Source organism: Lissotriton vulgaris, chromosome 5 (assembly GCF_964263255.1).
Source record: "Lissotriton vulgaris chromosome 5, aLisVul1.2, whole genome shotgun sequence".
NCBI classification, from domain to species: Eukaryota; Metazoa; Chordata; class Amphibia; order Caudata; family Salamandridae; genus Lissotriton; species Lissotriton vulgaris.
Genome location: NC_141693.1, coordinates 130,837,362 through 130,981,540, shown reverse-complemented (window position 1 = coordinate 130,981,540; position 144,179 = coordinate 130,837,362).

Sequence of the window (144,179 nt, the reverse complement as noted above, 5' to 3'; positions counted from 1 at the left end):
GAGAAGAAAAACAGACAGGAGGGATGGTGGAGGGTAATAAATAGGGAAAGGGGGCGGGTGGTATGTGGGAGAAGAAACTGAATGGGGTGGTTGGGGTGGAAGAAACAGGTTGAAACGGGTAGGGGAAGGCAAACAAAAGTGCTATGGTGCAGCCAGCGCTGCCTGCATCATAGATTGTTTTAAAAAATAATAATACCTGAATCACAGCTGGAGCCGTGGATGGCCAGCAGAGCTACCCTAATCAAATTCAATGAATCTGTGCTTGGTCCATACACCACTAAAGAAAAGGAAGTGACACATGGCAAGCGCTACTCAATTAAAAGGCAGCACAGAAGTGACAACACTGCAAACAAATAGTAAGCAATGGGCGGGTTCCAACTCCATTAGAGAACACAAGAGTCTCACAAGCATGAGTGCATGCGCTACTGCAAACACACACAGGCTAGACCTAAAAAGTGGTGTTTGAAAAGGAAGCAGTGGAAGTATTGATGCCAGCCAATCAAAGAGATTCTAAAGAGGCAATGTCTTACAAGGGGGACAAACACATGCTGGGACACAAATAAGAAGCAGGGAAATTAGAGTAACACGGAAAGTCAACTAATGGTAAGCAATGGGAGGTTCCATGTTTAAATATCGATAACAAAAATATAGTTAACAAAAATATAGATGTAAAAATATCGACTACAAAAATATCGAATCCCTATACTTAAATAGGTAAGTACAACAATATCGACTCAAAAATATAGATGTAAAAAATATAGATGAAAAAAATATCGACTTTAAAAAATAATATAACTTAAATTAAATAATTAAATAATATTAATATTATTAACAAAATAAATTAAATTACATTTATATTGTAACTAATTATAACACATAAACTTAATTTAATGAATATAAACACAATAAATGTGTACATATACATATATTTTCTTAATTACATTTTCTTATTATCTTTATTTAATTTATAAACTTTAATAATTATATAAAATTAAAATAAACACATATATAAAACATTTTGAATAAAAAATAATATTCTATATTTAATTAACACATTAAAGTATTAAAAAATAATAATACATACATTTAATAACAAAATACAAACATTAGTAGTGAAAACATTTGATAGCGAATGGGGAAAAATTACTATTCCCACTCCAAAGAGTGCAACAGTAGGGAAAGCGTTGGATAGCGTAGGGGTAAAAATTACAATTCCCACTCCAGAGGGTGTAACAGTAGGGAAAGCGCTGAATAGCTCAAGGGTAAAATTTACTGTTCCCACGCCAAAGGGTGCAACAGTAGGGAAAGCTTTGGATTGCGTAGGGGTAAAAATTACGATTCCCTCTCCAGTGAGTGCAACAGTAGGGAAAGCGTTGGATAGCGTAGGAGTAAAAATTACTATTCCCACTCCAGAGAGTGCAACAGTAGGGAAAGCGTTGGATAGCATAGGAGTAAAAATTACTATTCCCACTCCAGAGAGTGCAACAGTAGGGAAAGCGTTGGATAGCGTAGGGGTAAAAATTACTATTCCCACTCCAGACAGTGCAACAGTAGGGAAAGCGCTGTATAGTGTAGGGGTAAAAATTACTATTCCCACTCCAGAGGGTGCAACAGTAGAGAAAGCGTTGGGTAGCGTAGGGGTATAAAATTACTATTCCCACTCCAAAGGGTGCAACAGTAGGGAAAGCGTTGGATAGCGTAGGGGTAAAAATTACTATTCCCACTCCAGTGAGTGCACCAGTAGGGAAAGCGTTGGATAGCGTAGGAGTAAAAATTACTATTCCCACTCCAGAGGGTGCAACAGTAGGGAAAGCGTTGGATAGCGTAGTGGTAAAAATTACTATTCCCACTCCAGAGATTGCAACAGTAGGGAAAGTGTAGGATAGCGTATGGGTAAAAATTACTATTCCCACTCCAGAGGGTGCAACAGTAGGGAAAGCGTTGGATAGCGTAGGGGTAAAAGTTACTATTCCCACTCCAAAGGGTGCAACAGTAGGGAAAGCGCTGGATAGCGTAGGGGTAAAAATTACTATTCCCACTCCAGACAGTGCAACAGTAGGAAATGGGCTGGATAGCGTAGGGGTAAAAAATTACTATTCCCACTCCAGAAAGTGCAACAGTAGAGAAAGCGTTGGATAGCGTAGGGGTGAAAATTACTATTCCCACTCCAGAGAGTGCAACAGTAGGGAAAGTGTTGGATAGCGTAGGGGTAAAAATGACTATTCCCACTCCAGTGAGTTCAATAGTAAGGAAAGCGCTGGACACAAAACAATAAAAAAACTAACTATCAAATTTTTTTTAAATTTAATTTCCAATATAAACATAATTAAAATATACATTTAAATATATTATTATTAACAAAGATAATAAAAATGTATTAATTACACATTATTTAAAACTATAACATCCACCACACACACCTAAAAATAATTACACAATTACATTTAATATTTACTAACTAATTAATGAAAATTAATGTATTTTTTTATTAATTAATTAATTAATTACCAGCTTTCACACCATATACACTTAAAAACACCACAACATACACCTACATTTAATAACACATTTACAATTAATATTTACTAATTAATTAATGGTAATTAATAAAAAAATTATTTATTAATTAATCAATAATAAATTAATTAATTACCACCCTTCACACCATTTAAACGTATGAACTCCCCAACACACACCTAAAATTAATTAAACAATTAACATAATTAATTATTAATTGACTAATTGAAATAATTAACAACTGATTATTACACTATTGTTAATTAATTAACACATTAATTAATCAATTAATTTTATATAACTAAATTACTTCCCACCCTATTCCCCTATAAACCCACAACCCGCTACGGAAGTAATAACACAAAATTAAACATAAAAAACATTAATAACTAATACAATTCCAAAACATATAATAAAATAACAAACAATTCTCATTTAAAACACTAAAATACATAACATTATTAATAAATCGATATTTTTGTAAACTATATTTTTGTAAACGATATTTATTACAACTATATTATTGTTATCGATATTACTTACCTGTCAGTCGATATTCTGGTCAAACTATATTTTTGTTGTCGATATTTGTTCCACTCGATATTTCTACGGAGATATTAATGTCAGACGATATTTCTACGTCGATATTACTACTCTGTACCCAATGGGAGGATCCAAGTTCCTCTGTTCTTGGTAAGTCACAATATGCATCGCAACAGACAGTGCATGCGCTGTCTGGTAGGCTCCACCTAAAAAGAGGGTGCAAGTGAATTTCCTAACTTTATTTAAAGGCTCCAATTTAGGGGCTAGGATTAGGATACGAAATAAGGTGGCATTGTGCGGTGCTTTGGGCACTGTGTTGTGTTCTGGTGCGTTTATTCAACATTTTCTCTGCTGCTTTTATTTGCTGATGTGCATTGTAGAATTCCTGAAATTCCTTAATTTAGTTTTTTAACATGGACAGTCATTATTTATTTGCAGGTTTTTTAGGCTAGCCGGGTGCATATGCAGTGCGTTTAATTGTATGTGATGCTGACGTCTCTTGTGGAAGGGGAAGATAGGTACATAGCTAGTGTCACTGTGCCTGGTGCAGTTTGAAGATGTAAGAGGTGCAGGGCTTAGTTAGGTCCAAGGTGTGGATGTGAGCTGTTGATTGGGCCCGTGGAATACATGATGTCTAACTGCAAGTCTGAGTGGGTTCTGTAGTTTTTGAGGCAGTGAGTCCTAGGTTCCCTAGCCATGCAACAAGCCATACATCATTAGGGTGGTTTTAGTTACATCCTATCCTAAGTTCTGGGCCACACAGGACCACCTCAGGTGGTTTGTGTGATGTTCTGTCCTTTATGGGAGGGTACAAAAAAATTGCCAAATCTATCTATATAAAAGTAGATCTAGACGGCCCGAAAACCCACCAAAAATAGTGTGAAAAATGATGAATGAATCCACTTTCCTTCCTTAGAGGGAATCACCAACACCTCCAAGAAAGCTGCGAGAAGATCCTGCCTTCTCGTAGAAAAAGTTAAAAGATAGAATTTTCCATCACAAAAAGGTTAAAAGATAGAATTTTCTAACAGACTCAAATTTCCCTTTTGGAACCACTTAAAATGATTTCTAAGACCAAGCCTGCCTTCCAGGTCCCAGAACACATCCTCGCCTCACTTCTCATAGAGATCCGCTCAACTGTCTCACCATAGTATGTTTGTGACATAAAGGGGTCGATTTCGATTCGGGAAAAAAAACGTCCGTACGATTTGTATCTGGAGCCCTCTCCGTACGAATCGTACCCGTCCGTCTGAGTCGCGTAGTACGATCCGTATTCCATGAATCCGTCTGAATCGTCGCAATCCGTACGTATTGCAAGGCTGAAACCGTGAACCGTACGACTCGTACACATACCGTACGACTCGTACACATGCCGTACGACGAGTACGATCCGGACCGGGGTATGAGGACGCGATTCGTACGGTCCACGTCAGGTAAGGGTGAGTCGTATGGAAAAGCAAACATACACATGCACACCGTACGGTCCGTACACCCCATGATCGCAGGGGTACGGTGCGTACCCCTGCGATCATGGGGTGTACGCACCGTACCCCATGTACGATGGGTGTACCCATCGTACATGGAGTACGGTGAGTACACCCAGCGTACATGGGGTACGGTGCGTACACCCCATGATTGCAGGGGTATGCACCGTACCCCTGCGATCATGGGGGGGTACGCACCATACTCGGGGGGCCGTTCCGTACCTGTTTCGGCGTGAACTCTGCTTTTACGGCTGTTTTCAGCTCCCATAGAAAAAGGGTCGTACGGTGCATACCCAACACGTATCGTACTTGCTGGGTCGTAAAAACCAGCCGCGAACCGTACAGATGTCGCGTACAGTGGGTTCAGAGGGAAAATCGTACGGAGATTAGAGTTGTGCGGTCTCTGTACGACTTGTACGGAGTACGGCTTCTGGTACGAATCGTACTTCGTATTAGGTACGGGGGACGTTGCAGGGTACGATTCGTATGGGAAAAACGCTCCAAACGGCTATTCGGAGCGTTTTTTCCCGAATCGGAATCAGCCCCAAAGTATGTCTGTGACTGAATAAATCTATGCCAGATATCTCTATTACTACCCAATAAAAGCCCCAGGCAGCCCTAGAGAATGGGAGAAATCTCGTCCTGTCACAAACTGAACCTTCCTGTAAAAATGTAAAGATAAAGTTATTGATAATTAGGCTTGGATGGCACAACAACATCTTAGGCTGATTCTCTGCTGATCTCTCTGCTTAAATGTTCCCTCCAGATTAAGAGTTGACCCCTCTGTACTGAACTGCAGCCCGTCCTTTGTGGAATAGACTTAGGGGAAGATTTCCCAAGAATTCACACAACGCAATGCAGCACCTGGCTGCACTGTGTGAAAGGGCAGATATGGGTCGTATTAACAGTGATGCCCTTTTTTGTGCTAGCACACTATTGGCTGCCTAACGCCGATGCAGGCACCCTTGCACCACGGTGCAAAGATTCCTGCATTGCAAACAGGATTGTTTATGTGTAGGAAGGGACATCGTCCTGCACAAAAACAATCCTCAGAGGCATTTTCCTCTTTCTAAGTGTGCTGCATAGTGCAGCACATATAGAAAGAGGAAAAACGAGGAGAAATAAAGAGTTTCCCCTCGTTACGTCTCACATAGGGAGGCGTAATATTTTGATGCATTCCCAGGCCTACCACTAATGGTTTATTCTGGGAATAAGGTAAAATCCATGGTTGGATTTGTTGGAACACCCGCACTTCACCCACTGACGCCTCTGTGAGGCAGAGTAATCCAACGCAGCCTTTAGCGATGCGTTGTGTTATTCTAAATTTATCAAGCCACTCAGGGCCACGCAAGGTGGCCTTCCATCACTTGATAAATCTGACTTAGTAGTAGCGTTGCTCTTGCATCCCTTGTGTGGCACAAGAGCGACGCAACTTAATAATAAATATGCCGCCAAATCTCATGGCATCATCCTGGAGAAAAGCTTAACTCTCAACTACATATCAATTCACTAGCCAAAAGGGTCCAATTTCTGCTTTTAACACCTATGGCAAATCAAGCCTTTTCATTTCAGATCTTTAAAAAAGTAGACGATTTCTCAACCAATCGAGGCTTAACTTTGGTATATGTCTATTCATACGGATGCCAAATTCCTCCTAGCTCCTCTCAAAGTCTTCCTTCGTGAAGCAGCTAGGCTGGTAAGTGGCTCGAGAAAGTTTAAGCCCCTCAAACTACCCCGGATCTCACTGAAGTGGATTCCAATAGAAGCAAGACATATCTTTAAGCTAACATGCATCAGACATAAAGCACTAAACCCCTGAACCAAACTGCCTTTCTCAGAATCTGACCATCAGAGTTCCCCAACTATACCTTTAGTACTCTGACAGCCAGAGGGGCCAGCCTGTATAAAGACAAACCCTTAAGACAATCGGTCTCAGGGTGTGCAGCCAGGGTGTGGAACTACATTAGAACAATCTGACAACCCCAAGCTATGAAACGTTTAGGACTTGATTATACATTTTGCTGGTGCACTGTGGAAACTAGCTGAAATTGCTGTTAGCATCAGCTGAAGCCATTTTGTTTTTAGCAGCCATTTTAGTTATCCATGTGTTTGCCATGTGCTTCTCCCTCTTTACTGCTGCCTGCCCTTGTTATCTGCTTGAGTCGTCAGTTACAGTTAACTCCTTCAGCATTGAGCCAGAGCACTGCACATGCCAGAGAAAGGCCTGTAGCTGCCAGAATGCACCTGCTCATAAAGTAACTGTCAGGCTATTTTAACTGATGTCAGCAGTTCTGTTACTCCTCCTACTTTGTTGACTAAGTATTTTCTTTTAGTCCATATATGTAAAATAAATATTCTTGTGCATACTTGTACCGCCCCTTTTTGAGTCTTCATGCTTACTCAGCTATAAACTGGCCATTAAAGGCCCATGGTTTCTGTACTCCTTGGACTGCCTCATACAGTGTCCTGAGGGTAGCGTATTGACGCAGTCTCCCTCATGTGAGGTTAATAAATGAATACATTTATTATTACAGCTTCCGTGGCAATCTCTTCTTTGTTGGTTTAAGGACTGGTGCATCAGTGAGCCCCTAAAAAGGATTTTTATTCCACAGTACTACATAGGAATTCAGTAGCGGGTGGTGTGGGGTCGGAGTGGAGGGCGTGGGGAACACAGGGATTAAAACAGACAACACACATTAAAAAAAATACAAGGAACTTACCTGCCGCCCGACGTTCATTCCCGTGTCCTCGCTGCGGCAGGCTCTGGATGCGGTCTCCTTCCTCCTTCCTCTTCTCGGCTGACTTGGGCGGACAGAAAAGGACTTCCGACCGAGGACAAAGCGAAACCAGCCAAGCAGGCTAACCCAGCGCTCATTGTGAGGATGGGGGCCTGCAGCTGCGATCCCTCGGCTGTTTCTCAGCCTTGGGATTGCATGCTCTGAAGTGCGCAGGGTCTGATTAGTCAGTGTAGGCAGCCGGCCAAACTGACCTGCGCACTGGCAAGGGGGCTGCATTGCTAGTGCAATCGCATTGATCAGCTCCACCTCTGCCATTGCACTGTAACAGCGTGAGCCTTAAACACATTAATAAAAAGGTATTTATTACCATTTTATTAATGTGTGCCTGCTGTGTTGACAGTGGGGTGCGACACTCCTCAGCCATAATGGAGGACCCACGCTTTAGGAATTCCTCACTAAACAGTACAGTTGTCTCCGATATAAATTTCTGCACTGATTCATGTATGCTATTCGCTATTTGCAGGCAGGTTTTCACATGAACATGTCACCTTTTTTGACTATGTGAAATGTCTGCCAATGATATGCTATGGTATTCGCACAGGTTTAAAAAAATGCAGTTAGGTTTTCATAAAAGAAAAAACTCTCACAAAATCCTGTCTTTATCTGGAGAATTTTATCTCAAAAATATTTTTTTATGCAAATTGGTGAAAAGCCTATAAAAATTTAAGGTTACCAGGTGAGTCCAAGTCATCATGTGAGACAGCTTTCCAGTCCTTGCCTTTTATTTAACAACCTAACGCATTCAGTGAGCGGTACTGGTACATGGTGATCGTGATGACACGGAGTAATGTATAAATCACTTTACAAATATTGCAGCCCTTCCAACTATACTAGGTCCATGCATCACTAGTTGTTCTAGTCCAGGTTTCTTCTTTGCATTCTGGGACTTGTAGCCTTATTTATTCCTTTATAAAAGCAGGACTACAAGTCCCAGAATGCAAAGAAAAAATAGAAGGCTGAAGCAACTTATCACACATGCCTATATGAAGTTAGTATCTTTAGAAAGTGCAAAACGTGTGTATTTCACGCAGCATTGCTTAAATATGTTTTATTTTCCATGCTCTTAAAACTTCCTAACCTGAAAGAACCAGAGTGGCAATTCCTTTCTCCATGGGTCATTTGACTTGCCACAGAAAAGAGTCTGTGAAACTAAATAAAATGTAGACTTGAATTCACATATGACACCTAGTTCTGCCAAGTTTCTCTGGTCCAGGTGTGAGTGGCTGCTTCAGTCTTTTTTTTCTCTGCATTCTTAGACTTGTATTCTTGTTTATGCCATCATAAAAGCAGGACTACAAGTCCCAGAATGCAAAAAAGCAAAAAACCTGGACAGGAACAGATTGTCATATCTGGGCCTGTGAAGCTATGGGCACTTTTCAGGAATTCGATTGCCATTTGGACACCATGTTTTTCAGTACTCTGTGTTTGTGGGAACTGTTGTCTTGGGTCACAGTTGTATCAAACAGAGTGCAAAAAACACTATATAATGTGTTCAAGATAGCCCAAACAAGAAACATGATGTCCTATGATATTGAAGTGAACAGATGAGATGACTCCATGTTTTCAGGAACACCATGGTCCTGTCAGAGATTTCCTTTGGAAGTCATTGCTTTCAGGTGTTCTAGTCTAGTTTTTTTCATTTGAAATGAACAAAGTCTACACGACTCAGAATGCATTGTGTGGTGTAATATGGGCAACTTTCATCAATAACCCAATCCGACGCCTAGGAAGAGAAATAAGTTGATGTGAGTGTGGTGTATGAAAAAACTGGCTGACGATGTTGTATGCAAAGCATCAACGCTCTCTCATGACAGGCGGGAGTAACCTGGTTTATTCTTTCCATTCTGGTGCAAATAGTTTCAGTTTCCAATTACAACTGTGGAACTACACGTCCCAGAATGCCCACAAATCGGTACTGATGAAACTCACACATCGCCTGGAACAACCTGATATCTCTATGAAGAGAAAATTAATTGAAGGATCTCATATGTGTAATCTACTGATGATTTCCTCGCGCCTCGCTGGAACAACCTGATAGCTTTTCTCATGTGTGTAATCTACTGATGATTTACTCACACCTTGCTGGATCAACCTGAAATCTCTATTTAGAGAAACATCATTGCAGGACTTCTTGTGTGTAATCTACTGATGATTTACTCGCACCTCGCTGGAACAACCTGATATCTCTATGTAGAGAAACATCATTGAAGGGTCTTGTGTGCGTAATCTACTGATGATTTACTCACAGCTCGCTGGAACAACCTGATATCTCTATGTAGAGAAACATCATTGAAGGGTCTTGTGTGCGTAATCTACTGATGATTTACTCACAGCTCGCTGGAACAACCTGATATCTCTATGTAGAGAAACATCATTGAAGGGTCTTATGCGCGTAATCTACTGATGATTTACTCACAGCTCGCTGCAACAACCTGATATCTCTATGTAGAGAAATATCATTGAAGGGTTTTATGCGCGTAATCTACTGATGATTTACTCACACCTTGCTGGAACAACCTGATATCTCTATGTAGAGAAACATCATTGCCGGACTGCTTGTGTGTAATCTACTGATGATTTACTCGCGCCTCGCTGGAACAACCTGATATCTCTATGTAGAGAAACATCATTGAAGGGTCTTGTGTGCGTAATCTACTGATGATTTACTCACAGCTCGCTGGAACAACCTGATATCTCTATGTAGAGAAACATCATTGAAGGGTCATATGCGCGTAATCTACTGATGATTTACTCACAGCTCGCTGGAACAACCTGATATCTCTATGTAGAGAAACATCATTGAAGGGTTTTATGCGCGTAATGTACTGGTGATTTACTCACACCTTGCTGGAACAACCTGATATCTCTATGTAGAGAAACATCATTGCAGGACTGCTTGTGTGTAATCTACTGATGATTTACTCTCGCCTCGCTGGAACAACCTGATATCTCTGTGTAGAGAAACATCATTGAAGGGTCTCGTGTGCGTAATCTACTGATGATTTGCTCACACCTTGCTGGAACGACCTGATATCTCTATGTAGAGAAATATCATTGCCGGACTGCTTGTGTGTAATCTACTGATGATTTACTCGCGCCTCGCTGGAACAACCTGCTATCTCTATGTAGAGAAACATCATTGAAGGGTCTTATGCGTGTAATCTACTAATGATTTACTCACACCTTGCTGCAACAACCTGATATCTCTATGTAGAGAAACATCATTGCAGGACTGCTTGTGTGTAATCTACTGATGATTTACTCGCGCCTCGCTGGAACAACCTGATATCTCTATGTAGAGAAACATCATTGAAGGGTCTCGTGCGCGTAATCTACTGATGATTTACTCGCGCCTCGCTGGAACAACCTGATATCTCTGTGTAGAGAAACATCATTAAAGGGTCTCGTGTGCGTAATCTACTGATGATTTGCTCACACCTTGCTGGAACGACCTGATATCTCTATGTAGAGAAACATCATTGAAGGATCTCGTGTGTGTAATCTACTGATGATTTACTCACACCTTGCTGGAACAACCTGATATCTCTATGTAGAGAAACATCATTGAAGGATCTCAGTATGTAATCTACTGATGATTTGCTCACACCTTGCTGGAACGACCTGATATCTCTATGTAGAGAAACATCATTGAAGGATCTCGTGTGTGTAATCTACTGATGATTTACTCACACCTTGCTGGAACAACCTGATATCTCTATGTAGAGAAACATCATTGAAGGATCTCAGTGTGTAATCTACTGATGATTTACTCACACCTTGCTGGAACACCCTGATATCTCTATGTAGAGAAACATCATTGAAGGATCTCGTGTGTGTAATCTACTGATGATTTGCTCACACCTTGCTGGAACGACCTGATATCTCTATGTAGAGAAACATCATTGAAGGATCTCGTGTGTGTAATCTACTGATGATTTACTCACACCTTGCTGGAACAACCTGATATCTCTATGTAGAGAAACATCATTGAAGGATCTCGTGTGTGTAATCTACTGATGATTTACTCACACCTTGCTGGAACAACCTGATATCTCTATGTAGAGAAACATCATTGAAGGATCTCAGTGTGTAATCTACTGATGATTTGCTCACACCTTGCTGGAACAACCTGATATCTCTATGTAGAGAAACATCATTGAAGGATCTCGTGTGTGTAATCTACTGATGATTTACTCACACCTTGCTGGAACACCCTGATAGCTCTTCTCGTGTGTGTAATCTACTGATGATTTATTCACACCTTGCTGGAACGCCCTGATATCTCTATGTAGAGAAACATCATTGAAGGATCTCGTGTGTGTAATCTACTGATGATTTGCTCACACCTTGCTGGAACAACCTGATATCTCTATTTAGAGAAACATCATTGAAGGATCTCGTGTGTGTAATCTACTGATGATTTACTCACACCTTGCTGGAACACCCTGATAGCTCTTCTCGTGTGTGTAATCTACTGATGATTTACTCACACCTTGCTGGAACACCCTGATAGCTCTTCTCGTGTGTGTAATCTACTGATGATTTACTCACACCTTGCTGGAACAACCTGATATCTCTATGTAGAGAAACATAATTGAATGGTCTTGTGCGCGTAATCTACTGATGATTTACTCACACCTTGCTGGAACAACCTGATATCTCTATGTAGAGAAACATAATTGAATGGTCTTGTGCGCGTAATCTGCTGATGATTTACTCACACCTTGCTGGAACAACCTGATATCTCTATGTAGAGAAACATAATTGAATGGTCTTGTGCGCGTAATCTACTGATGATTTACTCACACCTTGCTGGAACAACCTGATATCTCTATTTAGAGAAACATCATTGAAGGATCTCGTGTGTGTAATCTACTGATGATTTACTCACACCTTGCTGGAACACCCTGATAGCTCTTCTCATGTGTGTAATCAACTGATAATTTTCTCACACCTCGCTGGAACAACCAATCTCTATGCAGAGAAAAATCATTGAAGGATCTCGTATGTGTAATCCCTCATGCATACACTCGCATTGATTATTCGTGATTTTTTCACTTCTTATTTTAAGAGCGATTGCCCCCACACACCCTCCAGCCCCTCCCAGCTATGAATGAAGGCTGGTGAATGCTCGCTGTTGATTGGCTGGCGGGTCGGAACGCTGTGATTAATTAAAGTAACCCATTTCTAGCAATGATGCTCCGCACGGCATCTCACGCCGAGACTTTCTCTTTTTGAGTAGGAAAATTAAGCCGGGGTAATTGTGCTGGCTTCCTGGCTCTCTCCCACAAATCACTCCTCTGCCAAGGCTTTCTTGGAAATCCCAGGCCTCGGGTTTTTTCCAGCAATGCTTCTAAGAAATCGTGTATATTGAAGCGACTTTCATGGGTGTTGAGGTCTGTTTCTTATGTGTGGGCAGATCCTGCCAGAGCACTCGAGTTTCCTTGGTTCACTCTCGAGAATCTCACCCAGCCCCGCGTTTGTTTATTCGCATGCTGGGATTGGCAGACCTGTTGGTCCCTTTATAAAAACAAGCATTGGCAAAGCCAATACATCTCACCTATGTGAACTATTGGCTTTGGTAACGTTTTGTTGCCATGGTGTACAGCAGTGTGGATGTCTAGCAGCATGGTTAACACTAATTAAAAAGGCGCAAGGGCTCATGAGTGTGTTGTATATTTAAATGCATGAGCACAGGGTACTTCCTAAACTTTTTTGTATTTATTATTTTTAGCCACACTGCTATACAGCATGGCTACGAATCATTGCCAAAGCCTGCAATGCCCATGCTGAGTGTACGGCACAAGCAAAAGCCAACGGCAGAGCAAATATGTCTAAAAAATTAGGCCTATTGTCAATGTTTTATTTGTAGCGGTTTGTGAGTGGGGGTATTCCGACACTAGAAGGCATTTGTAAAAAAAAGTACATTTTTAATATGCTGTACCTGTTCATGTAATTTCTGATGTTTTGTGTGTATATTTTTGTAGGGGTGTGTGGGTAGGGGGTTATTTCGGTGCTAGAAGGCATTTGTAAACGAAGTAAACGTTTAATTTGCTGTACCTATTGTAATATTTTGATGTTTGGTTTTTTTTTCATAGGAGGCTTTGAATTTGTGAGTTAATTTAATATGAATGTTGGGAGATGGCTGAGAGAGATCAGCTAAATATTGGTTCAAATTGAAAATAGAGATGGTAATATGAATTTAAAAAAAGCGGTAGACGTTATTTATTATTCTTGCATGGTGATCAGAGGCCTATCTGACAGTGATGAAGCATGTGCAGTGTCCCCGAGGCCCAGCAATCTATCAAAGGTTAATGAAGACCGTTAACATCATCCATGTAGAGAGTTTCCATGTTAGGCAATGTGTGCTTAATTGCAAAAACAGATGTCACAGGGAGGAGATGTGGATTAATAGGCGAACTGTCTACTTTGAATCAGGGGAACCTGATTCGAGGCCCAGCACCAGCACAACACCCCTGTGATTTTAAAAAATCTTGTAAATTTAACTATGAGTGAAAAAGAATAAAATTATGATATATGGCAAAACTCCTATCAGATAAAGAAATCAATTGCACCCATGTCCATGTCTTAGTTAAAATATATTTGTAGGCAGTTAACATCTGTTGTCACAATTAGCATCCATTTCAAAGGAGAAAAGTGCTATTTTGAACTTCTTTTTACATTTTGAGACTTGTAATGGGGAAAACAAGACTACAAGTCCTAGAATGCAAATTAAAAGCTTAGACTGGGCAAGCTGAACATGCATGGACCTGGGAAATTTGGCTGGGCTGAGCAGAATAGCCCAAGTTGCTTGATGTTTATAAGGGATGTGATCTGACCTTAGTCACACAATTTCATAGATGCCAGTTTCCCCATGTCATAGTAATCACTACCCAGTGTTGGTTGTTCAGTGGGTATCCCTTAGCATGCTGGGATTTGTAGTTTAAAAGGTCCTATGGTAGAAGTTCCACTTTGGATAGGGCTGTTCATGTTTGGGGGATGATGGACTAAAGGCTCATCCCCCTCCTGGTTTTCTCCTATCACATAGTAAGTTTGTTTTGGAGTTTGGCAAGCTTGTAAGAAGGTTTTGGCTCTGTGGTATCCCCCTATCTAACTCCATCCAACTCGTAAAGAGGGTCTTAGACTTGTACTTGAATTTCAAGTGGATAAAAACAGAATTGTGACCACCACCCACTGCTCAATACTGCTAAACAAAGTGAACCTCTGGGACCGGCCAAACAGTCATGCGCACTTCGCATGTTCTCCATGCAGGCTGCATTACAGCCTGCATGGGGAACATGCCTAGGTCCCCAGTCCCTGTCTGACCGCTTAATCACGGCGTTCAGACCAATGACAACGCTGCATTGCAGCGTTGTGATTGGTCTGGGGTGGCCCTGGGAGCTTCCTGGTTCCGAGTCAGTGGAGTTCTGACGTGGAGGAGAGACGAGGCCGCGATAAGGTACGTTATTTATTTACACTCGCCGCCGCCCCCTCCCCGCCACCCCAGATCGGTGCCTGCTGCCACTGATTGGCAAGCTCACCCTCAAAACCATGTTAGATATAAACTACCCTGCTCATTTTATCTATATTGGAATAATAAAAGCCTGAATTTGCCCTGCCTTGATTACAACTAGAAATGCAACATTTCTGTAGTGTTCAACTCACTGAGGTATCTTACCCATAAATGGGCAGTGCTGATTTATAGACTATTCTGTTGCTTCCATTGATCAGTTCTAATGGTTACCGCGTGCTCTGGACACATTAATGAAGAGATTAGGATGGCGGCCTTGTATTTGCGAAAGGCACTAGGAAACCGTATCCATAACACGCACAACACGGCAGATGATGTCTCCCTGCAGGCACCGCATTTCCCATATTGCTTCAATTACCCCTGAAGGCAGCCTGAGAGAGAAGGTGACGTGACGGAAGATTGAGGCATCAATGGCACCTCCTGATTGGTTGCCAAGGGAACCCATCTTCCTACTAGAAACCTCCAAGCACATGCCCTTTATTTTGGCCATTTATTGGACCTTCAATAAACTGTTCAAAATAAACTTGCTTTGTTATCTGTCAGACAGCCATCACGCCAGTAGACCCCCAAACCGAGTATAAAAGTACATTGGGACATTTACTGTCATAACATTCAAGGACCTGCTAAACTCTTTGGCCCTTATTTATGAGGCCTTGCGTCAGTTTTGCGCCTCCGGTGCGTCACTTTTTGTGACGCACCAGCGGCGTACAAAATGCGCCTTGTTGCGCCATATTTAAAAAGTGACGCATCTAGGTAGATGCTTCACTTTTTAAACCCCTGCGCCCCATTATACCTGCGTCAGGTATAATGTATGCGGAGGGGGCGTTCCCCCGCAAAAAGCCTCGCAATAGTGACGCAGTGAAATCTATGAGATTTCACTGCGTCACTTTTAGGATGCTGTTGCGTCAAAATCTTGCGCCTGCCTGACAGCAGGCGTAAGACTGACGCAAGCCCTTTCACATGGGGCTTTCCCCATGTGAAAGGACGCATTGCTGGAGTTGCGTCACTTTTGTGACACACTCCAGCAATGCGTCACTTTTGCGCTTACATATGCGTCAGAAATACTGACGTATGTGTAAGTCCTTGCGACATGATGCGTCATACATTAAATATGACGCATCATTGGTGTCGCAAGGAGTGCGCAGTGAAAAGTGACGCATCGCTGTTTTCACGCAGCGATACGTCACTTTTCATAAATGAGGCCCCTTGCTTTTTGTTTTAAATAATGTAAAAAAAAGTCCCCTCGTTTTTAAGGCTGCATATGTTTGGTCCCTACTTTTAGATGACCTATGTCATGTTCATTCACAATAAAAGCTCCCCTTGGGGCATCATTCCGTTGTTGTAGCCTTTTTAATGATTAATGACCTGGCGGAATTTGTTAAGAGTGGTTTAAACAGAGTACAGCTGACTGCGGTGTGTGAGAGTTTTGTCTACAACCCTCTTCGGCTGATAATTAGTGTCTGCCATTATAAGCGTGGCAAACCGATTGACCTCTAAACACTAGTGTGATCTTGGGCTGATAACCATGCAGCCCTAAGGCCTAGAGACCGAGCAAGGATTGGAATGAAAAGGCCGAGAGTATGCGTGTGGGAGAGAGAGGTTTGTGGAGAGAGAGAGAGAGAGAGAGAGAGAGAGAGAGAGAGTTTATTTACCGTTTGGGGGACGGGTACTGTCCACCAACTTTGCGTGTCTCCCTAGCCGGTTTAAAGTTAGGGGTACTCATGATCATAGATTCACAAAAGTGCTAGGTGTACCGCATGTGACATCACACGCACTTTGACCTTCCATTTCACGCACAGGCACACATGCTAACGCATGCATTCACATTCACACTTGCACACTCTCTCACATAATCAGACACTCTACCGCAAGCATGCACACAACATACATATAGAAGCATTTTTATACGTACCTCAGCTGCCAGAGAAGGTCATATGCCATTGCCACCTAATTCTAATCCATTTCTTTTACACTAAAAGTGAATAATGAAATATGATTCACTTTTAGTGTAATACAAAAATTAAGCTGCCACTGTGTTCCTGGCACTGATTTGCCCACCTCCGAGGCAAGGATCGCAGAGGCAGGGCCAGGGGTCGCAAGGGGAATGACAAGGGTCGCACCTGCGACCCCAGGCAACCTCTAAATGACGTCCATGGTGGAACTACCATGTTCCCAATGCTGGAGCCTACACTGGCTCTGCCAGAGACAACCTTTGATCAATAGGTTGATGGACACATGGCCAATCAATCAATGGATGTTCGACCATCCGTCCAATTGAGGGCGGGTATGGCAATGTCGTTTTTTCCTGTTTTGGACTGCCAGGAAAGTTCAGTTGGCCTTAAACAAGAAATAGGATGTATGACTCCCAGGGCATCAGGGCCATTCATTTTAGTGTTTTTCAACAACAATCTCAGCTTTGCATGTTCGATTTTTAAAAACAAAAAACCTTTGCTGTGCTGATGCATTGGACATGGAGCTCTCACAGCAAAGCTTCAGCGCCTTCAGCAGAGTCACCATGGGGAGGGTCGGCTGAAAGCACAGAGATGAGCACCTGCCTGGTGGAGGCCTCTGAATGTCACAGCTGTACCTCACCAAAACAGTGGAGACATCCCTCCACTCAGCTGGCAGAGTATGCTACACCCGACCAAACCTTCCTAAGCTCCAAAGGGAGAGTAGATGACCATGTTGCCAATGACAAGTCATGTCCAGCTTTGTCCTCAAAATCTTTATTAAATTGTGGCAAGGTCGGACACTTTACAAAGGCTTGCAGGTCACAACTTAATAAGAAAAATAGACGTGTTAAAGAGGTGTCGCTCGAAGAGGATTCTGATTCTGATTCTGACACCTTACATTGTGGGGAAATTTCTTTGTCAGGTGATAAAAAGTGCAAAGGGGCTGTAGATAATGTTTCCATTAATAATTGTGTGGTTAAAATGCTTTTTGACTCCGGGGCGAAAATTACCCTGATACCTAAATCTGTCTTTGACAAGAACCTTGTTGGCAATGTGAAAGTATACAAGCCTGATATAAGACCGTTGGCCTATGGCAATCAACCAATTTAACTTTTTGGTTATTTTAATGGTGAGATTGACTACAAAGGGAGGCTGACTGTGGGTAAAATCTACATCTCATGCAGGGGAGATAGCATACTCAGTTGGTTCCACCAAGCTGATTTGGGAGTTTCTTTAGTTCCTGGTGGGAATCCCTGTATTATCCTGAGAGACATTAGGTCAGATACGAAAGCTTAAAACGCAAAATGTAGTTTACCATCTTCTCTTCCACCAAATGAAGATTCGCTTGTTGACACAATTGTTTTGAACTCTGTGTCGTCTGGGGAATCTCATCCTGATTGGCGTGCAGAATACAAACAGGTTTTTAGTGATAAACTGGGTTGTCTGTCAGGTTATGTCCACAACATCATTTTGAAAGCAGATGCAAGTCCTATAGCATCCAAAGTGCGTAATGTACCTTTAGCTATGCAGGAACCGATGCGCTCTGAATTAGAGAAGCTCAAAAAGGAGGGGCATTATTATCGAGACTGAAGCGAGTGAATGGGTGGCTCCAGTTGTTTTGGCACGTAAGGCTTCAGGTGAGATTCGTTTTTGTGTGGACCTTCGAGCTCTCAATAGGGAGGTTGTAGCTGATAGGTACCCTTTACCCAACATCAACACTATGTTAACTCAACTTGGTGATGCGTGTGTGTTTTCTACACTCGACCTCAGAGCAGCCTATCATCAGGTTAGGATTGATGAGAAGTCCATGGATTTTACATCCTTTATAACACCTTTTGGTACATATAAATTCACACGGTTACCCTTTGGATTGATTTCTGCGGCCTCCGTATTTCAAAGGGTCATGGAGGATGTCCTAAAGGGGGTTGATGGAGTTAAGATATACAAAGACGATGTGCTGGTGTATGAGTTGTCTCAAAAAGAACACAATTTTAGAGTTAAGTCTGTTCTTGAGCGTTTTGCTGAAAGAGGTTTGACACTCAGGGAAAACAAGTGTAGATTCAACCTTATGGAAATTGACTATCTGGGTCACTGTTTGACAGCTGGTGGAGTCAGGCCTAAAGATAAGTTTATAAAAACTATGGGCCTCATTATGATGGAGGATTTTCCGCCTCCTCCGGGCCGGGGGAAGCCACCTCCGGCCCGGAGGAGGCGAAAAATCCTCTGCGGACTCACCAAAGACCCACCGCCGCATTACGATGGCTGGTGGGTCTTGGTTACTGTCCGCTGCTTTTCCGCCGCGGTCAGATTACAACCGCGGCGGAAAAGCTTTCATTTGGCTGGCAGTGTCTATCAGACACCGCCAGCCAAATTAGGAAGCATTTGAAAACATGCTTTTCCGTGGCGGTTTTTCCGCCGTGGAAAAGCATGTGTACTTTTGATTTTGGGGGCCCATTGCGGGCCCCCAGGGTGTTGGCGGGTGAGGGGTGCACATGGGGGGTACCTATGGTACCCCCCAGCATTTACTTGCACAAAGCGGCAGGCACCGCGCGGTGCCTGCCGCTTTGTGCATGTAAATGTTAAACATGCACTTTTAACATTGCGGCGGGTGCTGCTTGAAGCAGCACCCGCCGCAATGTTAAATATCCAGATGTGACCGCCAGGGTGGCGGTCACATCCTAATCGCACATGAGGGAACGCCGCAGCCCATGCGGACGTTCCCTCATCCTCTGGGGTCGCGGACGGACGCAAGTCCGTCCGCGATCCTAATGAGGCCCTATATGTGATCTTGCCACACCAAGGACAAGAGAAGAGCTGGTTACGTTCTTACTCATGGCAGAATATTATAATAAATTTATACCGCGTTTTGCATGCAAAACGGTTAACATGAGATCGCTTTTAAAAAAAGGAGTGAAATTTACATGGTCACGAGAGTGCCAAAATGAGTATGAGGATGTGAAGCGGGATCTTAACTTGGCTCCGTCTCTGCAAAGTTTTGATATTTCTTTTAGCTCAATTCTAGGTACTTATGCGAGTTCTCGGGGCCTGGGTGCTGTTCTCAAACAAATGAGGGATGGCAAAGAAGTTATTATCTTGTTTCTTTCCAGGGCTCCTGTTGGTTCAGAGTTGCTTTATTCAGTGATCGAGAAGGAGGTCTTGTGTATTTTCTGGGCTATCAAGAAGCTAAAGAAATTTCTATGGGGCAATCCTTTCACGGTCCATATGGATCACAAACCTTTGAAGGATGTCTTTTGCAAAAAAAGTCTTGATGCCATTTCTTCTCGTATTTGCAAATGGGTAATAGCTCTTCAGGATTTTGAATTTGAAGTGAAGTATTTACCTGGTGTCAATAACGAAGTTGCGGACTGCCTTTCCAGGTTGATACCTGAGCACGATGCTCAAACTTCTTTAGACTCTGAAGATTCGTGGGAGGTGGATGAGTTCAAAGTATGTGCCATTGTAGAAGCGGTTGTTCCGGAAACTGATTGGAGGGACGCTATGGGTAAGGATGCGGACTTGCAAGAGATTTGCAAGTTGGTTCAGGTAGGTTAGCCTTGCCTTAACAACCTAAATGAGAACTCTAAGACATTTTGGAATGTGAAGGATCAGCTTTCTGTGAGGGAGAATTTACTTTGGAGGGGCACTAGACTTGTTCCTCCTTCTCCTATCAGATTGAAGATTGTTCAATTAGCTCATCAAGAACACCAGGGCATATCAAAGATGAGAGAGAGGTTCCGCTTACATTTCTGAGGGCCAGGCGTAGATATCTTTGTCGAGCGTATAATAAGAGATTGTGTTGAGTGCAGCACTTCGGACAAGGTTTGCAAGACTAGAATGCAACCGATGATTATTAGAGAAGTCCCTACACGGTGTTGGCAAGATGTGGCGCTGGATATTTTAGGGTCAGTTTCTAATAAAAGTGGTCAATTTTATATCTTGGTCCTGATTGACATGTTCTCTAGATGGCCCGAGGTAAAGGTCACCCAAAGCATTGAAACCAAGAGTGTTACTAGGTTTTTACAAGATATTTTCTGTAGGGAGGGTTTTCCTGAAACAATCCTTTCAGATAATGGGGTCCAATTTGTCTCAAAAGATATGGAGGATTTCCTAATTAACAAGGGCATTAAGCACAAGCGTTGCTCTCTCTATCATCCGGAATGCAATGGAATGGTAGAGAGATTCAACCGGGTACTTAAAGAATCTATTCGAGTATCAAAAGATCAAGGCACTGATTGGAAAGTGAATTTGTTTGAAAGAGTTATGGTTTATAGAATCACACCACATTCCACCACTGGTGAGATACCTTTTGTCTTATTTAGAGGTCGCGCGCCGAACACGTACATGTTCCAGTCTTGGATGAGAAGCTTAGGTGTCGGGGCCAAGAGCTCAGACAAAGATTTGAGCTTGATCAGACAACATGTTAGGTCCACTAATAGGAAGGTGAACTTCGACATCAGACATGCTGTTGCTCACACAAATGTTTCTGTAGGTGATCGTGTCAGAGTTCGCCTCCCTTTTAAGTCCTCCGGGTCAAATTTCTCCTCTCCTTTTCATGTTACTAAACTCTTTCGTAATGCAGTTAAACTAGATGATGGACGTATATGGAATTTAAATCGGATTGCTCCTGTTTCTGGTTTGGTATCAAAAAAAGGTGAATCAAAAAACACAGACAATTCTCCTAATTTTATCAACAACAGTGGTCAAATTGTAGTTCACACTCCTGTTAGGAAGAGTTCTCGTGTGATTAGAGTTCCCGCAGCTCTTCTTGACTATGTTTTGAAGTAATCTTTCGTTTTTTTGGGGTTGTAGTTCTGAATTGATGTATATTCTTGTTTTTGGGGGGATTTCGGGGTAAGGTGTGTGGTATCCTTCTCTTCTGTGTAATGGGAATTATAGAATGTTAAGATGTAGAATGTGATGTGCACATGTACGCTCTAGAATGTTAGACATGTAATCCTTTGCTGAAGCAGTTGATGTCTGTGTCTCCTGTGGATGAGATCTTATATTTCTTCCATCTTAATAAACCAATTAATCCTGTATTGAATGGTTATGGACTTCTTCACACTCGCGACGAGGATGGGATTACATGTCTAACATTCTAGAGCGTACATGTGCACATCACATTCTACATCTTAACATTCTATAATTCCCATTACACAGAAGAGAAGGATACCACAAGTACTTAAGCTGGCCTTTAGATTTTGTGAAGTAGGGCCGGTGTTGGCCCAGGACCGTGGACTCCACGAAGGAAATGGAATACCCACCACATGAGTCCGTACACCGATAAAGCCTATCTCTTGGGGATGTACACATAATACTGTATTCTTCCTAGTCCCTATGAAGGCTCTGGTAACTGAATAACTAGAACCCAATTATGTTATGTTATGATAAGAATTTTTTAAAGCGCAATGGTTGCTTTCAAAGGAGCGTCCCTGTGCTAGCATTGCCATATCCAGATGGGGGAGGGAGGGGTGGGGTGTGGGGGGGGGGGTTAAAGAGGAAAAATACATGGCTGATACAAATAGAAACAGTACAGAAGGCCCAAAAATGTACGTTAGCCTATTCAACATCGTTTAACTTCCTACCTGAAAGCTTTCTCAACACGTTCTTGTCACAAGTGGAGGGGCAGAGCCTTCCACAATTTTGATTCCCGAAAAACAAAAGAGGAACCCCCCCAGCGAGTTGCTTTTATGAGGGGCACAGCTGCCAGTGAGTCGTCCGAAGATCTGAGTCTTCTACTGGGTTGGTGGGTTTGACTAATGAAAAAAAGATAACGAGGGCCCTTGACATTAAAAATTCTGTGGGAGAAGCACATGGCATTGAAGGAGATTTGAAGGAGGCTGTAAACAGGAACACCCTATAACAACCACAGAACAGATGCTGCTATGCTTAGAACAAATTTAACATTTCCCAAAATGCTTTCTTCCAGTCATTTAAATTGTATCTATATCAGTGGTGTTATCTACTTTTTTCACGTTTATAGTTGCTCCTCGCCCTTCATTTGGTTATCCACAAATACTCTCTATGAACAAAGTTTCTCACGAGACTAATTTGTCCTCATAAAGAATACACGTGTCTTCTAAAAAATGAAACTGCTGATTTTACCTATTATCTTTGTGAGTTTAAGTAATCTCATTTCGTTTAAAGAGATTATATTAACCTGATTCCTCCTTGATATATGTTATAATGTGGACTTGACATATTAATTATACTTGAGAGAGCTTTAATCGGTTTATTAACCATCATGCCAGCTTATGATATGATGCACAGAGCAAAACATCTGCTTTAGCATCATTCATTTTCAACCACCTTGTCTTCAACCAAGTTTGATTTTCCCATATGTCAAGGTCCTCTGGCTTAGGATGCACAGCATAATATATATTTTTTTTTTGGTGTAAGAATTTTATTGCACTTTTTTATCACACACAAGACAAATCGATAATCACCCATGGTGCGTTCGCCTACAACCACAACGGGCCGGCTTCCTGCAACCATGGATACCAGCAATCTGTTCTAGAAATACACAGCCCATCAGCCGACATCCAGCGGACCGGCGGCGCATTATCAGATAGAAATCCGTCGCGCGTCAGTGCTATGGTCGTTGCCTTATACATCAATAATCTTACGTTTTCTCAGTTTTTTTGATCCTTGAACTGAAACTTAACTTAACTTTACAGTCCCCAACTTGTAGTTCTCCCTCTGCATCCTCCCCTCTGCATCACAGCATCCTTCCTCCTAAGAGTCTGCACAGTACAAATGTTTGTCCTGTGTTGTCACCATCATGCGTTCATTCACACAGCTTCAGCTTCCGAATCTGCCGTGCCATGCTCAAGTAAATAGTCACGTAAGTATCCCCAGTAGTCTTTGGGCCTAGAGCCGATTGGCAGTTCCTCCTCGTATGTGTTGAGCGTGTCTCGGCAGTATACCATGTCTTCAATCCAGCGTTTCACCTCTGGTGTTCTTTTACTATTCCAGTGGAGTGACACCCTTCTCTTTGCTAACAGGAGTGCGACCGCACAGAATTTACGCTTCAATGCTCTCAGGTGCGGAGTGATACCCAATAGGCAGATCTTTGCTTCACATGGCATGTTAACCCCCAACATTTCGTTCAAAACCTGTATGACTTGTTCCCAATAGCCCGCCACCTTTCTACAGTGCCATGCTAGGTGCATGAAGTCGGCCCCTGCCTGTTTACACCTGCAGCAGTTGGAATCTTCCCGTAAGCCGTGTTTGTGTAGTCTCTGTGGGGTGTGGTAGACCTGATGCAAATATTTGTAATGTATTATTTTCAAATTTCCGTTAGGTGTCAGCATACCCGTAAGCATGCACGCAGAGTCCCATTCTACCTCCGTCAGGGGTTCCGCTAGCCCAGCGCTCCACCTGTCCCTGGCCTTGAGTGTGGTGTTTCCCACCGCCCCTTGTGTACTTGTATAAAGCTTGGATACCATGTGAGACGCTTTGGGTGTGGTCAAGAGTAGTTGTAAGGGTGCAAGGGTAGGCGGCTCTTCTGGATATGACGGGTAGTGTTCACGTATTGCTCTATTTAGCCTGTAGAAGTTGAAAGTAAACAGTTGAGACGGGTTTGTGATGTAATGCAGTTTATCGAGTGTCTGAAATTCCCCATCTCTGTATAGGTCCCCCAATGTGTCTATTCCGGCCCGCCGGAACAGATCCATTCCCACCTTTTCCTGTGTCACCGAGAGGGCCGGGTGGTGCGCCAGTGGGAGTGTGGGTGCGTATAGTGGCAGACAGTTTGCCTCTTTGCCCATTAGTCTCCATGCCTCAATGGTCGCGTTGACTGTGTTAATGTCCCGGTCATGCAGCCTGGTGCGTTTGTGCGTGAGTATATTAGCCAGAGGGATTGGGTCAGTGTCACCCGCCTCTACCGCCACGTGTGTCAGAAAGGGCACTTCATGATACCAGAAGTGTGCGTATTGCGCCTGCGCGCATAAGTAATATAGGTAGAAGTCCGGTACTTTGAACCCCCCCCCTAGCGTAAGGCAATGTCATGGTGCGCAGGTCCATCCTCGCCTGCTTACCCGCCCACAGCAAATTGAGCACAAGCGTCCTGATATTTCGGAAGACAGCAGCGGGAGGTTTTATAGGGATGTTGTTGAATAGATAAAGAAATTTCGGTAAGAGCACCATTTTCACTATCGCTGCCCTGTCTGCCAATGAGAGTGGAAGCCTGTTCCATTTCTTTATTTTATCCTCCAGGGTTGCAATTGTCCGCCCATAGTTGGTCCTAACGACTACTTCAGGGTCTCTGTGAAACCATATACCCAGATATTTTGTGGGTTCCTCCTGCCATTCCAATGGATAGTCTAGTTGAGTTGGTTGTGTGCTGTCTGTTAGCGCCAGCACCAGAGATTTATCCCAGTTTATTTGTAAGCCGGCTTGGTGACCAAATTTTATATATTCCCTCAGGAGAGGATTTAGGTGTTGTTCCGGGTTTTTAACATACAGCACCATGTCGTCCGCGTACAGTGAGATGTGTATGGGTCGGGAGGGCATTTGAATCGCTGAGTGGTGATAGTGCTGCCGGATTTTGCAGGCCAGCGGCTCCAGCACTAGAGCAAAAAGCATTGGTGATAGTGGGCACCCCTGTCTAGTGCCTCTGCAGATATGTATGGGTTCTGATATGTATCTGTTTACTCTGATGCGTGCCGTCAAGTTTGTGTAGAGCATCGCTATCCATCCCTGAAATATCCATGGGAATCCCATGCGCACCAGCACCGCACGGATAAAAGGCCAGCCAATGGTGTCGAACGCTTTAGCAGCGTCTAACAGTACTGCCACTGCCTTTGTTTCCGGCGCTAGATAGTGTGCTAACGCGAACAGCGTGCGGGTGTTGTGTGGTGGCCCTGTCTGGGATGAATCCCGACTGATCTGGTCGGATTAACATTGGCATGAGTGGTTTTAGCCTGTCTGCCAGCAGACTAGCTATGATTTTGGTGTGGTCGGTATGAGTCACATTTAGCTGCGTCCTTGCCGGGCTTCAGCAATGTGATGAGTAGGGCTTCCTTTAGTGACGCCGGCAGAGTCTGGGCCTCATGTGCCGTCCCATACATCTGCACTAAGTGAGGTGCAAGCGTGTCAGCGTATGCCTTATAAAATTCCGCCACAAAGCCGTCTGGCCCAGGTGCTTTGTTGTTGGGTAGGCGCCTAATGGTGTCGGTGACTTCCTCTATAGTGATGGGGCGCTCTAGGTACTTTCTATGGCCATCAGCTAACCATGCCATCTCGATATCCTCCATATATTTCAGTAATTCCTGCTGCGACGGCGAGGGGTGTGCCTCATATAACTTGCCATATGTTTTCATAAATTCTCTCACCTCCCCGGTGCTAGTGGTTATGGATGCGATATTTTGCGGTGTTCTGCCTGCGCATATCTTAGCGGCTAGCTCCCTGCCCGGTCTACCCCCTTCTCCATACCTCCTCGCAGTAGCTCGTTTAGTCACATATTTTAGCTCGTCTGTCGCAAATTTAGCATGTTCCGTTAACAGTGATTGAATATCCCCCAAGAGTTTAATGTCTCCCGTTTGTGTGTATGTCTGCTCTAGGGCGTGAATGGCTTGTTCCCGCGTGTGTAGTTGATGTCTGATATCTTTGAGGATGCCAGAGGCTGTATTGAGGCAGACTCCCCGGATTGTGGCCTTGAAGGCCTCCCACAGCAAACCTGGGTCTTCTGTGGTTGGGCTGTTAAGATCAAAGTATTCCTTTATTGCCTTATGTATTGTTTCGACGTACACTGGGTCTCTCAATGCAGCCGCTTGTAAACGCCAGGTGAAGGGTGGTGGGTCGTAGTGAGGGATGTCTACTTCCAATAGTACCGGACTGTGGTCTGATAATGTGCGTGGCAAGTGCGTGACATCCAACACCCACGAGAGTACGTCTTGAGTGCCCAGCCAGTAATCTATCCTGGACCAACTATTGTTCGCCGCGTTTATGTGTGTCGCCGTTGCCACCCCGGGGTTACGAACCCTCCAGAAATCCACCAAATTTAGGTCCTCCATAGCGTCCCTCACCATGGTCCTAGCCTTCCCATGCTGTTCCAAGGTGTGTGCTGCTCTATCTAGTGAGTCCTGCATCGTGACATTGAAATCCCCTCCCCACAGTACATGTGGTGTTGGCATGTTTGCGATGTTGTGCCATACCTTGCTGAAAAACCCCGGGTCATCCACATTAGGGCCATATGTGTTCACCAATAGGATCTGTTGCCGCCTAAGCCTGCCAGCCAGCAGCACGCACCGCCCAGCAGTGTCTCTGTGTATGTCAGTAACTTCAAAGCCCGTACCCTTCCTGATTAATATGCTTACTCCTCTTGAATATGTTGAGTAGCTAGAGTGAACAACCGTTTCAGCCCAACGCGCCCCCAGTGTTGAGGTGCCATCACGTTCTAAGTGCGTTTTCTGTAAAAAAACAATGTTAATGTGCAGTCTATCAAAATAAGCAAACAGTCGCCTGATCTTCTTCGGGTTGCCTAGACCCCTCACATTCCAAGTGATAAACTTCAGCGTGTTTCTACGTGACATGTGTACGTGTTTGGTGATAAATTATCCACAGCAGATACCCAGTCTGCTTGTTGTATCGCGTGCATATGATGTCGTACCATATAACATTCAGAATTGACAATATCATTCGCTGAAAATTAACATTATTCACATGACTGTGCATTCCCAAGGAGTTCGCCATGCTTCTCAGACACAGAGGTTGCAGTCGGTTAGGTTTTGTTTGCCCCATTCTCCCCCCACCCACTTTAGCGCCCAAACTTTGCCAAAGCCATCCCTGATTTAACTGCAACTTTAACAGTAACTTCTACATCCAACATAGTTCGGGGTACACCCTCCTGGGGGTGTCACCAGGTCCACACATCTCCATCCACATAGTGGATGTGGACGGTCGCAAACGCGCTTTTCAAGTGAATAACTTGCGTGTGATTTCTTTCAACCCCGTTCCCCCATCCAGCATAGTTGGCATCGCTGAAATGCCAGATCTCCATTACGCTGGCCTCCCCTTTGCCTCTAGTCCCAGCGCATATTTGGGGTGACGCTAAGCAAAGCATGCAGTGTCTCTCGCTCAGCCAGTAGTCGATCAACAAGGCCGGTCAGGGTCGCAGCCACCTACCCACTGCCACTCGGTCCAGTAGCCGGCCCACCCCGCCTGCAACAGCACTGCTTATACTTACAACCGGAACAGCACCTCCGCGGCATCACAGACACAGGGACAGTACTCACAGCAAGTTCGTAAGTGCTTTTCCGGTCCAGTTGCCGCCACCCATGTTGCCATCATGGTCCATGTGATCGTCCGCAAGTAACAGCGCACAAAGATAGCCGTGTCTTGTAATTGAAGTACGTATATTTCGCCGGCTTGATATCGGTTCAATACATTCATTCCACATCACTCGTCGGTTCATTCCGGTCTTGCTGTTTTCTCCGCTTCCCTTGTTGCTTGATGTATTCTTGTGCTGCCTGCACCGTTGGTACTATGACAGGTTTCCCGCCGGTGATGACTTTGAGCTTTGCCGGATACAGCATGGCGTACTCCATGCCAAGTTCTCTTAGCTTTTTTTTGACAGGAGCAAATTCTTTCCGAGCCTGTTGTACAGCCATGGTGTGGTCCGGGTAGAACTCTAGAGTGTTCCCCTGGTGAGTAATTTTCCCCAGCTCTCTCGCCAGTCTCAGGACCGTCTCTCTGTCCCTGTAATTAAGCATGCGTGCAACGATCATGCGTGGGGTGGCTCCGGGTTTCGGCACAGGCGCCAGTGACCGGTGTGCACGCTCCACTAGGAACACTGGAGACAGATTCTCAGCTCCAAAGAGTTCTTTCAGCAGGGTTTCTATATAAGTCTCCATTTTCCCTGTGTTTGTGGATTCTGGCAGGCCCGAAATCCGAACGTTGTTCCGTCTGGACCTAGCTTCCTGGTCCTCCACCCTGGCTCGCAGGACTTCCACTGTTTTCTCTAGGGTTCCGCATGTCTTGGCTGTGGTGTTCTGTTCATCCTCAAGCCTCGAGATTCGCTGTTCCGTTTCCGTGAGGCGCCCTTCGTGCTGTTCAATTTTCGCCGCCATGTTGTCGACCCTCTGCACCACGTTGTCGAGCTTGCCGTTCATCTCTTGCAAACTCTGCTGTATTGCCCTCAGCACCGACTCCATGCCCGTGCCCTCTGGTGTCTCCCGGCCCCCTTCCATCTCCGCTTCAGTCGTATTATTTCTACCTTGGTTCCGCTTCTCAAACTGGAGCTTAGTTTGGTTCCGGTCAGGCTTCCCCATTTCAAGGTGCCGTTTCAACGGGTGTTGTTCTGCTGTGTTAGGGCTGCCGCCCGATGGTGTGCTGGTTGTGGAGATGGCACGAGTCGCTGTTGCCGCAGCTCCCCCTCTCACCGTGCGTGTGGTCATCAGCGGGCTACCGCACGCTCGGATGCAATCTGGCCCCGAGCGAGGCCTCTGTTGTCAGGTGCGGCAGGTGTCGCTTTTCGCTGGTCTTAGTTGGGGCACTGCGAAGGTAGAAGCCCACACTCTCACTCCCCACTGTGGGGGGGGGCTGTCCTTGTGCAGGTGTTGTTGCCGGCGCTATGGTAAAGCCAGCGCGTGTAGAGATTAGGTGCCGCCGTCCGCTTTATATCCCGTCTGCATACCCTCAGCTGTGGCGTGCTCGTGGGCTCACTCCGTTTCCTCAAGTGGGGGTCCCGCCGGCCGCGCGCCCCGTAGGCGTCGATGTTTGGCACAAATAGAAAGGGCCAGGATCCTCTCGCCTCCGTCATTCCACATACGCGAGTGCCTCGGCCGGTCTATGAGGGGGTCTGACCGGCGGGAACGTCCGTTGCAGCCGCCAGACTTGTGCGTTCCACGGGCGCCGCCATCTTGCCCTCAGTGGAACGCACGCCGATTTGAAGTGGCGCTGTGTCCTGGGGTCTTGCAGGGGCCCTGCCGAATCCTCGAAGGTGGTAAGCAACCATTTACCGGGCCGCGCCGGGTGGCAACAGAAGTCCCGCCGCGCTAGGCGCCGCTGAAAGCTCCGGTTCGCCGAGCTTCCGAAGCGGCCATTTTGTGAGGCATCCACGAGGACTCCGGATTTTGGGCTGGATCTTCCCTTCCTTGCACAGCAGGTCGTAGCTTCGTTTCGGGAGAGGTCGGCCTCACATTCCGATGCCCATATTTATTAACGCCGCTGATTTTGGTGGGGTTTCAAGGGGTCAAATGTCGTTAGGTGCGCGACCGTCCGGCGGAGCTGACTCGCTAGCCAGCCATTCCGCAGTGCGCCCTCTAGCGCCCCCCAGGATGCACAGCATAATATACACTCTATAGACTAGGGACTGGAAAAGGACGGCACATGCCTCCACCACTCACTTTGCAACCAAAAAAGAAAGTGGGTCAGTTTGTAACATTGAAGAAAATTAATTGCTCTCTTGATCATGCTGCCCATACATGGTTGCCTCGCCAACATCCCCAGCTCACTTGTACTCAGGTCACTATTATTTGAAGGCTCCAGTTCTAAGGCCATGATGGCTAGACCTCCCAGATGATGTTGACATAGCAACACAGTAGGAAACAATCACCTTTGCAGTAATGCTGACCTCCGCATAACAATTCTGGAGCCTAGACCTGCACCTTTGACCCACTGGACAGTGCACTTGGCAGAAGCAACCCTTACAGCACTAGGAAAGACCCAGAGAATGTAGGATACATCCACATTGCTGTGGCTAAACTCTGATATTACTAAAGCTACATCATATGTATATTAAGCAGAACCTATCCCACATTCAGAAGTGTTACACATATATTGAGTAGCCCCAAAGTCACAATCAGCATTGCCTTAGATATATTGAGCAGTTCCACTGGCAAAGTGAACAGTACCACTGTCTGACTGGGCAGCATCACATTCATAGCTTGGAGCACTACCACCACACTGAGCAGTTCTCTTGGAACAGTGTGCAGCGATACAGTTAAAGTGAGCAGTAACTCTATGCATATTGAGCAAAGCCACAGCCATGTGGAGCAGCACCACAGCCTTACTGAGCATCACCACTTTCAAAATGAGCAGTAACATAGGTTTCCTGAGCAGCACCCTGGAATACTGAGCAGCACCACTCCCATACTGAGCAGTCCATAGGCATATTGAGAGGCACTTCTTATCGACAACATTTAACACTGTATTGCTTGTAGAACAACATCCCAGACATATTGAGAACCATTGTACAGCGGGGCATAACCTTAAAGTGCCCTAACACATGAACAGTATGCCTGGAACCGTATTATACCAAATGACCAAACTGGATGCATGCACAACCATCCATTTTGGTCACTCACAGAGCACCATGGTATTACAGAAGGGCCAACACAAGCTTGTGTAGTCCTTTCTCTAATACTGTTGGGCACATGTTTATTTATTTATTTTTTATTTATTTAAAAGGTTTTATATAGTGCTGGCTAGACCCGTGAGTATCAGAGCGCTTTACAGGGGCAAGTAAATAAAAACATTGTTCAGGGTAAAGCATAAACAGTTCAATATAAAACAATTACTTGATTTAGGTAAAGAGGGAGGGGCACAAGTAATATACAACGGAGGAGAGAATAAGGGAAAAACCAAAACAGTCAGTTACATCACCCCAAAATGGTATGGAAATAAAATGGTACGCATCAGGGTATTTACGATGGGCTGAGGGAGGAGGGAGGAGCAATTTTACAAGGGTAACTAAAAGCACACTGGAAGGGCTCCGCAAAAGGTAGAGGGCCAGAACTCTGGAGGTTTAGCTTGAAGTGAACGCCAAAGATAAAATACATTATTGGGTGTAGAATAGTACGGAAGCGATCAGGGAAGTGCTGGGAGGGGAAAGATGGGGAAATGGGGAGGTGGTAGAATGGGGGACAGGTAAACAGGAAAGATGGTGGCTGAATAAAGTGGGAGTGCAAGGAGAGGGAGGGGATGAATAAAAAAAGGATCATTGATGCAGGGAGAGAAAGAGAGTAGCGTAAGGGGAGAGATTATGGACCAAGTATTTGTTGAGGAGGTGGAATTTAAGGTATTTTTTAAAGCTGAGGTAGGAGGGGTTGCAGGGCAGGTCTTTAGAAAGTGCGTTCCAGATGTTCAGAGCGTTCCCAGAGAAGGAGCGAGATTGGGCAGCCTTTAGAAAACAAAGGGGGGATGAGGAGGAGAGAGTTGGTACTTCTCATCGTTCGGGAGCACCCTGCTTTGCTGAGTTTATTAGTAAGGTGGAGCGGGTTTGTTGGTGAAGCGCTTTGTGTGTAATGCATGCAGTCTTGTAGAGGCATCTGCCTTTCAATGGGTAGTCAGTTGAGAGCTTTGAGGGTAGGTGTGATGTGATCAAATCATTTGCAATCCATGATGAGTCTGGCCGAAACTGTTCATGAGTTTCCAGCAGTGAATGAGAAGAGGGAAACTGTTCATGAGTTTCCAGCAGTGAATGAGAAGAGAAGAGACCCTGAGAGAGGAGAGAGGGAGGGCCTCTGACCTGATCACTTTCCTGCCGTGAGGGCAACGGCTGATGCTCTGGCTGGGAGAAGCGCCGTGAGGGGAACGGCTGAATCGCACAACGCCACTGCCACCGGGGAGACAGAACTACAACACCCAGGTGCCCCGGCGGCCGAGTCGCGTCCCTGCCGCCACCTTCGCGCCCGGAGGGGCCTGTTAAGCGAGGAGCGCTGAGCGCTCAGGGGGGCCTCTGACCTGATCACTTTCCTGCCGTGAGGGCAACGGCTGATGCTCTGGCTGGGAGAAGCGCCGTGAGGGGAACGGCTGAATCGCACAACGCCACTGCCACCGGGGAGACAGAACTACAACCCCCAAGTGCCCCGGCGGCCGAGTCGCGTCCCTGACGCCACCTTCGCGCCCGGAGGCGCCTGTTAAGCGAGGAGCGCTGAGCGCTCAGGGGGGGCCTCTGACCTGATCACTTTCCTGCCGTGAGGGCAACGGCTTATGCTCTGGCTGGGAGAAGCGCCGTGAGGGGAACGGCTGAATCGCACAAAGCCACTGCCACCGGGGAGACAGAACTACAACCCCCAGGTGCCCCAGCGGCCGAGTCGCGTCCCTGACGCCACCTTCGCGCCCGGAGGCTCCTGTTAAGCGAGGAGCGCTGAGCGCTCAGGGGGGGCCTCTGACCTGATCACTTTCCTGCCGTGAGGGCAACGGCTGATGCTCTGGCTGGGAGAAGCGCCGTGAGGGGAACGGCTGAATCGCACAACGCCACTGCCACCGGGGAGACAGAACTACAACCCCCAGGTGCCCCGGCGGCCGAGTCGCGTCCCTGACGCCACCTTCGCGCGCCTGTTAAGCGAAGAACGCCTCGCGCCACGTGAGTCGCGCGCGGGAGCGCCCGGGGCTAAGCCCGGGCAAAGGGCGGGCCCTCTTAGGCCCTAAGAGGTCGGATAAGGACGGGACGGGCCGCCCACCTTGGCTGCCACATTGTAGGCCATCAAGAAGGTACAGACCTTTTCTCACCCATCTGTCTCTATATTTATGGACTTGCTCATACATCGCTGCCCTACATCCCCGTATCACCATGACCTCCAAAGTGGATCATGTAACCAGCGTTGCAGGCACTGGGCAAAAGTACTCTTGGATAGACGAGTTAAACCTCTTATGTCAAACTAATTATGCTACACCAGAAACTCCCCCTCCGCCCAAAAGCGATATGATACAACCAGATAAGGCCACACTCTCAGATTACCCAACATCTTTTAACAAAACTTGCAGTCTGAACACTCCAGGTATTGAACCCCCTCAGGTTTCATCTGTGAAAAGGATACATAATGGTCCCAATCAGGGTGGAAACAACCTAAAAAATCAAACACAGTGCCCAAGCTCTTCCACTGTTAATTCCTCAATGATCCCACCGATTGTCGAGTCTCCAGATGCCTTAACCCCTTCTCCACACCTGTATATATTACCGCTCATTGAACAACTGGTTAGCTCCATGATAGCCCCGTTGTTGGAAAAAATTAACTTGTTAGGGGATAGGCTCACTGGAATAGAGACAGCCATCAAGTCAAACCTGTTGGCTGACAAATGTAGTGACACATCCAACCGCCCTAAGTCACCTCTTACCTATCAAGGCTCTAAACCATCTGTGCGGGACAAAAGCTGCCAAATACAACCAACTGACCCTAGTACAGTAGGGCAAAAAGTAGCTAAAACCCCTCCCAAAGTTTCCGTTCCCCAGTTGACCGCACCTAGAGTAGTTCATGATAAGGCTAACTCTATTCATTTACTACCGGAAGCGGCCCCATACGTGTGCATCCTTGCGGGTGTCCCTGCTCTTGCAACTGGAAAAACTGAGAGTCAACATGACTTAGTTAATAAAACCAAATTTTGGCTGTCAAAAAATAGGCCACTGCCTCGTAATTTATACGGAGCAACAAGAAGCGTAAGAAGGGTGGACTGGTTGGGTTCCCTTCCTAAAGATGTTGCTGGGGACTTGGTACTTGTGAGATTTAGAGACAGAAACATTGTCCAATATTTGAAAACCTGGCCGCCGCAAGAAAGAGACGGCCCAATATCCATATGGGACTCATATGATTTCTATCCCTCAATTCCGTATTTTCCCCCTCTTCCAAAATCATACCTTACGTGGTCGGACTCATAAAATACATCATGATTTTTTTGGGAAACACCTGGACTCGTAATAATGTCTAGCCATGAACTTTAATGACTATACTTTAATCCCTCTGATACCATCTCAACCCTGGGATGGGAAAGATCTATTTATGATTGGGATCCTGCCTTACTGTACTCTGGTTTCTTAAAATGTTTTTATAATTTAGATTGTATTGTATATTTATTATGAACTTTTATGGTTTTGTATCAAAAAACCGAATAAAGTATATTTGATTTGATTTGATTTGATTTGAGTCTGGCCGCCAAATGGAGCACAGATCTAAGGGGAGCTAGGTGTACTTTAGGGGTCCCGGTTAGGATGGCGTAGCCATAGTCAAGTTTGGAGAAAACAAGAGATTGGACAATACATTTGAGGTCCTCAAAAGGAATGAAGGGTCTAATTTTCTTAATGTGACGGAGAGTGAAGAGAGCTCCTTTAGCAGAATTTTTGATATGGTTATTGAGGGTAAGGTTATTGTCTAGGGTAAATCCAAATGATTTGGCCTAGTTGGTTAGGGAGCGAGAGCAATTGAGGGCATTGAGGTCAGTAATCCAGCTTTGGATGCGGAGTTGGTTATTTTTAGGGGAGAAGAGAATTAGTTCTGTATTTTTCGGGTTCAGTTTGAGATGGTTGGAGAAGAACCAGTCTTGGATCTTCCTCAGGGTGTTGTTGAGATGAAGGATGTCTGAGTGGGATCTAATCTTGTAGTAGAGTTGTGTATCGTCGGCATAGTGGTGATAATTGATTCCAGCTTGTTTTTAAAACGAAGGTTAGGGGTTCTTTTAAGAGGTTGAAGAGGGAGGGGGAGAGAAAAGAGCCATGGGGGACTCCCAGAGAGACAGGTGTAGGGATGGAGAGGCAGTCTTTGATTTTGATTTGTTGTGATGGACTGGAACCTGCACCTCCCCTCACCCCCAGCGCCTTGAGATCCTTATGGGTGAGTAGTCGCGCTCAACAAATGCATGATTGATTGATTGTTCTGTGTTGAAGGAAGGAGGAGAACCATTTGAGGACCAGACTGTTAAGGCTGAAGCGGGATTTAAGAGAGTTCAGTAGGGCAGAATGGTTAACAGCATCAAAGGCTGCAGAGAGGTCACAGAGTATAAGAAGGGAGGACTCGTCATTGTCGAGGGGACATTGAATGTCTATGTTTAGCACAGAGGTTTCAGTACTACAACCGTTTCTGAAGCCAGATTGAAGGGTGTCAAGTAAATTGTAATAACATATGTGTTTGGCCAATTGGAGCAATGCACATTTCTCTAGGGCTTTAGAGAGAAGAGGGAGGTTAGAGATAGGGCGGAGGTTGTTGAGATCGTTGGGATCGGCAGTGAGGTTTTTCAGAATGGGGGTGATTTGACCAAGTTGAAGGGAGTCAAGGACGCAACCAGTGGCGAGGGAGGAATTGATGATATTACTTCAAGAGGGGGCAATGATGTGATTAAGTTGGTGAACACGGTTAGAAGGGAGCAGATCTTTAGTATGCGAGGAAGACTTAAGTTTAGAAATGATATTGTACAAATTCAAGCTCAGTCATCGGACATAAATTGTGCCAGGAGACATTGTTTTTCAGTGATAAGTTGCAAGGGTAGTCATCTGGGGAATTTGAGGTGAGAGGAAAAAAGGGAGGGTTTTGTGGTTGGGGGTGATTTTGCAAGGGGGCGTGTCATTGGGAATATTGGGAGCAAGGGAGGATTGGTCAGAATCAAAGGAAGATGGAATGATTAGTTGATTTTGGTGATTTTGTCAGAGAGGAAGTTAGCAATTTCCTTGCATCTTTCAGTTGAAGCTAACAACTCAGGAGAGGCGGATGACATTTGTTTTCTAACAATGTTGAACAGTTCTCTGGGCCTATTTTTGGTATGCTCCTGTTGAGCTCGGAAAAACGTTGCTTTTTGTAGCACCAGCGCTATGTTAAGGGGGTGTGACCTCATTTGTAGGGGGCGTGGCCTCATGCAAATGAGGGATTCACTTTCTTCTGTGCCTATACCCGAATACAGATGCGGGTACAGAGGCAAACAGACTCCTAGGAAGCGCAATCATAGTGTATCACAAACAATGGTGCACTGTCAGGACTGTTGATATCTGCAGCAAAGAGAGAATTTAGGGATGGTAATGATATTGGTTTTCACATCTAACTTCTGATATTAAATGTGATATATCTGCTGGAAATCTCTATATTTCCTACTTTTCAGTGGAATGAAACTGGATAGTTTCCCAGAGCTGCAACACAATTGCAATTGATATAATTACAAATTTACACTCAGAGGTATTATAAGTTGTTTGCTAAGACGTATGTGTAATGGAGTTTTGGAGTAGCGTACCTAAGTGTGGGACTGGTGTGAAGAGGTAAGCATACCTTGGTCACCCTGACAATTGCACTGATATACTTTGATACCATGTAGTACAACTGCCATATTAAATAAAGAGCTTGGTGCATATTGATCAGTGCCATTGACACAGCTGTGTTTTGGGAGTACTTTGACAGATTAAGGGCCTTATTACGATGTCAGGTGGACTTGCGTCTGCCCAACACCATTGCAGATATGTGTTGTATGTCGTTTTAGGTTCCAAATGAATTTTCTCGATTCATGCCTTTATATAGGTACAATTCACGTTGCCCTTATATAGGCATAGAAATCCAGCCCTTATTTAGACATAGCCCATGCTACCCAAATACAGGCATGGCGACTTCCATCCGTTCACCTACGTCACAACGAGTTCTAGGAAAACCAGACTCTTAAGCTGTTAGGGACTTCCCCTTTCTTGAATATTGATTTCTTCAAGAACTCATTTATTATGCATGAACAACTGTTCCTTAGAGGTTCATCCACGATGTTCATATGCCCAACTTTACGTCAAAGCTGGCATTCCTAAACACCTTCAAGGTATAAATGTACCTTCACTTGCTATGGCAAAGCACGGTGTGGTTCGGTGCAGTTCGACTACCTACTTGCCCGATGCAGCTCGCTATAGCAAGTGCCAAAGGAAGCCAACTCTCCAGCTGACGCACTGACAAGAAGCTGACATCCCCCTGCCGAGAATCCAGCTCCAGTCTTTCTGACTCCCCTTGCGGGGTGTTGGGAAATCGAGTCCCGAGACAGAGATACCAACCTCTTTCATTCTCAAGGTTTGGAGCTGATTAGAACCTAGAGAAACCTTTGGCAATTCTTGGCAGAACTAAAACTTATGATAAGAAGCACTTAATTCTTCCCTGGTACTACACCTATGTTAGGTACATTGGGGTAGGCGTATTTTAGAAGCACCAGTTGAGTATTTTAGCCTGTGTTATTTATGTATGTATTTTTATATGCCATAGCACCAGACGATGTTTTTACAGTATTAGTTCCTATTCTTGCTGTACGCATTATACTTTGCATTCTGTATAACGATTGTAGCAGTTCACCTCTCTTGCATGAGAAAGAAGAGTGTTCAAAAACCCTTTTATTGAAAACGCCCGTCTCACTATTTCTCTGCAACTCTGTAGAAATTAAGCATTGACTGAGTGAAATAGTTAGCTATTGTTTCTACGACTCTGAAGATATTTGTTCCAGTCCTTTGGAAATAAAGTTGTCATGTTTATGCGGTTATCAGAAACTAATCCCTTCTTGTTTATTCGAGAAAGTTTCTAGTGACCTCTGAGTTAGTCGGCACACACAATTAAGTTTAATATACTCGATAGAGACATACTGACCTCAGTCCTATGTCAAATCTATAGTGCATATCATTCCAATGTGCAGAGCCTATTGGGAATATAGGAACTACACTACATATGGGTCCAACTGACCCCTCGTTGACAATCCTGACAACTGAATTAGGATGCGACTGCTGAGGTCGGAAACTGTCCACAGCACAAGCTCCCTTACAGAAAAGGGAGCTTCTGTTCATTCCTGCACCGCGTGGCAGGCACCTCGAGGTACCTGCCACATGGTGCAGGGATCAACAGGGGGGCACCATAGGTGCCTCCTCGGCCTCTAACCGGAGGTCGCAGGAAGAAGGGGAACATGCTAGGGGCCCCCAAACTCACTTTCTGACAGGCTTTCCATGTTGGAAAGCTTGGCATGGAAAGCCTGTCAGAAACAGAGCATCGTAATCCAGACAGTGTAAAACGCTGTCCACAGGAATTACGTCCTGTTTCGGACTGGCAGATGGGCTTCTTGAGCCCGTCGGAAGCCAGCCAGACTGTCTGGTCGGTGTAAAAACTGACAGCCTCCATTGTAATGAGGTTGCCAATTTTGACACTGCGATGAGGCTCGGAAAGCCTTCAAACTGTGCTCGGAGGCTCTCCGAGCCTCATCGTAATTGTCCCCTAAGTGTTGAGGTTCTTGTGGGTCTCAGAACCCAGAGGAAGAGAGGGTAGGAGTCTGAAAAAGTGATGGGAGGAGAATCAGAGGGAATGAAACATGATGGGAGAACATAGAAAGATGCTGCTTTATGGTTGATGAAGGTGTGCAATTTTTAGGCATGATACAGATAGATGGTTAAATTGTGGGGCTGGTTTTGTTGAATAAGAATGCCTACATGACTTTGTAGGAGTATTGTGCGGCATAGGTACAGACCTGTTTACCACACCATATTCAGTATTTCAAGAGCACTCCTTCAGAACTTGTACCTTTTGAAATCAATTCAGGTGAAACCCATGCTGTAAAATAAACAGGATGGCCATGCGAAGGGTAAATGGGGCTCTCTTGCTTTTACTCACACACTCAGTGCAGTTTGAAGTAATTATGTATTTCAGACCAGTTTCATATTTATCTGTTCCTTTTGAGGATCTTGTAAAAAAGTATAGTATACCTGATATATGAGGTGAGTTTGCGGTCATTGAACTCCTTCTGGCCAGTGGCTAATTAAATGGAAGGCTGTGAGGAACAGTCAGAGTCTCTGAAAAAGAAAGCACAGTCAGTGTGAGTCAGTGGGCTTGAGGTATTACACATTTAGGTCTAGAAAACCCCAATGAAGAAATGGGGAACGGCTTAAGGGGCAGCCATTGCAGGTGACAGGGAGAGTGTAATTTTGGAGATGGAAATCTTCCCTTTCAGAGAGGGCATCCCATATTTGTTGCTGTTTGCTGGACCCTGAATTTGTGATGGCATTAGAACTCTGTGCACATTATCCCTGCTAACCAGTAGTAAAGTGCCTATGCTCCCTCTTGAAACATGGTTGAATTGGTGTATTCCTAATTGGCATTTTTATTTTTCGTATACGTCCATTGTATATGAAACAAATTGTACCCAAGATCTGAAGGTTCAATTCCACCAGTGGACTGCAGCAGCAATTGCGCCATCTACCACAGTGGCAGTGCAAACACAGCTTCAGACTTACCCTGTGAAAAATGCCTGTAGAAATGCAAAAACTGCAATTCAACCTGTGAAAATAAACCCTTTTGACAGGCAAAAACCTTCCATTCAAATATTAAGTCACCCTTATGAAGGCCTTGCAAGCCACAATGCAGGGTGCATGGTATTCAAAAATAGGACATGTAGAAATGCATTGTGTACATGTCCTTACAGAGACTAGCTCCAAAAGCTATATTTTCACTGTGGCTGGACACGCTTTCCTATATAGAAAAACAAAGTAAAGATTAAAATATTATACTGTATGTTAGAAATGGGACCAGGTAGAAAAACAATTAAATAACTATTTTTTATTATTGTTAGAAATCAAATTCTATAGTGAAGTCTAAGATTTAATAAGGATTAAGGAAAAGTAACTTTTAGGAAGGTACCTTTTCCCTGGTGCTAATTTGTTTTGGCTCTCCAGCTTCTCACAGAGCGTAAATAGCCTTGAATAGGTGTGAAATGCCTCTCAGAAAAATCCAATACTCTGGTCTGTATTGATAGAGATGACTCCTCTGATGGATGGGTGCTCCGGCATCCTGTTTGACACCACAGTGTCAAATCTGCTTGAGTGTAAAATTGTGCTTGGCAGGTCAGCTGGGCTCACATTTTACACTTGGGGCACACTTGAAAGTGGGGGAACATGATGTAAAGACAATTCTTATGAATCAACTATTCCTGAAGGATTCTGCTTTTGTTTTAGCAAACTTCTGTTTCTGGGGTTGTTGTGGGTACAGTGACTTCTTCAAACTGAATTTTTGTATTCAATGTGGGAAGACACTAGCATTACCACAGCACACCTCCCACATACAGCCCTGCTCTCAGAGCCCAGTCTTAGTGTGGCCAAAGACTTTTTTCATCTTGAAAATGCCCAAAGTTTGGAAGGGATGTCCCTAGGAACATTTATCTCATTGGTTAGGACGTGTCTATGAGTCATTTCCAACCACTAGCTAGTACCAGACATGAATGTGGCACCTTCAGTCAATCACATCAGAGCACTTTCTAGACCTGTGGAAAATTAGAAAAGGACTTGTCCTATTCTCTGTGACCTGAGAGGAAGACTGGATGACTGGACCTTCTCCTTTTTGTACCCAGGACAAAGAAGTGGACTCCAAGGATCTGTTGGCTGATCTTCTGTGTGGCTATAGGGAAACAAAAAGCAGCAAGAGGCCTTTCCCTAGAAGTACCCAAATGATCAGTGGCAACTGGACCTGGACTGGCCCCTGTAAGTCTTTAAGTGTCTTGACTGATTGTACTCCTGTGATGGATTGGGACTTAAAAAACATAAGTCAGAAGGTAAAACCAGGGAAAACCTGGTTGGTTGTATCCAACCATCACTCCAACACTGTCAGCCTCATATTGTGTTTAGGGACTGGTCTACTGAGGCCATTGACTATTATTGGCCATTTGTGCTTTTTGGGATATTTTTACTTGAAACTTAAAAAATTTAATATCTCCTATTCTACTTTTTTTTTTCATTTTCAATTTCATTTTCATTTTGGTGTCCTTTGGTTTATTAACTTTGATCATACTTGGTTTGGGTAATTGTTTTGCATTTTGACTTTAGTACAAGTTTGGTACTGCATAAATGATTTACACATTGCTCAAACTTAAGCTTCTCTGCTCTATGCTATAGCTACCAGAGTGTTGAGCTCAGATATATGTAATTACTTTAAATTATCCAGAAAAGGATATTGAGTATTTCTTAAGGTGGTTGGTCATCCACCCAAAATAATAATCTGATTTCTTACAGGTAGCAACAAGCTGGATCCTTCCAAGATTAAACATGAATACAAACAGTTGGTGTCCAAGAAAAGATGGTGTACTGTAGCAGTAACCATCCATTAAGGAACAAGGAGGCCAAGGAATCAGAGTCTTGGGGAATGGGGAACAAAATAGAAAGTCTTGGAGGAAGTATCTAAATATCACAGGGACCCCCTCTGTATGGATAGCCTGTCCTTGACTGCTCCAACAAACAGTTGTAGAATACCTCTGGCATTTCCCCAAGGGCAGCATGAAAGCAGAGAAGTTTCAGCTGCCCAGTAAGTTGTGCTGCAGGTCTCTTATGAATAGTGAATACCCCACTATGAGGTGGCAAATTAGTGGTCTCTGGGATCCCATATTTAAGGGTGTGCACATGTTTAAATGCGCCACTACAAAGGTGTTCTAGATGATAAGAGAAAATGATTTGCACTAGGGTCCTGATCAATGTTCCCTCTAATTTTGTTCCTCTGTATGCGGCAGTGGAGGGTCTCTGTGCGCTGCAACCATGGCTATGTGTGCCAGGAACCAACCGCGCTTGTCTGCGGCGCCAAATGCCACTCGTTTTTGGTGCCCTTCTGCCCTCGGTCCCACTCGTTTTTTGTGCCCTTCTGCCCTCTGTCCCCACTCGTTTTTTGTGCCTTTCTGCCCTCTGTCCCACTCGTTTTTGGGGGCCCTTCTGCCCTCTGTCCCACTCTATTTTGGTGCCATTCTGCCCTCTGTCCCACTCGTTTTTTTGCCTTTCTGCCCTCTGTCCCACTCGTTATTTGTGCCTTTCTGCACTCTGTCCCACTCGTTTTTGGTGCCATTCTGCCCTCTGTCCCACTCGTTATTTTGCCTTTCTGCCCTCGGTCCCACTCATTTTTGGTGCCCTTCTGCCCTCTGTCCTACTTGTTTTCGGTGCCCTTCTGCCCTCTGTCCCACTCATTTTTGGTGTCCCTCTGCCCTCTGTCCCACTCGTTTTTTGTGCCCTTCTGCCCTCTGTCCCACTCGTTCTTGGTGCCATTCTGCCCTCTGTCCCACTTGTTTTTGGTGCCCTTTTGCCCTCTGTCCCTCTCATTTTTTTGCCTTTCTGCCCTCTGTCCCACTCGTTTTTGGTGCCCTTCTGCCCTCTCCCATTCGTTTTTGGTGCCCTTGTGCCCTCTGTCCCACTCGTTTGTTTGCCTTTCTGCCCTCTGTCCCACTCGTTTTTGGTGCCCTTCTGCCCTCTGTCTCACTCGTTTTTGGTGCCCTTCTGGCCTCTGTCCCACTCATTTTGTCCCTTTCTGTCCTGTGTTCCACTCATTTTCCCCTTGTTTTTGGTGCCCTTCTGCCCTCTGCCCCACTCGTTTTTGGTGCCCTTCTGCCCTCTATCCCATTTGTTTTTGGTGCCCTTGTGCCCTCTGTCCCATTCGTTTTTGGTGCCCTTCTGCCCTCTGTCCCACTGGTTTTGTCCCTTTCTGTCCTGTGTTCCACTCGTTTTTCCTTTGTTTCTGGTGCCCTTCTGCCCTCTTTCCCACTCGTTTTTGGTGCCCTTCTGCCCTCTGTCCCACTCATTTTTGGTGCCCTTCTGCCCTCTGTCCCACTTGTTTTTTGTGCCCTTCTGCCCTCTGTTGCACTCGTTTTTTGTGCCTTTCTGCACTCTGTCCCACTCGTTTTTGGTACCATTCTGCCCTCTGTCCCATTTGTTTTTGGTGCCCTTGTGCCCTCTGTCCCACTCGTTTTTTTGCCTTTCTGCCCTCTGTCCCACTCGTTTTTGGTGCCCTTCTGCCCTCTGTCCCACTCGTTTTGTCCCTTTCTGTCCTGTTTTCCACTAATTTTTCCCGTGTTTATGGTGCCCTTCTGCCCTCTGTCCCACTCGTTTTTGGTGCCCTTTTGCCCTCTGTTCCACTCGTTTTCTGTCCCACTCATTTTTGTGCGTGGCAAGTGCGTGACATCCAACACCCACGAGAGTATGTCTTGAGTGCCCAGCCAGTAATCTATCCTGGACAAACTATTGTTCGCCGCGTTTATGTGTGTTGCCGTTGCCACCCCGGGGTTACGAACCCTCCAGAAATCCACCAAATTTAGGTCCTCCATAGCGTCCCTCACCATGGTCCTAGCATTCCCATGCTGTTCCAAGGTGTGTGCTGCTCTATCTAGTGAGTCCTGCATCGTGACATTGAAATCCCCTCCCCACAGTACATGTGGTGTTGGCATGTTTGCGATGTTGTGCCATACCTTGCTGAAAAACCCCGGGTCATCCACATTAGGGCCATATGTGGTCACCAATAGGATCTGTTGCCGCCTAAGCCTGCCAGCCAGCAGCACGCACCGCCCAGCAGTGTCTCTGTGTATGTCAGTAACTTCAAAGCCCGTACCCTTCCTGATTAATATGCTTACTCCTCTTGAATATGTTGAGTAGCTAGAGTGAACAACCGTTTCAGCCCAACGCGCCCCCAGTGTTGAGGTGCCATCACGTTCTAAGTGCGTTTCCTGTAAAAAAACAATGTTAATGTGCAGTCTATCAAAATAAGCAAACAGTCACCTGATCTTCTTCGGGTTGCCTAGACCCCTCACATTCCAAGTGATAAACTTCAGCGTGTTTCTACGTGACATGTGTACGTGTTTGGTGATAAATTATCCACAGCAGATACCCAGTCTGCTTGTTGTATCGCGTGCATATGATGTCGCACCATATAACATTCAGAATTGACAATATCATTCGCTGAAAATTAACATTATTCACATGACTGTGCATTCCCAAGGAGTTCGCCATGCTTCTCAGACACAGAGGTTGCAGTCGGTTAGGTTTTGTTTGCCCCATTCTCCCCCCACCCACTTTAGCACCCAAACTTTGCCAAAGCCATCCCTGATTTAACTGCAACTTTAACAGTAACTTCTGCATCCAACATAGTTCGGGGTACACCCTCCTGGGGGTGTCACCAGGTCCACACATCTCCATCCACATAGTGGATGTGGACGGTCGCAAACGCGCTTTTCAAGTGAATAACTTGCGTGTGATTTCTTTCAACCCCGTTCCCCCATCCAGCATAGTTGGCATCGTTGAAATGCCAGATCTCCATTACGCTGGCCTCCCCTTTGTCTCTAGTCCCAGCGCATATTTGGGGTGACGCTAAGCAAAGCATGCAGTGTCTCTCGCTCAGCCAGTAGTCGATCAACAAGGCCGGTCAGGGTCGCAGCCACCTACCCACTGCCACTCGGTCCAGTAGCCGGCCCACCCCGCCTGCAACAGCACTGCTTATACTTACAACCGGAACAGCACCTCCGCGGCATCACAGACACAGGGACAGTACTCACAGCAAGTTCGTAAGTGCTTTTCCGGTCCAGTTGCCGCCACCCATGTTGCCATCATGGTCCATGTGATCGTCCGCAAGTAACAGCGCACAAAGATAGCCGTGTCTTGTAATTGAAGTACGTATATTTCGCCGGCTTGATATCGGTTCAATACACTCATTCCACATCACTCGTCGGTTCATTCCGGTCTTGCTGTTTTCTCCGCTTCCCTTGTTGCTTGATGTATTCTTGTGCTGCCTGCACCGTTGGTAGTATGACAGGTTTCCCGCCGGTGATGACTTTGAGCTTTGCCGGATACAGCATGGTGTACTCCATGCCAAGTTCTCTTAGCTTTTTTTTGACAGGAGCAAATTCTTTCCGAGCCTGTTGTACCGCCATGGTGTGGTCCGGGTAGAACTCTAGAGTGTTCCCCTGGTGAGTAATTTTCCCCAGCTCTCTCGCCAGTCTCAGGACCGTGTCTCTGTCCCTGTAATTAAGCATGCGTGCGACGATCATGCGTGGGGTGGCTCCGGGTTTCGGCACAGGCGCCAGTGACCGGTGTGCACGCTCCACTAGGAACACTGGAGACAGATTCTCAGCTCCAAAGAGTTCTTTCAGCAGGGTTTCTATATAAGTCTCCATTTTCCCTGTGTTTGTGGATTCTGGCAGGCCCGAAATCCGAACTTTGTTCCGTCTGGACCTAGCTTCCTGGTCCTCCACCCTGGCTCGCAGGACTTCCACTGTTTTCTCTAGGGTTCCGCATGTCTTGGCTGTGGTGTTCTGTTCATCCTCAAGCCTCGAGATTCGCTGTTCCGTTTCCGTGAGGCGCCCTTCGTGCTGTTCAATTTTCGCCGCCATGTTGTCGACCCTCTGCACCACGTTGTCGAGCTTGCCGTTCATCTCTTGCAAACTCTGCTGTATTGCCCTCAGCACCAACTCCATGCCCGTGCCCTCTGGTGTCTCCCGGCCCCCTTCCATCTCCGCTTCAGTCGTATTATTTCTACCTTTGTTCCGCTAGTCAAACTGGAGCTTAGTTTGGTTCCGGTCAGGCTTCCCCATTTCAAGGTGCCGTTTCAACGGGTGTTGTTCTGCTGTGTTAGGGCTGCCGCCCGATGGTGTGCTGGTTGTGGAGATGGCACGAGTCGCTGTTGCCGCAGCTCCCCCTCTCACCGTGCGCGTGGTCATCAGCGGGCTACCGCACGCTCGGATGCAATCTGGCCCCGAGCGAGGCCTCTGTTGTCAGGTGCGGCAGGTGTCGCTTTTCGCTGGTCTTAGTTGGGGCACTGCGAAGGTAGAAGCCCACACTCTCACTCCCCACTGTGGGGGGGGCCGTCCTTGTGCAGGTGTTGTTGACGGCGCTATGGTAAAGCCAGCGCGTGTAGAGATTAGGTGCCGCCGTCCGCTTTATATCCCGTCTGCATACCCTCAGCTGTGGCGTGCTCGTGGCTCACTCCGTTTCCTCAAGTGGGGGCCCCGCCGGCCGCGCGCCCCGTAGGCGTCGATGTTTGGCACAAATAGAAAGGGCCAGGATCCTCTCGCCTCCGTCATTCCACATACGCGAGTGCCTCGGCCGGTCTATGAGGGGGTCCGACCGGCGGGAACGTCCGTTGCAGCCACCAGACTTGTGCGTTCCACGGGTGCCGCCATCTTGCCCTCAGTGGAACGCACGCCGATTTGAAGTGGCGCTGTGTCCTGGGGTCTTGCAGGGGCCCTGCCGAATCCTCGAAGGTGGTAAGCAACCATTTACCGGGCCGCGCCGGGTGGCAACAGAAGTCCCGCCGCGCTAGGCGCCGCTGAAAGCTCCGGTTCGCCGAGCTTCCGAAGCGGCCATTTTGTGAGGCATCCGCGAGGACTCCGGATTTTGGGCTGGATCTTCCCTTCCTTGCACAGCAGGTCGTAGCTTCGTTTCGGGAGAGGTCGGCCTCACATTCCGATGCCCATATTTATTAACGCCGCTGATTTTGGTGGGGTTTCAAGGGGTCAAATGTCGTTAGGTGCGCGACCGTCCGGCGGAGCTGACTCGCTAGCCAGCCATTCCGCAGTGCGCCCTCTAGCGCCCCCCAGGATGCACAGCATAATATACACTCTATAGACTAGGCACTGGAAAAGGACGGCACATGCCTCCACCACTCACTTTGCAACCAAAAAAGAAAGTGGGTCAGTTTGTAACATTGAAGAAAATGAATTGCTCTCTTGATCATGCTGCCCATACATGGTTGCCTCGCCAACATCCCCAGCTCACTTGTACTCAGGTCACTATTATTTGAAGGCTCCAGTTCTAAGGCCATGATGGCTAGACCTCCCAGATGATGTTGACATAGCAACACAGTAGGAAACAATCACCTTTGCAGTAATGCTGACCTCCGCATAGCAATTCTGGAGCCTAGACCTGCACCTTTGACCCACTGGACAGTGCACTTGGCAGAAGCAACCCTTACAGCACTAGGAAAGACCCAGAGAATGTAGGATACATCCACAGTGCTGTGGCTAAACTCTGATATTACTAAAGCTACATCATATGTATATTAAGCAGAACCTATCCCACATTCAGAAGTGTTACACATATATTGAGTAGCCCCAAAGTCACAATCAGCATTGCCTTAGATATATTGAGCAGTTCCACTGGCAAAGTGAACAGTACCACTGTCTGACTGGGCAGCATCACATTCATAGCTTGGAGCACTACCACCACACTGAGCAGTACTCTTGGAACAGTGTGCAGCGATACAGTTAAAGTGAGCAGTAACTCTATGCATATTGAGCAAAGCCACAGCCATGTGGAGCAGCACCACAGCCTTACTGAGCATCACCACTTTCAAAATGAGCAGTAACATAGGTTTCCTGAGCAGCACCCTGGAATACTGAGCAGCACCACTCCCATACTGAGCAGTCCATAGGCATATTGAGAGGCACTTCTTATCGACAACATTTAACACTGTATTGCTTGTAGAACAACATCCCAGACATATTGAGAACCATTGTACAGCGGGGCATAACCTTAAAGTGCCCTAACACATGAACAGTATGCCTGGAACCGTATTATACCAAATGACCAAACTGGATGCATGCACAACCATCCATTTTGGTCACTCACAGAGCACCATGGTATTACAGAAGGGCCAACACAAGCTTGTGTAGTCCTTTCTCTAATACTGTTGGGCACATGTTTATTTATTTATTTTTTATTTATTTAAAAGGTTTTATATAGTGCTGGCTAGACCCGTGAGTATCAGAGCGCTTTACAGGGGCAAGTAAATAAAAACATTGTTCAGGGTAAAGCATAAACAGTTCAATATAAAACAATTACTTGATTTAGGTAAAGAGGGAGGGGCACAAGTAATATACAACGGAGGAGAGAATAAGGGAAAAACCAAAACAGCCAGTTACATCACCCCAAAATGGTATGGAAATAAAATGGTACGCATCAGGGTATTTACGATGGGCTGAGGGAGGAGGGAGGAGCAATTTTACAAGGGTAACTAAAAGCACACTGGAAGGGCTCCGCAAAAGGTAGAGGGCCAGAACTCTGGAGGTTTAGCTTGAAGTGAACGCCAAAGATAAAATAAATTATTGGGTGTAGAATAGTACGGAAGCGATCAGGGAAGTGCTGGGAGGGGAAAGATGGGGAAATGGGGAGGTGGTAGAATGGGGGACAGGTAAACAGGAAAGATGGTGGCTGAATAAAGTGGGAGTGCAAGGAGAGGGAGGGGATGAATAAAAAAAGGATCATTGATGCAGGGAGAGGAAGAGAGTAGGGTAAGGGGAGAGATTATGGACCAAGTATTTGTTGAGGAGGTGGAATTTAAGGTATTTTTTAAAGCTGAGGTAGGAGGGGTTGCAGGGCAGGTCTTTAGAAAGTGCGTTCCAGATGTTCAGAGCGTTCCCAGAGAAGGAGCGAGATTGGGCAGCCTTTAGAAAACAAAGGGGGGATGAGGAGGAGAGAGTTGGTACTTCTCATCGTTCGGGAGCACCCTGCTTTGCTGAGTTTATTAGTAAGGTGTAGCGGGTTTGTTGGTGAAGCGCTTTGTGTGTAATGCATGCAGTCTTGTAGAGGCATCTGCCTTTCAATGGGTAGTCAGTTGAGAGCTTTGAGGGTAGGTGTGATGTGATCAAATCATTTGCAATCCATGATGAGTCTGGCCGAAACTGTTCATGAGTTTCCAGCAGTGAATGAGAAGAGGGAAACTGTTCCTGAGTTTCCAGCAGTGAATGAGAAGAGAAGAGACCCTGAGAGAGGAGAGAGGGAGGGCCTCTGACCTGATCACTTTCCTGCCGTGAGGGCAACGGCTGATGCTCTGGCTGGGAGAAGCGCCGTGAGGGGAACGGCTGAATCGCACAACGCCACTGCCACCGGGGAGACAGAACTACAACACCCAGGTGCCCCGGCGGCCGAGTCGCGTCCCTGCCGCCACCTTCGCGCCCGGAGGCGCCTGTTAAGCGAGGAGCGCTGAGCGCTCAGGGGGGCCTCTGACCTGATCACTTTCCTGCCGTGAGGGCAACGGCTGATGCTCTGGCTGGGAGAAGCGCCGTGAGGGGAACGGCTGAATCGCACAACGCCACTGCCACCGGGGAGACAGAACTACAACCCCCAGGTGCCCCGGCGGCCGAGTCGCGTCCCTGACGCCACCTTCGCGCCCGGAGGCGCCTGTTAAGCGAGGAGCGCTGAGCGCTCAGGGGGGGCCTCTGACCTGATCACTTTCCTGCCGTGAGGGCAACGGCTTATGCTCTGGCTGGGAGAAGCGCCGTGAGGGGAACGGCTGAATCGCACAAAGCCACTGCCACCGGGGAGACAGAACTACAACCCCCAGGTGCCCCAGCGGCCGAGTCGCGTCCCTGACGCCACCTTCGCGCCCGGAGGCTCCTGTTAAGCGAGGAGCGCTGAGCGCTCAGGGGGGGCCTCTGACCTGATCACTTTCCTGCCGTGAGGGCAACGGCTGATGCTCTGGCTGGGAGAAGCGCCGTGAGGGGAACGGCTGAATCGCACAACGTCACTGCCACCGGGGAGACAGAACTACAACCCCCAGGTGCCCCGGTGGCCGAGTCGCGTCCCTGACGCCACCTTCGCGCGCCTGTTAAGCGAAGAACGCCTCGCGCCACGTGAGTCGCGCGCGGAAGCGCCCGGGGCTAAGCCCGGGCAAAGGGCGGGCCCTCTTAGGCCCTAAGAGGTCGGATAAGGACGGGACGGGCCGCCCACCTTGGCTGCCACATTGTAGGCCATCAAGAAGGTACAGACCTTTTCTCACCCATCTGTCTCTATATTTATGGACTTGCTCATACATCGCTGCCCTACATCCCCGTATCACCATGACCTCCAAAGTGGATCATGTAACCAGCGTTGCAGGCACTGGGCAAAAGTACTCTTGGATAGACGAGTTAAACCTCTTATGTCAAACTAATTATGCTACACCAGAAACTCCCCCTCCGCCCAAAAGCGATATGATACAACCAGATAAGGCCACACTCTCAGATTACCCAACATCTTTTAACAAAACTTGCAGTCTGAACACTCCAGGTATTGAACCCCCTCAGGTTTCATCTGTGAAAAGGATACATAATGGTCCCAATCAGGGTGGAAACGACCTGAAAAATCAAACACAGTGCCCAAGCTCTTCCACTCTTAATTCCTCAATGATCCCACCGATTGTCGAGTCTCCAGATGCCTTAACCCCTTCTCCACACCTGTATATATTACCGCTCATTGAACAACTGGTTAGCTCCATGATAGCCCCGTTGTTGGAAAAAATTAACTTGTTAGGGGATAGGCTCACTGGAATAGAGACAGCCATCAAGTCAAACCTGTTGGCTGACAAATGTAGTGACACATCCAACCGCCCTAAGTCACCTCTTACCTATCAAGGCTCTAAACCATCTGTGCGGGACAAAAGCTGCCAAATACAACCAACTGACCCTAGTACAGTAGGGCAAAAAGTAGCTAAAACCCCTCCCAAAGTTTCCGTTCCCCAGTTGACCGCACCTAGAGTAGTTCATGATAAGGCTAACTCTATTCATTTACTACCGGAAGCGGCCCCATACGTGTGCATCCTTGCGGGTGTCCCTGCTCTTGCAACTGGAAAAACTGAGAGTCAACATGACTTAGTTAATAAACCAAATTTTGGCTGTCAAAAAATAGGCCACTGCCTCGTAATTTATACGGAGCAACAAGAAGCGTAAGAAGGGTGGACTGGTTGGGTTCCCTTCCTAAAGATGTTGCTGGGGACTTGGTACTTGTGAGATTTAGAGACAGAAACATTGTCCAATATTTGAAAACCTGGCCGCCGCAAGAGAGAGACGGCCCAATATCCATATGGGACCATATGATTTCTATCCCTCAATTCCGTATTTTCCCCCTCTTCCAAAATCATACCTTACATGGTCGGACTCATAAAATACATCATGATTTTTTGGGGAAACACCTGGACTCGTAATAATGTCTAGCCATGAACTTTAATGACTATACTTTAATCCCTCTGATACCATCTCAACCCTGGGGTGGGAAAGATCTATTTACGATTGGGATCCTGCCTTATTGTACTCTGGTTTCTTAAAATGTTTTTATAATTTAGATTGTATTGTATATTTATTATGAACTTTTATGGTTTTGTATCAAAAAACCGAATAAAGTATATTTGATTTGATTTGATTTGATTTGAGTCTGGCCGCCAAATGGAGCACAGATCTAAGGGGAGCTAGGTGTACTTTAGGGGTCCCGGTGAGGATGGCGTAGCCATAGTCAAGTTTGGAGAAAACAAGAGATTGGACAATATATTTGAGGTCCTCAAAAGGAATGAAGGGTCTAATTTTCTTAATGTGACGGAGAGTGAAGAGAGCTCCTTTAGCAGAATTTTTGATATGGTTATTGAGGGTAAGGTTATTGTCTAGGGTAAATCCAAATGATTTGGCCTAGTTGGTTAGGGAGAGAGAGCAATTGAGGGCATTGAGGTCAGTAATCCAGCTTTGGATGCGGAGTTGGTTATTTTTAGGGGAGAAGAGAATTAGTTCTGTATTTTTCGGGTTCAGTTTGAGATGGTTGGAGAAGAACCAGTCTTGGATCTTCCTCAGGGTGTTGTTGAGATGAAGGATGTCTGAGTGGGATCTAATCTTGTAGTAGAGTTGTGTATCGTCGGCATAGTGGTGATAATTGATTCCAGCTTGTTTTTAAAACAAAGGTTAGGGGTTCTTTTAAGAGGTTGAAGAGGGAGGGGGAGAGAAAAGAGCCATGGGGGACTCCCAGAGAGACAGGTGTAGGGATGGAGAGGCAGTCTTTGATTTTGATTTGTTGTGATGGACTGGAACCTGCACCTCCCCTCACCCCCAGCGCCTTGAGATCCTTATGGGTGAGTAGTCGCGCTCAACAAATGCATGATTGATTGATTGTTCTGTGTTGAAGGAAGGAGGAGAATCATTTGAGGACCAGACTGTTAAGGCTGAAGCGGGATTTAAGAGAGTTCAGTAGGGCAGAATGGTTAACAGCATCAAAGGCTGCAGAGAGGTCACAGAGTATAAGAAGGGAGGACTCGTCATTGTCGAGGGGACATTGAATGTCTATGTTTAGCACAGAGGGTTCAGTACTACAACCGTTTCTGAAGCCAGATTGAAGGGTGTCAAGTAAATTGTAATAACATATGTGTTTGGCCAATTGGAGCAATGCACATTTCTCTAGGGCTTTAGAGAGAAGAGGGAGGTTAGAGATAGGGCGGAGGTTGTTGAGATCGTTGGGATCGGCAGTGAGGTTTTTCAGAATGGGGGTGATTTGACCAAGTTGAAGGGAGTCAAGGACGCAACCAGTGGCGAGGGAGGAATTGATGATATTACTTCAAGAGGGGGCAATGATGTGATTAAGTTGGTGAACACGGTTAGAAGGGAGCAGATCTTTAGTATGCGAGGAAGACTTAAGTTTAGAAATGATATTGTACAAATTCAAGCTCAGTCATCGGACATAAATTGTGCCAGGAGACATTGTTTTTAAGTGATAAGTTGCAAGGGTAGTCATCTGGGGAATTTGAGGTGAGAGGAAAAAAGGGAGGGTTTTGTGGTTGGGGCTGATTTTGCAAGGGGGCGTGTCATTGGGAATATTGGGAGCAAGGGAGGATTGGTCAGAATCAAAGGAAGATGGAATGATTAGTTGATTTTGGTGATTTTGTCAGAGAGGAAGTTAGCAATTTCCTTGCATCTTTCAGTTGAAGCTAACAACTCAGGAGAGGCGGATGACATTTGTTTTCTAACAATGTTGAACAGTTCTCTGGGCCTATTTTTGGTATGCTCCTGTTGAGCTCGGAAAAACGTTGCTTTTTGTAGCACCAGCGCTATGTTGAGGGGGTGTGACCTCATTTGTAGGGGGCGTGGCCTCATGCAAATGAGGGATTCACTTTCTTCTGTGCCTATACCCGAATACAGATGCGGGTACAGAGGCAAACAGACTCCTAGGAAGCGCAATCATAGTGTATCACAAAAAATGGTGCACTGTCAGGACTGTTGATATCTGCAGCAAAGAGAGAATTTAGGGATGGTAATGATATTGGTTTTCACATCTAACTTCTGATATTAAATGTGATATATCTGCTGGAAATCTCTATATTTCCTACTTTTCAGTGGAATGAAACTGGATAGTTTCCCAGAGCTGCAACACAATTGCAATTGATATAATTACAAATTTACACTCAGAGGTATTATAAGTTGTTTGCTAAGACGTATGTGTAATGGAGTTTTGGAGTAGCGTACCTAAGTGTGGGACTGGTGTGAAGAGGTAAGCATACCTTGGTCACCCTGACAATTGCACTGATATACTTTGATACCATGTAGTACAACTGCCATATTAAATAAAGAGCTTGGTGCATATTGATCAGTGCCATTGACACAGCTGTGTTTTGGGAGTACTTTGACAGATTAAGGGCCTTATTACGATGTCAGGCGGACTTGCGTCTGCCCAACACCATTGCAGATATGTGTTGTATGTCGTTTTAGGTTCCAAATGAATTTTCTCGATTCATGCCTTTATATAGGTACAATTCACGTTGCCCTTATATAGGCATAGAAATGCAGCCCTTATTTAGACATAGCCCATGCTACCCAAATACAGGCATGGCGACTTCCATCCGTTCACCTACGTCACAACGAGTTCTAGGAAAACCAGACTCTTAAGCTGTTAGGGACTTCCCCTTTCTTGAATATTGATTTCTCCAAGAACTCATTTATTATGCATGAACAACTGTTCCTTAGAGGTTCATCCATGATGTTCATATGCCCAACTTTACGTCAAAGCTGGCATTCCTAAACACCTTCAAGGTATAAATGTACCTTCACTTGCTATGGCAAAGCACGGTGTGGTTCGGTGCAGTTCGACTACCTACTTGCCCGATGCAGCTCGCTATAGCAAGTGCCAAAGGAAGCCGACTCTCCAGCTGACGCACTGACAAGAAGCTGACATCCCCCTGCCGAGAATCCAGCTCCAGTCTTTCTGACTCCCCTTGCGGGGTGTTGGGAAATCGAGTCCCGAGACAGAGATACCAACCTCTTTCATTCTCAAGGTTTGAAGCTGATTAGAACCTAGAGAAACCTTTGGCAATTCTTGGCAGAACTAAAACTTATGCTAAGAAGCACTTAATTCTTCCCTGGTACTACACCTATGTTAGGTACATTGGGGTAGGCGTATTTTAGAAGCACCAGTTGAGTATTTTAGCCTGTGTTATTTATGTATGTATTTTTATATGCCATAGCACCAGACGATGTTTTTACAGTATTAGTTCCTATTCTTGCTGTACGCATTATACTTTGCATTCTGTCTAACGATTGTAGCAGTTCACCTCTCTTGCATGAGAAAGAAGAGTGTTCAAAAACCCTTTTATTGAAAACGCCCGTCTCACTATTTCTCTGCAACTCTGTAGAAATTAAGCATTGACTGAGTGAAATAGTTAGCTATTGTTTCTACGACTCTGAAGATATTTGTTCCAGTCCTTTGGAAATAAAGTTGTCATGTTTATGCGGTTATCAGAAACTAATCCCTTCTTGTTTATTCGAGAAAGTTTCTAGTGACCTCTGAGTTAGTCGGCACACACAATTAAGTTTAATATACTCGATAGAGACATACTGACCTCAGTCCTATGTCAAATCTATAGTGCATATCATTCCAATGTGCAGAGCCTATTGGGAATATAGGAACTACACTACATATGGGTCCAACTGACCCCTCGTTGACAATCCTGACAACTGAATTAGGATGCGACTGCTGAGGTCGGAAACTGTCCACAGCACAAGCTCCCTTACAGAAAAGGGAGCTTGTGTTCATTCCTGCACCGCGTGGCAGGCACCTCGAGGTACCTGCCACATGGTGCAGGGATCAACAGGGGGGCACCATAGGTGCCTCCTCGGCCTCTAACCGGAGGTCGCAGGAAGAAGGGGAACATGCTAGGGGCCCCCAAACTCACTTTCTGACAGGCTTTCCATGTTGGAAAGCTTGGCATGGAAAGCCTGTCAGAAACAGAGCATTGTAATCCAGACAGTGTAAAACGCTGTCCACAGGAATTACGTCCTGTTTCGGACTGGCAGATGGGCTTCTTGAGCCCGTCGGAAGCCAGCCAGACTATCTGGTCGGTGTAAAAACTGACAGCCTCCATTGTAATGAGGTTGCCAATTTTGACACTGCGATGAGGCTCGGAAAGCCTTCAAACTGTGCTCGGAGGCTCTCCGAGCCTCATCGTAATTGGCCCCTAAGTGTTGAGGTTCTTGTGGGTCTCAGAACCCAGAGGAAGAGAGGGTAGGAGTCTGAAAAAGTGATGGGAGGAGAATCAGAGGGAATGAAACATGATGGGAGAACATAGAAAGTTGCTGCTTTATGGTTGATGAAGGTGTGCAATTTTTAGGCATGATACAGATAGATGGTTAAATTGTGGGTCTGGTTTTGTTGAATAAGAATGCCTACATGACTTTGTAGGAGTATTGTGCGGCATAGGTACAGACCTGTTTACCACACCATATTCAGTATTTCAAGAGCACTCCTTCAGAACTTGTACCTTTTGAAATCAATTCAGGTGAAACCCATGCTGTAAAATAAACAGGATGGCCATGCGAAGGGTAAATGGGGCTCTCTTGCTTTTACTCACACACTCAGTGCAGTTTGAAGTAATTATGTATTTCAGACCAGTTTCATATTTATCTGTTCCTTTTGAGGATCTTGTAAAAAAGTATAGTATACCTGATATATGAGGTGAGTTTGCGGTCATTGAACTCCTTCTGGCCAGTGGCTAATTAAATGGAAGGCTGTGAGGAACAGTCAGAGTCTCTGAAAAAGAAAGCACAGTCAGTGTGAGTCAGTGGGCTTGAGGTATTACACATTTAGGTCTAGAAAACCCCAATGAAGAAATGGGGAACGGCCAAAAGGGCAGCCATTGCAGGTGACAGGGAGAGTGTAATTTTGGAGATGGAAATCTTCCCTTTCAGAGAGGGCATCCCATATTTGTTGCTGTTTGCTGGACCCTGAATTTGTGATGGCATTAGAACTCTGTGCACATTATCCCTGCTAACCAGTAGTAAAGTGCCTATGCTCCCTCTTGAAACATGGTTGAATTGGTGTATTCCTAATTGGCATTTTTATTTTTCGTATACGTCCATTGTATATGAAACAAATTGTACCCAAGATCTGAAGGTTCAATTCCACCAGTGGACTGCAGCAGCAATTGTGCCATCTACCACAGTGGCAGTGCAAACACAGCTTCAGACTTACCCTGTGAAAAATGCCTGTAGAAATGCAAAAACTGCAATTCAACCTGTGAAAATAAACCCTTTTGACAGGCAAAAACCTTCCATTCAAATATTAAGTCACCCTTATGAAGGCCTTGCAAGCCACAATGCAGGGTGCATGGTATTCAAAAATAGGACATGTAGAAATGCATTGTGTACATGTCCTTACAGAGACTAGCTCCAAAAGCTATATTTTCACGATGGCTGGACACGCTTTCCTATATAGAAAAACAAAGTAAAGATTAAAATATTATACTGTATGTTAGAAATGGGACCAGGTAGAAAAACAATTAAATAACTATTTTTTATTATTGTTAGAAATCAAATTCTATAGTGAAGTCTAACATTTAATAAGGATTAAGGAAAAGTAACTTTTAGGAAGGTACCTTTTCCCTGGTGCTAATTTGTTTTGGCTCTCCAGCTTCTCACAGAGCGTAAATAGCCTTGAATAGGTGTGAAATGCCTCTCAGAAAAATCCAATACTCTGGTCTGTATTGATAGAGATGACTCCTCTGATGGATGGGTGCTCCGGCATCCTGTTTGACACCACAGTGTCAAATCTGCTTGAGTGTAAAATTGTGCTTGGCAGGTCAGCTGGGCTCACATTTTACACTTGGGGCACACTTGAAAGTGGGGGAACATGATGTAAAGACAATTCTTATGAATCAACTATTCCTGAAGGATTCTGCTTTTGTTTTAGCAAACTTCTGTTTCTGGGGTTGTTGTGGGTACAGTGACTTCTTCAAACTGAATTTTTGTATTCAATGTGGGAAGACACTAGCATTACCACAGCACACCTCCCACATACAGCCCTGCTCTCAGAGCCCAGTCTTAGTGTGGCCAAAGACTTTTTACATCTTGAAAATGCCCAAAGTTTGGAAGGGATGTCCCTAGGAACATTTATCTCATTGGTTAGGACGTGTCTATGAGTCATTTCCAACCACTAGCTAGTACCAGACATGAATGTGGCACCTTCAGTCAATCACATCAGAGCACTTTCTAGACCTGTGGAAGATTAGAAAAGGACTTGTCCTATTCTCTGTGACCTGAGAGGAAGACTGGATGACTGGACCTTCTCCTTTTTGTACCCAGGACAAAGAAGTGGACTCCAAGGATCTGTTGGCTGATCTTCTGTGTGGCTATAGGGAAACAAAAAGCAGCAAGAGGCCTTTCCCTAGAAGTACCCAAATGATCAGTGGCAACTGGACCTGGACTGGCCCCTGTAAGTCTTAAAGTGTCTTGACTGATTGTACTCCTGTGATGGATTGGGACTTAAAAAACATAAGTCAGAAGGTAAGACCAGGGAAAACCTGGTTGGTTGTATCCAACCATCACTCCAACACTGTCAGCCTCATATTGTGTTTAGGGACTGGTCTACTGAGGCCATTGACTATTATTGGCCATTTGTGCTTTTTGGGATATTTTTACTTGAAACTTAAAAAAATTTATATCTCCTATTCAACTTTTTTTTTTTCATTTTCAATTTCATTTTCATTTTGGTGTCCTTTGGTTTATTAACTTTGATCATACTTGGTTTGGGTAATTGTTTTGCATTTTGACTTTAGTACAAGTTTGGTACTGCATAAATGATTTACACATTGCTCAAACTTAAGCTTATCTGCTCTATGCTATAGCTACCAGAGTGTTGAGCTCAGATATATTTAATTACTTTAAATTATCCAGAAAAGGATATTGAGTATTTCTTAAGGTGGTTGATCATCCACCCGAAATAATAATCTGATTTCTTACAGGTAGCAACAAGCTGGATCCTTCCAAGATTAAACATGAATACAAACAGTTGGTGTCCAAGAAAAGATGGTGTACTGTAGCACTAACCATCCATTAAGGAACAAGGAGGCCAAGGAATCAGAGTCTTGGGGAATGGGGAACAAAATAGAAAGTCTTGGAGGAAGTATCTAAATATCACAGGGACCCCCTCTGTATGGATAGCCTGTCCTTGACTGCTCCAACAAACAGTTGTAGAATACCTCTGGCACTTCCCCAAGGGCAGCATGAAAGCAGAGAAGTTTCAGCTGCCCAGTAAGTTGTGCTGCAGGTCTCTTATGAATAGTGAATACCCCACTATGAGGTGGCAAATTAGTGGTCTCTGGGATCCCATATTTAAGGGTGTGCACATGTTTAGATGCGCCACTACAAAGGTGTTCTAGATGATAAGAGAAAATGATTTGCACTAGGGTCCTGATCAATGTTCCCTCTAATTTTGTTCCTCTGTATGCGGCAGTGGAGGGTCTCTGTGCGCTGCAACCATGGCTATGTGTGCCAGGAACCAACCGCGCGTGTCTGCGGCGCCAAATGCCACTCGTTTTTGGTGCCCTTCTGCCCTCGGTCCCACTCGTTTTTTGTGCCCTTCTGCCCTCTGTCCCCACTCGTTTTTTGTGCCTTTCTGCCCTCTGTCCCACTCGTTTTTGGGGGCCCTTCTGCCCTTCTGCCCTCTGTCCCACTCTATTTTGGTGCCATTCTGCCCTCTGTCCCACTCGTTTTTTTGCCTTTCTGCCCTCTGTCCCACTCGTTATTTGTGCCTTTCTGCACTCTGTCCCACTCGTTTTTGGTGCCATTCTGCCCTCTGTCCCACTCGTTATTTTGCCTTTCTGCCCTCGGTCCCACTCATTTTTGGTGCCCTTCTGCCCTCTGTCCTACTTGTTTTCGGTGCCCTTCTGCCCTCTGTCCCACTCATTTTTGGTGCCCCTCTGCCCTCTGTACCACTCGTTTTTTGTGCCCTTCTGCCCTCTGTCCCACTCGTTCTTGGTGCCATTCTGCCCTCTGTCCCACTTGTTTTTGGTGCCCTTTTTCCCTCTGTCCCTCTCGTTTTTTTGCCTTTCTGCCCTCTGTCCCACTCGTTTTTGGTGCCCTTCTGCCCTCTCCCATTCGTTTTTGGTGCCCTTGTGCCCTCTGTCCCACTCGTTTGTTTGCCTTTCTGCCCTCTGTCCCACTCGTTTTTGGTGCCCTTCTGCCCTCTGTCTCACTCGTTTTTGGTGCCCTTCTGGCCTCTGTCCCACTCATTTTGTCCCTTTCTGTCCTGTGTTCCACTCATTTTCCCCTTGTTTTTGGTGCCCTTCTGCCCTCTGCCCCACTCGTTTTTGGTGCCCTTCTGCCCTCTATCCCATTTGTTTTTGGTGCCCTTGTGCCCTCTGTCCCATTCGTTTTTGGTGCCCTTCTGCCCTCTGTCCCACTGGTTTTGTCCCTTTCTGTCCTGTGTTCCACTCGTTTTTCCTTTGTTTCTGGTGCCCTTCTGCCCTCTTTCCTACTCATTTTTGGTGCCCTTCTGCCCTCTGTCCCACTCATTTTTGGTGCCCTTCTGCCCTCTGTCCCACTTGTTTTTTGTGCCCTTCTGCCCTCTGTTGCACTCGTTTTTTGTGCCTTTCTGCACTCTGTCCCACTCGTTTTTGGTACCATTCTGCCCTCTGTCCCATTTGTTTTTGGTGCCCTTGTGCCCTCTGTCCCACTCGTTTTTTTGCCTTTCTGCCCTCTGTCCCACTCGTTTTTGGTGCCCTTCTGCCCTCTGTCCCACTCGTTTTGTCCCTTTCTGTCCTGTTTTCCACTAATTTTTCCCGTGTTTATGGTGCCCTTCTGCCCTCTGTCCCACTCGTTTTTGGTGCCCTTCTGCCCTCTGTTCCACTCGTTTTCTGTCCCACTCATTTTTGTGCCCTTCTGCCCTCTGTCCCACTCATTTTGGTGCCCTTCTGCCCTCTGTCCCACTCGTTTTGTCCCTTTCTGTTCTGTGTTCCACTCGTTTTTCCCTTGCTTTTGGTGCCCTTCTGCCCTCTGTCCCACTCGTTTTTGTTGCCCTTCTGCCCTCTGTCCCACTTGTTTTTGGTGCCCTTCTGCCCTCTGTCCCACTAATTTTTTGTGCCCTACTGCCCTCTGTCCCACTCGTTTTTTGTGCCCTTTTGCCCTCTGTCCCACTTGTTTTTGGTGCCCTTCTGCCCTCGTTTTGTCCCTTTCTGTCCTGTGCTTCACTCATTTTTTTCCCCTTGTTTTTGGTGCCCTTCTGCCGTCTGTCCCACTTCGTTTTTCCCTGGTTTTGTGCCACTTTTGCCTCCTGTTCCACTCGTTTCCCCAGCCACTGTGGCCTTTTGTTTAAGTATTGATGTTAATCAGAGCCCCTTCACGGGCTCCGATTAACCCGCGCGTGTCTGCGGCGCCAAATGCCACTCGTTTTTGGTGCCCTTCTGCCCTCGGTCCCACTCGTTTTTTGTGCCCGTCTGCCCTCTGTCCCCACTCGTTTTTTGTGCCTTTCTGCCCTCTGTCCCACTCGTTTTTGGGGCCCTTCTGCCTTCTGTCCCACTCTATTTTGGTGCCATTCTGCCCTGTGTCCCACTCGTTTTTTTGCCTTTCTGCCCTCTGTCCCACTCGTTATTTGTGCCTTTCTGCACTCTGTCCCACTCGTTTTTGGGCCATTCTGCCCTCTGTCCCACTCGTTATTTTGCCTTTCTGCCCTCGGTCACACTCGTTTTTGGTGCCCTTCTGCCCTCTGTCCCACTTGTTTTTGGTGCCCTTCTGCCCTCTGTCCCACTCATTTTTGGTGCCCCTCTGCCCTCTTTCCCACTCATTTTTTGTGCCCTTCTGCCCTCTGTCCCACTCGTTTTTGGTGCCATTCTGCCCTCTGTCCCACTCGTTTTTGGTGCCCTTTTGCCCCCTGTCCCACTCGTTTTTTGCCTTTCTGCCCTCTGTCCCACTATTTTTTGGTGCCCTTCTCCCCTCTCCCATTCGTTTTTGGTGCCCTTGTGCCCTCTGTCCCACTCATTTTTTTGCCTTTCTGCCCTTTGTCCCACTCATTTTTTGTGCCCTTCTGCCCTCTGTCCACTCGTTTTTTGTGCCCGTCTGCCCTCTGTCCCCACTCGTTTTCTGTGCCTTTCTGCCCTCTGTCCCACCCATTTTTGGGGCCCTTCTGCCTTCTGTCCCACTCTATTTTGGTGCCATTCTGCCCTCTGTCCCACTCGTTTTTTTGCCTTTCTGCCCTCTGTCCCACTAGTTATTTGTGCCTTTCTGCACTCTGTCCCACTCGTTTTTGGTGCCATTCTGCCCTCTGTCCCACTCGTTATTTTGCCTTTCTGCCCTCGGTCCCACTCGTTTTTGGTGCCCTTTTGCCCTCTGTCCCACTTGTTTTTGGTCCCCTTCTGCCCTCTGTCCCACTCATTTTTGGTGCCCCTCTGCCCTCTTTCCCACTCGTTTTTTGTGCCCTTCTGCCCTCTGTCCCACTCGTTTTTGGTGCCATTCTGCCCTCTGTCCCACTCATTTTTGGTGCCCTTTTGCCCTCTGTCCCACTCATTTTTGGTGCCCCTCTGCCCTCTTTCCCACTCATTTTTTGTGCCCTTCTGCCCTCTGTCCCACTCGTTTTTGGTGCCATTCTGCCCTCTGTCCCACTCGTTTTTGGTGCCCTTCTCCCCTCTCCCATTCGTTTTTGGTGCCCTTGTGCCCTCTGTCCCACTCGTTTGTTTGCCTTTCTGCCCTTTGTCCCACTCATTTTTTGTGCCCTTCTGCCCTCTGTCCCACTCGTTTTTGGTGCCCCTCTGCCCTCTGTCTCACTCGTTTATTGTGCCCTTCTGCCCTCTGTCCCACTCGTTTTTGGTGCCCTTCTGCCCTCGTTTTGTCCCTTTCTGTCCTGTGCTTCACTCGTTTTTTTCCCCTTGTTTTTGGTACCCTTCTGCCGTTTGTTCCACTTCGTTTTTCCCTGTTTTTATGCCCCTTTTGCCTCCTGTTCTGCTTGTTTCCCCAGCCACTGTGGCCTTTTGTTTAAGTATTGATGTTAATCAGAGCCCCTTCACGGGCTCCGATTAACAGCAATACTTAAACAAAAGGCCAGAGTCTGCCCCGCGCTTTCCTAACAAAAGCGTAGGCAGTTTCCAAACACACGCTGTGTTTGGAAACTGTCTACGCTTTTGTTAGGAAAGCGCGGGGAAGACCCTGGCCTTTTGTTTAAGTATTGCTGTTAATCGGAAGGGGCTCTGATTAACATCAATACTTAAACAAAAGGCCAGAGTCTGCCCCGCACTCTCTCATAGCTGCAAGCGCCACAAGCCCTCCCCCCGCCTCCTTACATGCACGCCTCATGACCGCTCCGCTTCATTCGCGCCGCTCGCTTCTTTCAAAGCGGCCAGCGGCGCGACGTCCTGACCGCGTGCGTGCTCCACGCGAGGTGGTGCGCGCTGAGGTCAGGAGCGGGCCCAAGAGGGAACAGTGGTCCTGATATAACTCTCCCAAAGATGATATTCAGAAACATGAAGTCCCAAAGAAATACTGGCTGTACATTGAAATAAAGAGATGGTCTAACCTACCTTAACAACATTCCTCCATTACAAAAAATGACATGGACAACAGCAGATCACTGTAAGAAATTGGGTTGTTGGTTGACTGGGATGTAAGCCCTGTTAAAGCAGCAACCAAAATCCTTGTCTCCTTGCCAGGGTGAGGCACAGCTCAGCCGTCTCATGGCTTGGCACAGAGCAGGTAGGCTTAATGTAGAGGAAATGTGTAAAGTATGTGTGCAACACTTCAAATAGTAATAAAGTGAAAAACACCACACAAAAAGGACCCACACCAAGTAACAAACATAGAGTTATTTTTAATAAATAAAACAAGCCCGAAATGACAAAATTCCAATTAGTAGAACCAGAGATATGTAATGTTAAAGAATTCATTGAAAATGGTGCCAAATAGCACAAAGTGCCAACTGCGGATATCTGGTTGCACTGGACAGGGACAAAGTCATAAATTCAGGCTGACGGCAATGTAGCATGGGCCAGGTACAAGGACCCAGTTAGGCCCACTGAGCAAAGTACTTTAAATCCTAGTTTGTGGAGCCTTTCACACATCTGCGTTGAAGATGCATCACACAGCCGAATCGATGCTTCGGTTCTGAGCTGCGGTGAGGCTTAGATGCGAGGTCTTACATCGTTGTCGAGGATCCTGTAAACGAAGGCTTGTGGTGTGAAGTCCAGGATCAAGGATCTGCTGTGCAGTCGGGTGATACATCAGTTCTGAGGAGCTGCGAGGCTGTGATGTGGAGTCCGGCATCGTCATTGAGGGTCCTGTCAATGAGTGATGCGAGGTCGTATGCCACGGATGCGTCAGGCAGCAGTGGTTCTGTTGCTGTGAGATACTGTGATACAATACAGGTCTTTGCAACTGTACTGATCCATGCATCAGCAGCGATGCATCGATTCAGCTCAGGTTTGTGCTGCGCAGCAGAGAAAGGCTTTGGTTCCGCTAGATCCACAGAGGCTGGCAGAGCAACTTAGGCCCACTTCAAATGGTCAAGGATTAGGGTGGCACCACATGGAAGGGTGGACTCACAGATGGCAGAGTCCAGGTGCTGGGTTCAAGGTTGTTGGAGCCTTCTGTCCCTGTAGCTCAAATCATGTGACCAGCCAACTCGCCAATGGAGTATATATGGTGTTCTGGTTTCATAGATGCAGGTCCGGTCCTTCTCATCTAGGCAAGAGGGCAGCAGGTCAGCAGGGCAGTAGTCCTTCAGAGCAGCAGTCCAGCTGAGTGGTAGTCCTTTCAGCAGCACAGTAGTCCCTTTTCCTGGCAGAGTATCCGTAGGTCCAGAAGTGTACTGAAGAGTTGGTGTCTGAGGTCCCCGTTATGTCTTTGAGGTGGGGGGGGGAACCTTCTAGAGGCATGACTTTGAAGTGCACAGGTACCCTTCCTTCCCTGGCTCCAGACTAGCTAGAGGGGGTATGCAGCACTTTGTGTGGAGGCAGGACATAGCCTAATCAAGTATATGTAGGGCTGTGACCAGCACCACTCTCCCACCCTGCCAGTAATGACCCATCCAGGCACACTTAAGCTCCCTATTGTGTGTGTAGCTGTCTAGGGAGAATGTACAAAGCCCAACTGTCAACTACACCCAGTCATGTGGCCCAGAGACAGGCTGCAGGAACCAAACGACTAAGGCTGGAAAATGCCAACTTTCTAAACGTGGCATTTTCAAAATTTTAATTTAAATTTGACTTCATCATACATTGGGATTTTTCTTTACAATTCGTTGGGATTTTTCTTTACAATTCCAAAGACACCACACATGAACTGGGTATCTGATTCCATTTGGAAAGTGCAGCTTATTAAATGTAATTAGGTAACTCCAATGCTATCTTATGGGAGAAGTATGCCTTGCAGTAGTGAAAAACGAATTTAACAGTGTTTCACTACCAGGACATGTATGACTTAAAGGTACATGTTCAACTTTTTTAAAACACTGTACCCTACCCTCTGGGCTGTCCAAGGCCTACACTAGGGGTGCCTTATATAGATATATTAAAAAGGAAGGTTAGGGCCTGGCAAAAGTTAATTTTGCTATGTTGAAATTACAGTTTCAAACTGCATACACAGGCTGCAATGGCAGGCCTGAGACATTTTTAAAATGCTACTTAAGTGGGTGTCACAATCTGTGCTGCAGGCCTACTAGTAGCATTTAATTTACAGGCCCTGGGAACAGGCAGTACCATCTCACTAGGGACTTACAAGTAAAGTAAGTATGCCAATTGGGTATAAGCCAATCTTACTATGTTTTAAGGAGAGAGCAAAATCACTGGTTAGCAGTGGTAAAGTGTGCAGAGTCTAAGGCCAGCAAAAATGAAGTCAGTAAAACATGAGGTTTGAAGGCAAAAAATTAGGGGATAAACCACGCCAAGGATGCCAGGTCTAACAATCACCTCATTCAAGAGAGGTGTTTTCTGGAAGAATTTCAGGAGTTCTTTAGACCACTTAATTCCAGATTCAAGTCCTAAGTAAGCAGCCACTTCCCCTAGCGGCCTGCCATAATGCAGGAGTAGGAGGAAAACCCTATCCTCGAGGAGAGATGGAGGTGCCAGAGGTAAGGGCAATCCCCTGATGTTCACTGTTTCTGAAATGCACTACATGATAGTATTCTGATTTGAACAACTCGAGTAAATGGTTCTAATTGACAGTTGTGTCAGATTTTTTGTAAACTATACAAATTGTTTGTTATGAGAATGGGCTTGGAGGTATATTTTGTTTTTTCACATTCTTTTTACTGTTTTTCATGGTTTCACTAGGGGTCCTGGTTTGAAGCTGCCAGCATGTTCTGTATTTAGGTTGAGACTACTAGAAAGTCCAAGCGCTGTATGTTGCAAGACACATTGTTGGCTTACCAAGAACATACAGGGGCTTGGAACCCGCCCAATGCATACCATTGCTTGGCTTTCCCATCACTCTCATTTGCCTGCTACTTATTTGTGCCCCAGCTTGTCATTCTTGCGTTTGTTCCTCCCATACAGCACAGCGGATACTTTGAAAACGCATCCACAATCCTTAGCGTATGTCTTCCTCCCGGGAAACTCCCAAAATCCATGCTTACTTTTGACCATGGGGCGATGCACGTTTCTTCAGAAATCACAAGGGTCGGCCTCTCCGCGGCGCTAGTCAGTTGGCATGACGGGCAGTGGCGGATGAGGTCTTTGACCATTTGCTCCAGCTCTGGGAACCAGACTTTTTCTCTCATTCGTGCCTTCATTTTCGCCACTCCTTGATGGCCTCCCTAAGCTAGTTGGGCGGCCTGGAGCTTCAATGCCTGAGGTATGACCAGCTTTGATCCTCTTAACAGTATCCCATCTCCTGTGGTGTTGAGTTCGTTCCTTACCCGCCATATTTTTGTCAGACTTTCCCTATCTTCTGGGGCCCAGAAGTTCACTTGTTGTAGGTAGTCTGTCCACGACCCTTCCTGGATGGCCCAGAGTGTCCAGGTTTACACAGCGTCAGCAGTGGTGGCTTGTTTGATGTCATCGAGGGTCATGCCCTGGAGGCATGCAGCTACAGACACTATATGGACATATTGTCTCCATGTATCTCTTGCGGTTTTGAGTGTCTGGACAGGAAGTCCACACGGTTCTTAGCTCCGGGCCAGTACACAACTTCCATGTCATAGGATTGCAGCTGCACTGCCCATCGCTCGATCCGAGGGGGCAGATGAGGAGCTGACCCTTTGAAGAGGGGAACGAGGGGCTGATGGTCAGTGACCACTGTGAAGGGTTGTCCGGTCAGGTATAGATGGAGCGGGTACAGGCCCACTTTATGGTGAGCGCCTCCCGCTCAATCTGAGCGTACCTGGTCTCGGTGGGGGTGAGTAACTTGCTGCCGAATTATAGTGCTGCCCATCGGCCGGGTTCTTGTTATTGAGCCAGCACTGCCCCTAGCCCCACCGGGCTGGCTTCAACAAGCACTTCGGTTTTCTTGGCTTGGTCGAAGTAGGCAAGCGTGGCTTCTTCCAGGAGCACGTCTTTTATCCCTTGGAACACCTCTTCTACCTTCTGGCTCCATCGCCACTTGGTGTCTGTCGGGGTAAGAGCTCTGAGTGGTTCAGTTCGGGCTGCTAGGCCTGGGATTAACCTCCCGCAGTAGGTTGTCATCCCTAGGAAGCTCCTTACTTCGGTCGTTGGAGCGGGGAGTTTTTAATGGCGTGCAATTTCCTCGGGTCCACCTGGATGCCTTCTTGGTTAAACACATACCTGAAGAACTCAAGGGACGGTTGGAAGAACTGGCACTTCTCTCTATGAAGCGTCGCCCCATGCTCGCTCAGGTATTTCAGCGTGCTTAGGAGATGTTTGTGGTGATCAACTGCGGTTGCTGAATGAATCAGGATATCGTCGCTGACGTTTAATACTCCAGGTAATCCTGACAGCATCTCCCGTATTGTGTTCTAGAACACCTCAGCTGCCAAGGATATTCCTAAATGTAATCGTTTGTACCTCCTCAGTCCTAGGTGGCTGCTGAAAGTGGTGATGTAACTGCTTTTTTTGGACAATGGCAGCTGGTGGTATCCTGCATTCAAGTCAATTTTAGAGAACCATCTCGACCCATTGAGATCCGCAATGATGTCATTCATCATTGATGTGATGTGGCATTCCCTTTTGATGGGTTTGTTGGATTGCCTCATGTAGGTGCAGAGGCATATCGCCCCTGGCTGCTTCGGCTTTTCCGCGATGACCATCGGGGACACCCAGGGCGTCGGTCCAGAAACTTTTTTGATCACACCTTGCTCTTCCCGGTCCTCCAGTTCTTTCTCCACCAGTGGCCTCAGATGGAACGGCATTCTTCTGTGGCTTAGGGCAACTGGGGTACCTGTCTTGTCGATGTGTAATTTGATGGGGTCACACTTGATGGAACCGAGCCCTTGGAATAGTTCGGGGAATTGGTCTATAATTCTTTCACCCGATGGGTTTGGACGCGTCTGGGAAACGAGCATAGGCCCAGGTCCTCTGCTGTGTGGCTGCTTAGTAGGGTGTCCGCTTCTCTGTATCGCCGCCGTGACTTTCAGGTCATTTGCCTTGATTGGAACTGATATCTTCCCTTTCAACGGTAGAGAGGTGTCGGCTCCATATGCATATATTCTCGTCTGTGACGGGGTGACTGGTGGGCATGGCCATAAGCATCGATTTTGTTGGAGGCCCATTACATTCACTGACACTCCGGTGTCGATGACTGCTTTTATCTCTGTGCCTGTGACTTGGATCATGCAGGGGGCTACGGCCTTCGGCGCTGCTTGAGCTCTCGCGCAAAGGATATTAGGTATACTTCTTCATCGTCTTCCTCCGATGACGAGTCATTCGGCCCTTGATGCCTCCGGCAGATCCTCAGGGTCTCTTCTGGTGGTGCTGCCTATGCCACCAATAGTTGCCGTATTGTTCATGACGGTGGTCTTTGGCTTCTGGGGTCTTGGCCCCAGTTCCTTCTTCGGCACATGGTGGCAAAATGATTAGGGATTCCGCAATTGGTACAGATCTTCCCCTGCGTGGGACAGTCTTTCGCGGCTTGTGGTTCATGGCCGCAATATCTGCATCGCAGCCTAAATGCTTCGGGCTTCGCTTTTCTGGAATACTCAGTTCGAGGCTTTGTTCTGAGGGCATCCGCCCGCTCTGTTTTGAACGTTTCTGTCCGCTCTTGGGGTTTGGTGAGTGCTTGGTCCATTTCGTTTCCTCTGGCTGCAGACAGGTCATGGGACCTTGCCGTATCAGGATGTCTTCTAATGCAATCTTCGGTTGGTGTAAGATGAGGCCCCTCAGTGTCTTGTCTCTACACCCTTGGATGAGCTGTGCCCTGATTTCTTTCGGTTGATCATCTTCTGTATACGTGCTGGCGAGTTCGCGCAAACGGACGTAAAACGCGTCCAGCGACTCCCCTGCCCTCTGGCAGTTTGAATCGTTCAAAGTCCGAGTTGAGTTGGGGGTCGAAGTGGGCGTCTAGTGCGGTGACAGCTGCGCCATAATCCGTTGCCGCTCCCATGTTCTCTAGATGATTGAAGAGCTTGAAGATCTCATCCCCAGCATAATGTAGGAGTAGTGACCTTTTTACTACTTCGTCAGTCTCATGGGCCACAACGAAGTAGTTATTGAGGGGTTCGATCCAGATCTTCCACGTGGGGGGCGCCGTCGCTGGGTCCTCTAGCTCACTGAAGGGCGGCAAAACTCCTGAGGCCACATGCTGGAAAGGGAAATGATTTAGAAAAGGGGGTGGTGATGAACAGAGTGTCTGAGTTAAACAGACCACTCTTACCCAGTCCAAAGATCAGGGCTTGATCCATCACCGTTATTTATCTCACTGCCCCATCCCAGCTCAGAACCTGGCTATATGCAAATCAGTCTGTCCCTGGCCCAGTGCATCATGGGAACAGGGCAGACTAAACTACCAAGCTTTGGAAAGGGAAATGGGCCGGTGCTGGGGGTTGGTCATTGTCTCCCATTTCACTTGCAGGCAGGTGTGGTACAGCTACCAGGTCTCAGGTCTTTGCTGGCAAATGTGGCGTAGCAGCGGTGACACTGTGCATTGGAGCAAAGGTATGGGGCACACTCCAGTAAGGGACACTGGACCTGTACGCTCCTTTCCCGCTTAGTCTCTGCTGAGTGGCATTGGCGGGATGTGGCCTCTGCGCACTGCACGCCCGTCGAGGCTTGTGGTAAATTGGTGGGCGCGTGGCAGCGCAATGTCTCCCTTGAAATGCGACAATATTCAGGACAGCGGGGCTCACTCACCCGCATGATAGAGGGCAACACTCCTGAGGCCGCATGCTGGAAAGGAAAATGGGCTGATGCTGGGTGTTGGTCATTGTCCCCATTTCACTTGCAGGCAGGTGTGGTGCAGCTACCAGGTCTCGGGTCTTTGCTGGCAGATGTGGCGTAGCAGCGGTGACACTGTGCGTTGGAGCAATGGTATGGGGCACACTCCAGTAAGGGACACTGGACTTGTACGCCCCTTTCCCGCTTTGTCTCTGCTGAGTGGACTTGGAGGGATGTGGCCTCTGCGCACTTCACACGCGTCGAGGCTTCTGGTAGGTTGTTGGGCGCCTGGCAGCGCGATGTCTCCATTGAAATGCGGCAATATTCAGGGCAGAGGGGCTCACTCACCCGCGTGATAGAGGGCGCACACAAGAGTGCTTTATGCGACTCGCTGAGCTGCGTTCCTGATGAGGATCGCAGCACTCGGCGCGGCAGGTGGAGCGGGCGGCCAGCGAGAGCGAGGGTCACGGCCCTCCACGTCGCCGGTGTGGTGCTTGGCGCACCGCAGAGCAAAGGCCCGGTTTGGCCTAGGGGCGCGCAGACACAGACAGCAATGACGAGGCGACACACTTGGTGCTGGTGTCGGAAGTACCGCTCCCGAGCTAGCGCTTCCCCTTTATTTTACCGCCAGTCACGCCTGGCCTGCGGATGACGTGCGGGTGTGTTTCCGGCTGAGCTCCTGAAACACAGGAGCGCTGGCCATACATAACTGACAGAAAAAACTCTTGTTTGTACCAAATAATCGTATCTTCACGCCCACAAACTGCTAATGACTGCAATTTTAGGCTAGTTTTAATTAGCTCTTGTAAACTTGTTCTTTTATGATTTATTCCACTTAAATTTCATAGGAAATCCATTTTCCTAACACAGGCTTGCGCTGAAGAGGCAGACAAAAAAGATTACATCAGCCACGTCAAACAAACTATTGGGTCTGCAGATTCGCGATATTAGTTTTTGACATTAAAGTTTAGGTTATTAAACAAGAGGCACGTAGTCTTCCTTTAGGACGTCAAGGTCACTGTAAGGCCGCGCGAGCACTGCCGAACGGTATCCTTTTACAGAGTGCACTTCCCGTGCGTCACCTGAAGGGGGCTTCCGTAGTGCTCCCGGTTTCCATCATGAACCACCAAGCAAAACATAGAGTATGGAAGGCGAGTGGACTCGTGCAGTCGGCGGGACCTTAGGACGAGCCTGTTTTAAATTAAAATTGTCCGCTGAGGCCCGCAGAGTGATGTAAACCTAGCCAGCTCTGCAATATGCTGGCAGCTCACCCTATCTACCGCTCCAATCGACGAGAACAGAACAGGCCTTAAAATGTCTATTACATTGGGAAAAAATATCCGAGATCAATCCACGCTTCTCTCCTCTGCGACACTTGCGGGTTTTAGCGGCGGCGGTGGGGTGTGATTACACTTCGGAGATTTTATTTATTTTTTTAACAAAAACAAGACCTTAATTTTCTTTGTAAATCACTTAAAGGTCGATTTACACCCTGGAATGCGACCAAGTTCCACGAAGCCAAATTGTTTGTTTCTTTGCAGCACTCCAGACTCAAGAAAAGAGTTCGGATTTTGTAAAGTCAGCCATTTCGGCATCAAGAGGGTTAAGATCTGAATGTTTTATTACAAGTTTCGCTGCTGAGCACCGTGCAGTCATTCTCCTCCGAGTGGACCGCGCTCTCCCGACTTGGAGGATTGTCCTGGCCAGGAAATGTGTTTCGTGTAACCGCGCACAGGCCACAGGCCTGTAGAAGAAATTGTTCTGCGCTCACCCAGGGGTAGAGCGCCCTTCTCTGTTTCATATGTCAGACTTGTTTGGGACACTTGAAGAAACTAAAAGCTCAGACAGCTGTTTGGCCTCTGTGAAAATAAGTCAGTGGATGTTATACATTCTGGGAAGGTCGAGCAATTCGAGGCATTCTTGACCAGCTCTAAGTAGAGTTTACAAAGTGCCTGTGCTAAGGCTGTGGCGCAGATGGAGTACAACGTTTCCGACATGCCCACGCCATGGGGCGTATTTACAAGCCTCTTGCGCTGCCGTTGCATCACTTTTTCCCCGTGTTAATGTCTTCAATAAAATTCTTTGAAATAAAAAAAAGTGATATAGGAGCCGTGCTTGTAAATACGCCCCCATATATTTATGCAGGCACCGCATGAACTCTTGCGTAACAGCCTGGAACGCTTTTCCAATCCACCTCAGACAGACAACATTGCGCCCCATCTTCGCAAGAAACCTCAAAACCTGGCTCTTCGACATACCCCCTCCTTGATGGATTGGATCCTGCACACTCCTCTCCCCCCTAGCGCCTTGAGACCCTCACGGGTGAGTAGTCGCGCTTAACAAACCCGATTGATTGATTGATAACATGCTGAGAGGTGTCAATGAGCCATAGATTTTCCAAATTACTAGGGGTCACTGAAGTGATATCAGGCACCCTTCGACCACCGATAACATCACTGGGTTAACCCCTTCGTCCACCAATAGTACAACCTCGTATTTGCTGCTATGGGGCTAGAGCACAGTTATGAAGAGGAAGCTACAGAGAGTAAACATGACTTTTAGAGCTAAATCTCAGTCCGGGGCTTGCGAAGGCAGTGCCCGGGTTACAAGACAAAGAGCCAGAGGGAGGGCTCTCCTGGCTGGTCATTGATGTGTATGAGAGGAGCTGTTAATGGGAGGACTCATTCTTTCTGTGTGTTAGGCCATCTTAAGGGCTTATTACGAGTCCTAGAGGAATCCAAAACTGAGAACCAACAGGAGTGGACATTAGCACACTCCTCAGCATGCTTTCACCAGGTAGAGACGTGTTTCTGGGCTTTTGTACCTGATAAGGGGGCATATGCATTCAGTATGACTGCTTTGTCTCCCATTCCCATATCCAGATATCAGAATGATGTGGTAATTGTGTGCCTGGTAAATACCGTACCCCGTGGAATCAGTATTTACTTGGGGTAGTATTCCCATACAAAAAGATAAGAATACTGTTGTGCAAGCAGGAAATCCAGCTAACACAATATAATTCACAGTATAAATCCGATGCTAAATATAAGCATGCCGGAAACAAACATTTCAACATAGTGAATCAATTGTGGCCTGAAACAAAAACAGATGATTGACATAATGTGTTATACAGTTTGCCACGTGGCATGCCCATCAAGTGAATTCATATATTAATGAAAACAATGGACTCCATGTCTTGTTAACAGATCAAAGTACTGATCTTCAAAGAGAGGGGGGAAGGGGGTTGGTAGTGGCCTATTATGCCATGCAAAATTTGAAAACAATGCATATGATAAAATTTACAAACCAAATCTCTCAGACCTTCATACATAATGATTGTGACTCCTAACTCATAATCCTACAAAAAATCTGAATAAAGTGATCCCCTGCTCAGACTGAGCAGTCCTTGAAAAGATCAACAAAAAAAAGAGGGGGGGCAGGAAAATTACGCAAAGGGGCAAAAGACACAACCATCAAAGATAGTAGGTGCCCTGATACCAGGGGGTCAGGAAAAGAACAAAAATCTAATCAGAGAATACCTCCAGTGTGGTACAAAGAATACTTTCAATTGTAGTCAGCATGTAAGTGGCGAGGGACCCTTCAAAGGAAGCAAAGGAGAAAAAATATATATATTGTATATAATCACATGTGTTGTTAGCACCCTACAAGGAAAGATTACGGGTGAAGAGAATGAGAAAGACTTCAGTAAAGTACCACATGTGTTTGTGAAGATCCTCACTCTCATTCAGGCCTCCAGGGTACTTGCTGCCGAGCAGAATTATGCATTTCGACTCCTTTTGCCGTAACTGCCTTTCCCTGCTGCCACCTCTTGTTGTTTTTTCAATCCTGCAGCACACATTAAAAGAGGAAATTACTTGAATTGACTGATTTTCTGCATGTAGGTGTCCCTTCCTGCATACAAAATCAATCAGCCCCGCAATGCAGGCACCTTAGCATCATGGATCAGAGATGCCTGCATTGGCTCATGGGAGCCCACTGTGCGCCAGCGCAGGGGAAATGGACAAAGATGCTCCAGATCCCAAGGATACGATGCATTCCTGTCCTTTTGTTTTGACGTAGGGCAGCACAGCAAGATTCCTTGTGGCGCTGACCTAGGTCAAATGCTCATAAATGAGGCCCTAAAATATGAACTGGAGGCCTGATATTTATCAAGATAAGCAGGACATTTGAATGTGCAGCAATGACTGGGAGCAAACGTCCTACCGTTAGAAACCCATTTGTTTCCTAGAGGTGCAACATTTTAATCAAGTCAGAACTGAACAAGTTATTGGACCCTTGGTCTAGACGCAGACACACGGATACAGTTAAGTGTGGGTTTCTCCAGCCTCTTCTATGCGTTTGTGGCCTATCAATTTGCCCACAATGTAAGTTCAACATGGAACTCTTCCCACAGGAACTGAATACAACATGGGTCACCAGATTGTACTTAGAAAATTCAAAGTGTTCCAGCAAACCATGTACTGGGTGCTATACAGTAGTATAGCACTGATGCCGTGCTGTGCCGTGCTGTGCATAAGAACACTGGCCACTAAGGCACAGCAGGACCTCATCAAAAGTACGAAGAGCAATGAAAATGCAACTTTCATTTGAACCGATACAAGGAAGCAACTGTGTATAAGTTTATCTCAATATTTTCGTTATTCCTCATTAATTTTAATATCAAGAGTCCTGCCATGTTATATGACTTTGTTATTGAAATTAAGTTAAATGGTTCTTACTTATTAAATACAATTTAATCACCACTAGGAAACTAGAGAACTAGCATGACAGCACTCGATGTGAAAGTGGCTGTGATGCTATTTTCAATATAACACACAAAGTGCACAGATTGCTGACCTAGGTCTTGTATTAACCGCATCGCTGCTGCGGTGATTATTGCGCTGTGCGGCTGTTTTCCCTTTTCCGCCTTACATGACGAGCTCAGCTCGTCATCAGCACAAGCCACCCGTGGCTGATGACGAGCTGAGCTCGTCATCAGCGTTGAAGGGGTTAATAGAATATCACACAGAAACTGAATGTCCTTTCACTTTCAGCAGCCTTTCCGTTTTCCCATCAAGATGATCAGGCTCTAGGCCAGATACGCAGGTATGGCACATTCCACTTACTCTTGCATAAATATATGTCAAGTGATGGTGGAACCCAACCTACACATGCAAGTTTCATTTTACTGCTCAGAGGGCTCTAATTTGTGCACAACAGCAACTGACACTAAAGAAGTTTCAACCAGGTCCACAACCACATCCTGCACTATCTGCTTAACGTTTCGAACAGCTCTCTACTTAGCTCAGCAGTGCTAGAGTACTCCTTGGAGGCAGGAAACAGCCTTCCTACCCTTTTGCTGACTGTGCCCCTAGTGTTTGTCTTGTGTTTAAGCCCCAGTAAACGTTTAGGATTGAGGAGGTAGGAATTCCACTCGCCGGAGTCATGATTATTCAGCTCTGCAATGGCATTGACTTTCTCACATGCACTCACAGACCCACACAGCCACTCACACACCCATACAGTCACTCAGACACCCACTCACACACTCACAAAACCACTCACGCAGCCACTCACAGACCCATACAGCCACTCACACACCCACATAAACACTCACTCACCCACTTACAGATCCATACAGCCACTCAGATACTCACTCATAACACTCTCACACCCACAAAACTACTCACCCACCCATTCATAGACCCATACAGCCACTCGCAGACATACACAGCTACTGACACCCCAACTCTCAAAGGTTACAGTTAGGAAACACAATTAAAAAAGTCCAACATTCACTAATTAAAACAACATTTGCTGGGATGTTATACATAGGAAATAACATTTTAAAAAGCATAGAAATTCACTGAAACAACCAAAGGTTTCAGAGACATTATAGTAAGGAAATAGAATTTAAGAAACCTTAGAAAGTCCCTGAAACAGGGACGTTATAGTTAGGCTGAGATTTCACATGCACAAAAACGTAGAAATTCAGCAGTTACAGTTACCTGAGCTAACTATAACTTAGGCACCTGCAATGCACTGCTTATGACTTCACATATTACATCGCTGTTGACATGGCCAGTGACATCACTGATGAAATCTCAAATGACATCACTGATGACATCATTCACAGAACCACTCACAAACCCACACAACCGCTCACACACCTACTCCCATACCCACAGAACCACTCACACACCCACACAACTACTCACCTACTCAGACACCCACACAGCTACTAAGACACATACTGACACACCCATACAATCTCACACACCCCCATACACCCACTCACATATCCACTGACACACCCATACAACCACTCACATAACTAGAGTAGTACTCACAAAACAATTCACAGACTCATACATCTTATAATATACCCTGACAGACAAATACAGCTACTCACACACTCACTCAAACACCCATGCACCCACTCAGACACCCACTCACACACTGATACAGACAATCACATAGCCACTTAGACAAAATATGTTAGAAATAGTATCACTCAATAGTACACAAAGAATAGTAATTTATGTTCAAATGAAAGAAACTATCAGACAGGTTTTGCGAGAAATAATGCCTATAGATAAGAAGCCATTCTTTATAAAGACTCCTGGATAAAGGATACATATAACATCTTCATAGAAGCTACTCCAGATAATTTAGTGAAAACAGAATCTAACTGGGCTAGTAAGTTAGGCGATAATAAAAAGGATCTATGTATGTCAATTGCTCTTTCCAAAAATATTTTTCTCTCGGCTATTTTGAAGGTTCAACACTATAAAACGATTTACAATTTGTATTTCATTTCATTTTAAGCTATTTGGGTGGGAGAAACAGGGAGAATGAACATTGTCCAAGATGTGGGCAAGGGTCTGCAGATTGACCCATATGTTCTATGATTGTGGGAAACTGGACCCCTTAAAAAAGGGATCGAAATATTCCTGCAAAAAGCATTAGGACAAGGAGTGAGCATCTCGCTGACTATGATGATATTAGGCTATGATAAGAAAGCCCAGCTAGAACAGACACATGTATATTTTATCTTCATGTCGGTGGCAGTAGCCCTATTGCTGATCGCTATAAAGTGGAAGGATTCGGACCCTCCTTCTTATACTGCTTGGTTTGCCCGGACGCTTCATATCTGCAATCAGGAAAAGCAGTTATACAACAGTAAGGGGTGGAGATCCAAGAAATGAGGTAGAAAGATCTGGGGCCCTATGTTTAACTAGGCCCTCTAATGAGTAGCTGGGACTTGCATGTTATTTTTAACTTTTCTTTGTTGTAGCTAGTAGCATAAAAGTAGCTAAAGTCTATAATAAGCAATGAAATCTACACATGCCGTTATAACCTCCACACTTGATGCTTCTATTATTATGAGATATGTATATATATGAACTAGTTTAATGTGATCTGATTGTTTTCTTTTTAGCCAGACCCTGTGTACTGTATCATGAAATCGACATAGAGATGCTCTTTTACCCCTTTGAGCATATTTTATGGTTTTATGTGTTAGAACCACCATGTTTGTATACCATTTTGTGCATTGCTATTTATACCTTTCTCATTGGTTTTGAGCTTTTATGATTTTAGCTACTCTGTGCTTGTCGAGATGTATTATAAACCGCTATTTTATGTGGGTTAAATAATACATGTATAATACATGTATATATATATATGTATATAATATATGTGTATATATATTGAAAAATGGGATTTAACTTATGCAGTAGCTTAGTATCTATCTGTAAGTCTCAGAAATGTTTATGAAACACACTCACTGGATTATGTCATCAGCGATGTCATTTGAGATGTCATCAATGATGTAGAGATAGAGACCTTTGGTGCAATCAAGTTTAGACAGTACAAGAGAAATAGTAGCCTGGACCTTGTGATGAAATCCCAGGTGGGAGAAGATGCATCGCAGAGCGTTCATGGTAATGAAGCTTGATTGTCCACTTGGCCAGTCATTGATAACTTGGAGTCCATGGAAATTCCAAGGTTTCTTACTTCCTTAGATACTTTAGGAGGTGTTCCTAGATCGTCAGGCGAGGCGCAAAGTGGGTCATAACTTTATCAGTCGCCACATGTGAGAATTTCTGTTTTGGAATCATTCAATTTCCATGTCATCCACTGATCAACGGCTCTGAGGTAACGGAAGATTTGTGAGCTTCCAATGTCTTTGGGACTTTCCAGTTTAAGGAGTGTTTGTGTGTCATCTGCATAGTCATAGCCAGGGCCATGTAAATTATGAGATTGTACAGCTGCAGCAATTTTAGCATAATTATAAAATTTCTGCATTTGCCACATAATCCTTCCTTTGCAGCATAATCTGCAGTCTAGCTGAAATGGTTAAAAAGTTACAAAAAATGCAGGACTTGTGTTGCTAAGCAGTGTAAGGCCCTTTGCAAAGTTGGACTGGTCACCTTTCCGCTGCTTACTGGTATATTTTGTTGTTAAACAGGTGTAATAAGGGCCAACCAATGCCCAGGCAGTGTTACCAAGTTTAAAAATGATGAAAAAAAACTAATATGTGCTGCATCTTGCTGCATAATTTGCCTTTTCTTGCCACATAATTTACTCACCCCTGCCACATAATTTGGCCCTCCCTTGCTGCTTAATTCCAGTGGCATGTGAGATGAAGTTCATTGATTATTATTACCGGTAATGATTTCATGTAGATGTTGAATAGCATGGGTGAGATAATAGAGTCTTGAGGCACTCCTGCTTTTGGGAAGTAGGGTTTGAATGAGAAAGGGGGAGACATTTGTTCTATTTTGAAGGTAGGATGAAGACAATGCCCTCCTCGCTCTTCACCATAATGAAACCTGCCTACTAGTCCTGCTCGACCTCTCTTCAGCCTTAGACACAGTCAATCACGACAAAATTCTAATTAGACTGGAAAATAGGATGGGTTTATCTTGCACAGTCCTTCAACGGTTCAAATCTTTTCTGGAAAACCGAACGCAATCATTTGTGGTGAACAAAAATCTCTCTCCCTCCTCACCCAACCTACTAGGAGTACTTCAAGGCTCAACCCTATCACCTACGTTATTTAACCTATCTGTTGAACCACTAACCGAACTACTACAGCAGGGGAACATCTCCCACCACATGTATGTGGACAACACTCAACTTTACATCAAAACCTCCTCTATTGAAGAGATAAAGATGATGAATCAAGCTCTCAAAAAGACTGTCCACTTGTTAATGACCAACTTCCTCAAGCTAAACTTGCAAAAAACTGAATTTCTCTTAATCTCCCTCCTAAAAACGAACTGGAAATAAAGGAATGGACGAAGACAATCACTGCGCTGAATTGCACGCCGACTTTGGTGGACTCCACCAAATTGCTTGGCATTACACTGGATAAAAACCTTAACATCCAAACACATATCAACCTGTTGGCTAAGAATGCCCGCTTTCACCTCAGCTTTCTCAGAAAAATGAAACCATTCATCGAGAACCCTGACTTCAAAACCGTAGTTCAGGCTTTAGTCAACTTGAGGCTGGAGTACGGATGTACTACCCTCGTGGGGTTTCCCAAAATCTCAACAGCCCCTTTAAAAGCCTGTCTCAATGCAGCAGCAAGACTCCCAACAGGATCTAGGAAATTTGACCACATATCGCCACACCAGTAGGCACTCAATTCACTACCCTATGAAGCTTAGAATATCACTAATAAAGCGTACTTCACGACCCCCCAGCACCTATCCAAAAACATACCTTAACTGGAGGAAACAGACACTGTAGGAGCTCCGACAATCTACTACTGAAAATCTTACGTTTCCGCTAGAAAAAAACACTGACAGAGCATTCTCCGGAGCGGCACCAAGATTAATGGAACTCGCTACCTCCATACATCAGAAAAATCTCCTCTACACCTCTATTCAAAAGGGAAGCAAAATGATTCCTGATGAGCAAATTTCTCCTGTAATTGCGCACAGGCCTCATCATATGGGGCCAGTCTTTTTTTCCCTGTCTTGAAAGGCACTGTACTCTCCCCTTAAAGACACCTTAGCCTCAATGACATACGTGTACTCAAACTTGTTCCTACTGACATTTCTCTTTTCTGTTACCTGCCAATCCTTGTTAAAAATATATTGATAGTTTGTCTGCTCTGCTCTGGGAAATGTTTGTATTCTTACTATGCTTTCTCTGTAAAGCGGTCTGATACCCTACCCTGGGTCTGGTTCCAAAAATAAGAATAAAATAAATAAATACAAATAAATGTGATCCAGTCGAGAGCAGTCCCCTCTAGAGTCACAGGGAACTGTGTCAAAGGTAGCTGAAAGGTCCAAGAGAAGTAGTGCAGCAACCCCATTCTGGACTACTGTGTTTATAAAGTCATCCCAGATGGCAATGAGTCTTAGTAGATACCCTTTTTTCCTGTGCCGTTGTCAAAGTTGTGCATTGAGCATGGATGGCAGCATGAGTTATGGTGCACCTTGTATGTTGCGCATCATAATTGCCATATTTCAGGGTTTTTTCGAACCTATGTTCAATGAACCATAATTAACCTTTAAGTATGACTTTTTCAGAGAATGCTAAGGATTTTTATGATATAATGCATTAAACATACACATATGCATTCCGTGCTGTACATGGTCTTTAGCTGTGTACACTCGAGGCTGTCCATAGGGCCTGGCCTGCACCCAAACTATTGTAGGTGGCCAATCCCCACCTTGCATGTTCTTCAGCAGTGCACTGCTGAGGTTGGGCACACATGACTAACTTGTCACAGGCGCCAATCCCAAGCTATGCACAGCCTATGGTGTGTGCAGCAATAAGGCAGTTCTTTGCCCATGGCCTTGTTTTTTTCTATAAAAATGGTCATGAGAATCAAAAATGGTGGAAGCGTGATCATGATATCATCTTAGATTTTTTTTCTTCATTTTGTGTCTATATTGTCCAGGCCTCTCAGCCCCCCCAGCACTATCTTTCTAATAGGCACCTCTCAGAATTTTCTCAACCCCCTCCCCCTCATAGCTGCAATTTCTTTTTCCACATCGTAAAAAATTCATGATGGTAGAAAAAAATTAATTTTGATCCCCTTCATCAATTATTCACATTTTTCAAAATATTCAAGATTTTCAATGACTTAGATGTATAATGGGGCTAAGCCTTTCACCCCTATCCAGCACTTTTTTCAAACCTTAGGGCCTCATTTACAAAACAAAATGACGCTGCAAGGTGCTGCAAGACATTTTGCTGCACCGACCTGTGACATTTTAAAAGCACATGGATGCATCATATTAACTACAATATAATGCATCCGTGTGCTTTCTCCTGTGCTGGCTTACAATTGACTTCCATGTGCCAGCACAGTCACCCTTGCGCCATGTTGCAGGAGTGCCTGCGTTGCTGGGATGATTGTTTTTGTGCAGGAAGGGACACCTTCATGCACAAAAGCAATCATTGATGCAATTTTCCACTTTCTATTCTGCAGCACGCATAGAAAGAGAAAAAAAGGAGGAGAGATAAAAGTATTTCTCCTCGTTGCGTCACTCAGCGTAGGATTCTGATACATTTTCAGCTTCACAAAACTTTGTACATTTGGGAATGTGTCAGGTTCCATGGATACTGAGAAGGAACATTCACAGCAACACCCAGGGAATGCCCCTTTCACGCAGAGTATTATGAGAAAGGGGAACATATTTACAAGGCCATGAAAAGTCATGCAGGATGACTTATGTGGCCTTGTAAATATAGGCAGGCACCCTGCACTGCCAGTGCATCAAAAAGTGACACACTGGCACTGCAAAGGACTTGTAAATGAGGTCCTTAATATCTTAAAAACCTCTGACTGGATTGACATCAAATCATGAATGTAATGTTCTGCTTTCCTGCAAATTTTGGCCCGAATCCATCCAGCATTTTTTTTGCTGTAGCTGTGGACAACATTTCCTGTGCAGCTAAAATTGGAAAACACATCTTTTCCCCCCTGCACAGAACTGCACAAAATTGGTGTGCTACACCTTAGCTGTTTATGGTAAGTGAGTGCCAATTTTGGTGCATATGCGTTCCTGGGATCCAGAGTTACAGACAACATATTTTTTATATAAAGATTCCTCCTCTCTTAATGCTGGTCTGCACAAACCCAATTCTCCATGCATGCTTAAGACTGTGCTTTTCTAGTGATCGACAAAAGGTGGAAGGTGACTTGAAGGGTTGCAAAATAGAAAATGGCGGCTTGTTGTGGGCCACAGATAACTTGGGAACCCTGCATGTATTGGTCAATACTGAATAATGGACTTGCACTTGGGGGGGTATTGTGAGACAGGGGATCTCAGGTGTCTCAGTAGTAGGTGAGTCATGAGTAGCTGGGTCAAAGAGTCTGTAGCCCTGGGCCAAGTATTTGCAGAATTTCAACCTAGAAGAGTATCAAGTGAGGGAGACTGGGCAGTGTTTTCTGCCGCTGTTGTTGGTGGATGCAGGACGGGTGGAAGGTGGAGAATCCCCAATGTCCTTCATCAGGACTACAAGCTCTTCATTTCCAACCATTTACATGCACAGCCAACATAGTGGCTTGCAAGAGCAGGGTATTCCCTTGTGGGACAGCAAATTGACGATTCATTATCCTCTAGGGTGTTGTGGCTAGACTTCTTTCCCGGAGGGGCTGGGAATGAAAGAGACATACAGTTTGGTTAATTGACATGCATCATTCCAACATACATGACATCATTGTACTTGGTGAGTGCTCTTCAGATAGAGTCCATGCCTTTTAAAGAACAAAATGCTGCCACATTAACACCTACAGCATAGTGGTTGAAATTCCCTTGATATTAGCCCTTTATCAGGGCAAGTCTGCCAGAGGTGTGCTACCACAGTTTTGGCACAGGATGTGAATCAATGAATAGCGATGATGCAGTTGTTGGTGACAATAAAGTGGTGATGGACATTACTAGGCACAGAACAACATTTCAATAAGCCACATCAGGCATGATTGTAAGGAGAGTGGCTGCTGTTTGCAACGCTTCTGTTATAAACTTTTTTTTTAGCACCAAATGCATCCTTGTGTTCAAAATGCAAGGATGCATTTTATATAGCGCTAACTGCCTATTTTGCATTTCACGTTATTATGGAAATCAAAATTTTGTGAGTTTCACAGACATCTAATTATTATCCATCTTCAGCCGTATGAATATCTGTTACAAACATATTTTAGTTGCCAGTAGATCACCTAATCACATCATGCTGTTAGAGCAATGTGATGTCTTTCTTGCCAGGACCCCTGAAACAAATTTGTAGATGTGTTGCAATTATGTCACCAGCGGATGGTAAGTCATTGCGGTGAATGGACCAAAGGCAATTTCTCCGTTAAGGCGGACGAGTGTTGCCTCGCCTGATGTGAGCACAGCAGGTAAACATATAGTAACAAACTGGTCATTACTATTTTATTATTCTGTGTGCCGCCGGCCACGCTAGCACAAGCGTTATAGGGGGGGCCGGGGCAGACAATATTCTGCATGTTGCAGGATGACCTCTTCAAGTGCTCAGTGCGCAAGACAGATTGGCCGGAAGTCTACATCCAGCCAATCTGTCATGTGCACTGCAGAACCTGTAAACCCAGTGCAGTGAAACAGCTGAGGGTTTGCAGGAAAGGCTCGCCAGCCTCAAAATGAGCACAGGTTTAGCCTGTTCCAGCCAATGCTGGAGGTGCTAACAGCAAGGGAGCAGCTCCAGGATTGGTTGGATTCATATTCAGGAAGTAAACCAACTTCTTTTCCTGCTCGTCGGCGTCGAGAGAGGAGACAGGCAACATATTGGTGAGTTTTACGGTGCGCCGCACCCCACCGATTTTTTAAGTTGCTAGCCACCCCAGAAACGGACACAGATTGGGACATGTGATTTCATAATGGAACATATTGAAGAGGGAAGTTCAATGCATGCAGGAAGTAAGGCATTGTTTTAGGATTATGTGCTGTCTTGTCTGGCGATATTGGCACAACAATGCTGTTTCTGTTAGTTGTATGGCTAGATATGGTAAAGCCTGGCATTGCATATGTTAATATGACACTGTCTGCACCAACAGGAAGTACAGCAGAAACACTAGAAATGGCACGTATAATGGCATTGATTGAAGATTGCCAAGGCACATCCATGTTCTGTGACATGACCGTAAGACAATGTGGCACCTACCGGATTAACATCACTATCCTTTTCCATCAGTTTACCACAAGATAGCAATCTTGAAGCTAACACTAAGCATACATCTTGACACAGATAAGTTAGTGCAGGCCTAGAGATTGGTGACACAAATGGTGACCAACAGAAGGTTGGGAATTGTGTGAGGGCAATGTTGTCATGAGATTTGTGCGGACAAGTGCCACATGGCTTAATGAGACATGCAGTGCACATGGTGGTGTTAGTGAGCAACATTGAAGAGGCCATGTAATTGATTGTTTACTCTATTGTAAATGTAATTCAAAATTTTCTGACAAGACGTACATTACCTGCCATCCTCTGTCATCCCTCCATCCTATGTGGCCAATCTGTAAGGCACTTTTAGAAAGAGAAGACCAATGGAGGTGGTTGGAGATGCTAGAGAGGCTTGAAACATAGGTCTTGCAATTGTAATATAAACTGACAATATGTAATTCAATGATGGCTTTTGTTTGTGTAGGGTTTTCTAGTGTAAGACAATGTATGGTGTACTAGACAGACATGTGTGATGGAAAGTCCTTGCACATGTATAGGACATAGGTGAATATGATAACCAGGCAGCAGACTTCTGGCACTGTTTTGTAGTGTGTCGGTACGGCAAATGTTCTTTGTACATCTACCTGGCTGTATGGCAGACATAGGCTGTAGGGCTAGTCCAGGTTGAACTGTTTCCCCACCACCATGGACATGTTCTGGTGTTGGTCCTTTTTACAGTACAAGTAATTGGTCTGGGGAGGGGAATAGATATTATCAATGACATTATCTATTGGTATCTTTGTGCACAGACATGGCTTTACAGGCACATGGATTGATTCTTTTATTTCAGTATCACTGTTGTGTACTATGTGTGAGAGTGTTTGATGTGCAAGCCGTTGGTGGCTACTGACACATTTTGCATGGACTGACATAACAGTCTTTATTGGCATGAAGAATGTGGTCTCTGGAACTGGAGGTATGAAGCTGGTTGTGGATGGCGTTGAAGATACCCTGGGCCGTGGGGGAGATCCTGAGGTGTTTTGAGGTACGCTGACATCTGCCACATGTACCCTAATGAATGTATCCTTCATACACTGAGCATCCTGACTCTTCACTTTAATCTCTTCCATACTGTGTATCTTTACATTATATAATTCACCCTGGTCGTGACTTGTTGCCACATGACCTGCTTCTCTGCTCCACTGAGTATGTGTAGAAGTAAACTATGAAGTAATCAGTTTCAGTTCAGTTTAAATGCTTTATTCAGTTTATAGAACATAACCATATAAGCATAAAGATACATACATAGACATATCGTTCAATTAATTATTATAAAAATCATCAAACAGATTAACAATAGTCCACAATTAATTACATGTCCTCAAAATTAACATATGAAAATAAATCCTTTTGGTTGTAAAATCAATTGCAGAATTTCCCACAAAGTGACAAGTGCAAGGTAATCATGTATAACACGATCTGGCCCTATAGTACATAAAATTATACTTTTGCAAAAGTAATCTACAACTTCTTCTTATTGTAGGGCATAGTTGATACCAGAGACTGCTCCCTTAGTCTAAAGTATACAATACAATTAAATAGAGCTTGACTTAGAATAACTACAAACATTTCCTGAAATAAAGACCAAATGTACTTTAACAATAATATATTATGAATGTACAGACAGGTCAAGTTATTTAAACACAGTCAGTGATATTAAAGACTATGGATTTCCTGGCAGCTGTACATTTAGATATATATGTCGCCACAAAAAAAACAAATATCTGGATTTTCCAGAGAGAAAATAAAATTCATTGCTGCTTTGGTGGAACAAACATGATTTTTTAAGAAGATTGGTTTTAAATAAAATTTCCTATAAAAGTGATAAAATTTACAAAATAATAAAAAGTGGCAGCTACTTTGTCTATAAGTGTTATCACTCGGGCATACGGAGTCTGAACTAGATTTCATTTTAGGGAAGGCTACTAAGTGGTGTGCAATGCCCAACCTTAAACGAGTTAGTACAAACTGATGGGAATTACGGGTAACAATTGAGAGGTAGGACTGGATACCTGTATCTCATAGGAGATCCCGGTAAAAGACCACAGTCTGAAACTTCCCAGAAAGCTTCTCACGGTACTCCCTCTTGTGTGTTAAAAACCTTGGGGCATATTACCAAGCAATAGCGATAATTATCGCTATTGCTTGGTTAGAGACAAAAATTTACCGCAGCGCTGCGGCGATTTTTACCGCAAATAAACCTTGGTATTACCAAGGTTTAACGCAAATGCGGTAAAAATCGCCGCAAAGCATGAATATCGCTGAAAAGTCAGCGATATTCATGCATTAGCGAGCTAATGCTCTTAGCCATGTTATACACCTCCCATTGGATAACATGGCTAAGAACTGCTCAGGGCAGGTGTTAGCTTTTGGAGATATTCCCGCTTAGCGCGAATATCTCCAAAAGTTGGTAATAGGAGATAGCGATGTTAGCGACTGTTTTCAGTCTCTAACATCTTGGCACGCCCACTTTGCATCTCATTAGTGATAAATATCACTGACATGCAAAGTGGGGCCCAAGATGGTCGCTATCTCCTACTAGCTGTCACTAACTGGTGTTAGCGGCAGCTAGGTAATAGGGAGATAATTTTATCTCTGCTTTCTTGGCTTTTAAAGCCAAAAAAGCGGAGATAAACCCCCTTGATAATATGCCCCCACATTTTTATCTCCTTTTTAGAGATTAGAGCTACATTCTCTGGTTCAGGATAAGTGTTACATTCGAACAAGAGGTTGTACCAGTAGTGGATGTATTTGAGCCAGGCAATCCGGGATACATGATCAAGCCTCAGGCAGTCACGAATAATCTCCTGTGTAAACTGCGTTTCGGTTTTGGCCCAGATGGAGTGCCATAGCAGCAAAGGACGTAATGCAGCCACGTAAGTGATATATTCAATTCCTACTCCTTATGTACAAGTTCCACTGATGCCGAGGGGGGTACACACAGTAACTTTTCAAGAAATTTGTTTTCGTCTCCCTGAAGTACTGGTTTGTGTTGATGACCCCACACCCCCGCACCGTATAACGCCGATGAGGTGCATCTTACATTGTATGAAGTAATCAATAATGGCCAATTACAAAAGTTAGACCTAATGTCTGTGTCTCCTCAGTGAAGCTCCACTTCCCCTGCAGTGGAATCGGCTTCGCCATCATTGTTTCCCAGCCGCCTGGCTCCATAACTGACTTCAGGTGTATTCTAGGAGTTTCTTCTTTTTATACTGTACATCATTGGTTATTCACCTTTTGACCTCTGTGAACCACACTTAATCATAACTGGGACCCGGGGACACCAATAAATCATGATTGGAATCTGGGGCTCTGACTGAGTCATTACTGGGAGCCAGGGACCCTGGCCTAAGCATTGTAGGGGAGTTGAAGCGCAAAACGATACACAGCAAATACAGAAACAAGCATCCATCAAACAATATGCAAATGATTAAACATTTAGGAAGATTGGGGCTTTTATAAATTCAGTTGAAGCCACTCAATGTCTATACTATATTCTGTTTGATGCCCCTGCAGTGCTTCTGCTACCCATTCTGAGGATACTAATTTGATTTGTAGCCTCTTACATTTTCAAATTCCTTCACATTTACAGAACGTTTTAATTTATATTAAATTTTAAATTGTACATTTTGCTTCTTTATTTATATACACTGTATTAATTGTTAATTGCATTTAATTTTCAAGCCATAGCAGATACCATGAGTAGGCCTTGAGGGCACTATATGGGTCCCAGGGCTACAGATTAAGAAATACTCCTGTACAGCGTATATTTGCACTGCTTCCACTGCCCAGTACGCCTAGTCAAGTGTATAGAGCCTATTCGAGAATCTTTACATACAGGTCTGCAAGTTGTAACTGCATGTTCATTCTTACAGAAGTATGCCAATCAACCCATGACAGGATATGCAAATGTGGTAGGAACTCTGTCTGGTGGCTCAGTGGACTAATGCATCCACTGCGGGGGCCTGTGTTCGGCCTCATGGTCAAAGGTTCGAATCCAGGTGGGTCCACTCAGCCTTTCATCCATTTGAGGTCGATAAAATTAGTACCATTGAGTTGGGTAGCAATAAACATCTGTTATTCAGCTCCAAGATACCCCCGTCAAGGGTGAACAAATGCTTTACAAAAATATGTTATGTTATGATAGTTTGTCATACACGCATACACATTTAAGGTCGTATTATATGTGAATGCTGAAAATTTGTACATTTATACATGGTTTTAGATGTACATCTATGCATGCACATATTTACACACATATTTATCCCTGTACATTTTTCACAGCTTAACTTCGACAGTGACTAGCAATTTAAACTATTCATCTAGCAGAATCCATATATATTTTTTTAATTCATCCACAACGCAGTGAACGTTATTAAAAACCTAGCACTGCCACAGGCCTCATACTTCGAGACATTAGAATATCCATTAATCACAACCGTCCAGGCCTTTCCAATGATTAGCACATTTATGAAAGAATTTTACCACTGGATAACATTTTCCTGCTGGCCTCCTCTCAAAAATAGTTTCAAGCATTATGTTTATTGCGTATCCCATGTTTCATTAATCACGTTTCATTAATCATTATTTGAGCAATAAGACCTTGAAACTTCAGGCAATTTAAAAGAGCATGTCGCACAACTGAGATCACATTTCGTCCACAACTGCAGATATTACAATTCCCTGATGTACCCTACCATAAGCCTTGGAATCTGAGTGGGTAAATATATTTGTCCTGCACCTTGTGCCAAGGTCTTTCTTCTAACCTCAGTGTTTAATAATTGTTTCAAATAACCTTGAGACGTGACTTTTTGCTTAGAATATTATAAACCAAAATATATTTTGGCTCTTTTAATAAAAGCTAATTCTTAAATGCCAGATCCTTACATTTTTTCTTAATTAGACTCATACCCAGTTGTTAATAACACAATAAGTTTAAGGCTTCGCAGGGGTACCAAATATTTTCCTTTAATCCTTGGAAATGATACATCCTGCTCAAGAGCAGCTAGTGTGCATGTTGGACCTCCATTCCAAACGTCTTCAGCAGAATACATTATTATACCTTAATTCATGTCTCACTGAATCCTCCTGATGTTTATATGAATATACAATCCCAGAAGGAGAAGAGTGAGAACTAGCTCTAAACCTTTTATAGGGAGCAGGGAAAACTCTTCCTCTTAAACTAGAACTTCACACACTAAATTATCCTGCACTCCCAGTTTGACACTGTCACTTAGTCAAGAACAAGTTCAATCAAGTTCCAGAAATAATTGCAGTGGCGGCTCCTCCACTAAGACAGAGGAGTTGTTGCCTCAATGCTTTTCAGCAGCGTAAGGAAAAATAAAATGATAATAACTTTCAGTTATTATCATTTTAGTTTTTTCTATTTGTCGGTGCGGCACCTTTGCCAGGCGGTGCGGGGCAGGCCTTCTCTGCTGACAAAGCATAGGGAAGGGAGGAGTGATTTTCACTCCCTAAGTGCGCGTGAATGTTTGACCTGCCCTCTCGGGCCAGCCAAACGTTCATGCGCACTTAATGGTCCCCATTCCCTGGCTGAGTGCAGAACCTCGGCGCTCAGACCAATCACCATGCTGCATTGCAGCATTGTAATTGGTCAGGGGAGCCTGAGCGCTTACCAATCACAACTCTGCAATGCAGCATTGTGATTGGCGCAGGGAAGCCTCAACCTGGTTGCTTCCTCTTGTTCCGGCCAGCGCGACGAATAGGACCCAGCGAGGAGGTGACTCCTAGGAGGAGGTGAGTTAAATTTCGTTTTTTATGTACCCAACCCCCTCTTCCCTCTCTGAGCCCTGCCACCCCCGATACAATGTGGCTACCACTGAATAATTGCTTAATTGTTTGTTAGACCCTCACACACTCTGTTAATGCCATGCTTCATCATCGGGTTTCTTCCTGGTTCCTAACAACCAGAATGGGTTCAACCATAGTCGAGGGAGCATTTTTATATATTGTGGAACAAGGGATGAGAAGGATAAAAATGCCTTGAGATACCCCGGTATCCCTTTATCATTGGGTGTCACAGGTAAGGTTAAAATGATGAATTATAGGTGTTTCTAGTCGGATTAGTATCCTTGAACCTATCTTGTCAACATGTGTCAGTCTCTCATCATGGCCTCTTATACAATATATACATAGATTTGATTTGATATGCTACAGAGTATCAACACTACTGTTGTTGGCCTATGTAGAATAATCTGTTTTTTGAGTCTCATGTGACAAAGCACTTTATAAGAAGTCCCATTTGATCTAATCTATATGTGTTTCAAGGAACCACAAGACTCCAGAAGACAGATAAAAAAATATAAACTTCTGCCTTCTCTGTCACATGAGACTCAAAAAACTGATTATTCTAGATAGGCCAACAACAGTAGTCTTGATACTCTGTAGCATACACCCTGTGAAGCCAAATCTATTTTATTTGTTTTGTATATTTAATCACATTGTTTTCACTTGATGCACTTTTCACTTTGTACATATGAAGCAACTCCCATCATCAAAGTATGTGAATTATAACCAGCAAAAATTGTTTTGAATATCAGAAACAAATTGTAGATAGACCCATGTGTGTTGTTGATCTTTCATTTATTGTTTTTCTATTTTTCAATGAAAGTTCTTTTCTTTCTAAAGAGACTGATGCTTTATTGATATAGTTACTGATCAACTGTATATTCAGTGTTGTCTTTGTTCCAACAGAACCAATTGTTTCTATATATTGAACGATACCCAAGTTTTGAGGAATACAGCGCTCCCCCATTGAAGCTTGATGGAGTTGAGCTTCAAGCAGTTGGTTCGCATCGAGTCTGCTACCATGGTTCCGCTGGTGTTTGTCTTGTCCTTCAGGGAGAGGATGCGTTGGGTGGTGTCAGCGTAGGAGATGACGATGATCACTTGTGATCGGATGATGCTGGGGAGGGTTTAGTAGGAGACAGTGTTAAAAGCCATGTTGAGGTCAAACAGGATGAGGGTTGCTGTTTCTCCTCATTACAGGATGTCTTGAATGTTGTCAGTGGCCACTCCAAAAAACTTCACCTAAACCCTACAGAAGGTGGTTAATGCCTTTCACAAGGTGAAAATATCAGGAAGCTGCAAGTCATCCAAACAATATTCATTATCAATTTGACCCCCAAAATAATCTTCTCCTTAGTGTTTGCTGTAAGATTCTAGTTTAAGATTCAATTTTCAAATTTCAGAGCTATCCATGGGCGTGGCTTCAGTGCCAGCAAGACAGAACCTCAGTCCTCTCCCAAGGTATGCATCAAGAATGCTTTCCTGTGCAGATGAAAACAATTAAGGGGTTGTTCCACATCCAATACACCAAAATGTCAGGGGGTAGTGGGAGTTACATCACATACCCTTTGACTTTCATTTTCACTCACACACATGATTAAACATGCAAAGACATACACACTTTCTCTTGAAAAAACACACTCTCATCCGCAAGCATGCACACAATCTACATTTAAAAGCATTTTTTTAATATATTTCAGCTGCTCTGAAGGTCATATTCCAGCTAATTCTACAACCTTTTCATTGCACTAATAGTGAATAATGTGCTATTATTCACTATTAGTCTAATAACAAATTCACATAAAACAAGGGAGAGTGAAGCCCCAAGCTGACGTCCATAAGGAGGAGCAGGTACTGATTTTTCTACCTCTGATACTAGGGGTCACGAAGGCAGTGTCAAGATTCGAAAGGGGCAAGCCAGAAGTTGCAGATCCAACCCCTGGCGACCCCTAAATGACATGCATGTCCACATCCTGGAGCTTGTTATGACAAAGGTTTATGAGATGCCTACATTTTGGAATAAAAAGCTTAGAGTGCCCAAAAAATCTTCTATCATAGTATGGAATGGCCAGGAAGAGCACCTTCCTAGAGGCTCCCATCTTGTAAAGACTGGATTATAAGAGTTTCAAGCGTAAAAGAAGAGGCCCCCTACTATTTAGGTGAGGTTCCTTAAGGTAGGGAAAATCAATCAATGTACAGATTTAAGGCAACCATTCAAATAATGATAATTAATAGTAATGTACAAGCAATAATTATTGGAAAGAACCAAGTCAACAACAACTGTATATCAAAAATACAAAATAACATTTATTTTAATGCTTAACAATTGGACGATCTATAGTACTCATACACTCATTTTCCTGTCCATCAATCATACATCCAAACATACTCAAAGCAGTTTAAAACATTGTTGAGATAGTAACATTTTCCACAGAAATGATAAAAAATGAATTAAATTGAAACAAAGTAGCACAAAATCAAATGACTGGTGGCGTTCTACATGCGTTTTGGCACACATAGGTGCCTTCGCCAGGAAGAAGACCACAGTTGGACCATATGAGGAATCTACAAATACATTTTTTTACCTTTTATGAAATGGGAGGTTCTTTCCGAAATACATAAAAAATGCAATAGGCATTGTATACCTGTATGTCAGACCTTGCAATAAAGATGATGATTCATCGTAACAGATGAGGATAGACTGTCTTGATATAAAATAACTAAGTACACAGATTGCCAGCCACACACTTACTTAAATCCTCTATTTTTGAGGGAACAAACCATACGAGTTAAATGTAGTTGGAAGCAAAACAACTGTCAGAAATGTAGCTAAAACAAGTTTTATTTTATACACTTGCAGATATCCCGTATTAAGACAGAGCCCTGATGAGAATCCGTAGAGTTGACATACCGGATTCGAAACGCGTTGGCGTAAAAAGATTAGCCATTTATTGGTCGAATGGACTGAATGAATTAATTTGAAGTCTATTTTTCCTTTTTTGAACTGCCTGTAGTTCATTGATTTATGATTGTCATCAAGTTTATACTTTTGACTCTGGTCTTTATGGAATTACAGATGATTTTTTCTTCGTAGTATGAATATTTGAGTGTATATATATCAGAGCAATTCACTTTGTATAATACAACTAGTTATGTGTATGTGTTTGTGTTGTAAATAATCGCGAATAGTATATAATTGTATATAAGCTGTACAAAACGATAAGGTGTCCCTTTCATACATCGATACTAAAAAAGACAAAAAATAAATAAATAATAAAAGGGTTAGAGTGATATACCCGTACGAGGATTTAAGTAAGTGTGTGGCTGGCAATCTGTGTACTTAGTTATATTAATGGTCCAGCTAGCCCCACGTCCCAGGACCTGACTCCCCCATTCTTCAAACGTTAGAGCGGGACACCCCCGCGAGAGTTTCAAGGGCACACAATTAATTCAGGTTGCCTTCTGGCTTTAAGACTAAATCAGGAAGGATATTCTATCCTTCCAAAAAGGAATGGCTGAGAGGGACACCTTATCGTTTAGTGAAGAACGGATACAGAATCTGATTGCTTCCTATGCATTCTCGAATGTTGCTTTGAGCTCCTCGGCTCAACAGCAAAACGAATCGGACAAACTAATAAGGCTGAGTAAGAAACACTTACGGACAGAGCTACATGGGCACTTTCTATTAAAACATTTGAGAGGTGGAACTATTCCCTGGGGGTTAAAGGTGAAGAATGTCCCTGTGATCTTAACCGAGGACACTGAATACAGAAAGGGATTTAGCTGTATTAATACGAAATACAGTAGGGACCTGATGGTCCATACGATAGAAACTGCTCAAAGAATCAGCTTAAAAGAACTCGAGGAAATAGAAACACTAACCCAGGCGATAAAAGACAGTCCCACAATTTCTGACGCTAAAGCGCTATTAGAAAAAACAGACAAAGAAATTTCTACATTTAAAGATAACACACTGAATAATAAAATCGCACAATACGAGAGAGACTCTAAGGCATTCATGCTCGAGAAAGCATATCCATTTCTGAAGGACGAGTACTATACTCAGCCTGAGTCAAGGGGAGCATTGCGTAATTATCAGGGGGGGTCCCGATATAGGTTTAAAACCTTTTCCGAAACCTCATCATCATCAGACTCATCGGGCTCTGATACGCGAGGAAACCAAAACAAAAAGCAGGTGTCTTATTTAGAGAAGGACCAGCAAGGGAAGACCAGATTTAAGGTGCCATGGGAGATGCGGACAAGGAGGAATTTTTACAAATCATAAAGGCGCCATCCACAATAGTCAATCTATCAGACAAAGCACTCACAAAAGATGAGGAATCCGTACTAAATCTTGGATTAAAATTTGTACCTCGTCAACAAACAGACTTTACCCAATTGAAGTTAGAGACCATAGAATTTTGACGCAAAATTCGACTGAGGGCCTTTTTTGCCAATCAGCCACCTATGATAGAAAAAGAAACTACAGGGTTACGTAATAAATCGACCTTCATACCTAGTCAAAAAATTCCTAAACAGGTTTATGCCTTCGAACAAATCATGCTTTCCTCAATTGACAAACTAGAGAGAAATAAAAAATATTTCCAACAGAATATGAATAAAGGACAGAGAAGTGCACTACATGACTTGCGGAATGATACGTCGATAGTTGTGAAACAGGCCGACAAAGGCGGAGCTGTAGTCCTTTGGCCAAGAGAACAATATCTTGCTGAAGCCAATACTGTTTGGTATAGAACCCTACAGGAAGATCCGGTCAAAAACATTCAGGGACTGATAGCAGATACTGTTAAAATAGGGTTAGATGAAGGCTATGTTGGTGTGAGAGAAGATGAATTTTTAATCAAAAAATAACCCAGGACTCCAATCCTGTACTTCCTCCCCAAGATCCATTAAAGTCTAAATGACCTGCCAGGACGACCCATTGTTTCTGGGTGCGAATCCTGCCTGGAACCACTTGCGAAGTATGTTGATTTTTTCTTGAAGCCCTTTGTTAGCTCTGTTAAATCATATCTCAGAGACACAATGGATTTCCTCGTCAAAGTAGAAGGGACTGATTTTAATCCTGCATCACAATTGCTTGTGACAATGGACGTCACGTCCCTTTATACTCAAATACCCCAAGGAGAGGCATTGGAAGTAATTGAGCTTTATTTAGAAGCTCGTGCAAAACCACATCGAGTCCCTACCAGCTTTATTCTCAAATTGGCAGAAATAGCGTTGCGCAAAAATTACTTCAGATTCTTTATGCAGACCAAAGGGACTGCTATGGGATGCCCCTATGCTCCTGAGATGGCCATATTGTATATGGCAGAATATGAGAAGAAATTTATTGAAAAGGATAACCCATATTGCAGTCACATTAAGCAATGGCTACGATATATCGACGACGTGTGGCTTCTGTGGCAGGGGAGCCACACGGAGTTGATGAAATTTCATGGATGGCTTAATTCCAAACATCCAGACATTAAATTTTCTATAGAGTTCAGTGACACAAGAATGACGTTCCTGGATGTGGAAATCACATGTTCAAACGGGAAGTTGGTCTCCTCTTTGTACAAGAAGAAGACTGATAAAAACACAATACTGCACCACCAAAGTGACCACCCTAGGAACTTGAAGGCTAATTTGCCCTATGGCCAACTGCTCCGTATCAGGAGAAACTGCACGGAGTTGTCAGAGTATGAAAGACACGCTGACACATTCTGTCACGAAATGGAAAGCTGTGGTTATCCCAAAAAACTGTTAAAAAACTCATTCAAGCGGACACGATGTACACCACGCGAATGTTTGCTACAAACAAAATCAAAGGCTGAACTAGACCGGATGGTCTGTGTCACCACATTTGGGCCTGACACAAACAAATTCAGACAAACTGTGTTAAAAAATTGGCACTTACTAGAAAACCTGGAGTGTCCATTTCCCCGTCCTCTTTTCGCGTATCGTAAGAACAGGAGCATCGGACAACATCTTGTCCGAGCCGAGATAGCATTACCCAAACCTAAGAGTGACCTATTGTCTCAATGGGGAATGAAACCCATTGAGGGACATCATAAATGTGGGACATGCGTGGCCTGTGGGACAACTGTGGAAGGGAAGGAATTCCAACATGGGAATATTAAGTGGAAACACTTAAGTTTCTCAAATTGTAAAACACGAAATGTTGTGTATGTAGTTATCTGCCCATGCAATAAGATTTACATAGGCAAGACAACACAACAAGTGAATATGCGCATAACGCAACATAAATCTAGAATCAAGAATAAAATGCTTACAGCACCCATGGTGGAGCATTTCATTGAAAATAAACACACTGAGAATGACTTGAAGTGGTCAATTCTATATGTTCTGCAACAGTCTAGATCCATTGACCATGATAAACTTCTACTAAATAAAGAGGCCTACCTTATACTTAAGTTTAATAGCGCACTCAGCGGGCTCAACTCGCTATCTGAAATATCTAGAGTGTGAGCTATATCTAGTACAGTGCCTCCAAAAGAAAGGTCGATGGTAATTGTGCATATGTTTTCATATGTGGTTTAAATTCACCTTTTTTCACATCTAAATGATAGCTTTCTCTAGCGACCCCACTCTAAGATGGCCGCCAAGCAAGTAGCTTTAAGTAGGTCCAAAACCATGTTACAACATGGCTGCCAAACTAGCGACCCCACTCTAAGATGGCCGCCAAGCAAGTAGCTTTAAGTAGGTCCAAAACCATGTTACAACATGGCTGCCAAACTAAGTGAATGAGAGCTAGATGCCGAGTCACAGCTTGTTGAAGTAAGTCTAGAGCTAACATGGGTTTGATTTGCTACCAATAATGCAGTAGCCCCGGAAACCTAAAAAAACGCTGTTATTTCCTCTAGGGAAAGCGAGCGCGAGTAAAAAGGACTGAGGAAAGCGGTGCCTGCATGGTTAGAAAGCGTTTACCGCTGCAACCGATTAGAACACGAACAGCCCAAGCGAGGAATCCCTCAGAGCAGGTATGCCGAGTAGAGCAACGAGTGCCATACTCTCTCCGTCTGTGCATAATAAGCGCGTAAAACGTTATTCTCATTATTTTCAGGCTGTAATACAAGACTGAAAATTAACTCCCATTTGGTGGAAACGTAGGATCACGAGAATGATCCATTAAGGTATGTTGATAACACATGTGCCCCATTCTGTTCTTAGAAAGTGAGCAAGAACAGGTCATGATACCTGTTTTTTTTTTTAGATCCCGAAAAGAAAAGAAACTCAGTCAGAACTAATACTCTACCCTTGACCGGCGGCTGCTGGTTCAACAGGTAATAAGAGGAATACGAGTTAAATGTAGTTGGAAGCTAAACAACTGTCAGAAATGTAGCTAAAACAAGTTTTATTTTATACACTTGCAGATATCCCGTATTAAGACAGAGTCCTGATGAGAATCCGTAGAGTTGACATACCGGATTCGAAACGCGTTGGCGTAAAAAGATTAGCCATTTATTGGTCGAATGGACTGAATGAATTAATTTGAAGTCTATTTTTCCTTTTTTGAACTGCCTACATTTAACTGTAGTTCATTGATTTATGATTGTCATCAAGTTTATACTTTTGACTCTGGTCTTTATGGAATTACGGATGATTTTTCTTCGTAGTATGAATATTTGAGTGTATATATATCAGAGCAATTCACTTTGTATAATACAACTAGTTATGTGTATGTGTTTGTGTGGTAAATAATCGCGAATTATAAATAATTGTATATAAGGTGTACAAAACGATAAGGTGTCCCTTTCATACATCGATACTAAAAAAGACAAAAAATAAATAAATAATAAAAGGGTTAGAGTGATATACCCGTACGAACCAGGAAGTCTCTTATGGTTTGTTCCCTCAAAAATAGAGGATTTAAGTAAGTGTGTGGCTGGCAATCTGTGTTCTTAGTTATATTAATGGTCCAGCTAGCCCCACGTCCCAGGACCTGACTCCCCCATTCTTCAAACGTTAGAGCGGGACACCCCCGCGAGAGTTTCAAGGGCACACGATTAATTCAGGTTGCCTTCTGGCTTTAAGACTAAATCAGGAAGGATATTCTATCCTTCCAAAAAGGAATGGCTGAGAAGGACACCTTATCGTTTAGTGAAGAACGGATACAGAATCTGATTGCTTCCTATGCATTCTCGAATGTTGCTTTGAGCTCCTCGGCTCAACAGCAAAACGAATCGGACAAACTAATAAGGCTGAGTAAGAAACACTTACGGACAGAGCTACATGGCCACTTTCTATTAAAACATTTGAGAGGTGGAACTATTGCCTGGGGGTTACAGGTGAAGAATGTCCCTGTGATCTTTACCGAGGACACTGAATACAGAATGGGATTTAGCTGTATTAATACGAAATGCAGTAGGCACCTGATGGTCCATACGATAGAAACTGCTCAAAGAATCAGCTTAAAAGAACTCGAGGAAATAGAAACACTAACCCAGGCGATAAAAGACAGTCCCACAATTTCTGACGCTAAAGCGCTATTAGAAAAAATAGACAAAGAAATTTCTACATTTAAAGATAACACACTGAATAATAAAATCGCACAATACGAGAGAGACTCTAAGGCATTCACGCTCGAGAAAGCATATCCATTTCTGAAGGACGAGTACTATACTCAGCCTGAGTCAAGGGGAGCATTGCGTAATTATCAGGGGAGGTCCCGATGTAGGTTTAAAACCTTTTCCGAAACCTCATCATCATCAGACTCATCGGGCTCTGATACGCGAGGAAACCAAAACAAAAAGCAGGTGTCTTTTTTAGAGAAGGACCAGCAAGGAAAGACCAGATTCAAGGTGCCATGGGAGATGCGGACAAGGAGGAATTTTTACAAATCATAAAGGCGCCATCCACAATAGTCAATCTATCAGACAAAACACTCACAAAAGATGAGTAATCCGTACTAAATCTTGGATTAAAATTTGTACCTCGTCAACAAACAGACTTTACCCAATTGAAGTTAGAGACTGTTAGACCTGTCTGGCTTTTTGACGTAGTCCCTCCTATTTATTATTTATTTTGTCCCCTTTTTGCCCCTCATACCCTTGAGAATTTTTGTCCACTGACTTTTTATAGGTGTTGGCCAAGGGGATAGGTGTTCTTTTGTCCCTCATAGTTTTTTACCTCAGGCCCAGAGGCCTGTTCTGACAGGAAACTCCTGTATTCACAAAATGGAGGGCCCTAACTGTTTCCAACTGCCACACCTTAGTCAGCCCCATAGGATAACCTTAGGCCTTCCAGAACCTTCTGGACCCTACTGGACTCTGTGGGGGTTGTCTATATAAGGGCAGAGGTTAGGAAGCCATTTTGTGCTGACCAGAGAGTGGAGGAGTGAGGCAGTGGTGAGAGGAGGAGGACGCACTGGGAGCAGTTAGTTTGTCCTTGTGACAGACAGCCACTACAGGGAGACGTTCCCCCTTCAACCCCTGACCAATCCCTCCCAACCACCTTCTTCTGCTGAGGAAATCAATCTACTTGTGGTGGAAGCCCCCTCTAAATTTGAGCCCCATTGAACCCTGGCAGGACGCTCTTGTTAGAGGACTTCCCTAATTTCCCATTGCCAGCGCTGCCCCGTGTTGTGGCCAGTGATCCCTCGACGCGCTGTGGGGAAGACGCGTGTCTGCGGAGCCTTAGCGATCTGGGGAGTTAGCGCGCCGCTCTGGAGTGTGCTTCCGGTGGAGCCAGGTGAGGGAAGAGACTGCGGCATAGGAGCGGAGACAGCGCGGTGCTAAGCGGGAATACTAATCCCTTGCGCCCGCGCTGTTCAGCTCTGCGGTGGTGGAGGATCTGAGGAGGCGAGGCCTGCGGGAGGCGTGACCGAGGGAGGAGTGAGTGTCTCGGAGGCGAGCCGCCTCCGTTTTCCGGCGGCCTAAGAGACATCGCGGGAAGCGTCTAAACGACGCGCAAGCTCAGTGGGAGGCCGGCGAAGTGGTCCCAGAGATAGAGAACCGGCGGAAGGCGGAACAGCCTTTCGCCAATGGAGCCAGCGAGAAGCGCCATTGTTTCTTTCCATTTCCGAAGCCCCTCGCCCAGCGCTGTGAAAAGGAAGCGCGTCTGGGCTGAGGAAACCTGTCAAGCCCCCGCGCTCTGATAATTGATTTACCCCCACGCCAGCACCAGGCAAGTAGCTGGTTGGGGAAGTGTGGCAGGATCGCCGGAGGCTGTCTGACAGCAAGAAGTCCCTCCTCTATTCCTCTTGCTTTCCCCGCCCTGAACCTTCTTGTGCAGTGCGACGAGGGGACCCTCATTAAAAGTAAGGAGAGTGGGGGTGTGGGAAAACGGATGCCAGGGAGCCTTTTTCAGGCAGAAAGAGTCACTGATACCAGAGGGGATTCCCAAAACCCTCACAGTTAACGACAAGGGTTTTAGGTTGACAGAAATCTGAAGAGCCTAACATTAAGGTGTTGGAGAAGTGATTCCAGCTATTCTTCATTGGGTTATCGTTGGAATTGACTACCGGGAGGAGGCCTACTTTGTGTGTAATCTGGCCAGGGTGTTCTAGCATAACTGAGGTTATAGACCTATCCCCCTTTAGTCAATTGCTCAGTAGTTGAACCCTCTTAATTCGACTGTAATGTACTGAATTGTGACTCCTATTGAAACTGATATGTATTGAACCGTGATTCCAACTGAAGCTGAATTGTTGCACTTAATCAATTGTATGACAAAAGAAAAGAGTTACTTGCTAAATGTGATTGAATAATAAGATTAAGAGTACTGAAGAAGTTAATTTAGTAATTTACTTAACAGTCTTAGAAATGTGATTGTTGATACTAAGATATCCTGAAATGTCCTAGATTGTATAATCTGAAACCGAAGAGTAAATTATTCTTATAAAGCAGTACTTATTTTTCCACATTTTTGGTGTAGCGTTTTCTTTTTGAGTGTTATTGCGTGGCTTTACTGTTGGGTGGTCTGCAACCTTTACAATGTGCCTCTGAAAGATTAGTCTTGCCCTAGGCCAGGCTACCCCAGTTCCAACATATTGGTGCCTAGCGGTGGGATACTGACTTGGTTGCAGCTACTCAATAGTAATTCAACGTAATACACTAAACCTACACCAGGAGTTTTCTCCTTGCGGCCCTCCCAATTTGTCTTTTTGATTTTTCCAAATTTGTTCCTGGTGGTGGGTGGAGGTGGCTTTAGGTTGCCCTTGCAACTCTGCAATTTCTGGTGTGTTATCTAAGTTTGCCTAACTCAAAATGGAGTTCGCTATGGAGAACCTAGAGGTCTATTCTGTGTCACAGTTGAAAATGTTCTGCCAGCAAATGGGGGTATTTTTCAAACATGGTGCCAGGAAGGGGGAGCTCCAGACCAGTCTTAGGGTTCGGGTGGAGGCACACCAAGAAAAGAAGGAGGAGGATGAAGAGGCCGACCAGGACACGGTGGGGGGGGGTAGAAGGTTTATTCCGCTCTGAGGGGGAAAACTTACTCCCAGGACCAGTGTCCTACTCCAGAAGGGGCAGTAGCGCCTCTGGGGGAAGCTTAACGGAAGCCGAGCTCACCGATAGGAGGGAGAAAAGACAGTTGAGGTGGGAGTTGGCCAAGTTGGAGCAGGAGAAGGAGGAGAGGAGGATGCTCCATGAGTTTAAATTGAAGGAACTGGAGCTCCAAAGCCTGCGAAGGGGGTCCTCTCCTGAAAGGAATGGTGGCAGCGAACCAAAGGAGACAGCCAGGGAGACCAAACCCTATTTACCAAAAGACCTGATAGCGAGCTTCAGTCAGGGGGACGATATAGCTAAGTGGCTGGCTGCTTATGAGGTTTCTCTGAGGGTTCATGGGGTGCAGGAGAAGCACTGGGGGGGTAGTTTGTACAAGTACATGCCTCCTGCTGGTCGGGACACCTTGCTGGCCCTGGAACCAGAGGAACAGACAAACTACCCCACCATGAAGCTGGCGTTGTTAAGGAAGTTCGGGCTTACCCCAGAAAGGTACCGACAGAAGTTCAGGGGGAGCCACAAATTAAGCACCCAGAACTGGGTGGACTTCCTTGACTACGCCAGAAAGGCCTTAGAGGGTTGGGTCAAGGGCAGTGAGGTGAAAGATTATGAGGGGCTGTACGATCTATTTTTGAGAGAACACCTCCTCAAGAAATGTTTTCCCGAGCTGCGCCAACACCTGGTGGACAGCAAGCTGACCAATCCCCGGAAGCTTGCAGAGGAGGCGGACATCTGGGCAAGTACCCGAGTGTCCTCCAAGGGGACTGGAGGGGAATCTCAAAAAGCCGGACAGGGCGCCCCCCAGAAGAAGGAGGGGGGGGAGAAAAAGAAATAGTTCTCTAAAGGTCTCCAAAATAACTTCCAAGGGAAGGGAGCAGGTTTCACCCCTAGGGCAAACCCGCCCAGAAACCCTAATCCTGGCCAAAGCCAGCAGCCAAGGGTTCTCCACTGTTTTGAATGTGGTGGTATTGGACATTATAAGGGGGATGTCAGATGCTCAAAGAGACCACCCCCTCCCACCGGAGGAAAGTCACCGGGAGTAGCTAGTGTAGCGCTCGGGGAGGAGTTGCTCTTAGATAAGGGGGGTGAGTGGGCGGGCGTCACCTTAGTGTCCCTGGGAGAGAGGGAGATGGTTCCAAAGATCCAGGTGCCCCCAAATACTACAAAGTATGGGCAATGGGTCACCATCAATGGCCAGAGAGGGGAGGCTCTGAGAGATACAGGAGCCAGTATGACTATGGTGAGAAGTCAGCTGGTGTCTCCAGAGCAGGTTGTTCCTAATGTACTCCACCCCGCCGCGATGGCTGACGGCAGAATGGGTCACTATCCAGTGGCTGAGGTTCCCTTTGAGTGGGAGGGGGTTGCAGGTTCACTTCGAGTTGCCGTAAGCCCTGCCGTGCCAGTCGATTGTCTGTTGGGGAATGACATGGAACACAACACTTGGAGAGAGGTGGAATACCGGACGCATTCTGCAATGCTGGGTACACCTGACTGGGCCTGTGCAAGCACACGGTCTGCGACTGCCCGGAGAGGGAGTTCGCCTGGGTTGGAGCCTGGAACAATGGCCCAACCCGCTGCTAAGAAGGGACAGACCCGGAGACAGAGAAAGCCTGCTCCGGCTTCCACACCCCATGAGACAGATCGGCCACCAGCAGTGGTGGACCAGGAGTCCGTGGAGGGGGAAGTAGACTCTCTGGAGGATTTACCCATCCCTGCGGAGTGGCATGTGGAGGGAGGTCCTACCAGAGAGGAATTCTGTAAGGGGCAGAGAGAGTGCCCCACCCTTGAGGGACTGAGGCGACAGGCTGAAGCCCAAGCAGCAGGTGATGTTACGGGACACTACCATATTTACTGGGAGGATGGACTCCTCTACAGTGAACCCAAGGTACCCTTGCCCGGTTCATCAAGGGCCTTGGTAGTCCCGCAACAGTACCGAGCCTTTCTTTTGGAATTGGCTCATGCCATACCCCTGGCAGGACATCAGGCCAGGACAAGACCTTTGCACGGCTTGTCCTCCACTTTTACTGGCCTCAGATGAAAGTGGCGTCCAACACTTACTGTCGGACATGTGTAACCTGCCAGGCCAGTGGGAAAACAGGGGTGAAGCTAAAGGCTCCCCTGGAACCACTTCCAGTCGTTAGCACACCCTTTGAGAGGGTGGGCATCGACATTGTAGGGCCTTTGGATCCACCAACAACAGCTGGTCACAGGTTTATCCTGGTTCTGGTGGATCATGCCACATGGTACCCAGAGGCAATACCTCTGAGGACAGTCACTGCACCTGTAGTGGCAAGAGCCCTAATGGGAATCTTTACCTGAGTGGGATTTCCCAAGGAAGTTGTGTCTGACAGGGGGACCAACTTCATGTCAGCTTACATGCGGGCAATGTGGAAGGAGTGTGGAGTGACCTACCGGTTCCCGAAAATCCGCAAAATCCGCGAGCGAAACGGATTTTCCGCCCATGCCTAGTTCAGACTGACCACCGACCCCTTTGTTGGCTGATGCAAATGAAGGGGGAAAATCCCAAGTTGTTGAGGTGGTCCATCTCCCTACAGGGAATGGACTTCCGGGTGGAACATCGGCCTGGAGTGGACCACGCCAATGCAGACGGTCTCTCCAGGTATTTCCGCCTTAGTGATGAGGACTCCCAAGGGGTTGGGTAGTTCTCCCCACTTTCAGCTGGGGGGGACGCGTGTTAGACCTGTCTGGCTTTTTGACGTAGTCCCTCCTATTTATTATTTATTTTGTCCCCTTTTTGCCCCTCATACCCTTGAGAATTTTTGTCCACTGACTTTTTATAGGTGTTGGCCAAGGGGATAGGTGTTCTTTTGTCCCTCATAGTTTTTTACCTCAGGCCCAGAGGCCTGTTCTGACAGGAAACTCCTGTATTCACAAAATGGAGGGCCCTAACTGTTTCCAACTGCCACACCTTAGTCAGCCCCATAGGATAACCTTAGGCCTTCCAGAACCTTCTGGACCCTACTGGACTCTGTGGGGGTTGTCTATATAAGGGCAGAGGATAGGAAGCCATTTTGTGCTGACCAGAGAGTGGAGGAGTGAGGCAGTGGTGAGAGGAGGAGGACGCACTGGGAGCAGTTAGTTTGTCCTTGTGACAGACAGCCACTACAGGGAGACGTTCCCCCTTCAACCCCTGACCAATCCCTCCCAACCACCTTCTTCTGCTGAGGAAATCAATCTACTTGTGGTGGAAGCCCCCTCTAAATTTGAGCCCCATTGAACCCTGGCAGGACGCTCTTGTTAGAGGACTTCCCTAATTTCCCATTGCCAGCGCTTCACATACCAGCGTTGAAGAGAAAGCAGCTGAGAGCCCCGTGTTGTGGCCGGTGATCCCTCGACGCGCTGTGGGGAAGACGCGTGTCTGCGGAGCCTTAGCGATCTGGGGAGTGAGCGCGCCGCTCTGGAGTGTGCTTCCGGTGGAGCCAGGTGAGGGAAGAGACTGCGGCATAGGAGCGGAGACAGCGCGGCGCTAAGCGGGAATACTAATCCCTCGCGCCCGCGCTGTTCAGCTCTGCGGTGGTGGAGGCGGATCTGAGGAGGCGAGGCCTGCGGGAGGCGTGACCCAGGGAGGAGTGAGTGTCTCGGAGGCGAGCCGCCTCCGTTTTCCGGCGGTCTAAGAGACATCGCGGGAAGCGTCTAAACGACGCGCAAGCTCAGTGGGAGGCCGGCGAAGTGGTCCCAGAGATAGAGAACCGGCGGAAGGCGGAACAGCCTTTCGCCAATGGAGCCAGCGAGAAGCGCCATTGTTTCTTTTCATTTCCGAAGCCCCTCGCCCAGCGCTGTGAATAGGAAGCGCGTCTGGGCTGAGGAAACCTGTCAAGCCCCCGCGCTCTGGTAATTGATTTACCCCCACGCCAGCACCAGGCAAGTAGCTGGTTGGGGAAGTGTGGCAGGATCGCCGGAGGCTGGCTGACAGCAAGAAGTCCCTCCTCTATTCCTCTTGCTTTCCCCGCCCTGAACCTTCTTGTGCAGTGCGACGAGGGGACCCTCATTAAAAGTAAGGAGAGTGGGGGTGTGGGAAAACGGATGCCAGGGAGCCTTTTTCAGGCAGAAAGAGTCACTGATATCAGAGGGGATTCCCAAAACCCTCACAGTTAACGACAAGGGTTTTAGGTTGACAGAAATCTGAAGAGCCTAACATTAAGGTGTTGGAGGAGTGATTCCAGCTATTCTTCATTGGGTTATCGTTGGAATTGACTACCGGGAGGAGGCCTACTTTGTGTGTAATCTAGCCAGGGTGTTCTAGCATAACTGAGGTTATAGACCTATCCCCCTTTAGTCAATTGCTCAGTAGTTGAACCCTCTTAATTTGACTGTAATGTACTGAATTGTGACTCCTATTGAAACTGATATGTATTGAACTGTGATTCCAACTGAAGCTGAATTGTTGCACTTAATCAATTGTATGACAAAAGAAAAGAGTTACTTGCTAAATGTGATTGAATAATAAGATTAAGAGTACTGAAGAAGTTAATTTAGTAATTTACTTAACAGTCTTAGAAATGTGATTGCTTATACTAAGATATCCTGAAATGTCCTAGATTGTATAATCTGAAACCGAAGAGTAAATTATTTTTATAAAGCAGTACTTATTTTTCCACATTTTTGGTGTAGCGTTTTCTTTTTGAGTGTTATTGCGTGGCTTTACTGTTGGGTGGTCTGCAACCTTTACACTGTGCCTCTGAAAGATTAGTCTTGCCCTATGCCAGGCTACCCCAGTTCCAACAGAGACCATAGAATTTTGTCGCAAAATTCGACTGAAGGCCTTTTTTGCCAATCAGCCACCTATGATAGAAAAAGAAACTACAGGGTTACGTAATAAATCGACCTTCATACCTAGTCAAAAAATTCCTAAACAGGTTTATGCCTTCGAACAAATCATGCTTTCCTCAATTGACAAACTAGAGAGAAATAAAAAATATTTCCAACAGAATATGAGTAAAGGACAGAGAAGTGCACTACATGACTTGCGGAATGATACGTCGATAGTTGTGAAACAGGCTGACAAAGGCGGAGCTGTAGTCCTTTGGCCAAGAGAACAATATCTTGCTGAAGCCAATACACAGGTGAGCAACACTGTTCATTCAGGGACTGATAGCAGATACTGTTAAAATAGGGTTAGATGAAGGCTATGTTGGTGTGAGAGAAGGTGAATTTTTAATCAAAAAATATCCCAGGACTCCAATCCTGTACTTCCTCCCCAAGATCCATAAAAGTCTAAATGAGCCGCCAGGACGACCCATTGTTTCTGGGTGCGACTCCTGCCTGGAACCACTTGCGAAGTATGTTGATTTTTTCTTGAAGCCCTTTGTTAGCTCTGTTAAATCATATCTCAGAGACACAATGGATTTCCTCGTCAAAGTAGAAGGGACTGATTTTAATCCTGCATCACAATTGCTTGTGACAATGGACGTCACGTCCCTTTATACTCAAATACCCCAAGGAGAGGCATTGGAAGTAATTGAGCTTTATTTAGAAGCTCGTGCAAAACCACATCGAGTCCCTACCAGCTTTATTCTCAAATTGGCAGAAATAGCGTTGCGCAAAAATTACTTCCGATTCAATGAGCAGTTCTTTATGCAGACCAAAGGGACTACTATGGGATGCCCCTATGCTCCTGAGATGGCCATATTGTATATGGCAGAATATGAGAAGAAATTTATTGAAAAGGATAACCCATATTGCAGTCACATTAAGTAATGGCTACGATATATCGACGACGTGTGGCTCCTGTGGCAGGGGAGCCACACGGAGTTGATGAAATTTCATGGATGGATTCATTCCAAACATCCAGCCATTAAATTTTCTATAGAGTTCAGTGACACAAGAATGACGTTCCTGGATGTGGAAATCACATGTTCAAACGGGAAGTTGGTCTCCTCTTTGTACAAGAAGAAGACTGATAAAAACACCATACTGCACCACCAAAGTGACCACCTCAGGAACTTGAAGGCTAATTTGCCCTATGGCCAACTGCTCCATATCAGGAGAAACTGCACAGAGTTGTCAGATTATGAAAGACACGCTGACATATTCTGTCACGAAATGGAAAGCTGTGGTTATCCCAAAAAACTGTTAAAAAACTCATTCAAGCGGGCACGATGTACACCACGCGAATGTTTGCTACAAACAAAATCAAAGGCTGAACTAGACCGGATGGTCTGTGTCACCAAATTTGGGCCTGACACAAACAAATTCAGACAAACTGTGTTAAAAAATTGGCACTTACTAGAAAACCTTGACTGTCCATTTCCGCGTCCTCTTTTCGCGTATCGTAAGAACAGGAGCATCTGACAACATCTTGTCCGAGCCGAGATAGCATTACCCAAACCTAAGAGTGACCTATTGTCTCAATGGGGAATGAAACCCATTGAGGGACATCATAAATGTGGGACATGCGTGGCCTGTGGGACAAATGTGGAAGGGAAGGAATTCCAACATGGGAATATTGAGTGGAAACACTTAAGTTTCTCAAATTGTAAAACACGAAATGTTGTGTATGTAGTTATCTGCCCATGCAATAAGATTTACATAGGCAAGACAACACAACAAGTGAATATGCGCATAACGCAACATAAATCTAGAATCAAGAATAAAGTGCTTACAGCACCCATGGTGGAGCATTTCATTGAAAATAAACACACTGAGAATGACTTGAAGTGGTCAATTCTATATGTTCTGCAACAGTCTAGATCCATTGACCATGATAAACTTCTACTAAAAAAAGAGGCCTACCTTATACTTAAGTTTAATAGCGCACTCAGCGGGCTCAACTCACTATCTGAAATATCTAGAGCGTGAGCTATATCTAGTACAGTGCCTCCAAAAGAAAGGGTCGATGGTAATTGCGCATATGTTTTCATATGTGGTTTAAATTCACCTTTTTTCACATCTAAATGATAGGCTTCTCTAGCGACCCCACTCTAAGATGGCCGCCAAGCAAGTAGCTTTAAGTAGGTCCAAAACCATGTTACAACATGGCTGCCAAACTAGCGACCCCACTCTAAGATGGCCGCCAAGCAAGTAGCTTTAAGTAGGTCCAAAACAATGTTACAGCATGGCTGCCAAACTAAGTGAATGAGAGCTAGATGCCGAGTCACAGCTTGTTCAAGTAAGTCTAGAGCTAACATGGGTTTGATTTGCTACCAATAATGCAGTAGCCCCAGAAACCTAATAAAACGCTGTTATTTCCTCTAGGGAAAGCGAGCGCGAGTAAAAAGGACTGAGGAAAGCGGTGCCTGCATAGTTAGAAAGCGTTTACCGCTGCAACCGATTAGAACACGAACAGCCCATGCGAGGAATCCCTCAGAGCAGGTATGCCGAGTAGAGCAACGAGTGCCATACTCTCTCCGTCTGTGCATAATAAGCGCGTAAAACGTTATTCTCATTATTTTCAGGCTGTAATACAAGACTGAAAATTAACTCCCATTTGGTGGAAACGTAGGATCACGAGAATGATCCAGTAAGGTATGTTGATAACACATGTGCCCCATTCTGTTCTTAGAAAGTGAGCAAGAACAGGTCATGATACCTGTATTTGTTTTTAGATCCCGAAAAGAAAAGAAACTCAGTCAGAACTAATACTCTACCCTTGACCGGCGGCTGCTGGTTCAACAGCTAATAAGAGGAATACGAGTTAAATGTAGTTGGAAGCTAAACAACTGTCAGAAATGTAGCTAAAACAAGTTTTATTTTATACACTTGCAGATATCCCGTATTAAGACAGAGCCCTGATGAGAATCCGTAGAGTTGACATACCGGATTCGAAACGCATTGGCGTAAAAAGATTAGCCATTTATTGGTCGAATGGACTGAATGAATTAATTTGAAGTCTATTTTTCCTTTTTTGAACTGCCTACATTTAACTGTAGTTCATTGATTTATGATTGTCATCAAGTTTATACTTTTGACTCTGGTCTTTATGGAATTACGGATGATTTTTTCTTCGTAGTATGAATATTTGAGTGTATATATATCAGAGCAATTCACTTTGTATAATACAACTAGTTATGTGTATGTGTTTGTGTTGTAAATAATCGCGAATTGTAAATAATTGTATATAAGGTGTACAAAACGATAAGGTGTCCCTTTCATACATCGATACTAAAAAAGACAAAAAATAAATAAATAATAAAAGGGTTAGAGTGATATACCCGTACGAACCAGGAAGTCTCTTATGGTTTGTTCCCTCAAAAATAGAGGATTTAAGTAAGTGTGTGGCTGGCAATCTGTGTACTTAGTGGCTGCTCAGATCCTCTGGGATGGGTCTGGCTGTTGTCCCCAAAATCCGTAAATCTCGGATGGGAGGTATATCTTTCAGGCTCCTTGCAGCCAAGAATTGGAATTTGCTCCCCACTGAAATGCGTCTCGAACCTTCTGAGACTAAATTTCGCAAAACCCTCAAAACCTATCTCTTCCGCCTAGCATTGTTATAATCCTCTGACTCTCTTCCAGGTTCTCGTCAGCGCGGGGACACGCCGGTGTGCGTTACCAAGCGCTTTACAAAATTCCAAAATGAAATGAAATTAATGGTCCAGCTAGCCCCACGTCCCAGGACCTGACTCCCCCATTCTTCAATTGATATAAAATAAGGCACATGGAATATTTGTTTTGTCTTTCATTCCAAGGCTAGGAGAACAGCACAAAAATATATGCCGATTGATGAAAGAATGCAGGTGTAAAAAAATTCAAACATTAGCAACATATCGTTGCAAGAGTAGCTGCTTAATATGAATCATTTAAGCCCTATTGACCTTGGTTATCAAGTTTATAAGATTATGCTGAGAAAAGCACAGTACATACTTTGTTAGAATTTGATGCAAATGGGGAAGCTCAATTAATATTGATATTGATAAAAGGATTTCTGTAATATGAACAAAGGAAACACAGTGAGATATGCACCACTCAATATAAGGTATGCAATATAAGAGGGATGTTAAGTATTATAGCCTAATCCTCCAAAAACTTTAGAAAAACTTAAAACAACGGGCACTGAACATACCGAGTCCCAGAAACAATAAAGAAGAGGTTGTGTGTGCAGATAAACATACAGATGTAGGGTGCATACATTTACCAATTATGCATGAAGTGATCATCATAGTGAATGCAGATTTAAAAGATAACAATGATATATAACATGACTGACTTTATGTGAGAGTGAGAATAAACTTCCCTCCCCAGTCGCATTTCGTGTCTGTAGGATAATATGGCAGCGTTCACCTTTTATCTTTTAGTTTGCAAATCCAACGCCACCCATAAAGCAGTTATCTACTGACCTGGTGCAATTGATACCATATATGCTGCAATCGTTTTCTTGCTTACTACATTAGGCACGATTGCTTCATGCATAATTGATAAATGACGTCTCACAGTCGAAGTATGTACCAAATTATACATTTACTTATAGTTTGTTTGTTTGTTTTTATCACCGGCAGAACATTTATAAAAAGGGACTCATTTAAATCAATTCTGAATGACATATCGATAAGTATGACTCTAGCTTTTTCATCTTAGCCAAAGTTTTCGGTAACTGAGGTAAATATCAGCCAGACTCCTAAGAAATACTCCTTAAGTAAACGAAAGGTTATCTGTGCAACTATCAACACCTGTTATTCATTTTTCAGGTCTAGATAATATATCAAGTACGGTACCATTCTAATTTCATCCTAAAGTACGACTGGTTATTGTATAACCATCAACACTAGGTAATATTCAAGAATATATTATTTCATCACCAACCTCTATACATGGGCTCTTGTCACGAGTAGGAATGAGAATTTGCCTAGCCTTAGTCCAATTCTATTAAGGACTCGGAGGCGAGGATTATGCCTTACTTTCTTCACTTTATTTTCACAGCAGCAAGAAACATGTAAAAAAACTACTTTTCCCATGAACACCAGGGAAAAAAACAGGAAACTGAATAGTAAGTCCTTTGTCAGTCTCTATGCACCGGCAGCAACCACCATGCCTTGCATCCACTTCCTCTTCCTCTTTCTTCGCGTGAAGCACTCAGTCCGGTAACCTCACGTGTCTTGTTTTGGACCATCATTCCCTGGAATAAAAGCTCAGAATCAGAATCTGACCTCCCTGAATACCAGGTACGCAGCATCAATGCATACAGAACAACATCATTGTCAACCTCATGAAAGCCATAAACAGGTTACTTACATTCTGTACGGGGAGGGTCCACTTCTAGGAAGTCCTTGGGGGGGATAATCCTCGCCTCCGAGTCCTTAATAGAATTGGAACTTACCAGCACTAAGGCTAGGCAAATTCTCATTCTATGGCAGGACCGGAGGCTTCAGATTATACCAGTTCAAAGCTTATCGACAACTAGCCGAGCCACCTCTGTTACTGGCTTAAAGTAGAACCTCTTGAACGTGGAGTCTGTGGACCAATCCGTGGCCCTCATCAGGTCCTCCAACCGAGCCCCTAGCGCAAAAGCCTTCGAGGCCATAGCTCCCCGTGCCGAGTGAGCACCAAATTTCTTCGTATCAGTCCCCGCCTCCTGCATCACCCAACGCACCCATCTGGCGATTGTCGGGGGAAGAAACAGCCTTGTACGGTTTCCGAAGGGCAATTAGCAGTTGTCTCTCACCCGGAGGGCGAGTATCATCAGTCATATCCTCATATGCACGGAGGCACTGCACCACACACAGCTTGGGGGAATCCGGAAAAGCCGGGTATGAAATAACCCTCGTAAGGGTCTTAGTTCTCCTGCTCACTGTAAAGGACACTCCTTCCGGGGAAAAGGCCCATGCTGTAATATCAAGCGCAAGCACGTCTGAGACTCGTCTGCAGGAAACCAAACACAATAGCATCGCTAGTTTAGCAGTAAGCTCTTTGCGAGACAAAAACCTGTTCGGCTGCCAAGAAAGAAACAAATTCAGAACCCTGTTGACGTCCCACAGGACCGAATACCACGGCTCTGGAGGCAGCGAGAGGCGAATCCCCCTCAACAGTCTGCAAATCAAAGGGTGTTCCCCGATTGGGGAACCCTGTCCCAGGTCATGCCCCGCCGATGTGGCAGAGCGGAAAGTATTGATAGACCTATAGGCTAAACCCTCTTCCGCCAAGGAGGCAAGGAAGTTAAGGACATGGACTACATCCGTCCCCACAGGATCGAAACCCCGTCGCACACAACAGCGACGCCACCTATGCCATGCTGACCGGTATCTCCTGGCGGTGCTGTCCACCCAGGCCTTAGAGAGCAGATCCTCTGCCTTTCCCGAAAGGCCTGGGAGAGACCAGCAACGCCGGAGATCCGCCATGCCATCAGCCTCAGCGAGCCTTCCTGAACCAACCTGTGGGGATTCCCGTCCGGGTTCAGGAGAATGTGAGGAGAGTGGGGGAGTAGGATTGTGAAATCCCAGGAAAGTTTCAGAAGAACCGGAAACCAAACTTGAGACCTCCACCAAGGCGTGATCATCACCACCGGTGCTGACTGACGGCGCAGTAGCGCTGACACTCGTGTGATCATTGAGAATGGAGGGAACGCATAACCCTGCTCGCTCGACCAGTCTTGGAGGAACTCATCGGTCGCCTCCGCTGATGGGTCCGGGCACCAACAGAAATACCTCCATAACTGGTGGTCCAGCCGGGAGATCCACCGAAAATGGACCCCACCGGTCCATCAACTGGGAAAACACCCTCGGATCCAGCTTCCACACGCTGGCATCCATGAGGTGCCGGGAGTGCCAATCGGCTACCTCGTTCTGACGGCCCGGCAAATACTCCGCCGTGACCGAGACCTGATGGTCCAGGCAAAAGTGCCAAAAGTCCCGTGCGAGATCCGCCAGCATCTTGGATCTGGTGCCACCCAGATGGTTGATATAGCGGACCGCAGACACGTTGTCCATCCGCAGAAGGACACACGATTGGACCCGATCCTTGGTCCAGCACTGGACCGCAGAGGAACCTGCCAGCAACTCCAAATAGTTGATATGTAACGACTGCTCGAGGGCAGACCAGGCGCCGCCCGTGGAGAAATATCTGCACCTGGCCCCCCAACCTGAGCGACTGGCGTCCGACTCTATCACTATGTCTGGGGCGGACCCAAATATCGCACGACCATTTCAGGCCTCCATGTGCGTCAGCCACCATCGCATTTTGTCCCTCACGTCCTCTGATAGCGGAATCAGCGGTGAGTACGTGAGACCTTTCCTGAGATGATACGCTTTCAACCGCTGCATGGCCCGGTAGTGAAGCGGGCCCGGGAAGATGGCCTGAATCGAAGACGACAACAGGCCCACGATCCGTGCTAGATGACGCAGCGAGATCATTGGCTTCGCCAGGGTCTGGCGCAACTCGTGACGAATCTTGGACATTTTCCGGGCGGGAAGACTCAAGGAGGCTGAGACCGAGTCTATGCTGAACCCGAGAAAGGTTGCGCACTGAGCTGGGACCAGGAGAGATTTCTTTTCGTTTATAACAAATCCTAGACCCTGCAATAGGTCCACCGCGAACTGCAGCTGGGACGCTAAGTGCCTCGGACACTGGTCCATGAAGAGCATATCGTCCAAGTACACTATCAGTCTGACCCCGCGTGCCCTCAGGGCCTCTACCGCTGGGTGCAGCACCTTTGTGAAACACCACGACGCTGAGGAGAGCCCGAAGGGCAGCGTGGTGAACTCGTACACCTGTCCACCTGAATTGGTGGAAGCGACGGTGCGGAAGGAAAATAGGGACCGCCAGATAGGCGTCTTTTAAGTCTAGCCTGGCCATCCAGTCGGATGGTCGGAGCACATCCTTCAGGAGGTGGATTCCCTCCATCTTGAAATGGCGGTACACCAGCCACTCGTTGAACTCCTTTAAATTGATAACCGGACGGCGGCCTCCATCGACTTTGTCGACTAAAAAGATGTTGCTGAGGAAGCCGTCCGGGTGCTCGCACGCACGGCAAATCACCCCTTTGTGAAGGAGTGCGAAAACCTCGTTGCGCACCAATTCTGCATCGTGCTGCGAGAACGTAATGGGATGAAGGTGCTGGGGCTGCCGTGGATGGCCATGGAACTCCAGTTGGAAGCCCTGAACCGTCTGTAGTACCCAGGCGTCCTTGGTAAGGGAAAGCCATGCTGGGAAGAACTGCGCCAGGCGACCCCCTACTCGCAAAGTCGCAGAGGGTAGCACACTCACCTCTTCCACCCTGTTGCTGACCTCGATAGACCCCACGTCCTCAGAACTTCTGACCTCTGGTGGGGTAAAAGTTATTGAAGCGGGAATTGTGTTCCTGACCATGCCCGCGTCCGGAGCCTTGTCCTCTATCAGAGGGGTTGCCCCGACCGAACGAGCGGCCCCTGCCTCGTCCGGCCCCTTCAAAAACCCGAGGGGCAAACACTTTTTTGATATTGGACTGGGCTCGGTCCAGTGACGTAAACGTAGCCACGAATTTACCGAGCTCCTTGATAAAAGGATCTCCGAACAAACCGCCCTGCGCCACTGCGCCCGCCTCCGAAGAGGCGAGGTCACCCAGCTTAGGGTCAATCTTGATTAGCAGTGACCTCCTCCTCTCTGTAGAGAGGGCGCAGTTGGCATTGCCTAGGAAAATGATGGCACGTTGCGCCCAGTTAAACAAGATTTCCGGAGAAATGATGTCCCCCGACACCTTAGCTTCCTCCGCCATGTCGAGGATTTTGGTCATAGGGCCCACTGCGTCCAGCAGTTTGTCCTGGCACGTACGCCAGGACCAATCTATACCTTTCCGGGGATCTTTAACAAACTTAGCGAGAAAAGTGGCCATTTTAGGGTCGATGTCCGGGGTCAGTGCCACTTTTCCCTCCAGGGAAGGGCGGGGGCACTACGCCCTAAGGCGGCTGCGAGCATCCTTGTCTATCGGTTTACGGAGACGGTTCGCCACATATAAGGCTACCTTATCCCCCCGGACCCATTCAGAGGACCGTGGGTGGACGATATCGTCCGGATCCAACATGTCCGAAGGGCCCGCGGATGTGGAAGGCTGGGACGGGAGCCACGACCTAGAAGAGCAGGCCTCTTCCTCCGAGTCTGGAGAATCGTCATCTTGCCGTGGCTCCGGGGACATAGTACGGGGAGTAGGCGGTGAGACAACCACCGGTTGGGTGGGGATGGGTAGTGGGTCCTCAAGCGCCTTAAAGGCGTGCCTAACCCTATCAAAGGCCATCGGATCAATCCCCTCAGTACAAGGCTTCTTAGGCGGGGGTAACCGCTGACAGGGAAGGATCCGAGGCCGGGGCAGGCGCCGGAATGAGGGCCGCAATTTTTGCGTACGCCTCATCCAAACGCGCCGTCAGGCGTTGTTCTAGAGGCACTATCGCCTGATCCACCGCTTTGTAGATGGAGTCATCTACCGCCTGATAGAAATCATCATCCCAGGAGGTACAATTTAGAGGGTCTTCCTCCGTGTACTGGCCTGACTCCCCCTGCATACTGAGGTAAGTTGGGCTCTACAGGAGGGAGGTACAGCACAGCAAATTGCAAAACCCCTGAGGGCACACTGTGGGTCTGGGGTACCCCAGAGGATATGGCGGCACAGAGGCACGAATTTCGGGTCTAGCCCAGGGAACACAACAGCCCTCTATGTACTAGGGCGCCACCCGGTCAAGCGTCCCCTAGCGCTACACACCAGCGTCAATTACGACCCTGTCAGGGTGTTCAAATTCCGAAATACAACCCACTCTGGGCGTCACACTGAGGGATAACCTAAATTTCGACCACGCAGGGTGTCAGGACTGGGTAGCCAGGGACAGCGCTGAAGCTGTGTAAAACGCGGTAAAAACGTGTTTAAAACGTGAATTATAGCGCGCCTACTGGCAGAGAGAGCACTGCCCCCTAGCGTCGCCAGAAGCGCACCGCACTCCGCTGGGCCAACAAATTGCGTAAGGAGCGCAAAAGCGTCCCACGATGTCAAGGGGACCTGTAGGGGTTGCAAAACACCAGCGCTATACAACAAAGCCACCCGCTGCCCACAGAGATCCCCAAAACCCAGGAGAGAGTGACAAAAAACCACTTAACTTGCTGCTGAGCAGCGAAGAAAGAGAAAGAGGAAGTGGATGCAAGGCATGATGGTTGCTGCCGGTGCATAGAGACTGACAAAGGACTTACTATTCAGTTTCCTGTTTTTTCCCTGGTGTTTATGGGAAAAGTAGTTTTTTTACATGTTTCTTGCTGCTGTGAAAATAAAGTGAAGAAAGTAAGGCATAATCTGAAGCCTCCGGTCCTGCCATAGAATTTATGGCTTCTATCTATGGCTTCATCACCTCTTTTTCTTTCTGACTATTCACATTGGGTTATTCTGCACTACAATCCTTTATAATTAACTTCATTTTTACAAATCTAACTCCATGTCTTGAAAAAAAACTTTGCTGTATAGCGCTTAAGTAATTAATTACCTTGTGTATTCTTCTCTTCTCCTTTTCACCTTATTTTCTGTTCAATGCAAATGCTTTCTAATGTTCATCAATGCCTATTGTATTTTCAATGTACTTCCGAAAGAACCTCCCATTTCTTATAAGGCAACAATTCTTATTTGCAGATTCCTCATATGTTCCAACTGTGGCCTTCTTCCTGACGAAGGCACCTGTGTGTGCTGAAACACGCGTAGAGTACCACCAGTCATTTGATTTTGTGCCACTCTGTTTCAATTGAATTCATTCTTTATACATTGTGTCCATTTATCATTTCTGTGGAAAATGTTACTATCTCAACAATGTTTTTAAACTGCTTTGAGTATGTTTGGAAGTATGATTGATGGACATGAAAGTGAGTGTATGAATACTATAGATTGTCCAATTGTTAAGAATTAAAATTAACGATATTTTGTATTTTTGATAAATTGTTGTTGTTGCCTTGGTTCGTTCTATTTATTATTGCTTATACATTATTATTAATTATCATTATTTGAATGGTTGCCTTAAATCTGCACATTGATTTATAAGAGTTTCATACGGGTAGAATTCCCTTCTAAATTAAACGAAGTTTCATAATACATGGACCAGGACAATCAGAGCTATTTTCAGAATGTGTGTTCGACTCAACGCCTGTGGTTTAGCTGCCAGAGAGACTGAAAGAGTTTTCTTTAAGATCCTCTTCTATGAGATAAATTGTTTTAGGGGCCTCTGTTGTTTGAGAATATCATTTAAACTTAAGGTCTCTCAGATAAAGTAACCTTTATGTGACTACTATGCAAGGGCAGTGAATGGTCCTACTAAAAAGGAGGCTATCTATAGGATGGACGGTGGCACCTTTTAGGTGCTGGAGGAGATCTGTCAGACTGAAGATAACCTGTGATTCAGGAAGAGTTGCGTCAACCGCTTTAGAAGTGCTTTTTGATAGAACATTGTTTGGTATCTTGATCATGAGTAGAATAGTATCATGCTCCTTAAAGCAGTCTTCAGAAGCATAAAAAAGAAGTATAACATAATAATATAATGCAACATAATGCCAATAGAAAAATAACATAACCTAACATAAAATAGACCCTTGTGGAGAGCGGATCAATGAACTCTGATGCTGCTCCCATCCCAATCCATGGACCCTAAAAGGCATTTAATGTCCAGTGTTTGTAAAGCGCGAACAATTACCCAAAGGTGTCAAGGCGCTGGGGGGTAAACAGACAAAATATCGACTACAAAATATCGAATGGACATAATATCGAGTTCAAAATATAGGCTGGACAGAATATCGAATGGACAGAATATAGACATCAAAAATATCGTTTTGAAGGTAAGTAATGTAATATTGAAATTTAAAATATAGATAGTCAAAATATCGAAGTACATAATATAGGTTAATAAAAATATCGAAAATGTAATAATATCGAATTTTTTATCGTGTATTTTATGTGTTAAAAGTGTCTATTTATGTTATAATGTATTTTAATTAATGAATTTAATGTTATTTAAATTTTGCGTAATTTAATTATGTAGCGGGTTGTGGGTTTATAGGGGAATAGGGTGGGAAGTAATTTAATTATAATTAATTAAATATGTAAATGTATTTATTGGTATTAGTTTATAATTAATTGTTAATTAATTTTTATTTTGTAATTAATTACATTTTAATTGCCAAATAATTTTATTTAATTTATTAATTGATAATTATGTTAATTTAATTAATGTAATTTTTGTAGCGGGTTGTGGGTTTATAGGGGAATAGGGTGGGAAGTAATTCAATTATACATTATTAAATATGTAAATGTATTTATTGGTATTTGTTTATAATTAATTGTTAATTAATTTTTATTTAGTGATGAATTACATTTTAATTGGCAATTCGTTTTGCTTAATTGATTAATTGATAATTATGTTAATTTAATTAATGTAATTTTTGTAACAGGTTGTGGGTTTATAGGGGGAAAGGGTGGGAAGTAATTTAATTATAATTAATTAAATATGTAAATTTATTCATTGGTATTTGTTTATAATTAATTGTTAATTAATTTTTATTTTGTAATTAATTAATGTTTAATTGCCAATTAATTTTATTTAATTGATTAATTGATAATTATGTTAATTTAATTAATTTTATTTTTGTGGCTGGTTGTGGGTTTATAGGGGAGTAGGGTGGGAAGTAATTTAATTATAATTAATTAAATATGTAAATTTATTTATTGGTTTTTGTTGCACTCTTTGGAGTGGGAATAGTAATTTTAACCCTACGCTATCCAACGCTTTCCCTACTGTTGCACTCTCTGGAGTGGGAATAGTAATTTTTACCCCTACGCTATCCAACGCATTCCCTACTGTTGCACTCTCTGGAGTGGGAATAGTAATTTTTACCCCTACGCTATCCAACCCTTTCCCTACTGTTGCACTCTTTGGAGTGGGAATAGTAATTTTTACCCCTACGCTATCCAACGCTTTCCCTACTGTTGCACTCTCTGGAGTGGTAATAGTCTTTTTTTTTTAGCAGGCAAGAGGCGGGGTCGGGAAGAGGACCAGCTGCGGCAGATGACTAGCCGCACTACAGGCTGGTCCTCACAGTCCCACCGGTGGCCTCAGGGTCAGTCAATCATGCAGATGCACTGTTCAGATGCGCCGCCTTAAATCCTCTGATGAGTCCTGCCTCGAGCGGCCCCCGCGAAGCGGGGGCCGCGAGGAGTGGGGGCTTCGGCGGCAGAAGGGATCCTGAAGAGAAGTGGGAATCCGTGAGTCCTGGAGCCCAATGGAAAAACAAAAACACCAAGTAAGCTCAGCCCCAAATCTTTTTAGCAGGCAAGAGGCGGGGTCGGGAAGAGGACCAGCTGCGGCAGATGACCAGCCGCACTGCAGGCTGGTCCTCACAGTCCCACCGGTGGCCTCAGGGTCAGTCAATCACGCAGATGCGCTGTTCAGATGCGCCGCCTTAAATCCTTTGATGAGTCCTGCCTCGAGCGGCCCCCGCGAAGCGGGGGCCGCGAGGAGTGGGGGCTTCGGCGGCAGAAGGGATCCTGACGAGAAGTGGGAATCCGTGAATCCTGGAGCCCAATGGAAAAACAAAAACACCAAGTAGGCTCAGCCCCAAATCTTTTTAGCAGGCAAGAGGCGGGGTCGGGAAGAGGACCAGCTGCGGCAGATGACCAGCCGCACTGCAGGCTGGTCCTCACAGTCCCACCGGTGGCCTCAGGGTCAGTCAATCACGCAGATGCGCTGTTCAGATGCGCCGCCTTAAATCCTTTGATGAGTCCTGTCTCGAGCGGCCCCCGCGAAGGGGGGGCCGCGAGGAGTGGGGGCTTCGGTGGCAGAAGGGATCCTGAAGAGAAGTGGGAATCCGTGAGTCCTGGAGCCCAATGGAAAAACAAAAACACCAAGTAAGCGCTGCCCCAAATCTTTTTAGCAGGCGGGGGTGGGGGCGGGTTCGGGAAGAGGACCAGCTGCGGCAGATGACCAGCCGCACTGCAGGCTGGTCCTCACAGTCCCACCGGTGGCCTCAGGGTCAGTCAATCACGCAGATGCGCTGTTCAGATGCGCCGCCTTAAATCCTTTGATGAGTCCTGTCTCGAGCGGCCCCCGCCAAGCGGGGGCCGCGAGGAGTGGGGGCTTCGGCGGCAGAAGGGATCCTGAAGAGAAGTGGGAATCCGTGAGTCCTGGAGCCCAATGGAAAAACAAAAACACCAAGTAAGCTCAGCCCCAAATCTTTTTAGCAGGCAAGAGGCGGGGTCGGGAAGAGGACCAGCTGCGGCAGATGACCAGCCGCACTGCAGGCTGGTCCTCACAGTCCCACCGGTGGCCTCAGGGTCAGTCAATCATGCAGATGCACTGTTCAGATGCGCCGCCTTAAATCCTTTGATGAGTCCTGCCTCGAGCGGCCCCCGCGAAGCGGGGGCCGCGAGGAGTGGGGGCTTCGGTGGCAGAAGGGATCCTGAAGAGAAGTGGGAATCCGTGAGTCCTGGAGCCCAATGGAAAAACAAAAACACCAAGTAAGCTCAGCCCCAAATCTTTTTAGCAGGCAAGCGGCGGGGTCGGGAAGAGGACCAGCTGCGGCAGATGACCAGCCGCACTGCAGGCTGGTCCTCACAGTCCCACCGGTGGCCTCAGGGTCAGTCAATCACGCAGATGCGCTGTTCAGATGCGCCGCCTTAAATCCTTTGATGAGTCCTGTCTCGAGCGGCCCCCGCGAAGGGGGGGCCGCGAGGAGTGGGGGCTTCGGCGGCAGAAGGGATCCTGAAGAGAAGTGGGAATCCGTGAGTCCTGGAGCCCAATGGAAAAACAAAAACACCAAGTAAGCGCTGCCCCAAATGTTTTTAGCAGGCGGGGGTGGGGGCGAGTTCGGGAAGAGGACCAGCTGCGGCAGATGACCAGCCGCACTGCAGGCTGGTCCTCACAGTCCCACCGGTGGCCTCAGGGTCAGTCAATAACGCAGATGCGCTGTTCAGATGCGCCGCCTTAAATCCTTTGATGAGTCCTGTCTCGAGCGGCCCCCGCGAAGCGGGGGCAGCGAGGAGTGGGGGCTTCGGTGGCAGAAGGGATCCTGAAGAGAAGTGGGAATCCGTGAGTCCTGGAGCCCAATGGAAAAACAAAAACACCAAGTAAGCGCTGCCTCAAATCTTTTTAGCAGGCAAGAGGCGGGGTCGGGAAGAGGACCAGCTGCGGCAGATGACCAGCCGCACTGCAGGCTGGTCCTCACAGTCCCACCGGTGGCCTCAGGGTCAGTCAATCACGCAGATGCACTGTTCAGATGCGCCGCCTTAAATCCTTTGACGAGTCCTGTCTCGAGCGGCTCCCGCGTAGCGGGGGCCGCGAGGAGTGGGGGCTTCGGCGGCATAAGGGATCCTGAAAAGAAGCGGGAATCCGTGAGTCCTGGAGCCCAATGGAAAAACAAACAATAGTAATTTTTACCCCTACACTATCCAACGCTTTCCCTACTGTAAGACTCCGTAGAGTGGGAATAGTAATTTTTACCCCTAAGCTATCCAACGCTTTCCCTACTGTTGCACTCTTTGGAGTGGGAATAGTAATTTTTACCCCTACGCTATCCAACGCTTTCCCTACTGTTGCACTCTCTGGAGTGGGAATAGTATTTTGTACCCCTACGCTATACAATGCTTTCCCTACTGTTGCACTCTCTGGAGTGGGAATAGTAATGTTTACCCCTACGCTATCCAACCCTTTCCCTACTGTTGCACTCTCTGGAGTGGGAATAGTAATTTTTACCCCTACGCTATCCAACGCCTTATCTACTGTTGCATTCTTTGGAGTGGGAATAGTAATTTTACACTTCCGCTATTCTACGGTAATAATATTGGATATTTTTTTTATTATATTATGTTACTATATATATATATATGTTTTAACAAATGTGATTGTAATTTTTTTAATAACTTTCATTAATTATTTAATTATTATAAGCTAATTTAAGTATTTTTAAGTATATTTTAGTAAATAATTGTTAATATTAATTTAATTTAACATTGTTTTTACTAAAGTCGATATTTTTACAAACTATATTTTAGTAAACGATATTTTTTACTCAATATTTTTGTACTTACCTGTTTGTAGATACAAAGTCGATATTCTGTCTGTCGATATTTAGTTGCCGATATTTTAGGTAGTCGATATTATGTCCCTCGATATTATGTCAGTGATCCGCGCTGGGGGCCATTGGGAAGTTTAAGCGAGCTAATACCCAGAGTCACATGGTGCTGGGCTGATCTGCCGCCAGCGATTGAACCTTGAGCCCCCGGGGTCCGGAGTCAGTCGCCCTGGCTGCTGCGCCACACCTCTTCCAAAGAAAGGTAAACAGCCAGGTCTTCGTCCTTGGAACCCCCTCTTAAACCTCCCTACTATCCAATCACCAGAACATTTCAGCATGCAATAGTTTAACTGGCTTGGACTAAAAGGCCTCGCTTTGCCCATGTGTCACGTGGCCCATGTGTTCCATTCCTTGATGGAGTGTTAAGAGCAGGGGTTATTTTATGTTAAATGTTATGTTAAATAAATTTCTAAAGCACAACTAACACCGTTAGGTTTCTTGGCGCTGTAAAGGGAGAGAGCAGATGAGGGAACAGGTTTTAAAAATGCAAGCAGAGTTGTACCCCACTCCTGATTACAGGGCTTTCTACAGTTTGCATAAGTTCTTGTTTTCCATACAAAGTAGGTCTTCTAATTTTTATTCTCACAATATGGAGCCGAAACTGGATGTGCATTTTTCTCTTGAGTTCACCGTGAAACCCGATGAATAGTACATGTTCCTCGACTCTCACACTTTCGAGGGAAAAGAAAGTATTCCAAATTACACATTTACTAAATAAGGATATTTATGGCATTGTCAAAAAAGTTTCTTGCAATAATTTCCACATGTGGAGGATTTTTTGGGTGAACATGGGAATTGAATGAGGTTACCATCGCAAAATTCAGATGTTCAAGCAAAAGGCCAAACACGTCAATTTGGTCACAGTTGCATATCTATTTTAATTTTTGGGAGAAATAGGCGAAGGTCGTGAGTAAACGCTTTGTAAGTTTGTACACCCAGTTTAAGAGCCCTCTGGGCCAGAATCCGTGGATCCTGCCAGTGCTTGAGTGATCTGAGGAGCTATCAAAATAAAGATTTATATTGATACACTTGAAATGGTTCAGAGACAAGAATTGCACATGTAATGGAGAAACCTGACGGAAAATCTTACTTTCCTTCTAGTCTTTCATTAGTGGAGACACTTGAAAGAAACCCTGACATAATCTGGAAAACAAATTACACGGTGGACTGGATAAGGCTTTCTCCTGACTCACATTCTGCCGCGTCAGAACATTGTCGAGGAGTGACATCACACCGAGCGCGGGGCCTGTTGTTAGTCATTTTACCATTATTGGATTACATCCAGTGAATTACGGGCCTGGAAAGAACACGTGTCATTTGAAATGCCTGCATTGAAGAAAGGCTTCACCATGCAGCCCAGTGGTTTCCATTAAGGAGGGGGTTGTGCCCCGCAAACATGTGGTTTGGTTTCTGAGTCACTCCCCCGTCGTTTTCCTTTGTGTTGGCCTCGTTGGCATGAGAACCGCACACTTTATGGGCTCCCAGTTTCATGCCTCGGGTAGGGAGTCTGCCCTCATAAATACAGGCCGGAAGTCGTCCAGCTGCCCCTGGCAACGCCGGATGGAATCCGGAGAAGGGCCTACTCTCCATTGGCCACCGTGGCTTTGTGTTTCCAAGTCTATCCATGGTGGTGTTTGGTATTTAAGACGTCACATCCTTTTTAAGATGTCACATCCTCAAAGCACATTTTGCTCTTCGACACTTTTCTATGATGCAATAGATCACCAGACAAAGGAGCAGAAATGTCTATCCTGGTCACCCACTTTCCTGTCCTTAGGCCTCACTTTCATTCAGTTTGATTTAAAGTTTCTGTGTCACATCACAAAAAGCACATAATATATCCATCTCTCAAATGCCACACATGTGCGTCCCAGATGCCTAGTTTATGTCACCAATTTGTTCCTAACACAGGACCAAAGGACCCTTCATTTGAGGTGAAGGGAAGTTGGGGGTTTAGGCAGTGCTTTAGATGGGCCAGTACTCTCTGGTACTGAGTACTGGCCCTTCTTACTTTTTTCCATCTCGAATTCCAGAACTTCTACTTGCCCAACTAGGATACCAGCATAGGGATAGGTAGTCAGGCTCAGCAGTTTTGTCAGGTGCCCACGGGGCTTTAAGTGAGGTGGGTCCTAACACGGCAGTAATTTCAAAATAATTTTAAGCGGGTCTCTATCCCCGTATAGTCTTATCAATTTGTCAACAATGACTACATATACCCTTGAAAGACATGGCTTGGTAGTTCGGGCTGGACTGTTCCCATGAGGCACAGGGTCAAGGCTGATTTGCATATATTCTGACTAGGGTGGTGTAGAGTGCAAAAGAACGACGGATTTAGGCCCAGATCTTTGTACTGGGGTGAATGTAAGACATTGTTCTGCATTCTGTTCATCAACTGTGTTTTTTACATAAACCCTTAAGGTAATCCATGTCCGCGATCCCATAATGCATTTCACATTTGACTACATCTTGTATTTATAAAATAATTTGATTTTCCCAAATGTATTTCTGTATTTTCTTCCCATTCAACCCATGACATTTCTGTGATGCTTACTGTGAACTGAGTCACATCATTGGCCCTCATTACAAGTTATTGGATACATAGGTATTTACCACACGTGTTAAGTACCCCACCCTATTCTGGAAGACTCATAATGAGGGCCTAGGTGTCTGAGTAAGTTCAGGGTGTAGATAGGTATTCATAAGAGGGAGTGCCTGAGCTCTGGAGTAGAGGCTGAAGGCAGCTTCTCAGGGTGCTTGTCAGCAGGCCATAATGGTGTTCAGGCTACAGGCTCATCCAATCCTTGGGCTCTCTGCGGAGTGCAGACAGCAATGGTCATATAGGTGCCAAATGTAATTACCATTTTTGTTGAAAGTGTAAGGAAGGTACCCGCATTTCAAAATATTGACAGGACCAAAATAAATTAAAATGCTGTGTCTATAGGTGAAGAGAGAGCCGTGGTAGCACTCCACTGTCCTCACAGGAGACGCTAGCTTTACTGCTCCAGTATGTACAGCGATAAAAACAGAAAGGTCACAGCCTCCTGGCCACAATCAAATATGCATAAGGAAACTCAGTCTGTCTGAACAATAAAACTAAGGGTTTATTGCAAGGCAGATAAAGGGGACCCTGTCACAATGGAAGATAAGCATTTAAATCATACAAAGGCATACACCTGAAAGTGGGAACACGTAGGGGTAAAAACATGATTTTGTGCACGCACATTCCAATGTTTGTGATAAGTGTTGCAAACGCCCTTCAAATACAATTTGCATTACTACAAGAATAATAGACCTGAGTGGACCTCATTGTCCATTTAGCCACGAGGCTTGATGTAGAAGTGGATTGAGCAGGTACCGCCCTGAGCAGCCTTCCTACCTCACTGCAGAGTTTAAGTCTACAGTGCTCTGTGCTACCTTTGTTATTAGCACTCTACATAGTGAGGGGTAAAGGTCCCAACTACCTGCAGAGGAAGTTGAGTTATTATTGTCCCACTAGAAATCTTAGATCCAAGGACAAAGCTTTAATTAAGGTGCCCGTATCCATACTTCTAGACTCAGCGGCAAATCCTTTTCCTATCTCGCCCCTTCTGCTTGGAACAAGCTTCTGTATTATATTCGCTCTTGTCCAGACTTTGCCAAGTTTAAAAAACTCTTGAAGACGGGGCTGTTTTAATCAGACATAAAACAAGGGGACACCTAGTAACCCTGGGACCTGGGTAGTTCAGTAATATAGGCAGCAAGGGTCCCTGAAGGGCGAAGTGTGACCTCAACTTCCACGGAAACCTAGGGGCATATTATCAAGGGGGTTTATCTTTTTTGGCTTTAAAAGCCAAGAAAGCGGAGATAAAATGATCTCCATATTACCTAGCTGTCGCCAGTTAGCGACAGCTAGTAGGAGATAGCGACCATCTTGGGCCCCGCTTTGCATGTCAGTGATATTTATCACTAATGACATGCAAAGTGGGCGTGCCAAGATGTTAGCGACTGGAAACAGTCGCTAACATCGCTATCTCTTATTACCAACTTTTGGAGATATTCGCGCTAAGCGCGAATATCTCCAAAAGCTAACACCTGCCCCTGAGCAGTTCTTAGCCATGTCATCCAATGGTAGGTGGATAACATGACTAAGTGCATTAGCTCGGTAATGCATGAATATCGCTGACTTTTCAGCGATATTCATGCATTTCGGCCGATTTTTATCGCTTAGGAGATAAAACTTGATAATAGCAAGGTTCCTAAGCGATAAAAATCGCCGCAGCTCGGCGATAAAAATATCGCCGCTAAACCAACATAGTGATAATTATCGCTATTTGTTGGTAATATGCCCCCTAGTGAATAACTATCAATAGATTGGTTTTACTCAAAATAATACATTTTATTTGATTGCTCAACATTTGGAATCTTATAAGGAGGAAATCTTTGTTAACATATACATTTGAATTTAGAGAGGTATTCCCAAATGATGCACCAGCGCAGTGGAAGTGAAGTAAATGAGTAAGAAGTGTGCTATTGCTATACAATATGTACATAAATAGTGACTATGGAGGATGCACAGTTGTTTGATCTAAACTCTAACATAGTTGAAGGCTCCTGAATTTCATTAACAGTACAGAACACTACTATAGTGTCAACATTTCGACCTCTTGAGGTTATTTGTACAGGGTCATCATCAGGACGAAGAATGGAAAACACCCATTGGGTAGTACTAATGCTACAAATGACAAACAGTACATTCAGAAATGGATTCACAAATCATAGGTCTCGAAATCTAAAATAATTAAATAAAGCCTCTTATTGTTATTGTGGTTATTGGAGATTTATGTAGGAGAGGGGTTCAAACAAAGGCCATGGACTGCAACTTGATTGTCAGTCTCATAATGACACTTCCTGAGGAAACGCATAAAAAACCCAATCACAACCTCCCAGGAGGTGAGGTGTGTCTGGAGATTTCCGTCTGCATTCTTCAAGGATGATAACCCACACGAATTAACAAAGTGTAAATCCAAAACCAATTTGGATCTCTTGCATCGAAGCAGTTGGGACACATGTGCCGCTGTTCAACTTTCAACAATTGTGAAATTCTCATTAATACGGAAATCATTAAAATTAGATTGATGCAGGCGATTCCAAATGATTTTGGGCTACCAGGCTGGATGTGAAAGATAGAGGGTGAATCTGCACCACAGTGTACTACAAAGGAAGAGTTTACTTGTCAGTGACTCATATTGTGTTGCTGTTTACTGAAGCCTGTTGTTGCTCGGACTGCCACCACTCAGAATGGTCAGTCGCCACTGCCCTTTACTCTGCTGCTGCAGTATCCCAAAGCTACCTCTTCCCCTGGGACCTCTGCCTGCAATAGAAAGGGATGTTTGGAGGAAGGGTGAGTGCAATGACACTCACTCATCTCAGTCTTATCTCTCCCACCAAGGCCTACAACTCCTACATTAGCTAGAGACCTTTGTGTATAATCTGAATTTTGACCAGTTTATGGGCATCAACATGCTTCTCTGTAACCCAAGATTGGTCTTCCATCCTGTACCCCTTCCAACCCACCAAGAACTGCACACGGGTACCCTAAAGTCTGGCATCGATGTTTCAGTGGTCTTTATATTCTCTGTATTGTTCTACCTGTACTGGAGGGAGCTTGTCAGGGATGCATGAAAAACCCTTGGGAGAATATTTACAAGCCTCTATTGCCACTGGAGCATCACTTTTTTGACGCTCCTGTGGCGTAACACCATTTTCAATATTTACAAGTTGATGCTAAGCCACTTGGTGTGGCTTAACACCACCTTCTAAATATGCCCCTTTCCGCCTTAGTCCTCTGTGGCTAAGGGGCATGCAATGGATGTTGTTGTGAGCGTTCCACCGCAACACCCATTATGTTTTTTACACTGCCCCAGTTTTACAAGGATTGTAAATCTGTGGCACCAAAAACGAATGCCATGCAAGTGCAGGTGCTAGAATGGCGCACAAGGAGAAATGCTTTTATTTCTCCTAATTTTTACTTTTTCTATGTGTGATGCATTCCGCAGCACACATAGTAAGAGAAAAACACCATGAAGGAATGTTTATGTGCAGGATAAAAACAGTTATTTAATAATGATGATTTGCTACTTCTGTGTGTGCTGCAGAATGCAGCACACATGGAAGTAACACATAGCCAATATATATTGCTTATGTGCAGGAAAGTGCCCCTTTCTGCACATAAACAATCATTCCTTGCAATGCAGGCACACTTGCAACATGGTGCAAGGGTACCATTTTGGCACTAGGCAGCTAATTTTAGCGCCAGTGCTAGGGAAAACACAGAGGTGCACTGTATTGTAGAAAATATGGCACATCTCTGCGTTTTGAAAATGTTGGCACACGGCACAACCAAATTTGGCATTGTTCTGCGCTCCGACATTTTCTAGTAAATATACCCCTGGGATGCAAAAACAGGCTTCAAAGACACTCATGGAGTTATGGCACAAAGAACCGAGAATGGAAAAGGACTGAACTCTCCATCTTAAACTGTTGAATGAAACCATTGACGTGCCGAAGTGTGAATTCTTTAATTAAAATAGGCCTGAGTCTGATGCAGGCAAATATGATCAGACACATTGTCTTCTCACACTGCTGAGATATGTCTGTGAACTACTTCAGAGAGACTGCAAATATTTATGAATTGTTCTTCAAAGTAAATTAAAGGGCTGCTTTATGCAAATATTTAATGAATGATGAAGGTGAACAAAGGTTAGGGAATTGCAGACGGATACAGTAGCATTCCCAGACAAAATCACCAGTTACACATATCCCTGGAATTTTTACGCTAAGAAAGACATCCTGTTGTCGACAGATTTTGAAAGGTATCAGCAAGAGTGATAGCTCAAGGAATGGACGGACCTGGTGGGAGGAGTACCTACAGGATGAGTCTCAGATCTGTGGAAGCAGCCAGCACATTGCTATCGACTAGTGTATTCTTGACTCCTGTTGACCAATTCCTAAACTGAGTGTTGTTGTTGCCATGAATGGCTAAAGAAGATACTGTCTGATATTGTCTAACTGAAACATGCTAGCGTATGTGCAGGCATCCCTCCAGGTCTATTGCTTCCTTTCCTGCAACCAATTAGTATGCTTGTCTCTGGCACTTGTATTTGTTGCTCGTTGTTTCTGCACTTTATATATTTCACCAGAAGCTCTAGATTCATGTATGAATATGAGGTCAGTTTGTAGACATTGTACTTCGTATCCTAGACAGATGTTAGCTCAGCATACCATCCATCCTCTGAGAGAGTGGAACATTGGTTATTTTTTGTTAATATCAGCTTTTGTATATCAGCACTTTCCATCAGCAGCTCTCCCCAAAACCAACCCACCTTTACACCTCTGGATGACGATTCTCATTCTAACGCTCAGTGACTATGGCCATCATCCTATCTAGGATGAATCCGAGGTATTTCTCATGAAAAGGATGCATAGGTAAACAATATTTTAGATTACAGTCATGACACCTCTGTTTTGCGGGTTGCAAATTAAGATTTTTTGCGACTTGCAAAATGGAATATACTAATGTGTCTTAGACACATTTAGCAATTCCATATGGAGTTACAAATTACCTGCCTTATCAATATTCATGAGGCAGGTCGCAATCTTCCTTAAAGGAAAATGGGTTGCGTATAAAGGGAAAAAAAAGAAAAGTTTTCTTTTCATTTTTTAAGGGAAGGCAGTGGTCCGCTGCCAAACACAAAGGGAAGGGGTCCCAGGGGACACCAAGCTGTTTGCGAGTGGCTTAACACAAATTTCAAATTGGTGGTAACTGCGATTGTTGTATGACCGCATTTGCGGTCGCAAAACAATCGTAAATTCCCCTGTGACTCGCTTATAGGAAGAGATGTCCTTAGCACGCCCCTTCCTAATAGCAACTTGCAAACCCTATTTTAAATAGGGTACATGCTACAAACCTTTTTAGCGGACGCAGATGCCCCGATTTTCAGTTTGGGGCCGCTAAAAGGGTCTTACATCTGGCCCCTGATCTCAGAACACTATTGATGTGCAGAAGAATAATGTAGTTCTTGAAAACATTTCTAGTCACAAGTTGCAACACATTTCATGCCTGCTTTCTTTATAGTTCATGGCATTTGTCTTCTATGCCTCAGGTAGCCTAGCGTACATTTCAGTATGGTTCATTTTCACTTGATTTGATGCACGCGTTTCCTGTTCTCATTCAGCCACATGTCCTTGTCCCATCCTTAAAGTTATGATGGTTCTTTGATCCTTAGTGTAACTGGGTCGGTGTTAATGTGCTTTTCTACAGTCCATTTATTGCTGGGTTGGCCCAAAAACATTCTCATGGGAAGCTGAACCATTGATCAGAGTCCAAAGTTACATCAAGAATTTGTACTGTGGGCGCCGCAGATTGCGACCTTGTAAGATTCATTTACCACTAAGGGGCCGATTATGACGTCGGATGGACTGGAGTCCGTCCGACATCGTTTGGGAACTGGAACCGAACGACCTCGTGTCATTGGTTCCAGCCCAGCAAGTAGGATGCGCCTCTGCACTGTTCGGCTGCAATCCTATTCCTTACAGTGGGAGCATGCATCCCTAACAGAATGAATGCTCTCATTGTAAAGAGAAGAAGTGCAGTTCATCACTGCACCCTGTGGCAAGCACCTCAGAGTGCCTGCCACAGGGTGCAGGGATCAACAGGGGGCATCCGGAGACCTTACCCCTATGGGGCCCTACTTGGGGCCCCCAAAGTTGGATTCCCATAGCCTCTCTGTGGCGGAAAGGCTGGCACAGAAAGGCGGTGGGAATCTTCCCTCCTAATTCCTTGGCCGGAAAGAGCCTCCTGAGGGATTGATGGAGGATTTCCAAATGGCAGCCGGGCTCTCCAAGCCCGTTGGAGGCCATTTGGAAATCTGGTTTGGATTCCTTTACGACTGACCCCATCAAAATGGGTCAGCTGGAAAGAAATCCTGGTAAACAGAGCCAGAACTGATCTGTCAACAAAGCATTTCATTGCGGAAATCAAAATACATGTATAACTAAATCAAGGATGAGAAAACACTAACTCGGTACTATGGGGAGCTCAAACGTACATCAGAAACCCCAAGGCTCAGCATAAGACTCAGTCCTGCTGGGGAAGAGCCAAAGCTGGCTGAAAAGGCAAGACAATACTTGGCAGCATGTGGTTACGAGCTTGTGGCAAAACCCTTTAAATAAAACCTACTAATCCCTGTAAACCACATGACTGTGGTCTACTCTTGTTCATGATAAATAAGCCTTATTCAATTGTAATGTATTATCTGTCATTATTTCATACTTTCGTACTGTTGTTCTCCAAAAAAGCAAAGCTCAATATAAACACTTCGGCCCAGATTTACTTAGATTTTGCATCAGAGTAGCGTTACGTTTTTGACACAGCCCAGACGCAAAATCCTTTTTTGGCATTAATAAAGCCATGCAAATGTAGATTTGTGTGGCTTTGTAAGAAAGAGTAATGCTTCTTTATGTCAGGCAGGCGTTCTGTTGGTGGTGCATGGGTGTTTCAATGCATCCAGCTATGGATTTTGATGCAAACCCATATTTACAAAGAGGGGTAGACCTAGGTGAGCAAAATGGTGCGCATGCCTGGGGCTGGCGTAACAAGGAGAAATATATTTAACTCTCCGCTGTATTTCCTCTTTATACATGTGCTGCATTCTGCAGCACACAAGCAAGAGGAAATAGCCTTTAAAGTTAGTTTTTTGTCCAGGAAGGTACCTTTTTCTGCACAAATCTGTCCTGATGACGACATAGACATCCTTGCAGTACGGCACTAGGGTGACTTCGTTGGCACTAGGCTGCCCAAAGTGTGCCAGCCCATGGAAATGGCAGAACTCTGCTATTTCTTTGAAGATAAGGCACAGTTCTGCTGTCTACAGGTGATGCACCACAACACACAAACTTTGCTTGCATCGCTGCTTTGCAACACTTCTCTGTAAACATGCGCGACAATACCCTCCAGGGTCCTGATGCCTAGCATGCCCTTCAGAATGAGCAGTTGTGGGAAATGACTTGGCGACTCATGAAGGTCTCTTGGGGTAAACAGCCCTTCATGGCTATAAATAAAGTGATTATTTGAGGGAACACACTCCAAGTGGCAGAGCTAAAGCGTTTCCCTCCTCCACATGAAACAACTCTAACGACTCATTAACGAGGCGTTCATCAAGTGGTTGGTGAACAAATGAAGAAAAGCTCGTCAAGTAAGCCAGCCTTTTAAAATAAACTTTTGTGGGAAAACAGACTTTAACCACAAGCGAGGTCTTTCGCGACGCTTGGGATCTCTTCAAAGTTTACTAGGGGAAGGGAATGAAATATGCGGGCCCAACAAAGCCTACTGTGCCAGGCTCCAGTGCACCAAACACAGAACAGTCGTATACAGGCAAGCAAGCTCTGTCAGTTGCGTAGCAAGGCCAGGTGGTGCCCGGGGTGGCAAATTTCTTGTCACCAACCCCCTCCTAGCCCCCCTTCGAGTACAAACTACAGAGATAGACTTCGGTGGAAAGAAACACCCCCTCCCCTTCCTTATCCATACGCTCTCCACCATTTTGTCACCCCCTCAGTGATGACACCCAGGGTGGCCCGCACCCACCGCACCCCCTTCCTACGCCGCTGAGCTCTTTTTGTGTTGCGTTTCAGTTCTGAGAACAGTTTGAAGGAATTTGTGAGAACAGCATCTAGTTTGAGTAAAAAACTATGGGCCATATTCTCAAGAACCATCGCAAAACACAACTCCCAACATAGCAGACCATTGCAGGAAGTATTCACAACAGGAGTTACATCGTCTGCGTTGTTACAACGCATGGCATTACATCGCAAGCCATTTCAACGACTTGCGCTAGGTGGCATGCAAAACCAGGGAATGTGTTGGATTTTAAATCCAACACCCTCCCTGCTGTTGGGCTAACTGGAGTAGGAATAGTAATTTATACTATTCCTAAGTCGTTGAAATGACTTGCAATGTAATGCCTTCCGTGTTAACAACGCGGATGATGTAACGACCGCGTTGTTACCTACCGCGTGGTAACACTATGCGTTGTAACATGTCATATTCATTCACAACACGGCGGTACCGTGCAATAGTCTCCAGATAACACGTCAAATGTCTGCGTTAAAATCAACGCCACGCCGCAAAAATGCGAAACACAAACGCAAGAAAACTAGTGTTGAGGACAATCCCGATACGAATAGCAGCGAAAACCAGAGGCAAGTCTGCAACCCCCATGCGTCTGGCAGGAAAATGCACCACAAAAGCAGAGTTAAGAACCTTTGAGATGACAACGTGCAAGCCAACCTCACAGCTGTGACGTATAACAAATGACCATTGTCCATATCAGATTGGCTTTTCCCCACAAACAGTCACAATATACATTGACATGCATTCAGAATGTAACCTGCACCAATGCGGAAACAAACATGGTACACACCATGAAAATGCATCACCCCCTCACATTGCAGAGGGACAAACAACACCCCCTGCACACCGACATGCCATGTCCATGATCAAACAAGAATGAAAGCACCAACCAATGTAGGGGCAGTGACTAACTCTTACGTACATGTTGCCCATGTCATGGGACTTGAGACATAGGGTGCATCCCTGAATCATGGCAGCACATATCAGAGCACAAAATAATCCCTGTTGACACTTGTAGGCCACAAATGACAGCCAAATGGAATATATTGGGACACATGTGAAACTCGTTAGAGTGGGATACCGTAACAACAGTGACACACAGAACTGGCAGTACGAATACGTGACACCATAAACAGCCTCACTGCACAGAGGTGACACATCCACCATCCATTAACAAATCCCTCAATTGACAGCACAACATGTCGCACCCACCCTTGTCTGAGTGAAGTGCCTGTACAGGTGAGTGACATGCACGCAGAGAATGTGTATCGGAATGCTTTTATTATTTTATTACTGCTAAGGACCCAACCAAATGTGACGTCAACCAAAGAAGAAACTGTCAATGATGTATTCCCTACGGGCTATTCTGTCTGCAGTGGGGTGTGGTCCACCTGTCTCATCTTCATCATCATCGTCCGGTGCATCTGACGCTCGTATCCATGGGGCCTTGCTGCGTACACATATGTTGTGCAACACCCAACATGCAATGATCATGCAATGATCATCTTGCACATGAGGCCTGGGCTGTATAGGGGCTTACCACCTGTGACATCCAGGCACCTGAAATGTGACTTCAACACACCAAATGTGAATCCGTATTTGTAATTCCATATTTTGCAAAGCGCGTACTACTCCCCCTTACGGTTCTCAAGGCGCTGGGGGCCATTGTGCAAATTAAGTGAGCTATTGCCCAGAGTCACATGGTGCTGAGCTGAGCTGCCGCCGGAGCCGGGGATCGAACCATGTGCTCCGAAGACCGCTGCCCTGGCTGCTGCACCACACCTCTCCACATGTGTGCTCCACGAGGCCCGTGGTGCGTTTGTGGGCCACATTGTACTGCCTCTGGGCCTGTGTGTTCGGGGCTCGGAGGGGTGTCATCATCCAGGCGCAGAGCGCATATCCTTGATCGCCTGTCACAGTGCAGTGAGCCATGAGTCAATACACAGTGTTGCATGATGTTTTGGCAGCCTCACTGGTTCAATGGTGTGTGATTTGTGTGACTTTGTGATTCATGTACGACATGTACAGCTTGTTGCAAATGAGCGGCATCAATGTGTATTACAGAGCCTCACTGCTGCTCCTCCCTCCCCTCGAGCCTATTCACCAGTGTGCGCAGCACGGTTGCATCACTTGCACCCCTTCGGTACACCATTGACATGCCTGTCTGCCCATGTCTACAAGCCTGAGCATGACACATGATGATTATGCACAGAATGTGGCCGGCCACGTGTGTAGGCCCATTGCAAGGACAGGGCTGACACCTCTGCAGAGCATCTGCCTGGCTGAACTCGACATGGAGTTTAGGGTACATCTTTGGCTCATGCTGGTGCAATATCAACACACACAACTGTTAGCATGTGTGATCCCTGACCCCGAGCGGGCATGCCCTCCCCCATGTACCCTTTCAGCCGAGAATGCACCCCGGGGGTATGCCACATAGCAACATAGTAGATTGCGGGACGGTAGGCGCAAACACTACAAAAGAGAAACAAGCATCAGCCACTTCCTTGGCAAGAGCCACACTGAACCACACCCAAATCCACTTGCGGAGAAGCCACACCCCTACACTGTACTGCCTGTCCACCCCGCTTACGCTCAAATGAAGATATGACACGGTTACTTGTTCCAGGTCCACACCACTGCCTGCGGTAACATGGTTGTGCACTCTGTACACAGCACAATATAAGGTGGAATGTCCCCGGTCCCACAAGCATACATAAGGACCACACGGACACACTGATTGAGTTTGAGGGACTGGCTCACATTTCCAGTTCTGCATGTGCTGGATGGGTGTTGGGTAGTGTAAGCCACCACTCTGGGCTTGGTTGCTGCTGCCAAAAACCACAACAGAGAGCACACAATCAGCAGTACAAGGTATGGACATCATGGGTCCCTGGCTTGAGCAGCACAGAGTATGTGGCCCTGGATGCACAGCGCCTGGCACAGGCACACTGCCATGGGACAGTGACTTGCGGTGCACTGATGCAGGGCCACACGAGCTGTGTGTGTACTCTTCAATGTCCAAGGGAATGTCGCGGAGGGTTGTGGAGGACAGTGGAAGGTGTCCCTCCGGGGCATGATGCAGAGGGCAGAAGTAAGCAGGAACAGGCCAATGGCGAAGTTGAATGCTACAGATGCCACTTTTTCACCTTGTCAGTATCAGCAAGATGTAGAGGAAGACAACCTCCATCCCATGGGCCCAGACGCCACCGACGAACAAACAGAGATCGAACATGAATTGCACGACACACACTCAGCGGCACCAGAGCTGGAAGGGGATGCAGTCTGCGATAAGGCCTGTACAATGACATGGACTCTGCCTTGTAGAGGGCAAGACACAGTTCAGAATGTCTGACCTACTTCACCGCAGTGTGTGCCGGAGCCAGCGGTCATCAGGGGCCCACAGCCATGTCTGGTAGGCATGCGCTGCACAGAGTCAGTGGCACCAGTGCAGTTGTTGGTAGTGTCCCATCACCTCCGCAAAGGTGAGCCTTTTGACCTCCGGACAGAAGCACGTCTACCACTTACTCATCTCCTTGCGTACTGTGACATGTACACTTCCATGAAAATATCAAGACTCAGTTCCAAAAATTCGACCTAGTTGGCCGCAGTGTCGGACGGAAGCAGTTGTCAGCGTGGGTTAACCGCTGTCCAGCCATCTCCTCCTGGATCTTTCACACAGGACGTTGGAATGGAATTTGTATTAGATTTGTGAGTGACATAGGTAGAGGCACCAGAGCTGAGCGTGTGTTTACTCCGCAATGCTGCCGTGTCCTGCCTGTGACGGACTGCATTGGATTGGTGTGAGGCCTGCAGGACCACACTGTGGGCCGAGGGCCGCAGTCAGCAAGTGCCCACAGACACGTTTAGTGCAAGTCTTATGCACAGCCTTGGTGGCACCACAATAAAGGGAGTATAGTGACATGACCTCAGCCTTAAATAATGTGCTTTGACATGGTGTAATCAAGACTCAGCTCCAAATGTTTGACCTACTAGTCCTCTGTGTACGCCGGTGGAGTACGTCAATGAGAATGGAGTCCAGCGGGCTGGTATCGCGGAGGCCGTGATGGTCCAAGTAGGCTGCTATGGGCAAAGACCTCAGGCTTGGAGATTGCACCGGCACGTGGTGGGCCCTTTTCGACACACACCGGTGTCAGCAGGTAAGCAGGGAGGCCTGGGTGCAAGGGGCGGGCAGGACGGCTTCGGGAACCAGTGGACCAGGGTGCAGCAGGCGAACAGGATCGCAGGCCCGCGGCACACGACTTGGCCTCATGGTGGGGTGAGAGGCGCTGCCCTGGCAGACACATTGGGCATTCTGGAAGAGAACCATGCCCAGGGCTACGTGCTTTCTATTCTCACCCCTACGCTCACGCTTACGGGGGGACGTGACAAGCTGCATTTCCTTGATCTCCCCCAATGGCTGGGGTGACATGGTTGCGTCCACAGTCCACTACACTCCAAACACCAGCAGTATATGTCGATATGGGCATATCTGTGGTCTGCATACTGCAGTCTGTGCAGCACATCCATGCCACACTTGGCATTGTGTACATGCTTATTCATGGGTCACTTGCCGCCTTCGCACATGCCTGGTTCCCACCTCCCCCCACAATCTGCTATTGTGTGGTTGAGGTGCCATGCCGTTGATGGCTTGTGTACATGGCTAGCCCAGGTTCCCAGAGGGAGCTGTGCTGTAGTGTCTGGTAGGTGGGCATTGTAGCAGGGTTTCCGTTCTCCCACAGAACTGTGCACAGAGATCTAGAACCTGGGTGAATTAGGATGACCCAAAACTGTCCTTAGTATCAGAAATCCCCTTACCGAGCTAGCTACAGTGTCACATTGGTCATAACAAACTCCCAATGACTTAGACAAACCAGAACATGAACTTAGGGTACCTCAGGTATCGTAGAACACATGAACACTCTTTCGCTCTATAATCATTTCAAACCACAACGGGGAGTAAAAGAACACATGTGCAAGTTTGAAATATTTATTTTTCAATGCCAGGTTCTCAAACGCAGTATCTTATATAATACCAACATACATATTATAAAAATCAGAGTTATGGGCATAGTCACTAGTCCATAGTAAGAGAACGGTGATAGCATATTATAATGCAAAAATCTATAGAAATCCGTATCACCTATATTTCGCGCACCCTATTTAGCATACTATATTATATCTAAGAAGGTCTCATTTGGGTTTTAGCAGGGCGGGCCCATACCTCTAAATGTCAGCAGAAGAAGATCACATCATCAGCTACCAACTCTCTGCATGCGAAGCACCATCAGGTGTGTTTTTTGCACTCTCAGTAACTCTATCTTAAACCCGCGTAGAGCCCAATGTTGGCAGCAACATTATTTGTGTTATGTCTAATGTGGTGCGAGAATCAGGCCTCCCAGCAACCTTGTGTTAGGTTATTCTTAGAGGCTATAGCTCTCAGTGTGCAGACAGTGTACCAAGTGTACCAGGCACGACTGATATCAGAGCAATAACATATTATTCTCAATAAATCACATCTTTCGTCTAGGTTGAAAGCTACAATAATAATTATGTGCCGTGTGCAAACTGAAGCCGAAGGAAAATATGTTGTTTAAACATTTAATAAACTCATGCTAACTTAACACAATATATAGAAAGGCATTAACTATATGACACCCCCCCAATGATCCGAGGACGGTCAAGAAACAAGCCAATCTATACTACTATTATAAAGAGAGAACTTGCACCTTTAGGCAAGGTAAACTCGGGAACTACAGCGCCAATCCACACACCCAAGACATCTTAGAAAACCTCAGGGCAAGCAGAAGGACATAGGCTACATAAAAATAAAAATAAAACGTTTTTTAAAATATTAATAAATTAAAAAAAGTAGTCCCTTGCAACTAGCGCCGGCCGCGACGTCTGCGTGAGGGGAGGAGCGGCGACGACATGAGCGACGTGAGGGGAGGAGCGGCGTTGACCACAACCAGGAAGAGCGGAGGACAACAGCGCCGGTAGGAGCTGCGAGAACCGGAGGAGCAGTGGCAGTGAGAGGTACGTTGCTGGGGCGGGAGGCGGGAGGGAGTCGACGGGTGCACCGCTAACTTAAAACTTATGTTGATGGAGTCCGGGCGGGAGGCGGGGCGGGCGGGCAGGCAGGCTGCTTCTTAACTTAATTTGTATGTTGCTGGAGTCCAGGCGGGAGGCGGGGCCGGGGCGGAGTCGGCGGTGCAACCCTCGAGAACATGCTGCCGGGAGGCGGGAGGGAGTCGGCAGGTGCACCGCTAACTTAAAAGTTATGTTGATGGAGTCCGGGCGGGAGGCGGGTGGCGGGGCGGGCGGGCGGGCGGGCAGGCTGCTTCTTAACTTAATTTGTATGTTGCTGGAGTCCGGGCGGGAGGCGAGGCGAGGCGGGAGGCGGGGCGGGGGGGCGGGAGTCAGCGGTGCAACCCTCGAGAACATGCTGCCCCAGCCACCTTCTGCCCCGGGGTAAAAATGCAGCCCCCAGCCCCCTTCTGCCCCAGGCAACGCTGGGGCGGGCTGCTAGTAATTAAATAAAGGCATAACATGAAAGCAGAATTCAATAATATTGAGCCAAGCTAAATGTATGTATATGTATATGTATATAAAAATTAACAATACAAAAATATGTATGAATGCCTATAGTGGCCAAACAAAAATGTAAAAATTCTCGAACTTGAGGCCTAATATAAAATCACAGGCCTAGAACATATGAAGTAGATTGTTCATAAGAAAAATGGCACCATTCAGAATTACTAAAAAGTCACGTGCCAGTATAGTGAAAGTCTCCAAAGCCACTCATGGGTGGATAGAATATGCAAAATAGGTAGCCACAGCTTCCAACATGAAATCACTGTCATCATCCGAAAACAGTTCAGCCATCCAATTAAGCAATGGGAAAGAACATACGTGCTCCTCCAACACCGCACCCTCTAGCAACATCAGAGGACAACTCGGTGAGTTCTCAAAAACGCTATGTGCCAGAAACTCATGCGCCGCTGCGGGGATGTCCCACGGACCCATTAGTCCATGCATCGCTGCCAAGGCCATAATCCTTTCGCCAGAACAAACCAACTCGTGAGCAACTACGGGGCCCATCAGGTGATTAAAATTGACTTCAGGAGATAACGGCAAGCAGAGACACAAATCAATGGCCCAGTCAAAATCTCAGCTCAGGCAATGAAACACAGGCTGGACACATGTGAAATAGGAAAATCGAAACGATAATCCATATGCCGTGCTTAAGGTCGCAAGCGGCAGGGTGCCATAGTAATCAAGCATCCGGTTGCGAAACAGTGTCAGAAGGGGCTGAGCGGCTCCTTGCGCAGGATGGGCATCCATGTTTTAGGAAGCAGAATAATATCAAAACGCCTGCAGCTAAAGCCAGCAAAACAGGAAATCCGCCAAACAAGCTCGAAAATATTGAATGGAAGAAAGCAGGGATAACACCAAAAATCTTTTCAAATGTAGTCACGAGACCACTGCTAACCAATTTAAAAAAATTAGCTAAGCCAGACTTGGAGGGGCATTAAAGATCTGATGAACTAATTCGCAGAAATGAAACGGCAAGTCAGTATTTAAAAGTGCCTGCACCTCTGTGCGTGTGTTAGCTATGTGAAGGACATAAGTTTCACGGGCCGAGCTCAGGGCCACTTCTTTTTGAGACAAAAGACCCCTTATTCGGCTCATACCATTGAACTCCGCTTTCAAGGTTGGGATGCGAGGCCAGATGGAAACATCTGAATTCCCATGCGTGGGTGGATATAACACGTTCTTGCAACACACCACACGTTCTGATACAGTAACCACATAGGCGATACCGACCATTAACCCACAACACTCCTCGTTATTCAAAAGCAAATAACTACCGTTTGTCAATAATGTGAATGTGTGAACAATTGCAGGAACCGGTGTGCCTTTTAAAACACAGGCCAAATTAGGCCGGTCCTGATTACAAGAACCATGCAACTGGATGTGTCTGTATATCAGTGAACGGTCAGACGACTGTGTGCATTCTTCACCATTCAGATTCACTTCCTTTCCATCCTTCAGGCATCTGTACATGTATGGTAAAGACCATGCCTCATGTAGGAAAGCACTGCCTAGTGGTTCATATCCCCTATTGCAATATATCTCATACAATTAGTAACTTTATATAAAGCAAATGGTAAAGTAATAACACCATGGATAAGCCATGTAGCAGCAGCTGCCTCAGCTACAGAGAAGGGCAAAGATTCTAACTTTTCAATGTGCAACATAGAAAATGATGCATCTCGCATGGAGAGCATGCGCTGCTTGTCAGTCAAATTAAACGGGGCAAATAGTGATGACACGTTCATGTAACTCCAAGGAACGCGACCAGCTTTCAGAGTCTGTAGTGTCCATGCAAATTGCATCACAGAACGCAATTGATTTTGTCCATGGTACAATACTGACACTTCATCATTTACAATGTCAACTACTGAAGAGACAATATTGTTCAATGTGTAAATTCGGGAAGAAAGCATGTTAATACTGTTGTCGACAACTGCAAGCACTTTCTCCAAATTTGCTTGGTCAATTGCCCTTAGGCGTTTAGCAGCCTCAATTTGCCAAAATGTCCAAATTTCATTGTAAACTGCATAAATCCACCGTTTAGACCTACCCTTAGCTGGGCCTTTTATAAAATCGTTCAAATCCACGTTTTCAGTTAACTGAGACAGATGTAGTTTAACTGCAGCTAAAGTGGAATGTTGTAACCAATTCTGACACAGTTTCCCCACAGAATAAGTGGTGACAGTATAATCAGTTTCAAAACGGGGATCAGGTCTGACTTGTGTGAACCCTTCAGCCAAACCCAGAAAACGTCGTTGGCAAGAATCAGCACTCCTATGCCACATCAGCCAACCCTTCGAATCCAAACTGGATATATTAAAGGACGAATTGTGCAATAGAGCTTGCAACTCATGAATGGACAATTCAGTATAAGTACCCCACCCTGAATATTCTTCCAATTCTGGGAAAATTGGTGTATTTAATTTTTTAGAAGTAGCCAATCCAAAGCATGTTGTTTGGGAAATAGACGAATTTAGAAACAACATGTGATTCGGGATGAGACATGCACGGTGCAAAGCCTCAGTGCCTTGTACCTGCCAATCTTTGGTACCCCAAACCGATTTAAGGTCAATTGTTCCTTTCCAAATCTCGTAGCCATCTACAGCTAATCTGTCTAGAAAGGACTTTGAATACAGCAATTTTGTATCGGTAAGTCTAACTTTGGACATGGACTTTTGTGTCATTTTGAAATAAAATGACTCAGGATTTGATTGATTAAAATCTGTAAAATAAGTGTATTTTTTCAGAAATGTTTTGGAGCTGCCTCCCAATGGAGCAGGGCAATGTTCCCACTGTGTGTAATTTACAGCAACCCTCCTGGAATTTGTCTTATGTAAAAAATGATTACCATAATGTTGAAAACAAAACAAATCACCATAATTAATAGAATCTAAATATAAATCCTCAGCATCAAAGGCAGCATAGTATTTCAAATCAGAGAATAATGCTTCCACGGCCTGAATATCCCAATCATCAGAACGTATATTTTGTTTAATCACATCCCCCATGTTTACTCTAAGAACATTTGGAACATTAATCACTTCAGTGGGCCCATGTATCTGAAATCTAACCGCATCCCACACAATCCCATCAAGGACAGGCCAAGCAGTAATGTTGACTGTATTCAAGTCTCGTTTCAGTCTGTGTGCTGAATGTGAAGAGGAAAGAGGGGCCAATGTTCCATTAAGGTACCGAATTCCTGTTCTTTCTTTAACATAGTGACCATCGATCAGGCGGAAAAAATAAAACACAAAACCAATTGACATAAAAAGGTAAAATGAAAATAGAATCAACCAAATGTATGTCCAAGGGGGAATTAAAAGATGTTTTTTAAATAAGGTGGCATATTTTGCAATATTTGAGGGTTTCTTTGAAAGTTCCGAAACAGAGTCAAAAGACAATCTTGACTGGTCGGCCAAACGAGTCTGCAAATCTGGCATAGATAAGTCAGCAGGATAGGTGTAGTTCAGTTCATCCATGTTAGTAACAGGAATAGTATTTAATAAAGGACTGGATATGGCAGGCATCTCGAGGGACACCTCCTGTTCTGCACCAGAAGTAATAGCCAGCACAGAATGCCTCACCATGGAAGGACAGGATATAGCCGGTGTCCTGCTATGAAGAATCGGCCACCCTGTGTGTCTTGACATTGTCAATAGAGATAAATCTGTTTTCCTTACAACCTGGAAGTGGTGGTAATATGACTGTTCTCGTGCCCTTCACTCCAAGAACTCGAACCGGTGCACGATATGAGGGACCAAACTCTTTCTTGTTATCGATCTTCTCTCGAACCAGTTCCCCAACTTAAGGTAGCCAGCCAACTACCGGGATCTGCAACGCATCATCCGATGTGGAGGGCAAATGTTCCTTTGCTAGACTGTCTCTGGTCTTTTGTAGATCCTGTAAAACATTGCAATGTTCATCTACGTCAAAGACCGTGGCCTGGGCCTTGCAGTCTAGACCGTCGAGGTCAGGGACGTACATCTTGATACCAAAGAGCATTTTGTATGGGGTCCGCCCACCCAGAGACCTTCTGGGGAGATTATTAAGCGCACGCTGCACGCCATTGAGGTGGGCTAGCCAGTTTCTGCCATTGCCTATAACTCGAGCTGTCAAAGATTGCTTTAAGTCAATGTTCATTCGTTCAACTACACTATTTCCCTTGGGTCTGTACGGAGACGAAAACTTGACTTGGACTCCCAACGAAACCATAGCATCCTTATACGCCTTAGAGGCGAAAGCCGGACCCTGGTCCGAATGGAAGGTACCACAGGCAAAAATCCCTACAAAGACTCGCAAATCCTTAATGACAGTCCATGAATCAGCGCTCCGATGGGGCCAAACCCACACAAAGCGTGTGCATGAATCAACTGCAACTAAGATATACTTATATGCAATATCAGAAGAAAAAAGACCGCAGTGATCTAAATAAACGCACCCCAGTGGTTTATTAGAAATGTACAACTGTGTCTGAGGCGGACGCGCAGCAGTTGAAGGTTTAATCTGCTGGCAAATGTCACATTGAAGGACATAATTGCGCGTCTGTTTGTACAGTCCCCGCCACCAGAACCTCTGTTGTAACTGAGTTACAGTGGCCGAGATACCAGCATGCGCAGACCCCACACCTTCATGAGCCACTGTAATCAAAGAAGCCCTGGGATCCGAGTTGGGAATTAAACGTTCGCCAATTTCAGGAATTTTCACATAAGGAACCTTATCGGGTGGTATGTGTATTTAGAAGGGAACCCCGCAGGATATTTACTTCCCTTCTCAGTAGCAGCAACCGCTGTCAAGATGTCATCATCTATCTTACTTTTGGACCTCATGACTGCTGCAACTAAGTATTTTGATACTGCTGACTTCGCTGCTTC